This window comes from Rhipicephalus sanguineus, chromosome 4, assembly GCF_013339695.2.
Source record: "Rhipicephalus sanguineus isolate Rsan-2018 chromosome 4, BIME_Rsan_1.4, whole genome shotgun sequence".
NCBI classification, from domain to species: Eukaryota; Metazoa; Arthropoda; class Arachnida; order Ixodida; family Ixodidae; genus Rhipicephalus; species Rhipicephalus sanguineus.
Genome location: NC_051179.1, coordinates 67,857,498 through 68,001,676, shown reverse-complemented (window position 1 = coordinate 68,001,676; position 144,179 = coordinate 67,857,498). Strand labels below are relative to the sequence as shown.

At 45.0% G+C, this 144,179-nt stretch overlaps 2 protein-coding genes across 4 annotated transcripts; both read left to right on the top strand.

The window, feature by feature from the left end:
- Window positions 1-49,496: 49,496 nt before the first annotated feature.
- Window positions 49,497-83,333, top strand: LOC119390184 (uncharacterized). Of its 2 annotated transcripts, none has more exons than XM_037657741.1 (16): window positions 49,497-49,581; window positions 52,746-52,912; window positions 54,578-54,850; window positions 58,200-58,308; window positions 62,249-62,277; window positions 63,483-63,575; window positions 64,502-64,577; window positions 68,260-68,321; window positions 72,149-72,223; window positions 72,758-72,845; window positions 73,931-74,007; window positions 75,844-75,921; window positions 78,440-78,515; window positions 80,216-80,304; window positions 81,245-81,322; window positions 82,966-83,333. In XM_037657741.1, the coding sequence occupies exons 1-16, from the start codon at window positions 49,524-49,526 to the stop codon at window positions 83,092-83,094; spliced, it is 1,557 nt and encodes a 518-aa protein (XP_037513669.1). In that variant the 5' UTR covers window positions 49,497-49,523; the 3' UTR covers window positions 83,095-83,333. The 2 variants fall into 2 exon arrangements, with proteins under 2 accessions (XP_037513669.1, XP_037513668.1); XM_037657740.1 differs by having other exon boundaries at window positions 62,249-62,304.
- Window positions 83,334-85,798: 2,465 nt separating this feature from the next.
- On the top strand, window positions 85,799-116,619 carry LOC119390182 (uncharacterized). 2 transcript variants are annotated; one of them, XM_037657738.2, is made up of 17 exons: window positions 85,799-85,930; window positions 87,572-87,711; window positions 92,179-92,266; window positions 93,802-93,878; window positions 94,824-94,935; window positions 95,492-95,547; window positions 96,839-96,931; window positions 98,055-98,133; window positions 100,503-100,564; window positions 105,030-105,107; window positions 105,664-105,751; window positions 107,246-107,322; window positions 108,072-108,155; window positions 110,267-110,342; window positions 112,081-112,172; window positions 113,212-113,289; window positions 116,459-116,619. In XM_037657738.2, exons 1-17 carry the CDS (start codon window positions 85,864-85,866, stop codon window positions 116,567-116,569), a joined length of 1,458 nt encoding a protein of 485 aa, XP_037513666.1. In that variant the 5' UTR covers window positions 85,799-85,863; the 3' UTR covers window positions 116,570-116,619. The 2 variants fall into 2 exon arrangements, with proteins under 2 accessions (XP_037513666.1, XP_037513667.1); XM_037657739.2 differs by having other exon boundaries at window positions 85,816-85,930; window positions 87,596-87,711.
- The last annotated feature ends 27,560 nt before the right edge of the window (window positions 116,620-144,179 follow it).

Genomic DNA, 144,179 nt, shown 5'->3' with positions numbered 1-144,179 from the left:
GCCTCATGGTCCCCTTTAGCGGGAGATGGTGTAATTTTTTATTTTACGTGCCCCTAAATCTAAGTACACGAGCCTCAAGCATTTTCGTTTCCATCAAAAATGCGGCCGTCGCGGCCGGCATTCAATCTCGCGGGCCAGCAGTCGACCACCACATCCACTAGACCACCACGGCGGGAGAAACGTTACAACAGTAAATGCTGTCGATGCTCATTCAGAATCATGCGTTGCTGGAGTGCCAATCAGGTAATGACCAAGGTATACGATTTGCAACAGCAAGGCAGGCTTGCTATCCACCACGCCCATTATTTAAATCGAATATATTTGTTCGTTCACGCAAAGAAAGAAGTTTGCAAATATTCCAATGATTTAAGCTAATAACTCGGCGGTATATAACAGTTATGCAATGTCGAGACCATGAAATACCGCATTTGCAAACTTATGACGAGAACTTGTTTTCTTTTAGCTAAAGGCAGCCCTGAAATTTCTAAGCGGGAAGCTCAAAAGCGAAATCAGCATCGTTTCTTTTTGTAATTTTTCTATAATAAGATTACCTGCGCTCCACAGATGCTTTACTAACTTGCGCAGGAAAAAAAATCAGTGACACATGAAATTAATCTCGAGAAGGAAACATTGTACATACATCCGCGTGCAGGTCTGTGTAGAGTGCGCGAGAGCCAGCCTTATTACTCTGGGGGTGGGGGGCGGCACCTTGTGCTGGTTGCGGGGTCTTACATGGAGCATGCGTGGCCTAATTGACATGCAGACCTGCTACGCACGAGTGGCAACGGTGAAGTATGCCCTTGTTCAAACGAATACACACTCTGCCTCAGAACGCTTGCCGCATCTCGATGCCAAAGAATGACACGTTTGGCCTGATAACATGCACCCGGCTGTTTCAGAACAAACGATGCGCGCTTTCTGGCTATTACGAGATACGCGGTCACATGAAAGAGTGATAACCTTAGATAGCGCGCCTAGCCAGCAAAACAAAGGCGCTTACAGACATCATTTCTGGTTCAAAGCAATGTGCCCAGATAGGCATGTGTATTAGGCCGCGCAATCTCTTGAGCACACCACGTCGAAGCCCGCAACTGCCTAACGGTGCCGCCCCGCAGAACAATGCCGTCTGACGTGGCCGGATCTGTACAAACTGACCCCTTGCAAAATACGCGGCGATTTTTAGCACCAAACTCATGAAAATCGCTCCTCTCAAAGAGGTTGGGAAACGCATGTTCCCGCGGTACGTCGAACACCCGAAAGGAACCGGCTTATCGTCATCTCTTTCTCTCTCTCACTTCATCGCGTTCACGTCGGTCGCTGAAATCTGAAAAATGCGTTTGTGGCGGTCGGAAATTCGTAGGCCGTCAAGGCTAGCGGTCCCTCCGATATTCGTGACACCGAAGTCACGAATCCACATCAGCTACATTCGCCGCACCCCGAGGTAACCGGTACGTCGCATCGCAGCCAGAACCAGGACCAAACATCAATCAGTCCACGGGGCGATCAATGTCAAAGGGCAAGCGTGTGCAAAAAGACGGCAAGACCTAAGTATGGCCTCCGCAAGCAACGGCGACAGCCGAAGCAGGTCTTCGACGCAGCGCAACCCGCGCGGCTGGAACCGCCTCCCGAAAGCGTACTCACGTTCCGGTGGGACTTCGGCGCTCCTTTTTCAAGAAGCCAGTGCTGATAAAGTTCGTGAAGAGTCTTTCAAGGTCCCGCATGTCCGTCCTGCAGCGTCACTCGTGCTGGGGTGATGCAGCTTCCATGTGGCCACGTCTGCTGCTACTCGTGTCTGTTCAGCGCCTTCTACGAGGGGCCCTTATACCTTCGCACAGACGCAGAAGTGAGCAGGGGCCTTATTCTCAAACGATCGCAAAAGTATCGCCTTTGGTGCGCGCTGATTGGCTATCGAGCAAAACCGGAAGAGTGAGGGCGTCATCTAGTATTTCAGTCGACGTGACGGTGCTCTGCGGCGCCCACGACATGCCTGGAATAAACGAATACACCTTATCACCGTCGGTTGGTGGTGAAGTCTAGCATTTCAGTGACGTAGGCGGTAGCTTCTAGTATTCAATCCTCGGTGGATGTGCGCAGCATTTTTTACGCTGAAGCTTTCGGCGAGCATTATACCTTGGGGTGTTTGCAGTAGTCGTTCTTTGCCAGCGCGTGTTTTTTTTTCTTGTGGTTTGAACGTTCCAGGAATATGATCCGCGCGTTGCTCGCGTGGTTTATCGCGCGCCGGCAACATGTTGAGATGTTGAGACGATGTCGCTGCGGCGGCACACTACAGCTGAACTCTCCGAGTAAGCCGTGTTAAGCTCTCAACGAAAATACATTTCACACGAAGTTGCATTCTTTAAATATTATACTGTGCATTAAACAATTGCACAAAAAAACGTTGAAAGCACTTTCGACACGTCCTATATTTGAAGTAGCCACAGCCAAGCCTGGACTCTGGGTAGAAGCCTGCATACGCTCGAAAACTCCGCACTGGGGTCGCTCTGCGCTCGTACGGTAAGCTCACTCCTGTGTTGCGAGACATTCGTAACACCAACGGCCAGTGCAACAATGACGTCACAGGCAAGTGTTTCTTCAGTTGTTGAACGCATCAGATCCTACGTCACCGAACGCGATACTATCTCCTTTCGCGATCGTTTGAGAATACGGGCCCAGAAGCATTGTTTGTCCCAAGGACAGCGTGGCTTTGCTCGATACGAGGATCAGGACTCAGCGAAACCACACGAATAAAATGAAGAACGAATTGGCGTTTTGCGTGAACGCGCAATTTAGCTGCCCAGTTCAGCTCGAACTCGAACAGCTTGACAAGCATTGAGCCGATGAATGCCTCTACCGCCCCTTACATGCCCACTCAGCCCTTTGCGCTAGTCGGTCGCACGACGCACAGATAAGTGGCAGCGACATCACCACCCCTGAAGGGGTTTGTAAATCAGCGATAAACATTTTTGGTTGCAAAGTGCGAGGTTTATTTCACGCATGCTGAGGTCGCCGGCGACGGCTTGCAGTTGTTCGTGACACGAGTTTTGGTTTAGAGCATGACGCAGATTAGGAGGTTGCGTGTCTACCGCACTCTAGCTGTTATATCAACGCACAATCTCGCTAGCGCTTTCGATGTACTCGAGTGACGTAGCGAACTGAGCGAGCAGGTTCATCATCATCATCATCAGCCTGTCTACGCCCACCGCAGGGCAAAGGCCTCTCCCCTGTTCCGCCAATCAACCCGGTCCTGTGCTTTCTGCTGCCACGTTATACCTACAAACTTCTTAATCTCATCTACCCACCTAATTTTCTGTCTCCCCCTCACGCGTTTGTCATCTCTTGGAATCCAGTCAGTTACCCTTAATGGCCACCGGTTATCCTGCCGACGTGTTACGTGCCCGGCCCATATACATTTCTTCTTCTTGATTTCAACTATGATATCCTTAACCCCCGTTTGTTCCCTGACCCACTCTGCTCTCTCCTGTCTCTTAAGGTTCACATCGTCTCTTAAGGTTCCTGTCGAGCAGGTTCACATGCTTAGAATGGCTTGCCATGGAGTCAAAGTAGGTGTTTTTCTTTTATTTCGAATAGCTTTTAAATATTTCATACAGTCCACTGAGTGAAAAATTCGGCAGATCTCACGCGTTGTGGGGATTGGTTTCATGCGAAGCACTCAGCGGGCAACCGCCAATGCTGGATTTTTTCGCTTTGAGCCAAGCGCTACGAGGTGGATCGACCTGTCTTTGTAAATGGAGTAGTCCATTCAGTCAGTTACCCTTAATGGCCACCGGTTATCCTGCCGACGTGCTACGTGCCCGGCCCATATACATTTCTTCTTCTTGATTTCAACTATGATATCCTTAACCCCCGTGCCTAGCAAGCCCACATCGTGGGCTTGCTAGGCACGTCGGCTACCCCGGCGTTTAAAGGGGAACTTATGGTCTGACGTAACGTCAACACTCACCTCAGAGCACAGACGTCAGTTTTATTGAAATGAAGTGCACGCTACTATGCGTTGATGTGAATATCATACGTAGAATTTGTTAGCGTATTCCTCCGCGGTCGGAGCAACGCTTGAAAATAGCTTGGCGAGTCACAGGAGTGCATACGTAATGTTTATTACCTTGTTATAAAATTAGATACGTTGCACTGATGTGACGCCTGCACAGGATCTTTTTACAAAGCAGAAAAGTATAGGGAATGTTCTTTGTAGTAGTTATGGTGTAAATGTGAAGAAAGTAAAGGGAACGAAAACTTACTGCTGGAAGGAACCGAACCTGCAAGAGAGAGATAAAAATAAAGAGATATAAAGAAATAGAAAGAGAGGAATCGAGAGAAAGTAAGGGAATAAAGAGGGAAAAAAAAACAGAAAGACGGAGAGAGAAAGCGACGGAAACAGACACAGAAAAGAGATAGAAAAAACAGAGATGAAGACAGAAAGAGAGAAGCAAAGAAAGATAAAGGAAGAAATAGAGACATCGAGAAAAAGAGAAAGAGAAAGAGACGGAAAGAAGGAAAAAATGCAGAGGAGGGAACGTGATATAAAAATCACGTAACAGTAGTCACGCGACATGTTCCCGCCAAAATTACGTAACACCTGATCAATGTTCAGGCCAAAATCACGTACAATTATTCATGTGACATGTTCCCGCCAAAATAACCTAACACTAGTCACGTGACATGTTCCCACCAGTCATGTAACCCTATTCACGTGACATGTTCTCGCCAAATACATCACGTAACGAAATGTTCCCGCCAAACCCATGTCGTTAAAGCGCGGCAGGGACACTGGCATGGGAGTGCAGCTTCCTCGGGAGTCCGTACACTAGATCCTCTGGTATAGTTTCTGCCTTGCATCACTAGCGCAAGCTGCGCCAATTGTTTTAAAGCGGGTCGAAGCACTGGCGTGGCACTGTGGAGTAATACATGAGTGCCACGCAGAATACGTGGGTTGGGCCCAGACACCAACCCGGAATTTCATAATGTGATTTTTATTAAGGTCGCACCAGTTTTTGTACAGCACGCCGCATTTTTTCAAAGCAAGCATCTGATGTGGTACTCAAGGCTTTCGCCTTAATATGGCCTTATCGATTATTCATGGCGAATCCTTCGAGTGACACGCCGTAGTGAGGGCTCCGGAAATTTCGACCATCTGTTGTTCGTTAACGTGCACTGACACTGCATAGTACACGGGCCTCTAGCATTTCGATCGCCTCACTGGAAATACGATCGCCGCGGCCGGGATCGTTACCGCGGCTTTCGGTTCAGCAGCCGTGCACCGTAACCTCCATACCACCGGGGCGGACTTTTTTATTGGAACTGAACGAGAGAGAGGAAAAAAAGCCGCAGCTCTAGCGCTATGTGCCTTTGAGTGCTCTTAAAAAAATAACGCCTAGGGACATCGTACGAAAGATCCCGCGCAAAACAATCCAGTGACGCAAACTTTGAAAGCATCACGTAGTACATTCGTCATCTAACGGTCACCTTTTCAGAATTTGTGATTTGAATGATACAGGTCAATGTCCTCCTATTTGTGGTGTGCTTCTCTGGAACCTTTTCGCACGCGTCATATACGAGGATGATGTTAGCCGAAGATGCAGTAGAAAATTGACTCACCACGAAGTTCATACAGCGTGTGCGTAGTGGTTGAAGCGATACAAACTAGAATAAAGAGCTGCACATTTGGGACAAACATTTCCTGTGAGAGAAAGGACGCAGTTGCCGTTTCGTGGTGACGCCAGGCCGGAATTCTCGAAGGACGTCTTTGTGACGTCATTGATTTGGACAGTGTTTGTTGGAGATTATCTAGTTCATGTTTGTTTTTATAAATAAGGAAGAGTAACGTCCTATGTATGAGTAACTTTAGATTATTTACGGACGTTTCAGAATCTTTCTGCTCAAACACTCTCCAAAGGCGCGAAAATGCCGCGATACTGTGGACACCTCACTGACGTGATTGATGTTGAAGTATGGCAGAAAGTTAAAAAAATTAAAAAAGGCACTATTGTTGTCTTGAATAATAATTTTTCTTGCTTAGTCAAGTAGATAAGAAAAATGGTTAGAGAGATAAGCTATCAGCACAATTGGATTAAGTGTTTCTCAGGAAGAGACATTGAAGAATGAAGTGACAGGGAACGTAATAGCATACGTACAAGTCCTGTTTACTACAGTATTTTCTGTCCATATACAAAATAACAAATATTCATGCTTGGCATTCAAATAACCAGTCTTGGTAAAGTTGGTTGCGTTAAAACACGGTTTTCAAAATATGGTTCAAGCAGATTTCCTGTACTTTCGAAAAGGTTGTTAAAGTTCTGAGCGCACCCGCCACGGTGGTCTCGGGGTTGTAGTGCTCGACTGCTGACCCGAACGTCGCAGTATCGAATCTCGGCCCCGGCGGCCGCATTTTCGATGGGTGCGCGTTAGAGAACCCCATCTGGTCAAAATTGACGGCAATGGGGAACTTCAACAATTATTTTCTTCCTTAAACAAGAATTGCAAAGACAAAACTTGCAGAGAAGAAAAAAAAATGTTTATTTGCTTTCAATTGAGGTATCAAGCTGATTTTCAATTTGAGCACCACGTGGTGTAATTAATGATTGATTTCGTCGGCCAAAATGACGATTTTCTGAAATTCGTGATTTTTTTTCTCGCAAAGTTTAAAAACTTGAGTCACCTGAAGCTATATTTAGCGCAAAATATACCTTTTGCAGTGTAAGTTTTATTACTCTGATATTCATTCAAGGTACAATATTGCAATGAAAAAATGCAAACATAGAACATTTTGACAAAATTCCTGGAGGCGTATGTGGCAGAAAAATTGAACTAATGTTATAATGAGCTTCTAACGCCTTACAGAAACGTCCGAAGTTCGCTTAATATGTAAGCCAAATTTAGCAGTGAAACAAGAAACAATACTTTTAGAATAAATTTCATGATAAACAACACCCAGACGACATTCCTGGAAATTCGGAAGGCACCCACGTGACCAAAAATTTTTTTCTGTCCGAAATATTCTAGCAATTCACTGTTTTAAGTGCAATAAATAAGCACGATTTTTTTTTCGAATACATTTGAGATGGTCGCCAAAATGGCTGGGACGTTTGGCGTGGAATGACCCAAAGGTGTATGCAGTTTGCCCACTTGCGGAACTGCAGTGGCCGTTCCTAGAGATGATTCGCACGTAGCACTGGCAGGGGTGCCGTCATGATTTTTTTTCAAGGGGCGGCACCCTTCCTTAGCGGGGGGTCGGGAAGGTGGGGGACTTTATGTGTTTCGTTTTGACTATGGTTGCTCATGAGGGGAGCAAATGGGGGGCAGGGTCTTTGTGGAGCGTCCAACCCATTAACCCCCGCCCCCCTCCCTTCCCGTGTTCTCCCACCTGGTGCTGCCGCTGACCACTGGGCGATTTATCAGAACGCTATATTTATCTTTTTGTAATAAACGAGACGAAGCGAAATCGACCGAGGCTACCATCTTTGTGGAGACAGAAGCACGCGAAGTAAAAAAACAAATTGGCCGCCATCTCGCCCTGCGAACGTGCATGTTTAGTGGAGCTGCATGAAACACCACACATACTGATGGGGGGGGGGGGGGGGATGGTTTATTATTGCTTTATAGTAATAGCAGTGACAACAGCTTTGTGGTCGCTGTGGTAGACCGTGATCGGTTCCGCGACAATTTTAAGCAAGACGAATTTGTTCCTTTCGTAGAGCATTGTATTGACGCTACTGTTTTGATGTCCTTAATTTCCATGGTCTACCTATGGCAGTCTTTCAGTGAATTGAATGAGATGCTAGACGGGTCTCTCTTTTATATATGAAAGCGGGAAACACACGCGGGGAGAAGGAAGGCGCCGTTTGTCGTCATTCGAAGCCCTCGTGTGAAGTGCAAATCAGTTGCAGCAACCTAATCTTTATCGGGAACGCGAGGGAGAGTGCCCCCATTGTTCACAGGCGCCTTATCAATCATCATGCGGTTTTGATGCTTGTTTTGCGGTTTTGTTTATTCAAACGAATACTGAACTCTATGTTGTGAGCCTGTTTGCAAAGAAAGATATGCCGTTTGCCTTCAATTGTTAAAGTGCCCCTAAACTAGCCAGAGGTCGAAATTTAGTTGTGGCATTGCAGTTGCGCACGAGTCAACAGCGAACGCGTTCGTCTGCTCTTCTGTCCACCTCTCCGAAGTCCCTTCCTCTGCTTCCGAGGTGAAAACGCAAGGAGCGCGCGCATCTGCTAGCAGAGGAGCACGCGAGCGCGAGCGTCTGTTGATGGTTTAGGAGCCTGGCGTTTTGTATTACGCCACGTAGGTTACATGTTTCTTGCCCACGCGTTTTTCTCCCCTCGGAGACAGAAGCGTTGAGGGGTAGAGGCATACGGCTCCGCTGTAATAAATGCTCGGGGAATTCATATGTACCTCTTGAGTGAATTTTAGAAGCTGTAAGACAAAGTAAGAGACTATGAGTAAACTGCTCGCTGGCACGAGTCGAACCCACAAGCATCGCCTTCCTTGTATTCCATACATGCTTGTTTCACATGGTCATTCATTGCAAGTATTCAATCATTGTATTCCGAAATTCAAAATACAACTACGGACAATGATTGTTTAGGTGAAATACGCCATTTGTTATAGTGGAAATTGTGTATGGGTTTAAAGTGCCGAACGTTATCACTACTCATGAAAAAAAAAAAAAAGCCTGTCGCGTTTCCTGATTGCTTTTATGGGCTATTAAATAACTAGATAGCTTATTTTTGTCCTACTAATCGACTAACACTAAATGTTTCAAACGATTAGAGCAGTAATCAACGTCGGCCGTGTGGCAGCGGTCGGAAATGTCATACACAGATGAAGGAATCTCATACATTAAGAACGGTGAAGAGCTCTTGAAGCAAGTCAAATGGCCGCACGGGTCGCATGCGGAGAAATATTTTATTCCGAAAACGCTAGTGTTGATAGCAAATGGTGCCATTAAAAGATCGCCTTTGATATTTCATATATTTAATCTCATGCCCACGTTGTCGGAAGGAAGCGAGCTTAAAAAATCAGCAGACTGAGGAAGGCACAGGTCCTCTTTTTTGGTGAACAGCATCAGTTTGTAGATGGATAAGCGTACGATGTCGTCAGGTGTCGTCCATCAGGACTCCTTTTTCTAAAAGTACTTAATAGGTCCAGAAAATATCCTAAGTACACAGGAGTGAAAGATGCCGATCTCTGTGTCTATCGCATTTCGGGTAAGTTGAGCCATGAGAAAACAAAGCTGAATTTCCGAAGTGAGACGAGACTTGTACAAGTGCTAAGCCTAGACGCATTTTAGAATGTGATAATTGCTTGACTGATGAACGTCTTGGCGGGCATCAACTAATATGCAGGGGCGCCTGGTGTACTTCTGACATGTGACAAAGCCTTGCAGAGCTAAGGCGGAAGGCTTGCAAAAACTTAGTAAAAGGCAGCTAAGGCAATAAAAAAGAATTGGCGAAGCTTGCAAGCACTAAGCCGCGAAAGGCTTGAAACAGCGAAACTGTACGATTCTGAAGACTACTCTGGCTGCTTCTAGGTCGTTTCTAGGCTTTAGCTAGGTTATGCAGGTTGCTTCTAGGTCGTTGCTAGGCTTTAGTTAGGTCATATGATAGGTTGTTTCTACGTTGATCCTCAGCGCAGAGAGGTTCGAGTTAAACCACATACAGTCACAGACACGACACGGATATGCATACTCCAGAGACAGAAAGTCGTGCTGAAACCCAGCGTTCTCACCTCTCATAGATCTACGGGAACGTCGTCGTTGGCGTAGGCCTTCCATCGCTTCTGGGTCTTGCTGCAGCCGCCGTTGCCTTTCCTGTTACCTAGTATTCTCTCGTTGTACGTGCTCGGGGTCTGCGGCTCGCCGCCGTCCCTTCGCAGCCATTTGTTGTTGGGCTAACTGTTGCCTTCTTCATCTTATTGCGATAGCAATTATATGGACAGTCTCGATGGGTTTTTGCCGTCGCCGTCGCCGTCATATCCTTCCAGTATGAAGTCCGAACTGATAAGATCCTCCCGCGCATTGTTCTACCACGGGTAAAAGCTCGCGAGCGGGGGCGATGAACGCGGCCGAAGCAGAGATCAAATGAGCCGGCCCATTTCCGTCGCTCGCAGGGTGCATGCGATAACATCACCCCGCTCGAGAGGCCTGCCGTCGCAGCAGACAGGAAACGCCCCGGCGTCTTTAACAACCATGAAAAAAGACTCGAGGTTGGGAGCGGGGGGGGGGGGGGGCGTTGTCGCGCGAGCAGCCACTACCTTGAACTTTGGTTCTAAGGGCGCTGTCGCAGTCGCTGGCGCGCGCGCTATCTCGAAAGCCGTCACAGCGGGCGGCTCGTGCTGCGCAGGCGGCTCGTGCTACCCTTCTACGTGCTGCGCTCTCAACGCGAAGTGATTATGCGGAGAGCATCTCCCTGGAGCGGCCGTATTCTCTTACACCAGCGTTTTGTAGCTATACGCGAGATCGGATACAAAACAGTTAGCTGTCATCCTCACTTCGTGTAACACTACAATTTGTTGCTATCGCATTCATTGCTTCGCACTTTTTTTAGTGGACCAGTGGTCAGTAATGGGATTAACCCAATTTCTGTGGCACATAGCTGTTTGTGATGATGATAGTTTTTTGGTTCGTCGGACAAGGAACGATTTGCTTAACAGCTTCGCTGTTAGGAAAGCAATGCTATTTATTGTTTAACCACACGCTATGTTCGGGTAGTCGATGCATAGCTATGATGAAAGACGTCTTTCAAGTCGCTATACACCAATTAGCACCACACCTTTCAAGTGGCGCTCTTACGGCCGTTCTTTCTTCTCGTTCGTAACCTTACGCCACGTCTTCAACGATTTATTTTGTTCCGCAAATTGATTTTTTCTTCAGCAGTCTGTTTTCTCGCTGGCCTTCATGTGTGATACTAAACATACTGCCCTAATCAAGTCCTCACTGGGACTTCAAAAATGATAGGCCGCTCTTCCCGAACAGAATTAACTAAACGTTCTTCACAGTAGAACAAAATCTCACTCGCAGGCTCAGTAGCAAAACAGTATTCTAGTAATTGCCACTGACTTGCCTAAGCGATGTTTTTCCACGACAGTTCTCTGAACAGCTGCATGTGCGTCAGCGTGTCCAACCTTTCTCAAAATGCTGCCTTTCCCCATAAGTAACTTGGAATTCTAATATTCAATAGGATGAAATAAAGCGGACGGACGTGTTTATCTGGATCTCCCTGTCGAGTGCGGGCAGTGTCGACAAGCTTTGTGGCAGCGTGTGGAGCCTTGTCACTCAAAGAATTAATGCAATTAGGGTTTTTTGTGTCGTAGGTGAAAGTGGCTTGAATTTCAAGGCAAGTGTCACCTCAGGAAAGACACACCTCGACTGCTCGTGGGAAGGCACCCCCACGAAACAATTTCCTCTGGGAGTAGCATCGAGGGCGGCGGGATAAGGCCGGTCACAGCGACCAAGTCATGCCTGCGTGTAGTGCGTATTCGGACGGTGTCGCCATTAATGCGGCAAGGAAATCGTTGTACCATCCTTTCCGACTATGCAGCCTAATGCATTTATTGAAACATCGCCGTTTCGTGGTTCCCCGAACACATCAACAGGCGGCGCTCGTTTCAGGTGAGATACATTGCGAATAGCTTTGAAAGTGCCGCTTTTGTTCTTTCACGCTTTGAATGCGTTTGTGACTGAATACTTGCTTTTATTGTTTCTGGCTGAGGAAACTTTTTGTGCATGTCTGTACAAACACACACACACACACACACACACACACACACACACACACACACACACACACACACACACACACACACACACACACACACACACACACACACACGCACGCACATACACACGCATATACACACACACGCACACGCACAACACAACACACACACACCATTTAAAGAGGGCAAGGCGCGTAACGCTGCCGCAGTCTGAGCGCATGGCGCTGTCAGCATTGTCGTCGTCGTCCCGTGACCTCCCTGCCCATGACATGTCCGCAAACGGCATTTCTTATTTCCTGCTTTTGGCGAAAATTCGCGTTGCTCGATAATCAGCGTGTGGTGCTTAACCACATACATCTGGCAACAAGCGACTGAAGCAGTATCACGCTTTAGCATGGGTATACTATGCTTAGAATGCGCATGTCTGCTTGCACGCGCTTCTCAGCATTATGAAATACCAGGAGTTTGACTGTGAAACCATTTCTTCCTTGCAGCACTCGTCCTAAGCCTGTTGCCTATAACTGGTAGCAGCGGTGCGACAGAAACAGCGTGCAACGTGACCAAACATGTCAACGCCACTGCCCGTACGACTGTGCCGGAAGAATCACAGGCCGCCAACGATTCGTGCGATATTTCTTACATCCTAGTTGCAGAAAATGTAAGGGTGCCAACGAGATTTTACATATTTTCGCATCAATTTCTACCAATTATATCACGCACGTTAGCGCATATGAACTTCAAAAAAACATCTGTTTATTGCCCAAGAGTCACTAGCAGGTGTAGATGACTTCATTCTATATTTTACGAAGGATGTAGCTTAAGCTCACAAGTCTCGCTCTTTTGGTTTCCATGAAAGGAATGAAATCGTGCAGCTTTATTCATGACATATCTCTCAGGAGGCATCTCTTCTCACGGTTAATTACGATATTTATTTTAAAGGTTCTTCACTCCTCTCGTCGTCCTGTAGCCTTCAATGTACTTTATATTGATAGGTAACAAAATGTCATCAATGATTTCTGCATGAACACCTTCTCAAGAGTTTGCCTCCATTTAGCCAATGTGACCCTGCATTCTACACGTCCCTTCTCTTCTTTGCAAGAAAGGTGTCCGTGGCAAGCAAATGTGAGTGCACGCAAGGCAACGAGGATTACGATTCTTACGACGCCGACGACGACTTTGACATCACCGTGTTTCCTGGATCTGGCGGAGACGCAGTCAGGTCAAGAAAACCGGTGGTAGAGAACGCTACTACGCCAGGTCCCGTCAAGAGTAGTGACCCTGTAGAGCTACCTGTCTTGGCTACAGGGCCCAGCGGAAGCAAGGAAAGAGGCACACTCCCTGATGGAACACGTTGCGTGGTAAGATTGGCTAACATCATTTCCTGGGTTGAATAGCATCCCAGGACATGTTTCGCAATTAGTTCTATTAGTTTTCGTTGTTTTCGTAGAATTTGTACATCTGGGCAAGGGCGTCGTTAGCTTACCAATCGACATGGGGGGGGGGGGGGGAGGGGTTGGAATTGTGAGTGAGAGAGGGTGGGGAGAGGCGGAAATAAAGCAGGACTAACTGTGCTTTGAGTGAGGTACACAGAACAAATTTGTCACTGTTGCGATGAAAAATTTGGAAGCTTATTTACGCACAGTTCATTCTCGTATAGTATACCGCATGTATAGAACAAAATAAAACCGCAAAACCGGGCTGCTAACTTATGCGGCGTGGGGGGGGGGGGGGGGTCCACGAACTGTTGACAGACAAGTTCGGGGCGGGGGAGGGCGGGGGCGCGAAGACACACTTGCCACCCGTCATCCTTGTAATTGACGGCTCTTCGGACAGCCAGATTTAGCAAGTATACTACTGACAGTAGCGGCTTTGAGGCGATTACCGTAATGCATTCGGTCCTCCGCGACCGGCCCCTTGACGAGGCCTCAGCGTCGTCTGAAAATCGCAAGTGTACGGGTGTTTTAACTTGATTTCTTTATGAAATGATTATGCATTTAAAATACTTACTATGGTGAATGCGGCGCAAAAATTCTGAGGGTCTCTCACTGTATCGTTAATGCGACTTGAAGGCGGAAGCCTTAGTGGAGATGCATTAAAGATTGAAACGTAACGTCAGAATGCGTCCCTCCGTAGCCATCAGCAGGCCAAGGCAAGCGTAGGCCGCAAGGACGAAGTGAACGAGCAGCTCGCGCGCCTCGAGCAACGAGGTGCGTGTGTAGTCATGTGACATTTTGTGCGATTTCGAGTCGACGTAGGCTTTTCGCTAAAGGCTTTCTTGGCCGAGAGCCACCTTCACATGAGAGGTGCAGCTTTAGCCTCAATAGATATTGAGTAGCGTTTCTTACAGCTCCCAAGTGCGTCCCACTAAAACTTTTCTAACTTGTCGCGGTAAACCATTGCATTTTGTTGGCGGTACGAAGTTGCTAAACTCTCGGACAACTTCTCATGACCAATGAAGCGGAAGCAACCAGTACAAATTGCGCGAATGTTACCGCTGATGAATGCAGTAACACAATGGCGTCCGTGTTTTCCAGGTGAGAAAAAAAAAGTACTTCATTTCCTACATAGAGCTATTTGAAAGAGGACGCAGAGTACATCAGTGAGATATTTATATTGATTTCCATTGATTTTACCTTCAGGACAAAATGCTTGATATGCTGTCGACAGGCCCATAGCCAGGAATTTCTTTCGGGAGGGTGGCGGTGGAGGGCTTGCTGAAGGCCTTGACTCTTTTACAAAAACACCTCTTTTCATTATTTATTTTCGGTAAAACACCCCCTATATCGGAACTTTGGGTGGGGCCTAAGCCCCTAGATGCCCCCCCCCCCCCCCAACCTGGCTACGGGCCTGGCTGTCCAAATCCTTGGCACGAATTACTTGATACGTTGTCATATCTTTTTCTTGGACGTGGGACAATATCGCACCACTTAAGTACACTCATAACGCTAAATGACGTCTTAAAGCCGAACATTTTGACAGAACATTTTGCCTGTCTGGTTGGGTTAATTAATTAAAGGGGTCATGAAGCACCCCTTGGACTTTTTGAAGAAACACATCCTGCGGAAAGCTAACACAGCTATGCACTGCTCAGCCAAGTGTTGCAGTCGTGCGCGCCGCGTAAAGGCTACAAGAGCAGCGCGAAGTTGCTGTTTTCTCAGGCGCTCTCTTTTCAAACAGAGGCCGGTTCTCACTCTCGTCGGTGGGCGGGGCGTCTGAGAGGAACTGACAACCAATGTTTAGGGCACCTATTTTCTTTAGCGCAACGGAAAGCTAACTGGTCAGAGTGTCTAGCCATGGAATCGTAACGTGAAAAACACCGTCAAACACTTTTAACGAGAATTTTTCTATCTGCGGCGAATATGAAGTCTTATACTCACTTGACAACACATGCTGCAAACAGTGAGCGTGGGAGCGGTTCGTGTTCAAGCGCGGCGGTTTACTGCGCATGCGTACACTCCACGCGCATGCGCCGCGGCTGGACATGGGCCAGTGGCGGCCGCGAAGGCAGCGCCGCTTCTCACCGTGCAACTCCTTTTACCTCGTAGGCAGCACAGAACAAAGCGGGGATAGATAATAATATACATATACTCTCACTTTGAGGATCAGTTACGGCGCGCATGACAGCATCAGACTATGTACAGCAAAGTGACCGACTTCATAATCCAGCTTCAAGGCTCTTCCGCTAGGCTGCGCGACATACCGGTTTTTGTTACTTTTAAGCACAATTTAAAAAATACAAACCCTACACACAACGCGAAAAGGATGCTGGAATCTGTCACTATATTTCATGGTATTTTAATTTCTACCAGGATGTAATCACACGTTTTGCCCAGTTGTCGGTCCCTTTAAAAGTTGCACCTCGACACCTCCGCTGCCACTCCCACTGAAGAAGGAATCGAGTTGATTCCGAAACGTCGGGAAATAACCCCATTTTTTGGTTGGAGCCCTTTGAAAGTCTTAACAAATGACGTCTGCGTCTTAGGTGAGCTTCCGTCACCTTTCTGGCTCTTCCGTCTACTCGCGTCGGAAACTTGAGATGAACTTCACCCACAGATGTAGGTATGAACAGACAAACCATACGGTGTGCAACGCTTATGGCGCGCAGCCATCCCTTTCCACAGTGGTAGGAAACGTGCTCCAAACCGGACTACCTCGCGTATGAGTACATGTGCAGAGTACATGTGTGTACTCGGTAGATTTCCCTTGATGACCAAAATAAGTTGTCCGCTTGTATAACACCCTTGTAACAACCCTTGTCGCAGAGTAAATTTGACAGATGAATGATAGGTAAGTGTCCATCCACTTCTCAGAATGATGTTGCTCTAATTCAGCTATGTCTTACTTTGTGTGTGTTCTTTTGTCGCACAGCATCGATACAGTGTTATTGTGGTGTCACGAAGCAGCAGTTATTAGAGTGTCTCCAGTTATTTCAATAAGATCAAGGAACTGCAAAAAACACCAAAACACGTCATGGAATTTTCCTAAGCGATTCGCGCTAAAAAGAAGTTTGATTTATGTTCACTTGGGAATCGGTCAGCAAACTTTCGTCGGTGAACTCTGTATTTCCAAGTTGTTGTCCGTTATATTTTTATTTATTTCTTGTGTAATGACAGCGAGAAATGGCACTAAGATGAAGTGCTCTTTACTTCAGTCCTCCCACAGTGACCCACGTATAATAGAACAGAAGGTGCGTCACATGCGAATAAATACTAAGTGCTGCGAGTGCAAATATCTCTCTTGGTGCCTTTGCCCCAGAGAAGCATTCAGTGCAAGCTACCAGGGTCGGTACAGCGCACACATGCACACACACATTATATATATATATATATATATATATATATATATATATATATATATATATATATATATATATATATATATATATATATATATATATATATATATATATATATAGTATATATATATATATATTGACACGCCCACTTCTTGTTTTATTTTGATGTATTCCGGTTTGACCAGCAAGGACGGTTATCAACGCTCGACGCCGTCCGCGAAGCAGTGTTGGAGAAGCTTCGCGGTTGTAGTAGATGGTTTTGTTAAGATTGCGCGCCGAACGCGAATGTTTCAGCTTTGTCGGGAGATAACGCCGCCACCAGCGATATCGCTGGAAAGTTCGATAGCGCCTGTATAAAAGCCGACGCGCTTGACCGCTTCTCAGTTGATCGACGGTCGACGCTCTGTTCGCCGCTATCAGTGTATTGCTGTAGTTTGACTTTCAGTTTCCCGGCCACAAGTTCGGCCAAATAAAGAGTTTCATCTTGACCACGCCAGCTGTTGTCTTCGTCGACGTCACGACACCGTGACAATATATTATAGGGAGAAAGAGAGATCGCTAGATAATGCTATAGATATAGGGAGGGGCCCTAGATTTGGTTCTTATCACCCAATATGTCCACGCATTACATATAGAATTGCAAACGTAGACAAAATGCACGCGTCTGTTTGACACGTACAGTAATCATTCCAACGTTGTGTGTAATACAACAGGCCGAGGTAAACAACAAGAAAGAAATGGTAATCGCTGGAGTGTGCGAAGAAGGAGAATGCAAGAAAAAGAATGTGACTCGTTACAAGCTGCCAGGTGCGCGGCCCACTGGTGAGTGCAGTCGCTTTCTGTTTGAGTTTCAGTAACTTTGTAAAAAGAGTTAAAAAAAGACAAAAGCGCTACCCTTAGCAATACAGGACTAAGTGTCAGTTGCGTTGTCCCTTGGTTTCGTGTTGGTCAGTTGCTGTGAGCTCTTCGTGCACTTGTGAGAGAAAGGTCGAGGTCCGAGAAATATTTTTTCACCGCGAAGAGCACCGTGATTTTATTGCTCGCATGCTTATTTATCAATCACTTGCGCTTTCTCCAGCGTCAGAACCCAGCTGCTTGCGAGTAGTAGTTCAGCGAGGGGCTCGGTGTAGTATAAAGCAGGCTGTCGGTTCTTCGGGAGTTCGCCCTTCCAGAATGGCCAAGACTGCTCGTACTCCCGAAGAAGAGGCCGCCCGACGCAGGCAAGATAAAGGCAATAGCCAGATGAATGGGGTCATCAGCTTCGCTCTTTCGGCGGCTTTCACGGAGTGGAGATGGACAGATTTTTTTTTTTAATGAACGGTGGTTCAACGTCTTGTTGTTCGTATATATTCGTTTTGGACAACTTTTTTGCATTATGTTTGTTTGGCTTCTGTTTGCTATTTGGTGAGTGTGAACACTTGTCAGTGTGGTACGTTTTTGAAAACTTGTGAATAAGGTTGTTCCGTCACTTTTTATTATCGATTAGGGCAGCGTACTAGAACTTCACGGTGTATCTACAGCGTGTCATTTCTCATGACCTTTATAAATTATGTTTCTGATGTCATCCTAAAATTCAGTACTTGTATAGGTCTGGCTCAACGGTCGGTAATAAAGCAGTGGCTAAGGTAAAGATTTCCTGTGTTGTAAGCTCCGACTCTCAACAGGAATTTTATTTAAGGAACGCGAAATATAAACCTATCGTACAACACCACCTGGTGAACAAATTTGGTACGTCATAAAATAACGCAAGTAGAAAGTTAAGGCAAGAAAGAAAGCGTTATGGTTGCGCAGTCACATGCTAATAACAGTCAGGTGGTGAGGAAGTGCAACATACATTCCAGTTCAGCGAATGTTAAAGCTATGGGTGGTAAGCACATGCAGCTAGGTTTAGCGTTTCTGCAAGAAGTATTAGCGTCGTAGGACGAGCCTGTACTCTAGTGAGACGCCATAAACTAGGAGGTGGCCATGCGAAAGCGGCTGAAACTGTCGCCATCTCACTCAGTCGTGTGTTACGGGGCTACAACAGTCCCAGCAACGAGTAGCAGCATACGATGCAGTAGAGCGCCGGATCGCCACCAAGTCCTGCACTGTGCACACACAGGAGAAGTGGGTCCACCTGAGCGTGCATATTGGGGCGCTTAGGGGTGCTGGAATGCAGAAGCAGTGACGTGCACGCACGGCGGGATGACATTCAGATGCGGTTCACGTGTATCAATGCCTGACGCAGCTGCCTTTGTTATCCTGGTGTAAACGGTGCTAGCGTTTTAAACGCATAGATAATCGCAAGTAATGTATCTTCAACTTCACTTTTGGACTGTGGATCAAATGATCTTAGGAAAAAGAGAAGCATTGTTGGGACCGACAGTATACATGTTAAAAAATTTGTTACTTGGCCTAATTCATACATTTTGTGCATCATTTGTAGTGGTCGACCCCTATTATCGCCACTGCAAGGTGAACAAGACTCAAATAAACAGGAAGGTAATAATTCTTGCAATTACTCTCTACGTTTGGACATCGTGAACACTGAGTGTCCTGAAATATGCTTAGGAAAAATAGGAAATGCTATGTGAAAACTAATATATTGAAAAAGAGTACTACAAATTATTAATAATATATGGGGTTTAACGCCTCAAAACCAGGATATGATTATGAGAGACGCCATAGTGGAGGGCTCCGGAAATTTCGACCACCTGGGGTTCTTTAATGTGCACCTAAATCTAAGTAAACGGGACTCAAACATTATCGCCTGCATCGCAAAAGCAGCCGCCGCGGCCGGGATTCGATCCCGCGACCATCGGGTCAGCAGTAGAGCACCATAACCACTAGACCACCGTGGCGGGGCAAAAGTACTAGCTTAAACACATACAAGAAGCTCCACTTCGTAATTGGGTTAATGACCCATTTTTTATCACCGAGCAGATAGCCGGAACCTGGTTCAAGGTTGTTACACAACACACACAAGAACAGTAACATACTGCAGTAAATCTAATGACATGATGAAATAAGCAGGTTTACAGGCATGACATGGAATCAGTACACGCAAGATGTGCGATTGAAGATAGCTGGCACTGGTTGACGATAGTTGGAACAGGTCTTCGTTCTGCAGTACATATAAAAAAGGCTGAGGACGATTTTCGGAAACGGGGTGTTAATATACGCAGTAATAAAAAATCTGGATTAATGCAGGGGTACTAGCACCACCAAATCACCACCACCGCAACCCTTTTTTGGTTTTGGTAAAAACCGTTTCTAAGAATAGAGCCTTACGCTCAATTTGGTGCCAGCGTCTGTGCGTTTTGCTTGAGGGGCGCTCAGCCAGTCCAGTAGCCTTCAGAAATAACAGCAACGCTTTCGTTGACTTTCGCAAGTGTCATGCGCTGTCCCGCGGTCCAAGGATCTTATCGACGGTGAAGACAGACGGTATAGATCACCTAAACAAAATGGTTAAGTTATCTAAAGTTGCACGTTGCCTTTCAAAGTTGCGTTTCAGCCTAGAAAGAGTGCCGGCTCTCTCGTTCGTTTCACAAATTGAGCCATTCTCCGCCAGAGCTTTTACTCACGCGTTAATAACCGCTTGCCCATACCGATTAGTCAAGGCAGAGACTTCTGTAGTTATGTCTTTATTTTAGAGTAACCATTTTGTTTTTGCTGCAGAACATAGAGAAGTGGAGTAGTCGTGGTGATACACTCCTCCGTTTCTCCTTAGAAAGCAATTTATAACAGAACAGAACAAAACAGAGCATCAGCCTGCACACTGGTTTAGTGCACATTAAGCAATTGCTGCGAAAAGTTAGAAATTATTTGTCAGACGTGATTTCAAGGTGTTCTCATTCTCTGCAAGAAATTACAACTCAGAGCCCAGGCCTCGTACTCAGAAAAAGGTCTCACGGTGAAATGTTTTGTGGGAGCAAACATTAACGATACTCATGCAGGCCGTAGTATTGTCCAAGGCTGCCAGCCAATGGGAAACAGCTCTTGCAAACAAGAGCGAAGTAGCCCCCCCCTCCTTTTTTTGTTATTCCGCCACATGCAACGTCACCAAAGTGTCTCTTTGGTGACGTTGCCAGAGGCTTCGCCCGGACGACCGCACCGCGGCAGCTGATTGCCTCCGCGACTAAAGAAATAGTCCCGCTCATTCACTCGGCAATGTCCTCCGAAAGTGGCGTCACCAGCCGTCCGGCTCATGACGTCTGTTTGGCGTACGCGCCCAATCGTGCAGACTTGTGTGCGTCCGCCTTTGAGGAGAAAATGCCGCGGACTTCTAAAGTTGCGTACGACTATAGTCCCTCAAATGGAGTCAGAACTGTGAAACACCAGTATCCACGCGCAAATGCCCTGTACGCAAGCGTTCCCCTTTACAGTGGAGCCGTCTTTGAATTATAGAGGGGAGGGGCAAAACTTGCTACATGTCCCACAAACTTATAGATGCAAGTAACCAAAAACAAATATTTGAGAAGGTAGTAGTGACAACGGCAAAGTTAAAACACGTAGAAAGGTGCTACTGAGTCAGCTTAGGGCAGAAAAAACACATGCATGCCAAATCTGTTTCTCACGTTGCGGAGGCTATGCGACACTTTGCTGATATAAAACAAAGGTGAGATTCGTTTCTCTTAGTTTGCACAGAAGAGCAGTGCGGTGTCCCCGTTTATTGAGACATTACTCGTCTACCATCTTTCGTGCGTTTTAGGTTCTTTACAAAATATCCATTCTACTGCAACAAAAAATCAATGATTAAATGCTGAACTTCTCTTCAGTGTCGTGGTAACGCTTAAAGATGCTCTCTCTGTTCTCTGATGTTTGTTTTTCAGCTGAAAGTCGTTATAGGGTGTATCGCGAGTTGTCACGAGCCGATAAATGAAACCTGGGAAGAAACGATGCTGGACGACGGGAGGTTATGCGCGGTAAGCATCCCAGGAGGATCTCAAACGTAATTGCAGTCTTCACAACGAAATACAGGGCCTTATTTTCTATCGTTGTAACTAGCTTTCGCAGCAGAACAGCCAGAGCGAGTATATCAATAGGACCGGAGTTTGTCGCAAGGGATGCTGCGTTACAGCAAGTAAGTGTAAATATTACTTCTCACACTTCCAAGCCAAACGTTGACGACACACTCGCTCATTGAATTTCACAACATCGAGCAAAAGCAGGTTTGCTTCCTAACTGCGATGCGTGCAGAAACACAATGGTTAAAGCATCGCGTATTTGAAAAAAGTAATGGCTTATTGGTTCCCCCTTTAACCAAGCATATTAAATGGAAAGGGTCGCTGAAGAGGGACATATTATGAACAAGCCAATATTGTCACGGACACAGAAACATTGTTCGAAATTTCGGTTTGTTTACGAACAATATAAAACAAGTAGTTCACATGTGATATTACTCAGAAAAAGTAGAAAGTGCCCCAACCTGTATAGAATGTGCTAATAGCTATGTGATATTTGCCTTTCGACGTAACTAAATGTTCACCAATTACTATTTTTAAAACTTTCTGGACAACGGCATTCGCAGCACCTTAGTTCAATATGGGAGGTGTATATTAAGTCAAAACGATGGAGGAATGGCCATGCATGTACCACTCGTGAGCCATGGATAGTCACGATAAAAGTTTGGAGTGACAAAGGAGCTACGTTGTTTTTAGCAAACCGTGTCGTCATCGTATGCGAATCCTGGCACCTTCAGTACTCGTTTTCTGCGTGGAATCGGGCACGCTGTGCCAGGTTACGACAGCACTGCGGGAAAATGGCGCTCTATAGCTCAAAGGTGCGCATACATTTTGCAGAGACGAATAAAAGAGATCCTTTCTTCCCCAGCGTGCTTGATGGCTTCCTTGATTTGCACCTTACTCTACAGCCCAAAGTTAATTGTACCTAGGTTGGGGTGTCCTTCGCAGCGGCTGCCACCTGTACTCGGAAACGGCCACGTTTTCCACTGGTTGGTAATGTTTACACTGTCCACTTCCTATGACGACAGCAGATACGTGCCGCTTAATACAAACTTTTACTGCCTTACAACCGAAGCTCTACCATTCCTTTTTCAAGGAGACCTCCAATAGCGTGTCATAACATGATTTTCAGTTCGCGCTCTTCTTAAGAGCACATTCGCACGTAAAACATTCTGCACTCTGCACGAAGTTTGACTCTTTGGGTTTTCTTTTTGTCGCGAAAATTATTCGTTCTTTTTCTAGCGTGCTTTCGATACCTTTAAAGCAGCGCGGCCGGTACTTCCAGGTCACAAACAGTGTGCATATTAAGCGTCAAATTACACTCGGGACACCAAAGTGGTGCGTGCGCAGTTTATTGAAAGCCAGCGCAAGCAAGTTATATGAAGGTGATTGTTGTGGCACAGAAAAAGTCCCAAAGAATGCGTGTGTTGTTAAAGAGTGTATTCCAAACGGTTTCACGCTGAATGATGTGGCCTTAATACTAAGCTAACTTTGGCTGAAGCGCACCGAAAAACACAGACTAGAAGAAGGAGACAGGACAGCGCTTCGTAAGCGCTGTCCTGTCTCCTTCTTCTAGTCTGTGTTTTTCGGTGCGCTTCAGCCATATTTTCAGACAAGAGCGTCAACCAACTGGCCCAACTTGCCATCTTGCTACTCAGCTAAACAACGCGACAATGTAAAGTCAGTGTGAAACAAGATGAAAACAGGAGGTGCACCACTGAGCGATGAAAGAACGTGTGTTTTCGCTGCAGTCATTTTTTTTTACTTCTATGTTCAATGCGGCATTAAATTTATAAGGTCAAGAATGTCTAATGCCTTAAATTTAGCTTGTTTTATCACAAGAAAGTAAATTGATATGGCAATTTTTTTGCAGACTTGAAACCTTGGACTCATCCGGATGGTTGTTTAGAGCCAACTACGATGCATAATGGGAGAGTAAGTATCGTTGCGTCGGCCGCAGGACAAGATTTTGCGTCCCGTATGTGGTTCAACTTAAGTTGGACCACATATATGATGCACAAGCTTGTTCTGCGAGACATGTGGTCCGACTTAGGTTAGACCAAATGTCTCGTAAAAATTGTTCGATAAATATTTTATAAAATCAAAGGAGAAAGAGTACAGCACGAATTGCTGTAGTCACAGCTGCACTATTACCAACTCACCGCAACTCACTCGTTCTGATTTATAGTGCGAAAATCCTCCTGCATTCACTCGAGAAAGAATTCATTCAAAAGAATGCGCTTGTGCTGGATAATGCGAAGATCTACTGTTTGCTACAGCTAAGACTTGAAGATGAATCAAAATGGTAATGTGGGCGAATTGGTTGAAGTTCATTTCATTGTGATTATTTGAAGCCTGTGGTTTTTGCAAGTAGTTTTAGTGGCAATTACGTCTCTCACTAGGAGAAAAAATGTTGCAGTGGCTTAGCTCGGCTATGCCAGGATAACGTAGCGTTCAGCTGATTGTTGTAAGCTTTCCTGATTGTCTAGGATTAGCTTGATTATCATGCTTACTGCTGCTCCAATGACACACACATGGTATACATATTATGTGGCATATGTATAGTATTTATTTTGCCAGGCCACTACTTCGGGATCCAATGAGTTAAGCTTCTCCGCTCTTCTGCGCTGTTGACCAGCATTTGCACTCTCCTTCTCCATGGCTAAACCACACTGGCAAACACCAGTCAGAGGCGCTATCAAGCGGCTCCAGCGCAGTCTCAGGCGGCGACTGCAGATGTGAGGGGGAGGAGGAGAGAAAGGAGGGGAAGAACGAGTATAGAGAGAGAGAGAGAGAGAGAGAGAGAGAGAGAGAGAGAGAAAGAAAGAGATAAAAGGAGAGAAATAGATTAAAAATGAAAAAAAAGAGAGAAAAAGATAGAAGGCGAGAGAACGATTACACAGAGAGCGAGAGAAAGAGAGAAAAACAAAGAATTAAATAGACATAGACGTAAAGCAATAGACAGATTCAGACACAACTAAGAGATAGAAAGAAAAAAGAGGAAGCTTAGCCATGTATAGTATAGTATAGCAAGGGGTGGGAAAGAGAGAGGTGAGAGGGTAAATGCCTAGCTAAGCCAGGGCCAGCTAGGTCCCCACGAGCACTGCTGTGACCCAGCCCTTCGCGACTTAGTTCAAACTGCGCGAATTTTTTTCATTGTAATTTATTGGCGCGGTATTTTCATCGCACCACTCTTGTTTAGCGCAGCGATTTGTTTTATGCTGACAATATCATTCTTTGCGCAACTTTAACTACATACCCGGTCGTCGACATTTCCGAATATGCGTGTTGATAGAGTTCAGGGTGGGCTTGGCAATGATCCAAGCGGTGCATCTTTCGAGGCACCTTAGTAGTTATTTCGAAATATCTAATATTCTAAAGGATGGTGCCGGTACGAACGAAGGGAAAACTGCAGTAACCACTGCCATACAGGCACTTCAAGGTGATAAGACTTCTTTAAACGAGTACGTAAAAAGGTAGCTCGAAAGCAAAGGGACAAAGCTTATTGAAATTCATGCCTTAGACATCATTTCCGTATTGGATAAAGGGCTCTGTATCGGCATCGTGTTAGCTAGTAACGCCAGATCTCACTCCAGAAGTTCTGGCACGATACTGCATTGTGTCAAATGAAAAAAATTGGGAGCTACAAAAACTAATTTCTTTTCACAAACTACCTTCTATTGAAGAAATATGCGCTTCGATGAGTAAAACAAAATACGTAAAACTTGCGGAGCATTATCTATCAAAAGATTGGGAATAATTCAGACGAACGACACCTATGGTGTATCCTGAAGTATGTTATGGGTCTAAACAGCCTCGAAAAAACGATTACCTTGCTCGATAACGAATAAGGGGGAAAAGGGACCGGGCTGATAACAATGCTAAGTCAGAGCTGTGAAACGAAGACGGTAGAAAGCATTAAAGTGCCAGGTAGCGCATACCTTACCGACCTATCCGTGTCTTTCGTATAAAGGTCGATATTAGCTGTTGGCTATGCGGAAACAGCGCACATTGGCATGTAGGCCTACAAGCTTGTTGCCCTGATTGCTTGCTGCTACGTGTAAGTACCTGTTGGCTTGTTGGTTTCTCTGCTTGTTGGTGTGTTGTCTTGTTGGAGGTTATGGCTTAACCCTAATTCCGTGGCCTGCGCAAGCATACGCAACCTTGTGTGTGTTTTGCCGGGTTGCTTAACAAGAAATGTGTTTCTATAGATATGTGCAGTTTTTTTATTGCGCATAGTATAAACGCAGTAACATACAATCAGTGCTGGGAATTTCGATTTTGTATGAGAAAACTTCGGGAGAACAAATATGAAGTTCTGCCGACGTAGCATGATTACCTTTTTTTTTAGTTTGTTCACGCACTCAAGCGTGGTTAGCCGCAGACAACTAGCCATCGCGTGCTATTCATGCTTTTAATTGCGAAGCACGGAACCACAGAGTTGTCATACAAAGCTTCTCACGAGTAATCACTCAGGTCGACATTATTTTTGTTTTTATAGACAGATAATTTCTTTATTTACTCCTACATTCATTGCAAATCCAGCGTTCTCGGTTTCTACGCAATACAAAAGACCCTCGGTAGCGCCACAATGGTGTTCGGTGCCCATGCATTCGCAATATCCGAGAAATTGCATCGCGCAATGATTCTTCGCTGTGATTTCTAGAACGATGGTTTCGATAATCGCCATTCTTTTGATGATAACGTGGCTCACGAGTATTAGAGCTCTCTGCATTTCACATTGGTAATAATCGACACATAGGTCTTATAGAAGAAATTAGTAATTGCTCCTTTTCCTCTTCGGAAAGCAGGTTCTAGCAATAAACTGCACAGAAATCTGTAAGAATAACACGAAGCAAACGCTAAAGAATGGAACTCCGTGTTTGGTAAGTAATGGCTTTTCTTAATGGGTCTTCTTTCCCGCTCTGCGATGACAATGCTATTCTTGATTCACGCTATCAGCATCGTATTGGTATTAAGTTTGATCTAAGAAATAAAAATTTTTGAGCGATGGCATGCAATTTTGTGAATTTCTAAAATATTTCTAAGTTTTGCTGCATATCAGGAGCAAAAAGCATGGCACAGGTTGTTGTCAGTGAATGCTCAGGTGGATCAGAAAATGTAGCTATGTTACAAAAAATATTACAAGTTCTTTTGAAAGAGGTGCGATCAGATTGCTTTCGTTCGAAGCCAAATCCAGTCACCTGCGCTTGTAAAGAAGCAGGGACAGCACAGCGCCCAGGAATACTTTTTTTTTTTCGCTTTATAACAATTGTCTAGTTCCTGCGTATCAATTAGACTTGAGCAAGGTAGTTATTTGAAAATGAATACCAGTTTCAGGTAAAACTTCGTGCACTGATTTTTCATTTCGCATTCACGCTAGTTCCTGCGTATCAATTAGACTTGAGCAAGGTAGTTATTCGAAAATGAATACCAGTTTCAGGCAAAACTTCGTGCACTGATTTTTCATTTCGCATTCACGCTTTTGAAGAAATTTAGACGTGTATAAATGGGGCTATGCCGGCCCTTTTTTTCTTACATACGCAGCTCAACTACATACGCAAGGTCAAGGTGCCTACTGTTTCTCGGAATATTGTGGAAGGAATATGCAAGAACGGAGAGTGTATAATAATTCGTATGTGAGACGTCTTTTTTATATAGTTCCATGCAAACGAGGCAGGCTTAGTGAATCGACTATAAGTTGATATTTGACTGGTTGACGTGAAGAAAGGCGTCTTCAAAAGTATTGATAGCGATTATGCATTCTTTAGACGGAAAGGACAAACGCTTACTTTGTTTAGTATTTGTCTTGCATGCGGGAACGCAGGGAATTGCCATAAACGATAACCCACAGGAACAAGGTCCAAAATTTTGGTAAATGAACAAGGAAGTAACTATTGTAGATTTAAGGGTGGCGCGGAAGAGGAAATGAGATAAATTTGGAGCTATGACTTAAAAGCCCATTTCGAAATTTATTGGCATGTATGGAGAGCAAAAGCTTCCAAAACTCATCCTGGAACAAGAAACGCAAACAAATTTGAGAAGATTAAACGTGCTCTGCCGACGCTTTCTTGCGTGTTGCCTTTTTTTTCTACAGTTGAGCCATGACACCGTGATGAAAACGCTATTATCACAAGCGTCGGTCTTTTTGTGGAGCATCGTGATTGAATTTTCAATAGCGATTTAATCGTCTAACTGCGTTCATAATTCCAGGCGCATTTGGACGTATTCGTAAGGCTTCACTTTTGGTTTCTATTTGCTATAATATCAAGTGTGTTTATTCAATTATTAAATTATACAGAGTCTGGTATTTTAGGTGTCCAAATTACGATGACATAATATGAGTCAGGACTTGGCGGCTTGGCGGGGGACTCCGGAATAATTTGACTACTGGGTATTCGTAAGGTACTACTAAAACTACGTAAACGGGTGCTTTTATTTTCACTTTGAGGCCATTGAACTGCGGCTACCGTGACTGAGGAATCGAACGGCATCCTAGTCTGTTCGTTCTTGCATAGTATTGTGTGACCTCCTTTCAACAAGTTCTTCTAATGCTACTTCTACTTGAGCACCAATGCGAAGTTGTTTCTTTTCTAATTCTCTGCAGCCCCCTCTCCTTCAGCGATCATTGTGCACGTACCGGAAGAAAGATGCGATCATGTGCTCTTTTCCGTCAATTATACGGTGAGAAGTAATGCTTTCGTAAAATGACAGAAAGTGGAGTCGTTGTCGGTAGGGATGCACATTACAAAAGTAATAGACGTGCAGACACGGACACAAGTGAATACATGTAGTGTGTTTTTCTACACATGTGTTTGCGTCTGCGCGCACAGATTTACTTAACGATGAAGTTATCATACAAGAAGCGGTGGTAGTATTTCAAAGATTGTGATTAACAACGACGTCTGCTTTACAGAGAAAGAAATTTTAGATGTAAACAAACAGGTTGTCAAGTACTTATGCAGACCAACTGGGGAGGCTAAAAGCAATTGTGCTTGGAGGGGCTGTATTTGCCTTATAAAACGCTTGCTTTAAAAATGTTAGAGTACCTGAAATGCCATTTTAGCACATGTGGAAATCAAAACAAATGAGAGGGAAGACATAAAACAATACACTGACAACAAGCCGTAATTACAGCATGAAAATATTCCTTATGAACTTCAAAATGAAGCTGAAGGTAGATCGTTGGTACAAAGACAAAATAATTTAAACAGTACTTGCGTTAATATAGTTTTGTTTTCCCCATTCTTTGCCTTGGTGTATTATGCCCTGCCTTGAGAATATGTGTGTACCAGTAAGAAGTAACTTCTTCACTGCAAGTGATTTGCTTAAGGCCACACTGTCGCCATGGTCCGCGGGCCATTAAGGATGAAGTGACATCAGTCGATGACAAGGAAGCGTTTGTTAAACGGCTATGACAGACATGATATAACGCGTGCTATCGAAAGTGAGGCTTGCACATTTCAAGGCGAGTGATGACAAGACCACAAACCACTAATTCTGTCTTTAAATTTTGCTCGTTTTCAGGAAAATGTCGAGGCCTCCTGCCGCACATTCTGTCCGTCTGTATCAAACAGGCACGGAAACAACGTGGACAGAGGAAGTTTTTGTGCTGTGAGTGCATAAATACTGCCTTAAAAGTGCTGGTAGCAGCCGTACATACGCATTTGTTTTCCCTAGGGGTGTTTAAGCGTGCTAGATATACCCTGCAGGAGTATGTTGAAAGCGGTACAGCGCTTCGAAAAGGTGATGCGGGCGTAATAAGGTATACCAGGCTTTGACAATAGTTTTCACTGTGATATGGTAGTAGTAGCAAAGTGTTTTGCTGCTTTTATGCTTTATAGCATGTTGTTTCCAAGAAATACCAATCATGCTTACAATTCGACAAACCACAGGGAAGCCACACTGACTGCCATACAATTTGAATTTAACTACCGACTCTTCTGCGGGCGAAAGAGGAAAGGTGCAAAGTGTACGCTTTGAATTTCGCGTTTATAAGAAAACGGACGTATTTGTTCGTTTTTATTTCAGCCTGCGCGGTGCCTGCGCGGTGTTTGTTGCGCGTAGATAATGTGTACAAAGAAAAGTTGTTACGCGCAAGTTTGCCTTGACTCGTTAGGCGATATAAAGTAGTGGGAACCTGCTGATTTGCTAACCGGGCACAATTGGTGTGACTTTCGAATAGCATTTCGTGGCGTCCGCTAGTGACGTACAATATAGGTGTTATAACTAGGAGGACAGCTCGCATTGCTCAAAACTTGCGTACTGGTAAGACGGAAACGTGAAGTGACGTAAACTGTTTCGGTTTCATGGCTCTCGCTAATAGATACGCCGGTTGCGAGTGAAATGAAGCCAAACATGGATGTGCCGCGAGCCATATGTCTTCGTTATAATAATAATAATATCTCGGGTCTAACGTCCCAAAACCACGATATGATTATGAGAGACGCCGTAGTGGAGGGCTCCGGAAATTTCGACCACCTGGGGTTCTTTAACGTGCACTTGAATCTAAGTACACGGGCCTCAAACATTTTCGCCTCCATCGAAAATGCAGCCGCCGCGGCCGGGATTCGATCCCGCGACCTTCGGGTCAGCAGTCGAGCGCCATAACCACTAGACCGCTGTGGCGGGGCATATGTCTTCGTTGTGTTGCGGATGTAGCGCCGTCAACACAACGACAATGTTGTATACAACCAGTCTCAGTTGCTTTTGCAAATGTAACACTTACTACGCTTGCACAAATTCAGTGCAACCAGCCGCGTGTCTCTGTGTTGTAAAAGTGGCTTCTCGTTCTATAGATTGCTATTAACTGCGGAACCATGCGTGAAAAGGAATATACTAAAACGATTGCGTATTGTACCAACACTGCAGGAAACTTTCGATGTGGGCTATTCTTAATCATGAATATTTGAAGAGAAAGCCGCCATTGAAGTCCTTCACCTCGGTTACGTTTATTTGCAAACATCGATGCATGAAACATGTACACGTGACGAAGCGTGTGTTCGCTCCTCTCTATTTTGTGATGGGCAACAGAATGTTGAAGGGACAGTCGATTTTCTAGGGGTGTAGTAGACATCTTTATTAACGCGATAGCGTTAGAGAGCTCGTATCGCAGAAATTCCGCCGTCGGCGTCGGGGCCGTTGGTTGTGAGCGAAAAATCATCATCTTGTCCGTGACCGAAAAATCGGAAAAGCTGCAAATAAAATAAATAATAAAAATGTTGGGTCAGAGTGAGAATCGAACCCAGGCCGTCTGCGTGGCAAGCAGGTGTTCTACCACACAGCCACGCCACTGCTTGGGGCTGCACTGAAAGTAACTTTCCTGCTTCCCAAAAATACGCGTCCTGTATACAGGTGTCAAAGTACGAGATGCAATATCGGAGTAATATTGCGTGGTACAAGCGTACATTGCCATCGGGCGTCACACCATGTCAATATCATAACGACTTGGTGGTTTAAAGGCAGGCACCCATTACAAAAGGCACACACATTACTGCGCGTATTCCCTTAAGACCACGTAGTGGGTGCATCGCAACTTCGAAAAAGTTTCTCGCGCATAATAGCTCCTGGTTTAAAGCATGCTACCCATTACATAAGGCACACACCTTAGTGTGCGCATTCTGTTAAACACTCGTAGTGTTGGAACTGCGCACTAGGAACAGAATATCGCTATCGCGTTCAACTCTTAAAGGCGAAGCTTAAGCGTCCCCCAATTTTTGTTTGCAACTCGAGTTTGTGGGTCTAGTTGACGTTGGTACATTATTCTTGTTTGCTCTCTGCTTTACTGGTTTTGCTTTAGGTAGATCATTTCACATTTTTGCTTAGCTGGTCTTACAGGAGGCAAAATTTGCCTTTCGCTACATTTGGGATAGTGATAATAATTACTGACGTCTTGATTATTCATTTACTGCAGCTTTTGTCGGCCGGGTTGACGCTTCTTCACGATTCGCTCGTCTGAAACATTGTATATGTGATATCCTCTGTTTAGGGAGCCCTGATTTTCTTTCTCTTCCCAGCTGGAGACTGTGGGAAGATGGTGGCCGAAAGTGACTGAAGTCGGACAGTGTTTCGCCGGCGTGTGCATCACCAAATGTGAGTGGTTTTAGGGAATAGCGAGGGGAGGAGCTGGTGAGAGGAACCTGTTATGTTGGCGCGTAAGCACAGCTGTCAGCGATAACTATCTCTCTTGGTTATTCCACATGGAACATTCATTCGCGATATTTAAACGACTAACTTCCGATGCGAAGGAATCCTTGGGGCATACTCAGATAATATATTCGCGCATGTGTGCACATAATTTGACACATTATTTCGACCACTCATGGTGTTGCAATGTTCAGAGGTCAGTCGTTTGTGCTTAACTTGTAGCTTTAGCGCGAACACTTGTACAGAAGACTCAAATAGGGTGTACTTTTATTGGAATAAAATATTCTTATATTTTGTTAAACCTACAGTCAGATATTGCACTTCACGCTTTTCTTGAATAAGTTTCTGATGTTCCATTAGTTGCGTTTATGATATGTTGAAACCATCGAAACAGCACTTTATAACTGCTCAGTAAGAAACAAATGAAGATATGGGATAAAAAAAAAGGAACGAGACGAGCGCTGAATTGAAACTAAAATTATTCATGAACAAGAGCGGTAAAGGTAGTACACCTCCTAAAACCATGCTTACATTGTAGCTGCAAGAGAAGTGCTTGTTTTTGTATGATCAGTAATTTAAACCCAAGAATTTTTCTTAACACACAATAACAGAACAATGACCAAAATTACGCTATCTAAAGCAGCTGACATCTCGTCTTGGACATGCAAGCCTTATTCATTTGTAATGAACAAAATAAAGAAAAAAAAGTACTTTTCTTAGTTGAACAAGGGGTACACGTTGTGTAAGCCGAAACGTCAATCGTTTCAGATAGCATCATTTCGGGCGGACGTTCTCTTAGTGCGTTTCTATAAGAATATACTGGTCGATGAGACGAGATGTCGTGCGATTATTTTCTCAGTTATAATCAGCAATGCTCCATCTTAATCTACATCTTCCTAATATACAATTTACCAGCTTTACCTTTAGAAAACGTCTGGCAGAAAAAAGAAAGGCTGGCTCTATCGTAATCGAGATTAGATGTATGCGTGAAATGGCTACTCGTAAAGCAGATTGGTTGGATATGATACTATCCATAATCTTGAAATAGTTACAATGCTTGTTCGCAAGGGCACACCCCAGCCCACCACAACACACCCTACTGTGCACTGGTCCATACTGACGCCATTGTTTCTTGTCACTGTGTCGGATAAACGTTGGTATGTGCCTATAGCGCATGCGGCCACCACGTAAAGCTGCGCTGGCGCGCCGCACTCAGTGTGGCGCCATCTCTCGAAGGAGGCGGCAACCCGCACCGTGGAACTCGACAGCCTCTGGCGTTTAAAAGATCACATGCAAAGTACCCGGTGCCGTGTGCATGCCTTTGAAACATGGCTATTGGAAGTTATAACAAAACTTCAGCGTACTAGAAGTTCTAGCTTGAGTGACATTGTGAACAAACACTAGAACTCAGTGGCGTATGCCCAGAAAAACCACAAGGGGGACACACTCCTGGCCATGGCGGCTGTTTTGTTTTTATAAATATAGGGTTTATATTTAATTATATAAAATTTAAAATCATGCTTCGAAAAAAAGATAAAAAGAATAAAAAATCGAGCATGGGTTCACACCTCACGCAATTGCATTGCGCTGTTGAGTGTTCTTGAAACCGATCGAATGGTAGTTGCAATTTCAATACAAATTTACACAAGAGTATTGCACACAGGCACACATGTACTACGAATAAACCGGCGTTAAAAAGTTAAGAGCGCTATACTTCACTGTCAAGCAATTGAAATATATGTTTGTAAAATACCCTAGCAATGTGCATGTTCGTGCTAGTTGGCAACCTATTGATGCTATCATATCGCAAACTTCAGAGACTAGGGACGAAAGACCACCACACACACTGTGTGTTGTGCTTTTTCGTCCCTCGTCTCTGAAGCTTGAGCTATGGTAGCATCAATTGAGAAATAAATTTGCGAAATGGGGCACTTGCAAGGGTCGTCGCCCCAGCCTGTACACAAGGGGGGTCACCACCCCTGACACCCCCGTGATTTACGCCAGTGCTAGAGCTAACTCGGAAGCAATAGTTTTGTAACTTGTTTGGGTAGTGGCTAGCGCATGTAATGCAATCCAGCACAAAAGGCTGGGGGTGGCCGCTGCAGAACCGTTCGCCGGCCACCCCGTACATATAGGCACTGGATCTTGACCTGCAATGTAGTGCCGGTGGGAGATTTCTCTTGTGCGTAGTTGAGCAATAAAGATTAGCAGCGTGCACGTTAACTAAAAGCGGACTGCGGGTCTCTGTGTCTCTCACTGCCCGTTATCCGTGATTTTGCTGTGGGAAACACCGGCGCACACTGCATGCTTCGCCGCTCTTCCTACCCTACATGCCTCGCCCCTCCCCAATTTTCTTTTACTGGTTGCCCAGACCGCTTCGTTTTGTTTTCGCAACTATGCACGGATGGCTGCTCTGGCTTTTTGCTCAAAGTCACTTGAAGGCCGCCGACAAAGTTTTCATGCTTTGAAAGTGTGAGCAGGCTGTTTGTGGAGCGACTTCAGCTTGCCCCTTCATTTTAGATCGAAAGTATGCAACCTTGTGATCAGGTCTCTGTGGGGCCAGAAAAAGATTGAAGCTACACAATTGCAAATTTTAACCCGCCAGCTCTTTGTAAGAAAGCTTATTTTACTAAATGGCTCTTGCTCTCAAATCTCTCCGTTAACTGTGTGCTTGCGTGCTGAATTTCGCTGCGGCTCCTCCCTAGCTCTCACCTTCACCTTTCCTGGTAAATTTGTTGCACTTCCTTTCTCCTATTCCTCTCTTTCATTGCCTTAGTTCATTCGCTCGTCGCTCCTGTTTTTATTGTTTTTTTTCGGATAAACCGCCACTTCGGACTGGCGATGCCTTTACTGGGAATTGTACACTTCACCCACGCTTTTCATCATGCGCAGCTGCGGACATGCCACCACCCCACGAGATAGTCAACGAACGGTCGCACAGCTGCCGAAGATGGGATTACGTCACAGTCATACAATCGAAGGTACGTGTGACAGCAACCGTTACCGCGACGACCGCTGCGACTCTGGCGTCTCTAATTTGGCGTAGAAGGCCATCGTATTAAGGCGAAAGCCTTAGATGCCTCATAAAACGGGATAGTGACCGTTGGCATCAGCAAGAGTGATGCAAGCAATTATCCTCATTTGATGTCACCGTATCACGCCGTTATGATGTCAGAGGTCCCAAAATTCCTGACCTCATCGTGAAGTCATCATAACGTCGCTATGACGTCACATGATGATGTCACATGACATCGGCACTTGGTAAAAATTGGGGTGATCCCGGAGGCTGTGCAAAACCGCGTTGGGTGCAGACAGCTTGCGGGGGGGAGGGGTGAATCAATAAAATCGACTAAGAAAAAGATGGCTTGCGCCTTTGAGTCGTCTTAGGCAAATGCATAACGGGGACTGTGTAACATTTTGCTTTTTCACGTTCCGGTTTTTATTTTTATACGAAAGTTTGTCATTGGTCATAAAGTAGTTTTTAACACAGCACTAAAGGTGTGTCACACGTCAATCTACAAGTTCGTTGCGTGCATAATCTATAGTAAGAACCGGTAGAACGGTCCTTTTGATCCAGCTTTGCAAGTCATGAGTAATCGGAGTTAGATTCAGATTATGTGCATGGATGTTTTATATGTCTGATCCACGAGAGTATTCCACGTTTCAGCGAGGTTAAGACATCGTTACAACGTTTACGCGCTAGATATGACTACAGTGCTTGAGGTCACGCTGCCTATACATACCGAAAATCAAGTTGATGTTGCTTGTTGCGGTCAGAAAGGTCATATTATAAAATATGAGAAAAGAGCGCTAAGTACTAGTGCAATTCTTTTCTACCAAACGGGGGATCATATTCATCGTTTTAGAACCAAGCACTTTTGCGTGTTCGGAGCGTCACGTTGGTACAAGTTTGGATCGCAAGTGTATTCGCCGTACCAAAAGTCAGAGCTTCTTAGGAACTGTCCCACTTACTTCCAAGACAGCTCTCATTCTGAAAAATGCAAACGCAGAAAGCATCCCAAATATTTTTGGCGATGACCAATTGGCCGAGGTGGTGAACACAGCAATATTTGACATTAAATCTGGGTTAATATTTTTCTCGCGGACTTCGCGACTGGTTCTCAAAGAAACGTAAGTATATAACAGTGTTTCCACTAAACTAAATCGTAAACTTATATGAGTTAAGGTGAATGAACATAGAAATATCTTTGTGGTTATGTTAGGCTGACACTTGTTGATATTTGTGCTCTCTTGCTGTGAGTAACAATGCGTATCTCTGTCTGGGCAATGTGTGTGCCTGGTAAATGTATATACGGCCTAAATTTCTTATCTTTCTTAGGTAGGACACTCAGATGTAGCCTATGTTGTCCCATTGATCAACCGTCCTCCTAGTGGCTTAATTATGATAATTACTAAATGGGAAAGTTTATTCTGGAAGACCTAATGAAGGGGATGATAATGCTACGAAAATAATGAAATGGCTATGTTGAAATGCGAATACGTGGGTGTATTTCGAGCTATAAAAAAGATAATGCAGTGTTAAAAATAACGAAACTACCTGTAGAATTCGTGTTTCACAGTGCGTGAATGGCTCGCCCCTTTTGTTGTCTTTTTTCCAACCAGTTATTGAGAGACGTAAGTGAAATATATGCTTTCAGCTCGTCGTGGCGGAATCCTGCCAGGTTGAATGCGCCGACGGCGTATTCGAAAAGCGCGTCGATGGAGTCAAGTGCTTGGTAAGGGGAACACCGCACTTGCGTTATGAGATTAAAATTATTCCTTAGAAGCCAAAAATCGCAGTGACCGTACAGCTCTCCCAATCGAAGGGTCATCGTGCGTGAAGTTTTACTTGCCTCCGTATTCCGTAATCCACTGGTCTCAACCTGCGCACGCGAAGTGACTCGGGCGCCAGTGTTTATGAGAGCTGAAAGTGGCAGTTTAGCCAGCTTGGAAGTTATATTAAAAAAATTCAATTTTTCTAATCGAAGGTCGCAGCGTGAGCACATCAAACATAGTACAAAAGCAATTAGATCACAAACATTAGATCGCCTTCGCAACACCCTCGAGCTCCACCACCACGAAAAAAGTAAAATACTAAGTTTAACTCTTCTAATGGCTATGGCGCTCGACTGCTGACCTGAAGGTCGCGGGATCGAATTCCGGCCGCGGCGGCTGCATTTTCGATGGAGGCAAAAATGTTTGAGGCCCGTGTACCTAGATTTAGGCGCACGTTAAAGAACCCCAGGTGGTCGAAATTTCCGGAGCCCTCCACTACGGCGTCTCTCATAATCATATCATGGTTTTTGGACGTCAAGCCCCAGATATTATTATTATTATTATTATTATTATTATTATTATTATTATTATTATTATTATTATTATTATTATTATTATTATTATACTAACTTTAACTCATAGCTCAGTGACCACTGCGTAGAGTTTACCTCAAATAATTGAAGTAAAAAATAATGCGCACTGTTATCATTGACTGAGCTGCATGTCGTGACTCGTTCAGTTAACTACAAATCGAGGCATTTGCTTCATTTGTAAGACGGCAATGCACTGCGCATATAGGCGTCTTGAGAGAGAGAGAGAGAATGAAGCAAATAAAGACTGCGACGGTAGCCAGAAAAACGCCTGATTTGTTAACCCGCACTCGGGCAAGGAATTAAAGAAGTGAACAGAAGGGTATCAGTGAAAACAGACTAGTCGCGCGCACGCTCAGAGTTGCGCACCAAGTACAAAAGACCGAAAACGAAACATGGTGCAATAGCTTAGCGTTCGGTCGCATTCTTTTTTACTTTTGCAGCTGGAGTACAGCCTTAAAAAGACAGGAAAGAAAGCAAAAGGTTGGTACAGGACAGGCGTGTGCGAAGATGGCTACTGCGTGACCGGAAAGTACTCGCAGACCATAAGAACGCATGACTGATGCGTGCAAACACGTCTTGGCGCACACGTGAACGTAAGAAAACATTACCTGGGAGATGGTGGCTGTCTGGAAGAAGTTTTAAGTGAAAAAATACTGGATTGGACAAATACTTTCGAGAACAACAGTCATTAAACAATACGCAAAAATAGAACTAGGTCGCACATGCCCAAATTAACGTCAACCGAGTTTTCAGTGTATCGGTATGTAATAAATGCAGAGCGGTGGGTTACAGTAGTGCTTATTTTTCATCTCACGAAAATTGTGATCTCGTGCAATACTTGCGTCTTTCACAACTGCAACCTAATCCATTTATACAGTCGCAACGCTAGTCCCATGTTTATATTGATAAATACATCATTCACACGCTATATGTCAACATGGAAGCACTGAATTCGGCTGTCGCACAACGTGAGGGTTCTAAGGAGCGTTGTCACAGTTGAAAAGGTAAAACTCTCTAGCAGTAGTAGTAGTAGTAGTAGTAGTAGTAGTAGTAGTAGTAGTAGTAGTAGTAGTAGTAGTAGTAGTGGCGGTGGTGGTGGTGGTAGCAGTAGTAGTAGTACTAGTAGTAGTAGTAGTAGTGGGTGTAGTGGTAGTAGCAGTAGTAATAGCAGTAGTAGTAGTAGTGGCGGTAGTGGTAGTAGTAGTAGTAATAGCAGTAGTAGTATTAGTAGTAGTAGTAGTAGTAGTAGTAGTAGCATAGTAGTAGTAGTAGTGGTAGTAGTAGTAGTAGTAATAGCAGCAGTAGTAGTAGTAATAGCAGCAGCAGTAGTAGTAGTAGTAGTAGTAGTAGTAGTAGTAGTAGTAGTAGTAGTAGTGGCGGTAGTGGTAGTAGTAATATTAATAGCAGCAGTAGTAGTAGTAGTAGAAGTAGTAGTAGCAGTAGTAGTAGTAGTAGTAGTAGTAGTAGTAGTAGTAGTAGTAGTAGTAGTAGTAGTAGTAGTAGCAGTAGTAGTAGTAGTAGTTCACTTTATTACTGCTTTAAATAGTAAGGAGTCCAGTGGACGGAAATGGTCCTGCTTCTTCGTCCACCTGAAAGTCGATTCCTTACAGCAGCAGTCAACGTCCTTCGAGCCCGCTCTTCAACTCGTTACTGGTGTTGTGAGCTCGAGCTCGACATTTCAGCATCCCACGGGTCGTGCGCGAACCACAACGACGACTCACCAACAGCACCAATACCTTGGTCAAAAATCAGAATGTTTCTTCGATATTTCCGAGAATATTTTATTCAGTCGATTTTCTAAGGCTGTTGAATAAAAGTACCGTCGGTGTCACATACCGAATTTGGGAATCCAATAGCGGCTCCATGCTCGCTCAAAATAGCATGAAATGAAGCTAAGCAGTCCCTCCCCCTTTCTGTACTGATATTACTCCCAGGAAAGCGTGAAACCCCTTAGAATTCAACGCCAGAAAGTTAAGTCGCGCTGAGAGAGCTTACTGCAGATACACCATTTAAAGAGGCTCACGAAAGTGTGTTTGGTTTGGAACAAGCTTACACCGGCTATACGTACCCTCACCGAAGACTGGCGAGGGTCGTGACAACTTCTACATCAGGAGACTGAAGGTCTTCACAACCTTGAGATGAGTTGCTCTAATTTTCCATCCGCTATCCCGTACTATCTGCCATAGGACACTATACCGAATAGCTGGAGGAGGAACCGTCAGGTTAGTGAGGTCTTGAGACCGTCATTATCAAAATAGATACTTTTCATTACGCACAATGGATGACCACGTAGCTTCGTTCTAAATCGCGATAATGTTGACAGTAGTGATCGCGAAATATGTTCTGCGGGAATTCTCATATGTGCTAGCATTTCTATGCTGACACGACGAGAAAACTGCGTCTGTACGTCCGTCCATCCTTCTGTCGCGCAAGAAGAAACGTTATAAAAAATGTATAAAATAAAATAGACTTTCTTGGCAGCAATTGTGTTAAGGTCTTAGGGCCCTACGCTCTGAAGCCGAGTGTCTTACCAGCTGGGTTGAACGCGCAGGCGAAGAGAATGTGAATATTTTAGAACCATATGAATCCGTGGCACAGGCAGTGCGAAACAAATGTAAAAGTAGTACGCTTTCTATGAAGGCTTCGTTGAAATATTTCTTATTAATAAAAACCGTCTCATGGAGAAGATGCAAAGCCGGCATAAAGGGTTGTACACATCAGGAAAATTCAGGCAATGAGGAAATTTAATGCCCAACGCACGTCTCGGTGTTCGCGGGACGCGAATTCCGCGGGCCTGTTACAGACGCTCACCAAGGCTAGAAAAGAGAGTGAAAGACGCCGCGCCTGTGCAGCACGTCATGGAGCGTTGTCACTTCAGAGTTTCTTACAATAAAGCTATATGCTTACGCATCACTCAGAAAACTCCCAAAGAAGATTCTGCGCGGAGTTTTAGGGGCGAAGCTCCTTAAGGCGGCACCCGTTCGTCCCTCGTCGTGCTCGTAGTAGTGAGTAACAAGTCTTACCCTTTGACCTCCAAGGTGGTGCCGGTGGGAGATTTCTCCTGTGCGTTGTTGAACAATAAAAAATTCGCAGCGTGCGCGTTAACTAAAAGCCGAATTCTTCTGTCTCTGTAGAAGTGTAAGTGTTAGCTAAAAGCCGACTTCTTCTGTCTCTCATTCCCATTAGCAGCCATTGTTTACCTCCAAGGTAGTGCCTGGTGAGATTTCTCCTGTGCGTGATTAAACAATAAAAATTTTGTTCAAAACGCCGTTGATTGATGAAATAAACCAACGAAAGACGCCAGATGTTTTGTAAAAACAAAACGAAAGAACGCCAGATGTTTCTAAAGCAAAACGAAAAAGACGCCAGCTTCTTAACGAAAGACGCAAGGTGTTTTCTAAAGCAATGGTTTTGTTTTCGGACGATGGCATCTACTTGCCCCAAGCATTTCATGTTTTTGTTTCACGTGGTGACTTCTGCCACTCGATGTACTTAGAGTCGTAGTTAAGACGCTCTCATCATCGGACGCTCTCAGACGCTCTCCTTTCATCAGACACTCTCCATTTCAGCTTACAGTTGAAGATGGGTCCGAACACGCGATGCCAGTATTTGGTAATTAAGGCTGTTGGGCCGTTTTATGAGTCGATTTGTTGTGAGACTGCCATTAGCGTAAAACATACAATTGACATTGACGACACAGCTTTGACACATACAAGGTCATTTCGTGAATATTGGTAACCTATGTGGATAAAATATCCAAGGCCGAGTTTCTGTCTGCCGTTGTTGAGGATACTGTTTTGCAAAATGTGCTATTCTTTTTAGAATCCAGATGTTTTTATTATTCAGAGACAATAGTTGCTGAAACGCCCAGTGCTCGGTGCTGTTATGCCTACGTGCGGTTGAGAAGACACACGAGTTTCTTCTCACTTAACAATACTAAGTGCAAAAGCGTTCAAGCGAGATACAGCAACAAGCACGGTCGAGTATTGACGGTGGTCGCATTGTTAAGTATGGAGTGCCGACTAGCTCGAACCTTCACGTTGTTAAGTTTCTTCACCTTTGTCCAACGCATCTCGTGTAAATATAGTAGAGAAAAACAATAGCGTGTCACTGCCATCGCCACGTCATTGCAAGACGAAGCCTGTACATCACAAGACATGCTTACAGACGCGCACGTCCTTTTTCCCGTGAACTTTTCCAGATGAAACCTTTTGATTGTGTCCCATAAGGACCCTTAATCATATATGTAATATTTGTATTTTATATTGTTCCTTATTGTACGAAGGAAACCCTCTTTGGTAGTAATTGTTTTTTGATATGCAAATTTTACGACGCTCTCTATCTACTTTATTGCCCTGTCTGAATTTATTGGCTAGTTTTTGTGGAACTCGATTTTTTATTTCCGAACTTAATTTTTTATATTCTTTCATTTCATTAAAACAAACAACACAAGTTCAGGAGAAGATGGAGACTTTAACGGATGAGAAATAGTTTTCTCGTAACTTTGTCTTCTAAATTAATATTTATTAAACCACTCATGATTATATGGGAGCACTTAAACAGCGTTCGTTTTTGTTGCTTTGTGGGAATCGAGTGTAGCGCATTTCATTGCAATGAATTGTTTAGCTCTGTGCGTTGTTGTGTAGGCGTATGTTATATCGTGCAAATCATTCCTGTAATGTGCCCTCATATGAGTAATCTTTTACAGCGAAAGCTGTTATGATATCACAACAGCCAATTTTGGTGCCGTAGTTGTCCGCCGCCGCTGCCTCCGGTGTCCGTAACCACTATAGCGCGAAAAAAAAAGAAAAAAAAACATGGCTGATCCTTCTGCTATATAGGAATCTGTATACCACGAACGTGCAACGTGTCTTCACAGACGTAGTTGAGCGTTTGTTGTGCATTGTGTCGGCAGAAGGGCGAAGGAATGAATGCTATAGCAACAAATTGTAGTGTCACGCGAAGAACGGCAGGCAGCTCGAAACTCTCAACGCGCTGTTCAAGCAGAAAGGACGCACGGAAAAAACATACAAAGGACGAGCGCGAACTGACAACTGTCACAGCTTGACGCTCAAAGCGCGCTGCTGAAACACAAAGAAGGACGTACGAAAAGAAAGCAGTGGTATATACAGGATGAGCGCGAACTAACTGTCACAGTTGCTATATTTTTTGTGTTTGAGCAGAGCGCTTATTTCGCAAACGCGGCTGCTGCAGCGATCGAAATAACCTTCATGCGCTCTGTAACTTCAACGCAAACTTTGCGGGGAAAGCACAAGACGTACAAACCGCCCCCATCGGAAGATAAGCGCGCGCGCACGAGCGACCACGTTCTCTGGAGGCGCGCGCGCGCACTGCAACGCGCGGGGAGACGACCTTTAAAGCGCGCCCTTCCAGCTTTTCGCGCCATCTCGCTAGTGATAACGAAAACACGCTGAAGTGCCACCGATCTCTGAGTACCGCCAATGGTCGCCGTTAGCATGCTGAAGAATGGGCGGTTGTGGCCGAGTCGGTTCGCGCCGCGCGCTGCGGAGCGAGGGGTCGTTGTTTCGACTCCCGGAGACGGAACTTTTTTTTCTAGTTTTTTTTCTTTGTCATCTGTTAGTGTATATTTTACAACGTCATATCCGTGACGAAAATACGTCAGTGGAGCCGTGGTGGACCCCGGCATAAAACACTTTCGTGTTAAAAAGATTAATATGATTGCATGGGATTTGAACCTGGACCCTTGCGTGGCAGTCGAGTATTCTACCACAGAGCCACGCCGGTGCTTGTAACACCTTCGCAAAAAGACTCCATACAGGCGTCATATCGGGCAAGGAATCGCGTTAACATGTGTAATATAGCGTGGTAGAAGAGTAAATAACAACCAGGCGTCACACCATGCGAACTGCGCAACGAGTGGGTCACTGAATGCTTCCAAACCATTAAAAAGAGCTCAGCCATAATTCTTCATCGTCATCAGCCACAGCACAAACAAAGTGCACATAATGCGTTACAGATGTTTAGGGGGTACCACGCTTCTCCCTAGAATGACAAATAGTGCCACAGTAGGTGGTTTCCTACTTCGTGAAAATTACAGTGAGTAATGACGTAGTTGGTACCTTGCACGTGTGCTTGTGTTAGTTGCGTCAAGAGAGTCTAGAGCGGGCTCTAGAAATGCTGCCCTTCCAGCTTTCACTGTGAGTGTGCTGCGGGTTCCGCGCAGGCTTGGCAATTTCTAACAGCGATGCTGTTCTAGCTTGGCGTAAAGTGTGTGGCAGTGCCCGAAAACTATTATCATCATGAAAGGATACGTGCCACAAAATTTGGGCGAATCCCACTGCTCACCGCTACGGCGTGGCCTGTAATAACCCTGAGAACGAGTACAGAGAGAGAGAAAGAGAAAGAAAGAGAGGAAAAAGCAGACAGACGGAAAGAAAGGTGTAAAAGAGAAAGAGAACAATTCCTGGCTAAAAAAATCGTCACTAGACGGGATTCGAACCCGCTTACCCTCGATCCCAAGGCGAGCGTCTTCACCACTGGGCTATCCAAAATTCCCTTTTTACTAACCTTTTTATTCAGAAATAAAACAATACATATGTATAAGAACCATATTGGTCTACTCGACCATTGTAATGGATTAAGAACACTTCATTTTCACCAATTCATCAAATACCTCCATACAATCTGGAGGTTCATCCAACGTTCGGTATATCTCGCGCACATACATTGCACGTATTCAATAAAGTTTTCCCGTGCCGATTTGGCTTTAGAATCCATATTCCTCGCGGCCATGCGTGTGACCCAGAGACTGTAAAGCCCCAATAACATTGTCATGTCATATGGAACACCACACTCATCCTGCACTGAAAGATAACGTATTCCGTGTGGTGTTATCGGTAGCTCTTTCTTCATTGGGCTATCCAAGCACAATGGCAGGGCATAGCATAGCCTTTTATAGTATAGGGTGGCAAGGGGGTGGGGAGAGGGATGTGAGCGTGAGTAGGATTGAAAGGAGGAGGTGAGAGAGTAAAGCGTAGCACAGAAAGAATGAGAAATAGAGAATTGAAGAGAAAGACGTGCAGAAAGCAAAAGAAAGAGTTATAGAGAGAACATCAACGGGAGAGAGGGAAAAAAGATAGAAAGAAGAAGCAAGCATCGCGTCGTCTAGCGACCAGATACCGCACCACCTGGCCGAGCCGCGCATGCGCAGTAGCGAAGCCGCGCCCACCGACGAAAACATCGGGCGCAACCTCCCGCTCTACAGTGCATAGCCTGGCTGCGTACTCTCGAGGAGGAAGCCTCACATCTCGAAGCTAGAGGTGTCGGTCGACGGAGAGTACGAGCGGCGACGGACCCGTGCTTCGCTATGGCAAGTTTCACTGCAAACTGCCTGCAATTATTTTTAATACGATGGTTTATTTTATGGCGTGATCGTACGAGCATGATAAGTTGCTCAGTCGATGCGATTTATGTTATATGCACAATAGCAAGTTTTAGTACTGCGTACGTAGCGTCAGTAACGGTGTTGCGTACGCAATAACGTCGCGTTTCGCACAGGGCACATGAGCTCAAGATGTGCGCACGCGCTTTACGCGAAATGTGGCCTTCTTACGTGCGTAACGATAGTACGGGCGCTACGTACGCAGTACTAAAACTCTATAATAAAAAAAAATAGATACGTCAAATTCCGATCTGTCGCGTTGCAGCATAAATAAATTTAATATTTCAATATGCAAGTGCTTTTCGTTTTCTTTTCGTTTGTGTATAACCAAATTGACCTCTAGGATGCCTTAACCTCATCCGAGGTTGTCAGTTCGGAATAAACTTTGTAAAATATCACCAAACACTTGAATTGACATCGCTTGATGAATAGATGACTATTAATACCCTAGAAAAGAAAATGCTGACTTTACAATGGAAAAGCAAGTAACCAGCATTTACTGACGTCACGTTGAAGACAGAGGATGACGCCTGTGTCCGATATCAGTCAAATATGATTGTAAAGGTTGCTACATTGTATTACCATCATCATGTGACAAGCAGAAAAGTATTGGAGCATTGAATGGTCCCGAGAATGGGGGAAGAAAAAAAAGCGACAGCGTCTCTTACGCATTCACCAAAGACGACTCGAAGGCGAAAGCCATCTTCTTTTTCTTCACAGTCGGTGTGTTGATCCTGCCCCGACACCCTGTGAAAGTTTTCTGCACCTAAATTTGTTTTGCACTGCCTCCGCAATCTGCCCACCTTTGGCCAAGCAAAGAAGTCATGCGATGAAGTCACCATGTGACGTAATGATGACATCCCAAATTTTTGAGATCTGTGACGTCATCACGAGCTAACGATCGTTTGCATCACTCGTGTTGGCGCCGCCGACTCAGGACGCCGGTCACTTTTCGCGTTTGATGTGTCATCATTCCGCGTTTGAAAAGTCAGTTTTAAGGCTTTTGCCTTAAAAGAAAACATTTAAGGGTGCAGGAATGTGATCTTCTTGGAATACATCTGATCCATCGGCACGCATGTTATAACTTGATCCCGTAGAAGCACTTTCACAGAAAAAAGACTCATGAAGTCAGAGGGATTTATTGGGCGGAAAAATACAACTTACTATTTAAACAAATTACGTAACCACGTCCAACTCTGATAGGGATTCATAAGATCTAAAGTGTACTATTGCTCAAATCTATTTGAACTGTCACGCTTGTTGAACTGTGCGACCGACCTACGCACTCGTACATCGAGTAACTATTCATAGACAAATTTCAACATAAAAACAAATCTACATTTGGAGGCTGACACCATTGCCAAATCATAGCTATAGTGTGAGTCATGCTATTACTACGAGCTAATGAGGGAGTCATAGTAAAACTATACTTGCGGAGAGCGACGACCCCGGAAGAGCGACGATTGGTAGAGCGACCGCTCCGGAAAGGCGTTGGTCCCGGGTTCAATCGCCGGACCAGGGAGTATTTTTCGGCAACTAAAAAAGTTTCCTTTCTGCGAAATCCATATGGACTTTACCTTCCGAATATGCTGTAGGTTTGAGTGTGGCGCTGTATTCTGTACAAGGTGAGAATAACTGAGGTGTGAAGAAAACAGTGCTTCATAGAGGAGCAGGTTGACTTATTCCGAAGAAAAGCGTCAGAGGCGACCTACTGTACCAGTTTTCTGTGCTAGCTTTTTTTAATAGATGCAATGAATGTCCCAAGACCCACTGAGTGAAAATAAAACATTTTATTTAAACAATTTATGGCTATCACTCTTCTACGCTTTGGGTTACTCACTTCACATTGCGACGTTTTCTTTACACGTGTATAATACGATGACATGCTTGAATTTGCGGTTACAAGAAAAAAAAAACGTATATCGACTATGTAATACCACGCTAGAGCCAAATGAAGCTGACACTTAAATAAAACTGACAAGCTGGGTGTTCCGCGAAGGCTTGGTCAAACCGATCTGAGCGGTGGGGCCATAGACAAGAACCTTTGTTAGAATATCTACACGGATGTTTTCCGCTGTTGCTGTGACATTTTAATGTAATCCTTTACACAGAAGCGCTAAAGTCAGCCAAGCTTTTCTCAGAAGGTTCAGGCACTGCGAAAGCGAGGAAGCTTTATTTGGGATGTTTTTTTTAGCAGTTGATGAGTAGACTACGCCCCTCCCCCCGGTCGAGTCCCAAGGACAGCATGCTTCGCAATAAATGAGCAAAAAAATAAAGCGACGACGTGCTTTTCACAATGGTCTCCCTTTGGTCCCTAGCTTTCCTGAAGTAAAGATGGGAAGTGAACAGTTTTTGGAATGCAACATCAGGAGCCTCCGGCCGCCATTATCGTCAAAAACATGCGTGGCCGTAACTGAGTGAACGTATGGGGCAGACTCCCCCCCTCCCCCTCCACCAGGTAATTAAGGGAGCGGCCGCCCCCCTGTTCCCTCGTGCGCACGCCTATGGTGTTAGGACGATGTGTATTGGTGGGTGAGGTTTTGGAGCAGCCGCTCTGGAAGCCAATGTCGATGGCATTGTGCCACTGAGTTTCAGGGCGTGGGTATGATCCCGGACCTGGCAGCTACTGGGGCAGAAGTGCAAGGACGACTGCTCACTTAACTGTTCGATAAGGAATCCATTGCCGTCGAAATGAATCCGGATCACCTCAATCTGATATAGTGGGTTTGAAACGATAAATTCTTGAAATAAATGAATGTTTCGCTCTAAAGCACGTCAGCAGAAGAACGTTATTATTCAGGAACTGGTCATTAAACGTGGCAGCAGATCCAACATGCGATCAGAAAGAAAAATTGCAGCTTTTGAGTTGATGTCGGTTGCTTCCTCGGTAACCTGGCGCAACCAACCTTGGGAGATCAGCCATGAATACATGATCAGCCAGCGGAGTGTCAGACTGTTTCGGCTGTGTTCGCGTCGTTGCATTCCATTCCGTGTTCCTTTGTTCAATAAAGCAGTTTCTATGGATTACCAACATGCTTTCATGGTTCTTACACTCTTACAAAAGTATTCATGGTTCATACTAAAATCACTGACACAGATGGACACATAGGTCAGTATCTAAGGGGCGAAAGTGACGAAACTAAGCTTTGTGAACGCGAGAAGAAAACGACTCTTGTTCTTCTCAGTATAATAAATGTTAATGAATTCATTTAGCAAGAAGGTGCACGTGACCGGCTCCGCGGTTAGAAGGTCATCTGCACTGAAGGAATAAAAAACACATCTTGGTTGTAGGTTATGCGGAAGGTCTTACGGACACTCATGGGGCTGTTCGTCATGATCTGTTTCGGTATAAAACGTTTCTGAGACCTTTTCACGATGACTTTCATAGTATTTATGTCGTGAAATTTTGACCGGAGATGCCTTTTTCTCAGAATTACCAGAGTCTTGGCTCTTCACATGGTCAGAAATTGTGCTCTTTTTCAAATTCGTAAGTAAAAAAGTTAAATTTATTAAATTTTAGTGTACCTACGAACTTCTCACGGTTAGCGTATTCACAGGACTGCCGGAGTAGTTTACGGCTGCAATGGCGCTACTACCGACATCTTATGATGTCGAGTCCAACTAGGCACATGGAAAGCTAACTGAATTGAATTTTTAGGTATTACGCGCCAAAATCACGATACGAGTATGGCCGTAACGGGCGACTTCGTATTAATTTAGACCACCTGGGCACCTTTAACGGGCGCCCAAATATAAGTACACGGGTCTTCTTGCATTTCACCCGCATGCGGCCGACATGGCATGGAGAGAGAGAGACAACTTTATTTTGTCCTTGCTGGGGTCAAGGGAGGCGGGGGCCGGGAGACTAGCCCTACCGGAGCCCCCCTTCCTCAGGCGGCGGCCAGACCTTGGGGCAGTCCGGCTGGCCGAAGACGCCGACATGGCATGGAAGCGAACCCACATCTTCGAGGTTTTCAGCGACACAGTTTACCTCAAGCAGAGCTAATACGGACGTTCTACTGAAATTCTGGTGCGAAGCGTTGGCAGTAAAATAATCGCTAGCATGCGCTGCTCTTATGGTTTTACATCGACAAAGTCAGTGAGGATTTTCAAACGCATTGTGGTTGGAGAAAACGGCACAAAACGTTGTAATGCCACCTTTTCCACTGCCGTTCTCGATTCCGGTAACCGGGTAATTCGCAAAGCGGCTAGAAGTTTACGTACATACTGAAATCTCCACTTAGGCTGAGGTTACAACAGCATAGGCAGACCCTCAAGACAATGTCCAATTCGCGGCGGAAAGGCTCAGAAGATGATGGCACGGGAGCCTTACCGCGCACGGCATCACGCCGTGCTCCCGCAATGACGCCTTGGAATTAAATTCCATTCTCTGTCAATCACAGGTGGTGTCTATGTAAAGTGCGCTTAAAGGGCGCCCAATTTTTCAAACTTTTCTGAAAAAGAAAGAAAGACACTTGGGCGGGGCAACAGCTGGCACATCTTGCACTGCTAGTTCGGCCTGAACCCAACGAAGCTCTCCTTCAACTGCTCCTCCTCAAGATTAAAACGCTGCTGTTAGGTAACCGTAGGGCCGACGTAATAAGCCAAATTTAACGAAAACGCAGGACCTACGTGACAAAACAACCGCATGTCGTAGTGGAGGCTCCGGGAAAACTAAGACCACTAGAGTTCTTAACAGTATACACACACATATATATATATATATCTAACTAAAGGGCGTTCTCGCATTTTGCACCCTCTACCGAAAACGAAGCCGCCGAAGTTCGGAACCGAACCTGCACCTACGTGCTTAGCAACACACCCCCACAGCGGCTAATCGACTACGACAGGTTATGGACTCATAGACACCACAGAAAGCACAGCTAAAATGTACTACTACATCAGACCTATGTTTCATGCACTCGTTGTGTCGACAAATGATACGTGACTTTGCTGAGCAAAAGAAAAAGCTGTTATTCTCCCGCCGCACATGACGTATGTTCTATAGCTCCGACGCCGCGGAGGCGCGCGATGGCCGGTGGCATTTAAGCGGACGACCGCAAAAGCATTTATAAAAGTTCGTGCGGCGAGGATCGAAGTGCAGAGAAGTGATGCGTAAAGCATTTTCTTGTGGCACTGCGACAGCTGGAGCTTGGATTTTATCATGCGGTAAGACGCTTTCTCGAATGTGTTTGCTTACACGCCTGCTCGAGGGCGTTCATGAGAAGAGGCCCTGAATTCATGTGGTGGATAATGTCAGATTCTGCGAATCCAGATAGAGGAAACCGGAAAATGCTGTGAAAATACTGAAAATACATCTGGTACATGTAACAGTTTCTTTATAAACACTTGCATCAATTTAAAACTAAATGAAGTTGTTGGAGCTGAGCATCAGCTGATGCTTGGTACTTTCTTTACTAAACTAATGGCACCTTTCAGGCACAATGTCACCGTAGCGAGCGTCTGAATGATTTTTCTGCGTCACGAGAGCTGATAGGCACTGACAGGTATTTACGGGTGATGGAAGAAAGTGTTTGGAGCAGGATGTGTCATCCATGCCCAGAAAGTCAGAGCGTCACTGTCCACTCCTGGCTTCCCCTGTTTTTTCGGACAGTCCTTATCACTAGTGCCTGTCACTAAGTCCTTGTCAACTGTAAAATTGTAGCCTTGAAAAGGCTGCTGTTCTTAATGCTGAAAAAAACTAACAACTGCACGGCGGGACAGAAGTCCGGAGTTCATGAGCGGGCAGTTCGGCATCGGCGGTGGTAGCATGACCAAATTTTCACATGCGATTCCATGCGCCGAGGTTTTCGCGGGCCGAAAAAGCCGAAATACCGGTAACTCAGTTCAAATCCAGCAGGGTCTGGTCATCACAGTTCGTGAAGAGGGCTGGTTTGACGACAATGGCGTAGTCAGGGGGTGGCACTGCCCGACCAATTGCGGGCTGTCCAGAAGGCTCGCGATGTGGCTGAAGGGCTTGGTCTGACAGTCCCAGGGTTGATCTCAGGGTTGAAAGTCCCAGGGAGCGGCTCGCGTCAACCCAGGGTTGATCTCAGGACTCAATAGAGTTCTTCATACCGTACCATAGGTGACGCAGAGCACAAAATGACACTCGACGACACCTGCCTGCCCGGTACCCACTTCAATTGTAGGACGTGCCCCCACCGAAACAAATTTGTGCCTACGCCATTGTATGAGGATGACTAGCCCTAGCTTTCCACGATGCCGCGAGCAGGAGTTATTAGATAATTACATCAGGTAGTATTCGATTCGCATGGCTCAGCCTTTTGTTCAGCTTGGCGCGGTCGCTTATCTCTGCAGGTATCAGCAGACTGCTCACCCCTTTCTACGTGCTGGTCTCACCGATTGGTCTGCGATTAACTGATACAGAGCACGAAGGTCGCTTCGCTCGCCGCAGCGGTCGTGTTTCCTTACGCCGCCGTTTTGTTGACTTACACAAGGCTGGGTGCTACAGGAGTCAGTTGCTAACCTTACTCTGTATAACAATCCAATTTGTTGCTATGGCATTTATTTGTTCGCCCTCGCGCCGAAAGCGAGACTTATTTGTATACAGCGGACACTATCGGGGAAAGATTGGGCGCTTTCGTCAGAACTATCATTACCAAAAATGCCACGGTGACTCAGCATCCACTGACAGGCGATGTTGTTTTTCCTTATCGATTGCCTGGCTGTGAAGGAGTAGAATTTCTGTGGCAACTTCACTGCCACACAACCGATTAGTCCTTTGATGATACGGTGACCAGAGTCATCGGAAAGCTGATTTCGAATCAACACACAGACCACAACTGTGTGGCTGCCCGATCGACACAGCGCACCATCAACATAAGCAAGTTCTGCAGCCATCGTTGACCTAATATATCAGCTCTTGAATTAGGCATTTATATATTTCGCAGGGTGTACCACTGCACCAGCTTGTCTTTAGAGATAATACAGCCGCCTGTCTAAAGTCGGAGGCGTTCGTTGTGCTGTTCATTCAGGTGTACAAGTGCGGTTTGCTTGACGGCTACAGATGACGTCTGCGCTGTCTTTGTGATGCCGAGAATGACGAAGGAGGCTTGTAGTATGTAAAGTCGTCTAAGTGGTAGAGGTGGTCTCGCCGCAGGCGTGGAATTCGACGCTGAAATTCCACGTTTGACACTGACAATCCTGTTGAGTTTTGAGCGTGGTATATGAGGTCGAGATAATCCGATAGGTGTCGGGCAAAATGTCCAATGTGCATTTTTAAAGCGTCTGCTGGAATGTACACATGATGATGCGGTGATCATGAACAATGTCTATTGTTGTTGTCTCAGACAAGACATTTGAAGAAGTGTCAGCATATCAATGACATAGCAAAGGAGGTGTCAATGAACGACACTGTAACTTGCCTGCTTCAGCTACAATGCGCGAATAGATGATGTTAACATATGCCATTTATTATATGATCAGAGAAACAGCTGGCCTTAGTAAGACGGTGGAAAAAATTTATTTGTAAAGAGACACTTGACAACTGGCAATATTGTTGTCATCAGGTTGCTTGTTTTCAATTATCGCTTTATAATGGGGGCTCGTTATACGGCATAGGCCTCAAACTCACCTCAGCGAACTGGCCGCGGTCACGAAATTGTCTCCCGCCTGGGCCGGCACAGTGAAAACAGAAGGAAGAGGGGGGGGGGGGGGAGGCGAATAAAATGTGATCTAACGTTGCCATTTGAAGGAAGCGCTTTGCTCTATCTCACATACGGGTCAGTTCTGAATGAGATTTGACGTCAGGTTTCGAGAAACATATTGATAGCCTACTGATCTACAGAATGACTGCAATCTGGACGCCGATATTTTCTGACCAGTCACGTCCGTGTTGCTCATAAACATACTTACCAAGAAACAAAAGAATATGGGGCACAGGCAGTCGTGTCCGGGCAGGGCCGCTAGCGTAATGTTCCACGTGTTTGAGACCCCTATTACATGGTATTATTCTACAGCGCTCATGGAACGGCCTCGGAGGGCTTCAAGTACTTGTACTCAGCGAATCTCAATTGCGTTCACATACGCACGGATGATAGCACCGCGTTTGAAAAGAGCATATTTTACCCACTGAAAGACAGAAAATCTCAACTGAACTCAACTCAGAATATTACGAAAAATGCACTGGCCTATCTGATGTTCTGGTTTTCCTAATGCAGTTTTGAGAAAACCACGTATTTTGTAGAACGACTCGGTCTGTTAATCAATTTTTTTCAGATGTAAACTGTGTAAATAATTAAAAGGCATATAAATCAAGTGAGAACTGCTGCGACTTTCCTGTCTTTCTTTCTAACAAAAATTGTTTTCAGCATTCTTCCTAAGTTTACTGCCCGTATGTGTCAACACTGACCTAGAAGAGGACGACAGTGACGAAAACACTGATCCGCCAACATTGGGCGAAGGAGCACCTGCATCAGGAGGGCCGAAAGCCACTTCGAGATCGTGTCAAGTTCCGTCCATTGATATTGGAAAAAATGTAGGTTTCAAAGTTGTTGCTATTGCGAACATTTTTTTTAACGGCATAAACTCAGGTTGAAGCCATAGTAATAACTTACACTTCCATAACAAGTCTTATTTCGAGCGGCATTGGGCAAGCCGCAAGTCAGCTTCCTAAAAATATTTCCGCTGTGTTTTGCAAAAGCCCCGCGTAAATGGCAGGGCGCGCAGGAAATGCCTTACACGTATCTGTATCAAAGGGTATATAAAAAAAAATAATAAAAGAAGCGCCCCAATGAGACATCGGGCGTGTACATATGGCAGTTAGCTATAATGACTAAAATCGAGGTACAAGGGCCAACAGCAAAACATAGCGTATATACTTGTTAGACTCAATAAACTTATCTAGGTGAATCAGACAATGCATGAAATGACAGATACATACATAAAAGCGCGCGCGATGTGTACATGCTGATCGTTTTCACCCAACACGGCTTCCAAAGAGTATGCTTAGTCTCAGCGCAGTAAAAGCTGATTACTCGAGAAAACGACAGAGGGAGGAACATTGCAGCGTTACTAGAACCATTAAAATGCTTATTGATATATATATATATATATATATATATATATATATATATATATTGGTTTCTCATTTCCTTTTGGAAAGAGGAGCACACGGTGAGGAGGAAAGTTGTGCCCACGTCTGCGATTCTTCCGTTTTTCTTTGCCTGCCTTGCGATGACCTAGAACAATCATGGGGGCTTCCTACTACGCGTTAGCTTAAACGCATCTCCGACCACTAGTTCGCGGAGCAATTTCGTATACGCTTATATTACAATCCATTACAGCAACTCCGCATAAGTTCATTCAAGCCTCCAAAATATGGAAATGTATTCACTGACAAAAACGGCGAAAGGGTTCACGAGTACGAGACCCTTATAACGGCTTCAGTGAAGCCCTGTGCCTGCAAAAAATAGCTTGGGAAGCATCAGAGGCCCCGTCGGGAAGAACAACGCTTTCCCAGTGGTCCTCGTTTTGCCCTAATTTGCAACTGGTGCTTTGCCAAATGTGGCAACTCGATTAAAAAAAAATCTTATTATTAAAACTTATTAGAATTTAAGTACGCTTCTGCAGCTTTTCTTGAAACAGGAATGTCAGAAAACATCCCTATAGCTCGAAATGTGTGGGATTGTGATGAATAACTTGCACGTGAACATTCTCTAGGCGGCATAAAGTCGGTGTCGGCGTAAAACTGACATATGACAGCAAAAGAAACGCAAATGATTTTATTAAAGTAGGAAATGGATGGTTGGACAGACAGATCAGAGTATCGAGCTTGTAACCGCTGCTCTTGCTGTTCGCCTGTAAATACCAGCTATAGCCTAACCAGGGAACATGTATTATTGGCAGGATATCGGCGAACCATTTGACTGCTGTAAATGCTGAACGAGATATTCTGGTGAATTAAGCCTTGGAAAATGAGAGAATGAGCATCGTAAATGCCATTTCACTTGCTCGCGTAGCACTGCAAGTTATTCAGAAATAGTTAGCAGCCCGACATTTTGTTACGGATCAACAAGAGGAAAATAGACCGGGATGCATAGATTACGATATGTGAAAGGCCGCTTTAAATAAGTTGCCACGAAACATGGACCTAGTTTACAGCGCCCTTTTTATATAGCATGAATTTCCTATAACTACATAGGTGTTCGTGGCGAGCACGTGCTCATGCTCCGTTAGAGGAAGAGAACCTACTGATGACTATGACGATTCCTACGAGGACGATGCAGAGCCAGAGATCTCGGCCAGGAGTGCCCAGGCAACGAGTAAAGCCGAAGTGGAATCGTGTGATATGTCTGTCACCAGTGGCAACGAAAGCTTCGTCCAGCCGACAGAATCCCCTGTCCCGACGGAAACTACCCCACAAGGTGGAATTCTTGCCAAGAACGGCAGCGTCGAAAATGGAACGCCATGCCTGGTAAGATAGCTGAATATGATCATCTTAGTTTTTTTTTATTTGCGGTCGTCATTTACGCTCGGGTCTTGCCACGCTTGTACTCTTAGTTAACACGGTGGCATGAAGTTTGAATGTTAAGGCAGCGGGTACAACTATTGCGCTAGTTCATGTTAATCTTACGGGCCCGTGGAATCTACAAAAGAAAAAAAAAGCAAGGGTGAAATAGGATATCTGCAGTTTTAGTACGCAGTGTGGTAGGCGAGTCTAGAGCGTAGCGTTCGTATGCGTACAACGCAGTGTTGCACGGTTTTACTCGAGCAGTCACGTGCAAGAGACGCTGAGGTTGCCTCGCGCCACCCGGCTACTCCCACGTGGGGACTGGCAGGTCTAGCCTAACAGACCTGTCGCGGGCGCACTGGACGGCGAGGATTTGGGCTTGAAGGTTTGGGCTGCTCAGAAGCGCATACCACTCGGCCTTGCTGCAAATCAGCCCGAGCGGCCCGCACTCCCAAAGCATGCGAGCTAATGTGGCGGCCTGCCCGCAAGCGGTGCAGGCGGCGTCAGGATACTACTGAAAAATTCGTTTTTTTTTTTGATCCAGCGGTCCAAGAACATTTATCGCCCAATGAGCCACATTGTGCAATAACACCAATGTCAAACAATAATTAGAACACACAAGAAAACTAAGGAAAGTATTATCATCATCATCAGCCTGTCTACGCCCACTGCAGGGCAAAGGCCTCTTCCATGTTCCGCCAATCAACCCGGTCCTGTGCTTTCTGCTGCCACGTTATACCTACAAACTTCATCTCATCTACCCACCTAACTTTCTGTCTCCCCCTCACGCGTTTGCCATCTCTTGGAATCCAGTCAGTTATCCTTAATGACCACCGGTTATCCTGCCGACGTGCTACGTGCCCGGCCCATATCCATTTCTTCTTCTTGATTTCAACTATGATATCCTTAACCCCCGTTTGTTCCCTGACCCACTCTGCTCTCTTCCTGTCTGTTAAGGTTACACCTATCATTTTCCTTTCCATCGCTCGCTGCGTCGTCCTCAATTTAAGTTGTACTCTCTTTGCAAGTCTCCAGGTTTCTGCTCCGTAGGTAAGTACCGGTAAGATGCAGCTGTTATATACCTTCCTCTTGAGGGATAGTGGTAGACTACCATTCATGATTTGATAATGCTTGCCGAATGAGCCCCATCCCATCCTTATTCTTCTGGTTATTTCACTCTGATGGTTCGGCTCCGCGGTTACTACCTGTCCTAAGTAGACGTACTCCTTTACAACTTCCAGTGTCTCGCCACCTGTCGAAAAGCGCTGTTCTCTGCCAAGATTGTTCCACATTACTTTAGTTTTATGCATATTAATTTTCAGACCTACTCTTCTACTTTCCGTATCCAGTTCAGTAATCATGAGCTGTAATTCGTCTCCCGCGTTACTCATCACTGTAAAGTCATCAGCGAATCACTGGTTACTGAGATACTCTCCATTAACTCTTATCCCTAATTCTTCCCAATCTAGGGCCCTGAAAAGCTCCTGTAAACACGCGGTGAATAGCATTGGAGAGATCGTGTCTCCCTGCTGTACCTCCTTCTTTATTGGGATTCGGTCGCTTTCTTTATGGAGGACTATAGTGGCTGTGGATCCGCTGTAGATTTCTTCCATTATGTTTATATAGGCTTCGTCGATGCCCTGATTCCGCAGTGCCTGCATGACTGCTGATGTCTCCACCGAATCAAATGCCTTCTCGTAATCTATGAAGGCTATTTATAGGGGTTGGTTGTATTCCGCGCATTTCTCTATCACCTGATTGATAGTATAGGGGATGTATAGGAAAGTATAGGGGATGTTATTTTGTAGTAATTATGATGTAAATTTGAAGAAAGTAAAGTGGAGGAAAAGTTAACTTGCCGCTGGCAGGGACCGAACCTACGACCTTCGAATAACGCGTATGATGCTCTACCCACTGAGCTACAGCGGCGGTCATCCCATCTACTTTATGGAGTATATATGTGCATTTAAACTTGGGAGTGATAGTCAGCGCCGCAAGCAGCCATGACGGCGAGTGTGACCTTCGTTCATTCATAGCGAGCGTCTCGTTCTGCGAGCCTGAATGGCTTCGGGTAGTATGCGCGGGATTATTCGGCACCTGCCAGCTCGCAGAAAGATCACGTGCTTTGTAACGCCAGCAGGCAGAAAAAAGGTGTTCCACACTCGCGGTACTTCCACTATACTTTCTTCCACTAACGGTACTTCCACTATACACAATACAATGACCTCAAGGACGACGCTCCCCCTCGTTGTGCTGAGTTCGAAAACGCTGCACGTGCTACAAGGGCGGTACCCAAGAACCTTCAACGGCGAACAGTCGCAATATAAATGAAGCGCCTCTTGAAACTCTTATAGCATCGTGAGAAATTATGTGATGCCTTTTTACGGGATTGATTCTCACGGAGTGAAATTGACTTTCGCTTCTATATTTAGTTTTAGATGCCAGTCTGGTGCGAAAGCCGCATTAGTCGAAACGCATAGAGAGAGAGAGAGAGGTAAATGTTATGCAGAAAGGAAGCAGGTTAACTGGAAGATAAGTATCTAGTTTGCTACCCTGCATTGGGGAGGCGTAAGGGGGAGACAGATAGAAAGAAAAATAGGTAAGATCATAGATCGTGATGTCGCAGTATTTGTATGAAATACGCCCGAGTTGCTACATGTCGGCCTTCGCCGCGTGGACCCGTCCTTCTGACTCCAAAGTCCATCTGGACTACACCGATCCGTGAGAACCATTCTCTGCTTGTGGCTTGAAGTTTCATTTACAAACGTAATTGCTTGCCGCATCGAAATGACAGAAAGTGCTGCCTGTGACTATTGAGGCAGCGAGGAAACCATTGAACACAATATCTGTCACTGTCCTCACTACAGCTCCCAGAGGCATTTCCTCTCGGAAGTGTTAGCACGCCTCGACGACAAGCTGCTTTTTGAGTAATCCACCTTGGTATCTCGGCGACCTATGTGTAACCGCATTGTTCCGACAAGTGGCGGACCTTTAATCTCTGTATGGAGTGATTGTGATAGGTGTTCTGAATTGCGCGTCTGCACACCTTTGCATGAGATAAGCTGCAGCCGAGGCCGCATTTGGGTGGTTAGTGCAAGTCTTAACTTCTTTTATCACTAGTAAATAGCGTGTCTCAGTTCGCATTTTGTGGACTGGTGGTGTGCGTAAGAATTATACTACTACTGTTAATTTCACGTATGGTTAGCTACTAGCGCAAAGCTCCAGGCTGCTAGCACGTACACTTACGAAAGAACAAACGCAGTGATGACATCAAAGCTGACCGGAATTCCACATGTGTTTTCACCCAAAACAGGCCGCTATAAAAAACAACGGAAAAAACGGAGATAATATAGCAGTTGGCCTTTGTCTCAACGGTAAATGCGACAACAAGAACGTCACGTTTTACGACTTACCACGACCTGGTGAGTGGAATAAGAAATGAGTGCTTATTACCACCGCTTCGAGATTACTTTCGTCTTTGCCGTAGCAATATGTCATATGCAATGCAGAAGTTTTGCGTTCGTGCATATTCCTATCGACTCGGGGACTATATTCACAAAAAAGCACTTACGCTAGAATTGCTAGTAAAAGAACATTTCAGCCAATCCAAATGCTGGACATATCATTAGCGAATTCAGAAGGCCAATGAGAGGAGCACTTACGTAAGAGTTTTGTGCATCTGGACCCAGGAGCCGAATTAAGAAAACTTCTCTTTCGTAAGTACGTTGCCCCATTGGTCAGCCGACTTTGCTAATGATATGTCCCACATCGTGATTAGCTGAAATATTGTCTTACGAAAATTTAGGCCTAACACATTTTTGTGAATACAGGCCCAGATAAGCTACTAGGCCACAAAGGAGCCAGCGGAAAGTTGTCTGCCTGGACGTAAACCCAGCGATCAATGTTGCCTTACTCGGTCAAACAAGCCAGCTCCTGACTCTCCTCGCAGTTCTGATTGTGCGAGATCGGCAATCGTCCACCCAAACTGGGCCAAGTAGCGGAAGAAAGCTTTCGCTTGAATATAGCCCATGTCATAGCTCAAAGCAACAGCAAGGACAAAGTGGTTTCATTGGCGTGAACTGTCGATAATGAAGGCTGGCTCAATGCCTTGGAACAACGCAAATGCGTATCAACAAACAAACAAGCACCATTCTAGCTTTAAAACCTTTCATCAATACCAGTGTTAGGCAACAATCCTAACAATGTTCACCTTCACCCGCTACCTTAAAATATCGTCTCTGCGTCTATCGTGTCCCACTCCTAAAGAAAATGGCGCAGGTTCAACGTTTGGCGGTGGTCAATACTTTCTCGTGGTGGAATGCCGCGCTGTACTTCTGTAGTTGGGAGTTATGGCCATCAGTTTAACAAGAAAGTGGAAAAGTTGCTATTTCTTGACTATTCATAAGGTGTAAGCACTTTTGGCCGGCAAAAGTATCCCAACAACCACAAGTTTCGCGCACTTCTTGCTGTTATTCTATGTTTTTTACCCTTTCCCCTTACCCCCGTAAGGAGTAGCAGGCTAGAACCCGCTTTCCAGGCCGACCTCTCCTCCTTCTTCTCATTAAAAGCATCTTCTCTTCTCTTCTTATGCGTATATTAATAATAAATAAATGTAGTTCACCTGGGTGAACTCCAGGTGAATCCAAGGTTCTTATTAAAAATAGTGATAAGGTAATGGCAAAGCTTTCAAGTTCCGACTTAAGATCTTGTACCTTTATTTTAGTTCAGTCTTACAAATGAAAATTTAACTAAGCTGGTGCAAATGCCATGAAAGATCATTAAAGGGGTGGTGCCACTAAATTTGTGGCTTGCGCGTTCTTTGCTGTAAGCGTTTCCTATAGCTCCAGGAAGCATGATGCACGCACCAAAATTCATGTATTCTCGCTAAATTATTTAATATCGCCGCTTGATGTGGACAACTTTCGGTTTCGGTTTCTGGGCGCCGAGGTTGGGCAGTGACGTAGAAGTGTAGGAGGCGTGGTCACGTGACCACACAAGGCTGTGACGCACTTAGCCAGGAAGCTATCGAAACTCGGCGAGTGATGTAGCAACCGATGCTTTGCTGGTTCTATAGTGAATTAGAATATATTCTAGTTCATTACAGCCGGTACGTACGTTGCGGAAGTGGTAGAGTTCAGGAGGTCACTCACGTTACTACAGCAGATCTGGTGTGACGTCACTACAACTTTCGTTTCCCATCCTACAGATCTATGTCAGAGTTGGCGCGCTAGCGATGGGTTTCGATCGGGAGAATGGGCATTTAGGTACACTTTGGAAGTGAATTAAAATATATTCTAAACGTTTGCTGTGTCCGACCCTTCGTGTGGAATGTCCTTGCATTTAGGGGAAACCCACAGCAGGCTTGTTATAGCCTCGAAATGTAATGGCACCACCCCTTTAAGTCACACGGTGTAGGCAGTGAAGTCATGGTAAGAATCGCACGGCGGTGCTTCCATCAGCAGTTCGGTTTTTGTGTCTTTGCTCGCTTATCGTGCCTTCTGTCACGCCCGGAGTGACGCATTAATTATTGCAGAAGGAAATTTTATTATTGTTGTTCAAGTTTCATAACATTAGTTTTACTGCTTTTCCTTTAGGGTCACTTAAAGTTGCATGGCCAGCAGCAGTTTACCAGAAAAGCGGTGATGCACATTCGGAATGAGCTGCCTGTGCGTAACGTTCACAAGTCCTCTGCCCTTAATTAATTAATATCTGGGGTTTAACGTCCCGAAACCACGATATGATTATGAGCGACGCCGTAGTGGGGGGGGGGGGGGGGCTCCGGAAATTTCGACCACCTGGGGTTCTTTAACGTGCACCTAAACCTAAGTACACGGTCATCAAACATTTTAGCCTCCATTGAAAATGCAGCCGCCGCGGCCGGGATTCGATCACGCGACCTTGGGTCAGCACTCGAGCGCCATAAGTACTAGACCACCGTGGCGGGGCAGTCTTCTGCCCTTAGAAGCACTTATTAGGCAAAATAAGAGTATAAAAGGTCAAGATCAAAGTGCCGACACTTTGTGCCAAATAGCACCGTACAGCAGAACAAATAGCACCATACTTGAATCCCGAACAAGTGACCTTATTCGGCTTCTGTAATCTAAAACCCCGTTAGTCAGTTCGTCGTAAGTTCTCTCGGGTGTCGTTTAAGTCCTTAAGTCCTTCAGCTAAAAGCCGTATTCTCCACGGAGATTCCTTAGCCGTCAGTTACAGTGTTCTTTACGAATAATCAGTTCCCTTAATCACTGCCCAATTCCATTGTTCCTATGCGACGTTTAAGCGGAAACAGACTCGCACGCGGTTGTTAAAGCAAGTGTTTAATATCACGCATCAGCTGTGATAGCCAGCTGAAGTAGCTGTCTAGCAAATACAGCTTTGTAGCTCATAGACGAAATGACACTGGGCTGCCCTTTATTCAAAGTACAATCCGGGGAGAAGCACGAGTCATGTGAACTTTACTCAGAAGACAGCACTAGTGCTGCTGTTGTTGAATAATCTTATGAAACGACAAGAAAATGGAAATCAGTTGCTATGCAGCAATGTTCTGGGTATATTGTGGGCATTTATCAGATACTTATTCATCATCTGTACATTATCATCATCATCACATGGTGTTCTTTATCATCTTCGCTTGTGGAGACACATCTGGAGATTGTTCAGTGCCTCGGTTGTGATCGGCTCGCCAAGTCGTGAAGGCACATTAAAAGGCGTGTCAACGGCTACGTCACAATATGAAGAAGACCGGTAGTTGAAAACATGATAGTTGAGAGAGTTCTGGACTACATCGCCCACAGTGGCAATGAAAAGGGCCTAGTAGAGGAGAGGATCTTACAGCAATTCGAAATCATGCGAAATCAATTATTTATTTCGTGGCACCCTGTGAACTTGACACAGAGCTATGCGGTTCATGTCCATCGTGGCACACGAAGGGGCAACAAGGGTTGCTCTTTCGTTTCATAAACTAATTCGGTGAGCGCTGAATATGGGCGTCGATGACGAGCTGTGGTTCGGAGTGAGAACAAAACTAAGTATATAATCGGTGTTGGGCCCACGACGCCAGTTCCAGTTTCGCGTAAAAAAAAAAAATCAATGGCAGGCCTGAAGAAAATAGTTGTTCATATGAACAATTGTTTTGTAGCGTCAACAGTGCTATTTCATCCGCTGTAATCTTTAGACACCTGTCTCTGTCGTTACCGGCCCCTCTTCATATACCTTGCATGAGTGGGAAGCCGGACGCACGATATTCAGGTTGGCTTCTGGGATTACACTTTGCTGAATACACCATGATTCTGCAGCAAGTTTTCAGAACAAAGAGAGGGTGGAGGCTGGGCTGGCATCTTTGATATTTTTTTTTCTTTTCAGTGCACGATCCCTACATCTACCACTGCAAGGTGAACACAACGTTTATAAATACAAAGGTGACTCGTTCGGTGTACTTACATTCGGCTAGATGCTAATGTGCCTTTTCTCCCACTGTTCCGTGCACGCACAAGGCCACGAAAGCGCTACTGGGTTTTTCGATGACGACTGGACTTCTGGAGCGTCTATGAACTACCACAGCGAGTTCGTGCTATGTGTGTTCACACTAACTGCTCATTTCTTCCTTTTCTTACTCTTGTTCTTTCTTCTCTATCTTATCTATTACTGCCCATTTCTCTCACCCCACGTGTAGGATAGCCAACCAAGCCAAAGCAGTTGCCTATGATTTTAGAAAACAATGATAAAAAATTGTTGCTTTCCTGTGATTGTTTGCGCTCAAATTGGGGAATAAGAGTGCATTTGATAGTCGCAGTCGACCAGCATCAAGCCCTTGTTACCACTTGCTTTCAACCGCAAATGTATATTGATTCCTTGCCATTGTATACTTATAAAGTCATCCGGGTCTGTCGACCACACTCGTTCATTGTTTATCGAAATCAGAAAAAAAAATACAAACAACAACAGCAACAACAACAAAATACGGCTTCTTCAAGGTCGTACTGATCGTAACACAAAGCGCGAAAAGTAACAACGCCGGACGACAAACAAACAGCACTACGGTCTCCGTAAAAGACGTTCTATCATGAATGATATGGAGTCACGCCTTTTTTCTCCATCTTTCAGTCTTCCATTCTTCTCTCTATCTGTAGAAGTGTTATGGTTGGAAACAGAAAAAAATAATCTATAGCTAACTTCTCTGGCCTTCCTTACTTTCTCTCACACTCACTAACTCTTTCGATCATGAAACGAAAGATGCAGATGCGAGAGATGCAAACGAGAGATGCATCGTGAAAAAAGATACATTGCATACCATGAAGAACATACATTGATACATTGTATATCTTGAAGCCGCTTTTTGCCCTGCGGGGCGACACCTTGAGGCAGCTTCGGGCTCTGACGTGGTGTGTCAGGAGAATGCGCGGCCTAGTAGTCAGGGTGACCACGTCAGAGCCCGAAACTGCCGCAAGGTGCCGCCCCGCAGAGCAAAAACCGGCTGCTCGCGCGCTCTACGCAGACGTGACCGCGCCTGTACATTGCGTAAGGTTATCATGCTCATCGTGACAAACTCGTGCTTCTCTATAGAACTGACACGTGCTTCTAACGGTTACACGCGCAGCTTCAAGTCGCCGTTGGATGCATCGCGCGTTGTTATGATTTTATGAATAAAACCTGGAACGAAACGAAGCTCGACGACGGACGCCTGTGCGCGGTAAGTGCGCGAACGTCTACACGCTTTGCTGGAGTAGAGTTGTATCATTTGCAATACCAGGGGTGTAGCCAGAAAGTTGTCCCGGGAGCGGGTGTGATGGGGGTGCGACCCGCGTTTAACGCGATAGCGTTAAAAAGCTCGTTTCGCAGAAATTCTGGTGTCGGTGAGGTCATCGGCGGCGTCCTTGGTTGCGAGCGAAAGGTCAGCGTTGCACATGAGCGGAAATTCGAGGTAGGTGCAAATAAAGAAACAATAAAAAAACCTTCGGGTCGAGTGGGACCGGGGATTCGAACCTGCGACCCATTGCTCCGCGGCGCGAGGCACTTTAGCTGCTCGGCCGCCACGCATACATCCTCTAGTATACTAACGGCGAGCTATTTATATACCCCATTTAGCGTTCGTGGTACGCACATCTCGCAGGTTCTTCAGCGGCTTGACAGAACACCCGCAAGATGGCACAAAAGGCCCACAGCCGCTAAACTCCCTTTAACAGTCGCGCTTTTAAATGACATCACCCCCTCCGTATGGCCGCGTTTCGTCGTGCCGCCTGCATGGATATTGTGCCCGGATGGCGTCCCCACTTTGGCTTACCTTGCGGCACGGTCTAGGTCTCCACCGAGAAGCGAAGCCATGCTAGCGATTGGGAAGGCGATACGAACACGGTCGATTACGCTATCGCGTTCTATTCTTGAAAGCGACGCTCAAGCGTCCTCCAAGTTTTTTATGTATTTTCGTGCGTGCGTTTATATATGCGTCGTATGCACATCCAAAATCCAAAAATATCCGAGAGAAGATCCTGCCCCCCCCCCCTACCACTTTCCACCCTCCCTCTGGTTAAGCCAATGTGCGATACATTGAAAAAAAGTACGACGTCCGTCCTCTTACTCATTTCTTTTTTGTTTTCTTCATGACGGTTTGGTCACTAGCTACCGAAAGAAAGCCACGATAACAAATACGTCAACAGAACCGGAGTCTGTCGCAACGGGACCTGTGTCACAGCAGGTACGTTCAACGACTACCATTTTTGTGCTCATGTATTAGAGACTGCAGTCAGAGCCATCTTGTTTCACTATATGCAATGAAAGCGTGTGCTGTGGTGTCAAGCACTTAAACTTCAGAGACAAAATGCGTATGCGACGAAAGGAATGTGAAAAAATATAGGGACGAGGATGAGATGTTAAAATGCAAAGCGCCACTTTAAAACAGGTCCTGCACGCTTTCTACGGAGTTTGCAAGATATTGCAGCAGAAGTCATCTAACGATGTTTGTCACAGCCAGTGCGTGCAACGCTGTTGATGATGTGCTTCTTAAAGTACTTATCCGCACCTAGATTGAAATGAATCTCAACTAAACAACACTGTCAGCAGCTATTGTGAGAACGTGCCAAACTTCTCAACAGGCTGGCTTGTATTGACAGAAATCATTAATCAGTGTTGTGCAATACGTGCGTGCTTTCACATTGGACACGAGGTGCGCGACTGTGGTTTAGTTGTTAGAACACCGAGCTTCTTTCCGTTCTACAGGCTGCCAGTTCACACACCACCATCGGAACATTTTTAACATCTTTGTTTGTATTTATCTGGTGTACAGACGCGCATTGCTGAATTAACTCGTGGGTGTTCTTGTGAGACGTAACCCGCAGTTAAGATGCCCGGTCAGTCGGTTCGAATGCTGGCAGGTTAGCTAAACAAATGCCACACACATTTATGAGAACAAGGTGAGTGTTGTTCTCTTTACCACAGTGCCAGGGTGTATAAATCCAAGCTTTCATGGGCTCACTTTACGCAGTATCTTAGCGGTGCGCTTGAGCCTACCGGTACTTCGAGGACCACTTCCTCAAGAAACCAGCCGTGTCGGAACCCCGTGCAGCATGTGTAACTGAGACGACTGTGTCTGTATCACCCGCCGTACACGGGTGAAGAGTATCGACAGCGCGATATTGACACATTATATAGCTTTCTCAGCTGGCAAATTTGATGTGTGCTGCAAGACATAAAAAACGACTGAGCAGAACGAGGCACAGAACTCAGTTTGTTAATTGTGTCAGTAGCGTTGTCCAGAAGATCCCACTTTCATGCAGCGCTTGTTATATCGGTCAAACCGGGAGATGTCTAAATGACAGATTGCGTGAGCATGCGTGCAACGTACGTAAGGGGAACGATGATCTTTTGGCGCAACATGTCGGCAGGTGTGGATGCAAGATACAGTTTGGCAGCACAACTGTGGTTGGTAAACATATGACCGCGAAAGAATAATTATTGAATGCGCAAGCATGGCGCGTGATCACCTGTCTTGTGCGAGTAAACCCTCAACCGCCCTGTCAGATAGGGAACTCGTGTTTTTGGAAAGCGGCACATGCCGTAGGTGTTAACTGTTTTGTGCAAGGCCATGCAGCAGTAAAACTGAGAGCTGGGCGAGTTGGTATGAATTCATGTTGAAACTTTTTTTAGCGCGCACAAAAGACGGAGGACACAGAAAGAAGCGCTCGTTTTGTACCTTCTTTCTGTGTCCTCCGTCTTTTGTGCGCGCTAAAAAAGTTTCAACATGAATTCAAGGCAACGCAGGCTTTGGCAAAGTGTGGCAGTTATATTTTTATTTATTTTTATTGTTTGTTTTTTCTTCGTTGTGTTCTCTTATCGACTGTTCTTGAGGAACATTTGTCTGTCGGTATATATATGTCAATGTTTTCCAAATAAACTTTCAGTTGGTAGTATGCGTTTGCTCTTGTCTTCCGAAGTCCCTGTTACGCTCTCGTATTTCAACTATATAGATACTCAAATGAGAAGAATTCGAGCGGCACTCTCCCGCTAGCGCGCACGTTCCCTCACCGTAAACAACAGATACCACCACAATGCTGTCTCAGCGGCATTGGTACGACCACAATGACACGGCACCAACGTGCCCATACCGACAGTACTACTGGTAATGGAAGAAAAGAACAGTACGGTAGCAGCGAAGCACCGTGCAGATGGTGCCACCGCACGCCTTGTGTCCAAGTTTTAGACTCCACAATTTTAGGAATAATAATAAGAACTGGGGTATTTACGTGCCAAAACCATGATTCTTTGGCGTGCTTTAGTTAAGGGCTCCGGAAGTTTTGACTATCTGGCGTTCTTTACCGTGCATTGACGTCGCACACTACAGGGGTCTCTAGCATTTCGACTCTATCCATATACGACCGCCGCGGCCAGGATCGAACCCGCGACATTGGGGTCAGCAGCCGAGCAACGTAACCATTGTACCACCAAGGCGGACCACTTTCATAAATCGGCCAGCGATACCGGTAAGAGAGGAATGCGAAAGTAGCATGAATTTCTAAATAAGTGCTAAAAGAAAATAAACTAAATAAACTAGAAACGTTACCGCAGGAGTCCAAACAGTATGTCGACAGATTAAATAGAACACCTTTGTGAACACAGCCTCGTGCAAGCTAGTGCGCTCAGACGCTTGACGCGTTTCCTATTCGCCACGGACGCACGGGCCCCGACAGCCCGTCACTCCGCGTCTGTGCCTCATGCTGCAAAGATTCGTGCAATGTTAACAAAAGCGCAAAACACCTGCCAATACATGTGTAGACCACGGGAGCAGGTGGTTACAGTCAAACCTCTACATAACGAAGTCGTACTTGATGCAGAATAATTCGTTATGTCGCGAATTTTGTTAATTCGAGTTTCTGGTATTTCAGCAGTAAAACAAACATCAAAGCTACCCAGGTCATTCGTGTTGGTGACAGTGCTTCATTAGAATAGCTATGATGAGTGTCTGTGATGAGAACCCAATACCCATCGTTGTCGACTTCGGTCACGGCACTGCTCGCTCGCAACCAACCGCGTCCGTTCATATGTGTGGACGGCCTCGCACCCCACGATATACAAAGAACACGATATACAAATCACCTGTGTTTAGAGAAATAGATTATATCATAGACGGTTAACATATCAATAGCAATTCAGCATAACATTTCCTTGCTATATATGCGTTCACAAGAATCACAAAACAGTTGTACCATGGCTGAGGCCCTGCAGGATGATGGCAGAGTCAGCTTGGCTGGAATCGGCATGTAGGGTTGTATTGCTTGAGCCACAACACAGGCCCGTAGTTCTCATAGAAATCTGTTGTTACTATTCAACCGAAATCGAAACATGCTTGCGTAACATTAAGTAACTAGACGTAATTTCACGGGAGATGCTGGATCTTAGTTCAAGATCTTGACTATAGGAGGGTGGGTCTTGATAAGTTTTAATGAGAAGGGAACATTATTTATTAAACGCACTAAGTGATACGGTGTTCATAAAAGTACTTCTTGGTTGTAGCCGACGTAACGGAAATGCTGTAATGAGACAACCTATGCCAAAATTTGAACAAAGACTGTTACTATAAAAAAACACAAGATTCTTTTATACGCGGAGAAAAGGAGAAGCAGGAAACAAGGAGTACATACACCACCCTGTAAAAATAAGCTGCAGAAAAGAGCACCAGTGTCACAGTAAAAAATAAAAAAATAAAACCAAGAGAAATGAAAGAGAGAAATATTTCAAGGATTGGTCGAGGGTATTCGTAATACGCTATACGACAAGATCACGGCAACTTTCGACGTATCTGGTCGGCTGATTGCGCATTATTCACTCACGGCTGCATAACAAAGTTGGTGAGCATTGTGGTTCATACGTATGTGCTATTTCAGATTTCACACCGTGGACTCATCCGAATGGTTGTGTAGACGCAACTACGAGGAGGAACGGAAAGGTGAGTGTTACTGTGACAATCATAAGGTTGAATGATAGCGGCTGAGTCTAATGGGGCTACTTGACCTGGGCTACTGTACCTGAGTCAAGTAGCCCCAGTCAAGTGTCCCAGAGTTCTCGAGTCGTACAAACGAATTGCAAAACTTCCCATAGTTTCCGTTTATCAAAATGTGGACTCGGCGTCACAATTAAGGAGTCCTTTTGATTGTTCCGCTACTTGTCGGCGGCGAAACAAAATAATAGATAGCTTCTTCTGTTTGTTTCGCACTGCATGGAGCTGCCATCTTGATGAAGCGAGTAGTATGTTTATGTTTGCGGTTTACATTGGCAGATTATATAGCCGCTACAGAAAAATTCCTCATTTCTTGAGAGTACTTCTCCTAATAGCCGCCGCGGTTACTCGCACAATGACAGTGAAGACTGTAGCGATGCAGTGTGTTGTCTGTCATTGGCCTCAGGTGGTGCCACTGTTGGCTAACCTTCGTATATATCTGTCTATGAGGATGTCTAAATTACGGAACACAGTTTCACAACTGGCATGATTGACTAACTCCGCTCGTTTACGGCTTCGCACGCCTTAGTTAACTTCCACGATTTGCTGTGCAATTTCGAAATCTCGAGCAGTTCAAACAGTGTTCGCATCCCATTCGTTTGCACACAACGAACACGTCTGGAACACCTGTCATGGCGAATATCTCAGGTTCATCTTCCTTTAATTACGTGTTCTTCTTTTGCGTCACTCTTCGATTGTCGTGGGATCACGTGATATTCACTTTTCATGGCGTATTTTGCTTCGAAATTGATTTGGCCGCACCTGAACATCGGGCTTTTGTTCTGAAGCGCAAATTTCGTTCCTCTACTGTGCAAAAGACATTTATCCAAGTGCCCAATTTTCATTACTTTGTTAATACAATTAGACGACACGTTTTAAACTATTCATTGCATTCGCTGTTTATAGACAGGACAGCTTTAAGCTGAACGTAAGAGAAGTTCAGAAGTCGAAAATTACTGCCAGAAAATCAGGCTACGACGAACACACTGACGTCAATGACGTGCGTGGATGCTTACGCTATACCAGGGAGCACATAATTAAAATTCATTGTTTTATGATTCAACAGATATAATGTAAAAATCAACGTAATAATCTTTCTTCACTATATATTGCATTTGGCCAGCCCAACTGTCGTTTTTATTGCGATAGCAATTATATGGACAGTCTCGGCTGGAAAATGTCCGTCCCCGTCGCCGTCATTCACCGTATATGTATACGTATGTATATATATAGAAAAGCCACAAAGAAAAATAATTCAGAAATTCTTTCCGACGCGCGGAATCGAACGGGCGACCTCTCGCTTTGCAGCCCGCCGCATTAGACGTTAGGCCACGACAGCGCCGTCTTTCAGCCTGCTAACAGTGAGCTATTTATATACACCATATAATTCAGCATGCTTTCTTAGTTACCACATAGATGGCGCGACGTGCGCGCGTGAGGCGCGCTTTAAAGATCGTCGCCCCGCTTTTGCGAACGCCGTTGCTCTTCGCTCTACAGGGCGTGGTCGCTTTCGTGCGCTTATCTCGAGGAAAGAAGGGGCGGCCGGTGGGGTGCTTCGCTTCGCTCGCTGCAGCGGCCGCGTTTGCGAAAGGAGCGCGCTGTTCAAACAGAAATAAGTAACAACTGTGTCAATTAGTTCGCGCTCGTCTTGTGTGTACCTGTTCGTTCGTTTCGTGCGTCCTGCTTTATGTTTGAGCAGTGCGCTTCAAGTGTCGAGCTGTGACGCATTAGTTCGCGCTCGTCCTGTGTGCGTTCTTTTCGTGCGTCCTTTGGGCTCGAGCGACGCGCTGGCAATTTCGAGCTGCTTTCCGTTCTTCACGTTACATTATAATTTATTGCTATCGCATTCATTGCTTCGCCGTCGCGGCGAAACTGTGACTTTTTTTTAAAGAAAGTAAAATGAATGTCGAACTTCTAAATTAAAAAAGAAAAGTTAGTACGTCATTAGGGGAGCATAGAAAGGGAATTCACCCAACTTATTAACAACGGTAAAAGTGGCCAACAAAAATTGACATACTATAATAAGTTATAGAGTATAATTGTCGAGCTGAACACTAATTAGTGAGAAGAAGGGGGATCTGAGTGGCTTGGTTTAGTCACACTCATATGCGTGTAGTGGTTGAAAATGCAACTAGATAAAGCCTATGCAGGGGAGGCTTAATATTATGCTTAATTAGGCTGTAAAAGCACTCAGCTTTATGGTCCAATTAAGCGTAATAATTAACTTACCCTGTTACTTAACTGACTTGATTGCCTGTCAAATTGGACAATAAGTAAGTTTCCAAGTAGAGTGAACGACAGTGCTGATGGTATTTGCAACAATTTAAAAGAATCGAGAGTTATACGAGAGATGAGCCCAACAAAAATGTCAGAACGGGATGACGCATAGCTGTCAGAACAGCTATGCGTTTTTCCGCATTCCTTTGAAGTGCTATGCTAAATGTACGGAATTCACGAGCAGGCGTCTGAGAAAATGAAGGGCTTGTCTCGTCGTTAAAAATGTCATATCGAGAAATTTCTCAAGCACCAGCGTCGTAAATCAGTATTATGATAATATTTCTGCTTAATAATCAGTTACAAGTATTGCACAGGGCCGTCTACAGTTCGCGTGTTAGAAAAGGAAGGCGAATGTACTAGTATTACAACGCGTAAAAATCTCGATTGTGTTGGTACTGTTCTCAGTGAAGTGGGGCCCATTCCGCCTTGTTTGGTAAAATGCGGGTATGGTGTACACTTCAGATAGCTTTCATGCACAACGTACCGCTGAGTTTATAATTACTACCGCGCACTCATGCTTCGCTCGCTATCGCACATTACCGGACCCTTACTTTCACCAAATACGAGTTATCTATGACAGCTCAGTTTACATGGTACCTTGCGCTGATGCTACCACAACACAAGGGAAACAGTGAGCGGTCAATATTAACTTGCGAGGCTCCTAAATAAAACAAAGGTATTAAAATATTGCGAGAGAGGGCGCGCGAAATGCTGCCCATTTGTAATAAATATAACAATTTCGTTGCGCAGCGCTTTTAAGCGGCAATATGAAACGTAGCTCAAAACGGAAGCTCAATGGTTTAAAAGATTTGTATGAAGTACTTAAAGAAAACAGCACCTCTCATGCATTTAACTCAACAAACATATTTTGCCTATAGGACTGCCAATTTTGCCACGTCCGGTCTCGACGAATTTGATCGTAGACGAGTATTCAGTAATAGCAGGGTCTATACTTTTTTTAGAAGAGTACTGAAAGACCCCGCTAATAGTTTTCACGCACGTAATTATACACATTTCGAATTTACAGCAGACGTCGCACTAATAGGGTGGTCCCAATTTCTTTTAAATACAAAATCTCTTCAATCATTGATGCCTTGAAGAAAACGCTTCGCAGGAGTTTTGTACGACATCTCTTAACAGACCAAAAACGAGGATGCTATTAGTTTTCATTAAACGTCAAAATAACACGAATAATTCAGCGTTTGCCTGCTTACTGCCCGTAATATGTTTATACACTTTCTCAATGCACGGAGGTCACTAAGGGTGTAGTCTTTGTAGAGAGCCGTGATAAGTGGCATATAATGTTTGTCAGCTTTTCAACTCGCCTTAACAGCTGCGATATGTAAAATGTACTGAAAAGACACACACAAAAAAAGTCCAAAATTTAGGAAATTTTGTCTTAAGCAGGGTGCAATGTAAATGTCCGTCAGAATTTGAATATTGATTAAATGCTCCCACCAGCATTAATTTTATTCCAGTCCTTCGTCCCCGGCTAACAGGTCCTGGCTGTAAGGTGTACTGATTATTGCAAAAATAAAACAACGCAAGAACTACCGGATGGAACTCCTTGTCTGGTAAGCGCACCCCGCTTTCATCACGTTCGTCGAGCAATGTCGAAACCAAAAAAAATCTTGATATCTTTGTGACGAGAAACGCGCTATCTGTTCACTTTGGCGACATTTATTTATAGGATCTAACACTCATTCGCTAACTTGAATGTATAAATTTAAGGCGTTAGTCATAAGAAATTTAGGGCTTGCTTCCGGCTATGCCTAATTAGCAAACTAGTTTCACTACTGCTAAACTGCTTTCTTGTCGTACTGCTTAGTGTAACGAGCCTCCCGCCACAGTCGATTTCAGGCGTTGTGTAATTTGAAGGTGGTCGTCCGTGTTAAGCGATATTTAGAAAGACAGCTGTAGTCTATTAACGAAATCTTCGCTCTGATGCAGCGGGCATTCTTCAATTCCGTACATCTTGCCCACAAGTCATGGCTTTCTTAAGGTCATGGCTTGTGACATGGCCTTAATTAAAACGTGGCTTTATTAAGGCATTGTCGGAAAGTATTCAGGCGTTTGACACGGCATTATTTTTGCCCTTCCATTTTTAGCTCAATCACGAAAGGAAGGTACACGTTCCCACTGTTCGTGACCTCATTGTCGAGGGTATTTGCAAGAATGGTCATTGCATTATAAAACGTAAGTAACTCCCTCTAATAATACCATCTTCAGCATGGTACATTGTCTGCGACTTGCGAACACTGTCGCAATGACGCGTCATTCGTTTCTCCGTCATCCCATCATCATCACACCACTCACCATCACACAGATTGTGCAAGCGTGACTGCGCTTTATGAGATCCACAGAGTTGTGTGAAAACGTACAATGACAAGTCACACCTGTTATTATTATTCTTTACGATCGGTTTTCTCCAAACCATTTCCTCCAATGGTAGTGCAGGGCACAGGGTTAATTCATTAGGCTGTTATATATATATATATATATATATATATATATATATATATATATAACAGCCTAATGAATTAACCCTGTGCCCTGCACTACCATTGGAGGAAATGGTTTGGAGAAAACCGATCGTAAAGAATAATAATAACAGGTGTGACTTGTCATTGTACGTTTTCACACAACTATATATATATATATATATATATATATATATATATATATATATATATATATATATATATATATATATATATATATATATATGTATATATATATATATATATATATATATATATATATATATGTCACCCTTTTCACCCATGCATCGTACCGGACCCATCGATCTTCATACCCAAAGTGTGTGTGTGTATATATATATATATATATATATATATATATATATATATATATATATATATATATATATATATATATGATGGCCGACGTTATTAGATCAGGCTTCTTTCGTGCTTCAACTAAAAGATTGGATGATATGTCAGTCATTGAAACTGTAACAGTGACCTTTTCAAACGATTCTAATTTTTCTGTTCAGGATGTACGTTTTCTGCAGAGATCGAGCCGAGGAATTTATTTTCTCCAGGTTCCGTAAAAACAGAAAGTGTATGCTAAAAGCAAGGCCGGAACAAAAAAAGATGTGAAATTTATTGTTCTTGTAGGGATAATATATTGCGCGTTGTATTGGCTTTGTGACTACCAATGGCCTGTCCGAAGGCCACAGTGATAATGTTACGGTCATTCACGGAAAAACCTTGCTATGTACCAAGAGTAATGTGATTCCATGGTTTTTTTCCTAACAGCGCCCGCTATTCCCGTGGTGATGATTCACATTCCCGAAGAAGGATGCGATAATTTCGTCTCATCCGTCAGCTATACCGTGAGTATGCGTGGTCGTAACCTAGGCTGCGTTCTGCGGAGTCACATGCTTGGAAATCAGGCGTACATATCTGTATATGCCATTGAATGGAGAGCTAAACGCTGCCCACTGTTCATTAGTGTGGTTTGCTGGGTTGGCATTCTATTGCTGAGGCAAGCAGCACTATATTGACGGAATACTTAAATATACTTCAGAAGTATTACGTGACAGAGCCACGATATAAGTATGATACGCCGCATGCAGTGGAGGACTCCGGATTGGTTTTGACCAGACAGGGTTGTGTGCATAGTGTACCTAAACCTACAGTCGAGTTCTAGAACTCGACTGTTATCGCAATTCGCCGCCATCGAAAAGCGAGCGCTGTTGCCGGGAGTCGAACCCGCGTCCTAGAGCTTAGTAGGGAAACACTTTAGTCCACGCTCTTAAAAGCGGGTAAAGAACATGAACGGCGCTGTGTCCATCTTCGCTGGTTTCGTGAGGAAGAGCCTCCAAATAATATCTGTTTTTTCAAAGAACTTTCGTCCGTTTCTGTTTTGGCTTTTCCTGTCTTGTCATTACACGTCGTGACGGCCGTAGGTTGATGCACGTGATGTTACCGTAACGTCGCGCAGGCGTATTAAGGCGAAAGCCTTAGATGCTTCATCAATCGCTAAATTGACCGTCGGCGTCCGGCGGCGTCGGCGTCGGCATCCACACGAGTTATGCAAAAAATCATCATCATGCTATGACGTCCCCATATGACGTCACAGATCGCCAAAATTTGTGACGTCATTATGAGGTCATCAGGACGCTGCCATGAGGTCACATCACGTGACCTCACAGGATGTCATCGTCACATGACATCGCCGCTTGGTCAAAGGTGGGCTGATCACGGAGGCAGTGCAAAACCAGGTGAGGTGCAGAAAGTTTGCAATGCCTCCGATCCTGGAGGCAGTGGAAAATCACGTTAGGTGCAGAAATATCTCGGAGGCGGGCGGGAGAGGATCAGTACATCGAATGAGAAGATGAAGAAAAAGATAACTTTCGCCTTCGGATCGTAATAGGTGAATGCATTAGGGACCCTGTGAGTTTTCTGCCTGTCGTTTAACTGAGCTTACGTGCGCAATAAGCATAGTGCTGAAGAAAGAGAGAGAGAGAGAAGGAACGTCTACTTTCGGAAGTCATATCCAGGTGGAAGCTCAAGGGTGAGGTTTTAGAAACTTCTTCGATAATAATGAGTGTGCGGCGAAGGAGGGTCAACCATGAAGAGGTTGTTTTGCTCAGGCTGGCAACTGAAGCCTGCCATCGTAATCGGGTTCTCACGTGACTCTACACATGACAATTGTTATAGCGCGAACTCAGGACGAGGACAAAAGGTACAGGAAGACGAGCGCTAACTTCCGACTATATATTTTCGTGTTCTGCACAATAAACTTGGAAGTCAGCGCTCGTCTTCTTGCACCTTTTGTCCTCGTCCTGAGTTCGCGCTACAACAATTGTCATGAGCTACCAACTAGCCCAAGCTTCCACCCTTCTAAGTGACTATACAATTCAGCTTAGCTTCGTTTGCACTGCATAGTCAACTGACTAGATAGTACAAGGTTTTTCCTAATGAGAGCATGACTGGGCTGGCTGCATGCACTTCTGTAACAACAAAAAGGTATTTTGCACAGAGCGTTTATGTAGGATCTGCATATTGTGCACTATTTATAGTATTACAGGCTACACAGCCAGTTACATGGCCCCGGCTTTGCGGGGCGTGCGGTCATTTTAGAATACACGCTAACAGATTTAATGAGGTTCTCGATATTGTTTTCAGAGGAAGCTTATGTTTAATTCTGGGTTTTCATTTTCTAGAAAAAGGTCCAAACGACATGCTCCTTATGGTGCCCACATCGGAAGACAAAAGCTGTGAAACGGGGAACCGAGTGCGCAGTAAGTTTCGGAGTATTAGGGGCCATGGTACAACACCGTATACGAGTGCCGTAAGGCAAAAAAAAATCGTAACAAGAATTAACGTGCAGTACAGCGTAGTCTTCGGTGCCATTACATATTGTCAGCGTTATGCTAAAAAAATTGTGACTACACCCAGTCATGTGATGGTAATCGGTTGTTCCCGGACAGTTTTCCGTCCGGGAACAACCGAAATGTCTAACGAAATACTGGAACCTTAGGCTTCCCATTTAAGATTTTTCACATTTTCACATCCTTTTCCCATCCTATGTAATGCTACCACAATAATGGCTGCGTCACATTTTTACTCGGTGAAAAAACTGTGCGGATGTATAGATATGATTATTTCACAGCTTCGCGGCAGAAAATAAAGATAATCAAAAACAAAACAAAAGAACCCGTTTGCGACAGATAAGAGTAGGAATTAATGCGCTTCCTTCTTCTTACGCTGATTGAAATCACGAAAGCTGACTATTAGGGAGAGTGAAGAGCAGCTAATTAACTCTCAAAGACGTCCTTCAGGCGGTCTTCCTATAGTCAGCCACACAACAAGAGTCGGTATAACGTAATACTTTTTCCGTTCTGTTTCTATTCCGAATCTGCAATTAGCGTTCCTTGATTGGCCGAAGTCTTGCGGGTCGTGCGCACTGCACTTGTCCTTTAGCAACGCAACGATATCCGTGAAAATGCCTCTTCAATTAATGAGACAGACTTCTTGCGCATAATTTGCTTAAACGAAAAAAGAATAATTATCTCGCCAAACCGCATCATTGTCGCCCTTAGAATTTCGCTATTGGTCTCAATATGGCTACATTCGGGACTCGCCAACAATGCCAGGTCTACCACGCCACGTCACAAAACTGCATGCACTCACCATATCAGTGTTATGTGTATGCACTATAGGCTGTGCATTAATATGCCGCACAAAGCGAAAAGGTTCTGAATTAACCGGGAAATGGGCCTTTTCCGCGAGAAATGAAAGATGGCTGCCGGCCAGTCATTCGGGTCGTGCCGGCACCGGCCACTGAAGCAGCTGGCGGCCGCCGGCGAAAATGAATTTGCGCATAATAAATATTGTGTGCGGCAGAATAGCGCAGCCCAGTCGTTTATGCGAATATGCGACATCGCTGTGCGACCCTGTGGTCACTGAGGATGCGCAATACTTAAGGCCTCAGTGCTAGCCACCACGATCGTTGGACCCTATATCGCCAGGTATGCGCAGGGTGTGCACCAATCGAAGACGCATGCGCAGCCCTGATCTGAACCTGGTGTTCCGCTTTCGCTCTCTGATCTCGGCCCAACTAAAACACTCCACACGTACGCGCTCTCATTGATTCATGTCTGAATTGGAGGTAAGAAAATCCTTTCAGAACAGACAATGCCAGTTGCTCTCAAGTAAAGAAGAAGTGAGAAGTGTAAGTGAGAAGGGTGTGTGTTGTTCGGAAAAAAATTAACCTAAAGCGTTCCTAATCCAGACTTAAGAGTGTGGGAGTGGGACTCGCATGATTTCCCTCCATTTCATATGCGTTTTCGGCGTTCATTATTCGCGCGCTGCAGAAACCACGTAGAAAGAAGCGCTTGGTTGAGACTTGATCCATCAGTTGCCTCAACGAGTTCCCATCTGGTTTGTTTCTGAGATGTAATTGCTGGTTACACTAATTGGTACTAATTATATTACTCTAATTTTAACGTATGACATTTTAATATCCACTATATCATACAGAACCCTTAGCTTAACCCATTCTGTCCAATTTGGATATCTTTTTTATTTTTATCAAGGTGTTCTGAAAGCTGAACGAGTCCCCATCCGATGGGTTTTTGAGAGGTAATTGCTCGTTACACTAACTGATACTAATTATGTGACTCAAATTTTAACCTATGACATATTTTAATGTCCCCTCTATCATATACAACCCTTAGCTGAGCCCAATCTATCCAATTTATCTAATTTTTATATTTTTATCAAGGTCTTCTGACAGCTCGCACCGACGCTTGACAGGGTGGCCTGGAAGATAGCAGAAAGTATCTCTCGGTGCTCGTGCAACAACAACAACAAGAAAACCTCTATGATTCCCACCCACGCTTGTGCCGGCAGTGTCACAAATTTAGCGCAAGACAAAATGAAAAGAAAAGAAAACGATATGTTTACGTCACAGCACCCCATCGTTACAGCACCCTACGTGCCCCCCACCCCCTTTGATAACGTGAAGACACAATTATGCGATACGTTTTATCGACTAAGGCGAATAAGAAAATGGAGTGTTGGTGTCAAATTTGCGCTCGAACGGAAAAAACTAATCCAAGATACCTCTTGCGATTTGTTAACAGCATAACTCTGGGCACGTTCGCACTTTAGAACAATGCAGTTCGAACAGTTCTAACTTTAGAACGGAGCAAGTTTTCTTGACGTTTCTTTCGCTCCCTCTGCAGTGCACAGCAAGAATATATTTTAGCCTTCGTCGTTTTAAGGGATCTCTTTTTCTATCCGCTTCTCTTTCAGCTAGAGACGACTGGCAGATGGTGGCGAAGAGTCACCAAAGTCGGTCAATGCCTTGATGACACATGCGTCGATAGAGGTAAGCGATTGAGTAAGCACGTACACTCTAAGAAAAAAAAAATTACACCACCTCCCGCTAAAGGGAACCATGTGTGGATGCGAAGCAGCGGGGAGATGGTTCGCTTGAGCGGGAGGTCGTGTAATTGTTTCTTTAGCAGCTGGCTCGCCAGGTTTTTAAGTTGGGGCGAAGTCCCGCATCGTAAGCTGCATCCATCCATCCAAAGCGTCGTGGAACGCGAAGACGAACGCTACGCACGTCGTGTCTTCCCTCTAGCCTAGCCGTTAATTCTCACAGGGCGAGCAGGGAACGCGGTCTACAGGCGCGCGAGAGGGGGGAGCGTAGTCGAGAAGAGAGAGGGGGACGCGCATGGGCAGTGGGGTGTGGACGCCTCCCGTGGCGTGCTTGCGCTGGCGCTAACGCTGACACTGGCGGCGGCGTTGACGCTGGCGATCATCGCAGAGTTGAGCAGGAGAGAATGAGGCGCGCGAGAAAGGGGGGGGGGGTGTAGTAGAGGTGAGAGAGAGGGGGAGGGGACGCGCATGCGCAGTGGGGCCTCTGACTTAAGCTGCTTCGCATCTAAAAAGAGTCTCATCGCGGCGTTGCGCAGGAGAGAATTTCGGCATGTCTAGCCCGCGTTTCAGAGGAAGAGTGGAAAGGGGGAGGGGAGAGGGGAAAAGGGGAGAAGGGAAAGGGGGAGAGGGGGAGAGGAGAGGGTGAGTGGAGAGGGTATGCGCATGCGCAGGAAGGGCGGTCACGCCGCACACCAGCACCATCACCGGATTGAACTCCGCCATAAGATACTTCGCATCTAAAAAGGAGGTGTGGGAGAGAAGAAAAAAGAAGAGGCGCATTGTTAGAAATATTGTTGCGTAGTTGTACACGCGTCAGCCGTCCTGCTATTGACACTCAATTTTCATTCATTCATTCATTCATTCATTCATTCATTCATTCATTCATTCATTCATTCATTCATTCATTCATTCATTCAGTACCCGCAGCGCCAAAATGCATTAACGTGGAGGCAGGAAGAGAGGCCTACAAGAATTCAGAAACGTTCTGAAAAAGAAAATTTTTCTACAAGGCGTTTGAAGCAAAACATAGAATAACGAAAGTTACAGCATGTTTCAAAACACGATACTTTATACATGGGTAATCCAACAAAAGCATCAGAAAAATGAAAAAAGTTGGGTCACTTCAGCAGGAGAAAAAGTAAGAAACTTCGATAATTGGTTGACGAGAATAGCGTGCAACCTCTTCCACACTAGTTTATTTTTACTGACGGTCTGGTTCTCATGAGCAGTAATTCACTGGTCTTGCATACTTGTCCTTGCATACTTTCCTTTACATAGCACTTGTATAGCATATGGAAGGAACAATCATCATAAGAGTTTGCAGCATATTTTCTGTGGATGATCTTTTAAGGTTACCCGTGAAAGTTTACAAAATCTGGCGTTGACAAGAAGTTGACAAAGCTCAAGGCGCAAAATGCTTCCGCACCATAGTACCCGAATAGTCGCAAATATATAATATGGTAAGGTATCGCTTACTTCTTGAATATAATTGTAATGCGCCTCATATTTTTAGAGCACGAGTGAAAAAAAAAGAACATAGCGCAGTGTTCCATAAAATTATACAGCTGCAAACTCTTACGACAGGCTGCATATATTTCAAGTTCTGATGATTAAAACTTAAGTCTATCCTTTTCATTTCCTTTGCAGCACCAGACTTTCCACCGCCGCACAAACTGAAGAGCTCAGAATTGTTCAACTGCAAGATTTTTGATTACCTGACCGTCATACCTGCCCGTGTACGTGTGACAACGAAGTGGTTTCTTCACTTACTTGTACTGTTATTGATAGATCCAGCAACATTTGTTTCGCACTAACCCGTCCACATTCACATTCTCAAGCTAGATTTTTTCAAGATGATATCACTGGCTGCTGTTCTTTTTCCTACATTTTCACGCGTAAGTGCGTAGCATGTGCTGCATGCAAATAATAAGAAGAAACCTGGCAATGTGAATGGCATGAACCCACGAAGTGGAAAATATGCGAGGGTCACTGCCCGAATACGAACGCAGTTGCGCTCACGAACGTCACACTGTAATTAATTTTTTCGTTCGCGAGCGCGAAACAAACGTTGCGCTCTTAAATTGCAATGTGGGTACTCGAGCACTAATAGAATCTTTGCATTTCGCACAAAACGAACCACTTCGGACAGGTAATCATTAAGATGTTCTTCTTAGCGCAGTCTCCACATATAGTTTCAGGAAAGAACTGCAATCCTACGTAGGACGGTTTCCTTTCTGAAGTTTATTTACTTTATGAGCCAAATGACGCGCTTATTTCGTTAAGGGGTGGTGAATATCCACAAAATTGCAAAACGAGCATTGTGTACAATACTGTATCAATTCAATACTACGAAACATTAGACGCCCAAACCATGTTATGCCCATGCATGCATATCAGTTTGCTTACTTACCCACGAAATAAAAACGATGGAATATTATTATCTGCAAGTTTGTGCCGTTAATAAATTGCTCTTTCGATCTATTAATTGCTGGCTCGAATATGGGCGACGGAAAACTAGGAAAGGGCAGGCGAAACTAAAGTGCAAATTTCTGCCTTTGATATCAGTTTTTCTCGCAAAGGGAGTTACTTCAGGAACGTGTTGCATGAGTGATGGTTTCTTTTGCTGCAAACGTACATTGTGCGCATTGTTTGCGAGAGCTTGCGATGTTATTACAGCTCGTCGTGGTGGCTTCTTGTCAAGTTGAATGCGGCTACAGTAAGTTCGAACATCGTGCGGATGGTGTCAAATGCTTGGTGAGCAGTTCACTTCCTCCATGCTGCACACGACAACACTGCACACGACTGCTGATCTGAAACGTGCATGTTGAGTTCGTTAGATATTCTGGACTAACTCTGTTAATTAACCCATAACACAATATTTAGCACAATCGAAATAAACACCACTGATTAAACGCAAATAGGCTCCGTTGCCACAATTTTTTCCTCTATTCGTTTAATATCAGGAACTAACTAGCTGTTCGTGTTAGCCTAGCGCTAATGGAACATCCCGGACTTCGGTCGATTAGGAGTCGCACAGCTCTACTGCAAATCCATAGCGTTTGAAGTGGGTGCGTAAGCAGGTCTAATTGCTGTCACAATAAGAGCACTCAAGCTTCGAGCTTCATTTAAGCGTTATTGCAACACACGGCCAATGCACACATGCAACTACTGTCGGCTGATGGCAAAACAAAGAAACAAAAATACAGACAAAAAACAACAACAAGTAGGCACTAACGAGTACCAAGAATCTTACCGCTAGAGCAGGCGATTGTACTCTTGACACCATCAGGATGCGCACAATAGTATCCAGGTTTCTAGGGGGAAAAAAAAGCAACGACCCATGAAACAGCCTTTCCATCATACCACGTACTGTCAAGTTCTTCGGCAGGCTGATAAATGTAAATGCGCATCTATTGCTTCGTATCTAACGGCACATTTATTGAAGTTGTAATTTCTGTATTTCAATTAGTGCGACATTGGTACAACACGTCTGTCACACTGACCGCGCGTGGCACAATGGTGGTGTTATTAATACCGAGAATGCACTGCGCAGAACAATCCCCGTAAGGTGAGGACAGTAAGGCACACGATGTCAAAGAGCGCAGTTCTAGATGATGCAAGTATTCTGGTCGACAAAGCGAAGCGCCACATGGCTTCGATATTGATATGCTAGTGCCAACAATCGTGCCTACAAAATGCGAAACCTCTCGCAGCTGCTCCCTTACTTGATGCCACACAGCTAGACGGTCGCCATTCGGTCTCATTTGTGAGGCATTCTACCCATATCGTGGATTCATTTCAAGGAATGATCTTATTTGGGTCAGCTTGTGCATTCTTGAACGCATAACAGGGCACTGCGGAAAAACACAGACAGAGAAAGGTAGGACATAAGACGGCGCCCCTGTCCTGTGTACCACCTTTCTCTGTGTTTTTTCGCACTGCCCTGCTATGTGATCATTTTGGAGAGAGAAAGAAGGTCAAACACTTTACTAGACGAAATGGCGACAACAACAGCAACAGCAACAAACGCAGACATGTTTACCTGAAACATAAAATAGTTTCTTTTTGTAATTTCATCAACTCCTAACTGTTTTAATCTGCCTGCGTCTCTGTTTCAGCAAATAACTACACTCTAAAAAAAAACAGCGGTTTGACTGTTTTTGTGAGTTCTGGCTTGTGCCGTATATGACTCTCTTTAAAGAGACAAGCGAACTCTCTTTGGGGAGTCGTGGGACTCAAAAAATAGTTAACGTGCCCCTTTAAAGAGAGTCATATACGTGGCAAGTCAGCACTTTCCGTAAAATAGTAACACATACTCTTTATTTTCTTAAAGTGTACGTGTGCATGAAAATAAAAGCGACGAATAAATTACATTTTTCTTCTCCTCTGTCTTGCAGCTGGAGTACAGTGCTGCATCGGGTAAGAAGAAATCAAAGAAAGGAACGGGCGTGTACAGAGTCGGCGTTTGCAAGAATGGCTACTGTACTGTCGGGAAGCACTCGATGAACATCACAACCAATGACTGAGCGGTGTGCAAGCCGGTTAGTGCGATGGTAAAATGCAGAAGTTTGAAACCTAAAACATCTTGGTCCTGGTGCATTCGCCTGCGGCTGCAGTGCAAGAAAGACTAGCGGTTAATGTAGACCAGCCTCCAAGTGAAACTGCGGACGTCGGTGGTAATGAATATTTTGCAGTCAGGAAGAAGAAGAGGGTCCTCACGTTCTTCATTTACGAATCGGCTGCTTTGAATAAATATTTTCCTCGATTCCGGCGCACTTGCGCGTTCAATAAAACTTACAGCTGCGCGTTCCTGTTGCGCGTTCCTGTTGCAGCAAATCTGCCTTTTAGCTATAGCTTAGCTGCAATACAATACGGATTATTTCCAGTTGAGCTTATTATCTACGCTGATGATTATGTTGTGCAAATTCTGGTTGCAACAAAATTGCTTTGCTAAAGTGAGTACACTGCTTTTTGTTTTCGATGAAATTACGCCACCGAATAAGGAGACACAGGAGAACACGTGCACACAGGGTTTCGTCTCATTGAGTACACATGGCGTGTTTACTTTGTTTAATAATAATTCCTTTATGTACAACGTGTATTTAAGAAAAACCGTGTCTAATTCTGGAGCCATCACGTTTAAGGTTTATTGGTATAATGTCTGCAACAGGAGTTATGGTAGATGATTCCAGAGTGCCTCCGAAAAAAACAAAAAAAAAACAAGAACACCTCCTATTAAAAGCATGTGGCTGGTTGCTGTATCTTAAGAAATGATTAGACAGCGCTACACAAGAGGAGGAAGGGAGCACGAGACAGAGCGATACTGTTGACCTCCGATTAGGGCGCCTCCATGCAGACAGTGCGCATCAATGCACCCTACCCTAGATTCCTGGGATATTTTTAAGGCGCCCTCTCGTGTGTGACGTCAGCAGGGGGACTTCGCTGTCGCGGTGCGCTTGTATACTCGTAACGTGGAGGCCGCTTGACGCTTTCGAGCAATAAGCCCAGCTCTATAGTTATTGGAGACTTAGCCTGCGTGGTCGTTGAATAGTTTGCACGGAATGTTTAAGGACACCGCTCCACTCGAAATTTAGCAGAATTGGAGTCGGAATCATGTTCAGTTTGGACTAATGTCAGCTGCAGCCGTCAGTCATGAGGTGCGTGTACGGCAGTGACGTCCTTTCACGGCTGTTTTGTTGCCGTGGTGCAGTCATGTTGCCTTGTGGCCGGTCATTGAAGATTGATTGCGACATTTGGCCTTCGGTCGACGTGTTTGTACTGGAATACAATGTTCATGTGCAGCACCTAGCGTGAGTCGAGCACCCATCTCTGTTGGCCACATTCATCTAAATTTTGGCATTGCATGCCAAGCGCTTTAAGCACATCGAGAATCACGCTCGATGGCATGCTTAAGAAATTCAGTGGTCATAACTTTCAAAAGACGTGTAAGGGCATTGTACGTAAGTGAAATTAAAAAAGAAATATTTTGAAGTTTGAGTTAGCTTGTTGTTGGAGTATGTTGCTGAATCGCTAAATGCACAATAAAAAAGGGATGAGCAATGACGATATAAAACGCTCACAGGCTAGTCTGCGTCCTCTTTCATATAACATTTTTTATTCCTAAGGTGAAAGATTTATATTTTCGGAAGAACTTCCAGCTGTTGCTTTGTAAGACAGCAGATAGACCCTAATCATGCTAAATTAAGCACAAGAAGCTTTTGTTTTAGACAATAGCAATGATATTAATTCTCCAGCAAATAGTATAAAGCATACTTGAGAATTGTGGAGCCCCTTAGAGAGCATGCCACAAATACGTTTTTGAGAAAGGCCAGTACTCGGTGAAATTGCGAGATTTTCTCGTGAGCAAAGTTTTGTATGCAGAACACCTTGCCAATGTAAGCGTGAGATATAATTAACATTATAGTTATACTATTGAGCTGTTTGTTCAGTACGATGCCTGTGCGAACAAGTCCTTAAATCATGCTTCATTTCTAATGATTCGTGGACTGTCATTCACTCACTTGATGGCGACGTTCGCGGTTTAGCGTAAGCTCACTGAGTCACACTACTGAGTCACAAGACGATGTTCCTGACCGCGATTGCTGAACATACATATTAGAGATTCATTCAATATAGATATGGGTCGACCTCATAATGCTACTGATAAAACTAACACTACAAATATAATGGCAGTTATTGAAGAGCGCCTTGCTACTCGGGCGTGAGCCAGAGAAGACAACAAAAGGTGAGTCCACTTGCTGACCGGAGCGCCGTACGTAGCGCCGCCATCTGCGGCGTGCGAGGACAGTACACCTCTAACGTAGGCATTTGCCAACGCTTGACAACTGTGCGCACTGAACGCAAAGGTATGAACAATAGTTGATCGGCCAACATTCGTGCAAACAATGAATTTACCACCGCCCGTACCGTCTATGGAAAGGAAGAACAAGATGTTGAACGGGTATGCTAGAATGGCAACGCCGGGAGTCGTTGAGTTTAGCCCGGTAGGTTGGTGCTGCGTCAAAGGTTTGTTTGCATTAAAGAAACATTTCGTTGAATCGTTGTTTTATGGCAATCACCCAAGAAAAATTATAAGCCTCTGACGACACTACCTTGGTAGTGAGTCAGTTACCAGACCTGTAGCGAGAGACAATGGCGGGCGGGGGGAATAAATAAGAAAGAATAGATGAAAAATAGATCGAGTACCGCAGTGGTCACGTAATCTATATAGCCTCAGTGCGTTCATCACGTCCTGCAGAGCAAGCCACAGCTCAAATAGCCTCGCTATTTACAGCATGCTGATACGAGCACATTCACTCGGCGTTCCTAAATTTTGGACCGCTATGTTTTTTGTCATGCACGGTAAGGCTCACACCTTCAGCTTCTCGTGCATTGTCATGTCGCGCTGTTCAGTGCTGATATGCGTACAATAGAATTTCTTAGGCTTCGTAACCAAGGCAACCTTGCTGCTGACCCATTTGGAGCTAACATAGGTTTTAGAAATGTTCTGCTTACAAATCGTGTAGGTATGATTAATAGTAATGTACGTGTTACCGGATATTTTAGATGGTATTCTGTTTTCCTTTTTGTTTGGACTCTTCATTATGATGAAGCCATCATTCCTGCGATGCAGATCGTCAACTGCGATAGAGATCGCGTCTGCAAAAAAAAAAAGCGTGTACAATAACAGTTTGCTTGCATGAAAAGTGTATATACGCATGAGTTATTGATGAAACGATACGCAAGAGCAAAGTCCGAGTATCGGAAGCTAGCACGTCACCTTCGCCTGAACTGCGACCGGTGATGTCCTTAGGCAGGAAAGTTTTACATGCAGGGGAGAGCAATAGCGAGTAAGGAAAAGGGTATATTGTCTAGCACTAGTAACGGTGCGTGATTACCACGATGTGACGATGTTATATATTATTTATTTCAATGGCATCGATTTAGCGCCACAAGTGTAGTTACGAAGTGTATGCCTCATTACCGAGGATAGTAAATCGCGAGTAAAAGATTCGCTGAGGTCGATTCACGATCACACCAACACTATTTCCGGGCACGCAATCCTGCCAAAGTCTACCCTACCCTCCCAAAATCCTCAGTTCCAGGCAAGAGGTTAGTTGGCAGCCGCTGAGCACAATTGTTCAAGCCTCTTTAAGTAAAGGTACTTTAGCCAGCAACTGTCAACCTACCACTACTACGCTCTCATTTGACTTTCGGCAAATTCAGCCGCCCCCGCGAAGTTTGGAAGCCATATTTATGTTTTTGTTCCGGTTAACCTCACTGCCTTTGCCACCATGTCACTCTCCTGATAGCAGGGCGTTTCTTCTTAGACACATACATTTAACACAATCCAAGCGCTTCTCTCTATCCGTAAGATTGATGTGTCTCAACACCCGACTTGGCATTGCCTAAAGCAGGTGTCTTAAGCGCACCTCAGATAGCGGGCCACGGTTGCGAAATTATTTAGTCTCCCGCAGGAGCCGAGACCGGGAAGAAGGTTGGCGCGGGGAGGGGCGGGGGAAGGCTCTGCTAACGTTTCCACGCGAAAGGCCTTTGACCATATATGGGAAAGGCCTTTACATTTACCATATATGAAATCGCCTTATACCATATATCGGTAATGAGACGACCCCTGTCAGGTTTCGAGAAACATACCGATACTGATGCCCAGAATGACTGAAATCGGGACGTTGATTCTGAAACAGTTTTTTTTTTCATGGTTATGGTTTTAACACATGGTTACCGCATGGAGTGCCCCACGAGAAAAATGCTTTAGATGAGTCGCGTCTCTGTAGCACAAGAAAATACTTATCATACTTATTAAGAAGAAAAAAAAATATGGGACGAAGACACTCATGTGCGGGCCGGCCATAAGCGGCAAGCGCGTTTGAGATCACTGGTTATATATGTTTGTTCCGCCCCTATATCAATGTTCACTACGCAAAGAAAATATAGCCCAGTGATGACAGGACCATTTCCTTGTTTCCTAATGACACTTTGCAGCTTTTTGCCTAAACGCGCTTCTAGTGCACGGAATCGGCGAGAATGAGATAAGAGGAACTGGTCTTATCTCAAGCCCAGCTGTGAATCTCGGCCCTGCCAACAAGCCCTGCAAAATTTCCTACATTACAGTCCAACCTAATGTAAGTTCCGTATTATTATTGTCTCTGTTTTTTTCTTACTTTGGAAATGCAAACATTTTCACCATGGTTACCTTTCATCACCATGCTGGCTAGCTGGCTATGACGTTGCACTGTTAAGCGCGACGGTGGTTTTGATTCCAGGCAACCTACGGCTACAGTCCTATGAAGGCGAAATGCAGAAAAAAAAGAAAAAAAAAAGAAAAAAACGCCAGTGTAGGTAAACTAGGTGTACGCTGTAGAACTACAAGTGCTCTAACTTAATTTGCCATCCCTCACACCGGCGTGCGTCATAATCACATCGTCGTTTAGGCACCAAAAACTCATTAATTAGATAAAATAATACATTTTTATATATAAACAATGTAATTTTTATCTTTCATATCTGATATAAAAACCGTAATTTGTAGCGCGCGCGCTAAGGTTGACCCTTTGAAAGAAAAAACTCACAGGGTCCCTTATGCATTCACATAGGATGGCTAGAAGGCGAAAACCACATTCTTTTTCTTTTTGTTCTCTGTCGACTGTATTGATCCCCCCCCCTTCCCCCCGCACCCGAAACCTATCTGCACCTAGCGTGGTTTTGCACAGTCTCCGGAAGCGGAGACATTGCGAGCTTTCTGCACCTCACAAGACTCCGCGACCGGCCCACCTGTCACAAAGCTACGATGTCTTTGTGATGATGACGTCATCATGTAGTGCAACGTTATGTGACGTCACTATGACCTCATAGGGTGACGTTATCACAAGATGATAATTTTTTGCATCCCTCGTGTTGTGTTGGCGCCGACGCCGACGGTCAGATTTCGTGTTTGGTGAAGCATCTAAAACATTTGCCTTAATAAACCATTTGGTAGTTGGTGCTTCTTGTATGTTGCCCCTCTTATAGACATTGTTATATGCGCTCACAAATTATGTTCGACACAAGACATGAACCAGCACAAGAAGATGGTACATGAATACTTTTTTTAATTTTGTTTTTGGGCGATTTGGTACTGGGTGTGTCACGTTCACGTTCAGCTAGGCGAGCTCTGCCAGTTTCGGAGAAGTGTCTGCCGAATGCTGCCTTATATGTGCTGTGTTTTATATTTCTTACCATAGTCATCAGTGATAAGGCAGGTGCTGAATGAACTACAAATGGAGTCAGCGAGACACCGAAGTGTATTGCAGGTGGAGACCCGGGAGCAGTCATTTATAGACAAGAAATCATTAAACACAAGTACTTCAAGGAGAAGGGAGATTAAAAAGCCGCAAATGGCAACCCAAAAGAGAAAGCACATCGTTGCGCACTTAAGAGAAAGCAGATACAGAGAATCAATCAAAAGCCAACCAATCCGTAAGAGAAAAAATAGCCAACAATTACCAAACCTTATTTATTTGCTTATGTATTCGTGCATAATTAACCAATCTCATTTATTAATAACTTTATTTATAAATACATTTATTTATGTACTTCATTTTCTGTTTACTTTTTGTTGACCAGTGGTTAGTAGGGTTTGCCCACTTTCTGTGGCACACATTGGCTAGCGATTATCTGTTCAATAGGTAATTGTTGAATAAGTCATTGTTCGGCAGCTTACGATATGTTTACATTTCTAATTACTCTCAGGAACGCAGTCACGTCATCCAATTCGCCCAGGTAGACAGCTGCCGTTTGAGCTCAGTCTGGGTGGCCAGGGTAGTATTTTTTTCATTTTAAAGGCAAAGGACGTTAACGATGATGACAGTTTTTTGTTGGGATCGCGAAATAACGAGTGGGTAACTGTTTGTCGTGTTACGAATGGCCTACTTATATACAGCTTTGCTGTAAAAATAGAAAAAAACTTTTATGAAAGCTATAGTGGCTGTTGAAACGTCTTCGGAAGCAACACAAAAGAACATGGCTGATCCCTCTGTCATAGGTATCGGTATAACACGAAAGTGAAACGTGTCTTCACAGACGTAGTTGAGCGTTTGTTGCGCATTCTTTCGCCCCAAGGGCGAAGGAATGAATGCTACAGCAACAAATTCTAATGTCACGCGAAGAACGGCAAGCAGCTCGAAACTTGGAACGCTCTGCTCAAGCAGAAAGGATGCACGGAACGAACATACACAGGATGAGAGCGAACTGTCACATTTGTAACTTATTTCTGCGTGAGCACCGCGCTCCTTTCGCTAAAGCGGCCGCTTCAGAGAGCCAAGTGACCATCGCGCTCAGGGGCGTAGCCAGAAATTTTTTTCGGGGGGGGGGGGGTTCGACCATACTTTATGTATGTTCGTGCGTGCGTTTGTATGTGTGCGTGCCTATATACGCAAGCAAAACTGAAAAATTTCGGGGGGGGTTTGAACCCCCCCAACCCCCCCCTTGGCTACGCCCCTGATCGTGCTCTCAACGCGAGACGTACAAACCACCGCGATCACGAGATAAGCGCACGAACAAGCGACCACGCCCTGTAGACGCGGGCGCTCGTCGCAACGGCGACGACTTTTCAAGCGCGCTCTTCGAGCCCTTCGCGCCATCTCGCTAGTGATAACGAAAACACGCTGTAACACAGATCTCTGAGTACAGCCACCGGTAGATGGTGTATATAAATAGCTCGCAGTTAGCCTTGCAAAGAACGTGCCGTCCGTGGCCGAATCGTTTCGCGTTGCGCGCTCGCGGAGCGAGGGGTCGTAAGTTCGATTCCCGGTAAGGGAACTATTTCGTCTGTTTTTTTTGCCCACTGTTAGTCTTTATATTTTACAACGTCATATCCGTCACGGAAATATGTCAGTGGAGCCGTGGTGGACCCCGGCATAAAATACTTTCGTGTTAAAATAGAAAAAAAAAACGTTTATGAAGGCTATAGCGGCTGTAGAAACGTCTTCGGAAGCAACACAAAAAGCGGAAAGTGAGACACAGTGAACCAGCGCGTATAAGATAGAAAACGTTTTGGGAATATATAGCCGAGCCGCTGCAGGTTTCGCCAAGGCTCGATAGGGATGATGTGCCCATGCACGGCTGGTCTTTCTCAATGGGTGGGCTCAAAGCACTTATAGACGGTGCATAATAAGACATGAGCACTTAAACAAGGAGGGTGTGCCATAGAGCAGGGTTGGGCGGAGAAAAGCAAGTTTCTAGACGAAATTTAACATCGGTTGAATAATGATAAACTGAAATTAGATTGAATGTCACCATCTCGAATAATGAACTGCCGCTCCCACCGTCAATCTTAACATCTTATAGCATATTCATACGATTAGCAGTTTCCTATCATTTCCCTTTACAACCCTTTCCCGAGCACCGTTCTGAGCATGGTCTGTAACCCTTTCCCGAACCGGTCTGAGAATGGCTAACTTCCCTGTCTTTCTGTCGGTTTGTGCCTTCTCCTGTCTTTACAGTGCACATTGCCAAGCGTTGTTATTGACGAACACGAGTGCAGCATTAAGGGTATCGTATTCGGATAGTCAGGATGAATTGGTGAGTTTCAATGACAGGGGTATACGCCAAAAAAAAGTCTAGATTTAGGTGGATGTTCGTGAACCTCAGGCGTCAAAATGTAATCTATAATTCTTCGCCACGTCACCGATCGCCACCTCTCTTTTAATAATAATAATGGGTGGTGTTTTACGCACCACAACTAGAACATGACTATTTGGCACGCAGAAATGAGGCACTCCAGATTAATTTCGACCACGTGGAGTTCTTTAACGTGGCCGTAAATCTAACCACACGGGTGTTCTATGAATTTCAATCGCATCGAAATGCGGCCTCCGTGGACAGTAATCGAACCCGAATCCTCGAACTTAGCAATGCGACACCTTGCGTGTTAAGCTATACCAAGACAAGTGCAACACATCCTGTAGATGTGAAGCACCTTAACCTAGTTTTAATGGAATCAAACGGTGCACTTGACAATTTACACTGTTCTCATTTCGGCTACCCTATTTCTGTTGTAGTCTAGTGACGCAGTGTGCTTTTTACGGGAGGGTGTACCATCTATTCAATACTCCGAGTTTGACAAAAATATGCAAGATAGGTTTGAGGCGCAATCACAGCACGCACTATAGAGAGCAACACATTGGAAGTTACGGGCAGACCGCTACTCAGGAAATCTATTTTCCAAAGTACGGCTCTATGATAAAGCTCCCACGTCTGCGTACTTTGCTTATAGGATTTTTCCCGTGCGCTGGCATACGAATTCACGCACCATAGAGCGCTTGGAAAATTTTGGTTGGCTGTCGCACGTGTGACATAGGGCAGCCGAGTGTTATGCTTTCTTTTAGCGATTCTCGTGCGTTTCCTGCTCAATAAAATATAGTTAAAATTTAGTGCATTTCCGGTTTTGTCGCTATCGCGCCTGTCTTACTTTTGTGCTTCGACTCTGTGCTCGGCGCAGGAATTCGGCTCAGAAGCTTCGCTGAATTTTAAGTTCTGACGGCATAAGTGAATAGATGAAGAAACGTAAACTCTAAATTTATAACAAATTTCAAACCTTCCCGATTTTTCAGGCCTCTGTGGTGAAAAACTGCACATGCGCAGAGAGAGCCGGAGACGTGCACATAAACGACGTTTCCCGGCCGAGTAATCCCAGCGGCGGTAACGTATACATGCATCACCAGAGAGATTTAGCTCGTCTGTCTGCATTCATTTAGCTCGTCTTTCCTTACAGGTTACAAGCGTTACAGGAGACGTATCCGTGAATAGCCGGATTGGTAGCGTCAAATTTTGTGGCAGAGTTGAATCCATGAGGGTATTCGCTGTGACCAACCGTGTTCTGGCGCAAGTGTAAAAGGCCAGCTGCCACAAATGGGCCGTGACACCGGTTTCGAGCTTAAACCACGCCTGGCTTCTTTCTTTTGTCCGTGTTTGCACGCCCTGTCTTTTTAGACTAAACCACGCGTTGTATGTTAGGCCGCGCGCGTCCTGCAGATAAATAGAAAAAAAATCACCAAAGTAAGTGTCATAAAAATATTGTAGTCGAATTTTGAAATCTAGCTTTTGAACCGCACAGAAACGTGGGAACCATGAGCAGAGGCGCCGTGGCCGTCATGCGTCGTGTTTTATTTGCTTAGTTTTAATTTTTTTCCCACGTGCCTCCAAGTGATCTCGGCGGTTTAATGCAGCTTTCTATATTGCGCGAGAAAAGGGATTGCAGGTACAATTAAACGACGCCACCCTTGATGCATTGTCAAGTATGAAAACGTGTGGGCCCAGCATGGTATCGCACTGTCTTAGAGTAGACGACAGAGCGCCCGCTCCTGATTCCATGACATCATACAGCGCATGTCAGAACAGCAGTTGCTGTCGGTGGGAAGTCTTTAGAGGCCGTGCTTTCAAACTGAGACTTCGAGGTAGGATGTTCGTTTCGTGCCCAGTTTACTGCGGGACTAACCGTATTTCGCCACTTAGTTTCAGGTACAATGATAAACTCAGACTGGTAAAACGACAGTGTCATGGATCCTTTAGTCATTAGCATGATGTCTTTATAATAATAGTATTGTATTAATACTTTTGCAGTTATCTTCTACAAACAAAGTCACTTAACATATAAAACACGTTTCGAGTACGTCGTGTTTGGAAGAAGCCTCCCAACATGTCACTTCTTGAAACGAGAATGAATGAGGAGACGAAAGGAAAAATTTTTTACATGAGATGATAGCCTGTAGCGGGCTACTCTATTTAGGAGGTAGCGAAAGAGGAGCACTAAAAGTGATGACGGATATAGGCAAGAGGAGGAGTCTATACGCGCACTCATTGACGACGGGTTTTTCCATATCATTGAATGTATAATGTGTATGATAGTAGAGTTTTAAGATAAACTTCATGCGTCGGCTTCGTTAACATGATGCCCAGCCATGGGTCTAGTGTCACTGTTTCTCTGAACATCCTGTTGTGAATGTTTTCTAACAAAAAGAGAAGTTCTTGCCATTCGCAGTCATACTGGAGACAAAATTGATATGCCGTAGCTACCAGCGTTGTTGTATTATATACCGCCATCCACTTCCCCGGAAGCCTCATGCTGTCCGGTGCTACGTAAAGGATGATATGTGTACAGACGATCTAAATTTACTTGTTCTAAGCGACGTGTAGGCACGAAAAGCTACTACAGTCTACTGTAACCCTTCCCATAGGTGCCCACAGTTTAACCCCTAGGCCAAGCGATTGGGTGGAAGGAAATGGCATCATACCGAACGGACAATTATGCATGGTAAGACATAAGCAGAACTAACTACAAACGTGATTAATAACACATATTAACAAGCATCACTAACAACGAAGCTAACGTTTAAAGCTGATTTTTGTCGTGTTGTTATTTACGGTGGAAGTTAAGGTGGATGCTGACCGAAGGACGTCCGACTGAGTAAAAAAAAAAAAGGCATAGAAAGACTGTGACCTGCTTTGTCGTAGAAATTGCTGTATCTAAGAGAAATGTCATCATTGCGCTTACTAGATTCCAGTTTTATTGACTCATGAGATGCCTTATTTTCATAGTGTATGAAAAGGTCTAGTGAAGTAATAAAAACTACCAGTATGTTCCTAAGTTTTGTACTTTAAGGTTGCTTTATAGATGGAGATGCAGGTAATGCGTATTTCTGCGGTTATTTCAGAATAAGAGTGAAAACTAACAGTGCTTACCAACATAACGTTCAATAGATCGTGGTGGTGGTGGTGGTGGTGGTGGCTGTGGTGGTGGTGGTGGTGGTGGTGGTGATGATGTTGCCGCAGGCGGGGTTAGCCTGGCAGAATTGGCCGGCAATTTCTCCGCCTGAGCGACCGTTGTAATGTCTCACCATGTATCGCTTAGACCAGCCGCTCGTAGAACACATAAGAAAATACAAGTCACTTCCTTGCAAGTCATCCACGCACCTTCAGTAAACACAACGTCCACTTCATGCGGATGATGCGGTAATAAAAAAAAAAAGACGACACGCTTATACAACAAGAGTGAAAACGAGGTCAACTTTGACAATTGAAATAAGGGGTAAAATAACGGTTCTTAAGAACAACACATCTTTTTCAAACCAATTTAACGTACTTGTTTCCGCAGTGATAGCCAATTTTAGAGAACCTAAGACCGATGAGGAGCCAGTGCGGTCAGATACGCTATATTGGCAATGTAATCAAGATGGGACTTATGTGTGTTTTATCTAAGCTTTCAGTACGTGATGTCGATAAAGGAAGAGAGATAGTCGCTGGCGCCTGCGACAACGGCATATGCGTCAACAAAACCACAACGACTGTTCGTGTCCCAATCCCGCCGCTAGGTAGGTAAAATCCTAACGACATTTTCTTTTTCTTCTTAGAAGCACTGGAAGTTGGACATATTAAATATGTAGGGTTCACTGAACAAAGAGGTAGGCTTGCAAACATAGGCACAAGTAAAACGACAGTAGAAGGAGTTCGTGATGCCCGTTTCGTTCTGCTAGTGTCAGCCTTTGTACGCCAACCTTAAACCATGTGTATTTCTATTTTAAGTTGTGGTGGCTTGCAAGAAACAAAAAAGAAGAAAATCAAGAAGCATGACAATTAGAAACCGCGCATTTCTTTTTGTTTCAGTTGCCGATACGTTTTTTGTTAGCGATAAGTAAAAAGGTTGAGAATGGTAGTGGCTGGGCTTTTTGTTAATCCATTGCAAGTATGGGCCATAGCGAGACAGGAGCGACACAGCGACGGAAACAGGGACGAGCGCTCATTCCTGTTTCCCGTCGTTTTCACATTCATGCTTCGCGCTGCAAAAAGGCATTGGTAACATATGCTCAAAAAAGTACGGTATTATCATTATGAAATGAACACTTATGTACTTATTACGACTCTTTCTAGAGGCCGATCCTTATGCCTATCACTGCAAGGGGCCTACGCTTGCGATAAATTCAAAGGTAATTGGTTGAGTGCCCATGCATTTGACTAGTTTTCCGTAAATTTCTTCGTTGCTGAGGAGTTCTAAAGTTTACTGAATAAATTAGGGATTTAAAAACATTCGTTTGATCCAGTGTTTTGTCTTTTTTAAAAAAGCAACACCGGGTTTTCGTGCAAACTCATCCCAATAAAATATTTGATGTGTCTTATTTTTGGAACTGTGATGATCCGAGCAAAACTATACGAATGCGAGTGGTTTAGTTTTCCTGAAAACAAACTTTAAACACTTGTTGCGCATGTCTAATTCATGACCCCGAATGTGTGGCATTTCATAGTTTTACGGGAAGCACCATGTTTGTGACGTCGTAGCCTACGTCGCCCAGCACGCTGGCCCTAATGCGCTGATGCGGTCGTTGAAGAAAGCTCCGAGGATATGGCGCAGCTCGACAGTTGGCACCACCCGCTACGCGTTTCTGGCACTAGCACCACGTGTACCGCGTTTACGTTATGGTGGGGTAGATTGCGATGTAATCGCAGACGTGGCGTGAATCAGCCGTTTCGCTTTTCTATCAGCGTGAACGCCCTGTAGTTTGGTTATTTGAAGTAATTTGAAGGTTATTTGAATGTCAGCTTTGAAGTAAATTGAAGGTTATTTGAATGTCAGCTTTATGCCGTGTAATATATGCAAGCATTGTGCGCGAGTAGTGAACGAATTAGTGATTGAAGTATAGCTTTGCATATAAACAATAGCGTCTTAAGCAAAGGTACATCTATTTATGTATACACATTTATTTATCCATTTATTTATTTACTTATTTATTTATTTACTTATTTATTTAGTACATTTATTTATCTATTTATCGCACTGTGGGCCCTCCCCCTCCCCCCTACCTTTTTTTTAGGCACAAACAATCGAAAAAAACAGTGCGCACGCTAATTTTATATGGCTGACGGCTAGCAAGCGAACCGCTGCGTATGTAAACTGACTAGCATCGCACATGCGCTGATGTGATTTATCAAAATGAGCTGTAATAATGACGCGGATAATGAGAGGTGTCTGAGGCGAAATTGACCATATAGTAACAATGGGGGAAAGCTGCGTACTAATATATATTATTAAGTTGCGCCCGGCCGAATGCTCAGGTGGTCATTAGGATACATTTACAGAGTCTAGTTGGAGGCGCAATTGTTGGTGCATGAGGCGAGTGTTGCAGTCAAAGACCTGTCTTCGGAACCTATTGCACATTTATAGAGCTAACAAAAAGTATCGCAGAAAGCTAATAGTGCCTTATTTTCTCTTCGTTCCCGCAGCTGAATGTATCAGCTGACTGCACCGCAACATGTTACAACCTAACCACGAACACCTGGGTCGGTGCACGTCTGAGTGATGGAAGATTGTGTGCTGTAAGTTCTGACCAAATCGCAATGCTTGTTTTAAAGGGACACGAAAGACAAGTGCTATTAATTAGATGTGGAATTTAACCCCTCAAGAGCCGCCACAGCCCTGGTCTCGCACTAAAAAAAAAAAAAAAACATGCGAAGTTTAAGAGAATACTGAGTTCGTAGTGTCGCATACCCTTAGAGAAGTCCAATTCTCCCGCCTCTGAGCGCGGGGAACGGCGTCGATTATACGGCATCGCCCCGCTTCGCTGCCGCAAAGGTAGCGCCACGGTTTATAGTCCAAGAAATGCTTGCCTAAATGTGACTTAACTGCAAGAGCGTATCCAGAAAGCGAGCCGACAACGTCACATATAGGCACTATTTTTTGTGCTTCCAGTTAGAGATGAAAAATTCGTAAACAGGGAGTGTGCTGGACCCATCGAATTATTCATCTCTTCATGCTTCCATCCTCTCCTGACTCCTGCCTTTTTTGGATTTGTAGTTAGAGTGAGTTTGGCGGTTGAGTGAAGCCAGCGGAGCACTACAAGTTAACGAAACTAAAAGTGAAATGCGAGCGCGACAGCGAGAAGACCTTTAGATCACCTACATCGCCCACGTAATGGTGGGGAAATGGTGTCCCATGCATGGCAACCATGATAGATTTCCGGCTGCTGCTATTGAAGCAGGCGCTCGCAGCTCCCAAATATAGAGGCTCTGGAATTGGCGAACGTTGCTCGATGGAAATCGTAGCTGCAATTCGAGTTTGTGCACCACTCTTTGGCTAATGTCAAAACAAATATTTTCTCCCAGAATAAGAGTGCTCCGCTAGTATGTTATATTCCGGGTTTCAGTGCCTTTCAATGAACTTTCTGTCATGTGTGGTCGAGTATTAGGGGCAGAATTGTACTGCGGACGTGTTGTACCGTCGGTCTAGTACCAAAATATCCCGCTGGAATCAAATTTCATCTCTTACGTTTTGTTTTATCTCCATGGATTAATTGCTGTTGTCGGAAACGTTGATTTTTAGGCCTATCAAGCATTATCTATCAGTGTTGTCTAAATAGTTATTTGCATGTAGTGCCTCTTTAAAAGGTATAGTTTAACGATATTATGCTGCGCTTTATTTTTGTGTATTTTGCATTGATAGCTGGTCTCCAATCTAAACAAAGACGGAGAATACGTCAAGAGAACTGGGGTTTGTATCAACGGATCGTGTGTTCCTGCAGGTATGTCCCACATATGGAAGGCATGTCGAATAATTTGAAAGCGGGGATGGAAACCCGGAGTGTCAATTAAGTGCTGCCAACGGGAGCAGTGCACGAGAAAAATAAATGAAGCTCCATAGCCTAAGTTCAGTTAGCGCCTAAATAAAAGTGGTATGCCGGGTCCGCCATCTCATTATGTAGACGATGCCAGGGTAGATAAAGGCGCATTTTCTTGACCACATCAGGTTCCTTAACGCCCACGTAAAACAACGGGTGCACGAGCTCCTTCGTATTTAGAGCCAGCAGAAACGCTGCCGAAATTGAACGGGCAACCTCGAGATCAGGTCGCCATTCCATAGCTTAACGCGGTAGCTGCAGGTCGTTCAAATAAGAGCGGACTTCTGCCGGCGCAGCTGCATATTCTACATGCTATATTGCATAAGGGCGGGGATGAAGCTACGAAAGGCTCTCAAGGAGGAAGAAAGAGAGTGAGAAGGGAGGGAGATAGAGGGTAATGGAAAGGTTACGTAGAAACTATCTCCGGCGTCTGTCTCAGCATTTCTTGCCGGTGAATTGAAAGGTAACATGATGGCATAAGATAACATGATGACGCAGTCGTTCTGAAGTTATGATGACATATCACAATGTGCAAGCCTCTTCAGTGAGAGATTAAACAGTAGCGCTACAGCATAAAAAAGACAAACTGTCAATTGAAGCACTAAGCGTTTCGTCACTTCTATCACCGTTGTAAGCTACAAGGTGCGCATCGACAATTTTTATAAGCGAATTGTGCCTTGCAAAGAGGCTAATGCGTCGTGCTTTTGAAGGCGCTAGCTAGTATGAGGAAATATGCCAATGAAGCTTTTGGCTTTGCCCGAATGGTTGGAGCAATCTGTGTTGGAACCCTGCTGAAATCAAACACCAAAAATATTATTGCTCTCTCTGTGATAGGTAGTTAATAGTAATATCAGGTTTTATTTGGGGAACATGGCGAGTAAACTATAATGGCAAGGACAGCACGCGATAATTGGTTTATGCTCATAAGCGTGAGTTATACTTGATGATGCTCATACTGTAGTACAGCAGCGAGCTCTAGGTTCAGCAGAAATGTATGGTGCAGTCATGCATGAAAACATACGCGAGCCATGCGAAGGCGTTGTTACACTAGGCGGAACATTGTTTTCAGCGAGAAAGCTGAAATTCTTACTGCGCGCAATACTTCAATAGCTGTGACCCTCAGTGCTTCGGCCTATGAGGGCGACTGAGCTTTCTTCCCTTCAGCGGTGGCCTTTCTCTTGAATTTGCTCGGTATGACATGCATAAAAATAATGGAGCGTAGATTAAAGACAACAAATACCCTATTCTGGCTGTTTGTTAAACGGGCCCTGCAACACTTTTTCGGCATGGTTAGAAAACTCTGCCGATTGGTAGTCGAGGCTCCTGCGAACATGTGGGCCAAACATGATAGCACAACACGCGGCCTGGAATTTACAAATAATTGTCAAAATCAGCTAGAAATCGTTCCCTCTTCTTTCTAGAAATGATGCCGTATACCCAAAGCACACAGCCGTTGGTTGATATGAGCATCGTGAGCTGCATAGTTTCTGCTGCCACCGCGAGAGGCCGCCACGTGCCCGTGCGCACCCGCTCGCGATCATATTCAAAGTAAGCCGCACGTTTGAAGAAAAAAGAAAGGAAAGCGCTCAAGGTCATGACGCGCGCTGAAGAACGGTCTTAACTTCTTGCCCCCTTTTCACCTCCCCTCTGTGTAGCTTTCAGCGTGCTCGCTGGTAGGAAAGAAGAGAGAGAAAGCTCATAAAGCGTGCGACAAATCCCTGCAATTGAGCTCGAACTTGATGGATTCTAAAAATTTTGGCGGCAGTCGATTCGTGAGTCAATGAACTGCTTCATTGAAGCCGTTTGAAGACTACTTTTAAAAGTGTTGAAGGGCCTCTTTAAGGTGATAAATTACCCAGAGGGTCGGAGCAAACTACCCCGACGCCGTAAGATTCTTGCGAGGCAAATGAAATTGAGACAATAACGTACTATAAGGAGGGTATTGTCTTGAGCTCTGTGTGCATCCTAAGAACGATCCTCAGTACATTCATTGTAGTACTTGCGCGAGAACAAACGGGGACGAAGAAAGGAGACACACGGACAAGCGCAATCTAACAACTGCTTGTCCGTGTGTCTCCTTTCTTCGTCCCCGTTTGTTCTCGCGCAAGTACTACAATGAATTCGTTCCAACTAGGCCGGCTAGCAGTTTTGCTTCAGTACATTCGGAGCCGAACGAAACTAAGACTTATTAAGGTTCTTACTAAATGTTTCATAAACTGCAGAAACAGCGAATTGGAGTTCTTGTAACCTGCGAGCAAATCTCTGCCTTTCAGATATGAGACCATTAAGTCCACCTGACGACTGTCCGGCGACGTATGTGAAGAGAAATGGCATTGTAAGTAATGTGGCTATGGAATCTGCATAATAGACATGACAGGTTAATCGCTTGCAACCGAAACGTTCCCGTTTTCATGAAATGCCACTCAATTCAATGCAAGGAGCTACGCAAAGTGTTAAGAAATGACGGCGCTTCGAACCAACTGTGCACTAACTTGTGCAAAAGATTTTGTCTTAGATTCGACGTGCGTTAATAATTGCTGGGGTTTAACGTCCCAAAACCACGATACGATTATGAGAGACACCACAGTGGAGGGGTCCAGAAATTTCGACAACCTGGGGTTCTTTAACGTACACCTAAGTCTAAGCACACGGGCCTCAATCATTTTCGCCTCCTTCAAAAATACGGCCTATCCGATCCCACGAGCGGCGGGGCAGCAGTCGAGCACTATAACCATTACACCATCGTTGCGGGTATTCGATGTGTGTTAAATGAACGGTTAGAGTGTGCCCTGCACGGTTGCATCACAAGGATACCCTGCGAAACACGAAAGTAGAGTGTACTAGAACAGGGTAGTGCTCGGAACGAGCTTCGAAAAGTGAAACCCAAATAGGGTCAATCCGCTTGTGGCATTGCGATCGCTAGTCTGCAATGTGTAGTCGTTTAGGAGTTGCGCGCGGCTCAGCCGAAGTGGTGCAGGGGTAGAATGCCCGCTTCCCACTCAAAAGGCCCGGGTTCGAATCGCAGCTGTAGATGGTGGGTTTTTATTCTTAGTGTCACCTTTTATAGCTGTATTAGTTTTCCTTCTTAAAACTAGCTTTGGTTGCTACGTATTAATACAAAAAGTAACGTAAAATGTGAAATCTCGTTTCGAGCCTCGTATACGCAAATATCTCGGAGGCCATACTTCACGTTTTTGTTAAATCCCGGGCTGTGTCGCTGCAAATAATTACGCTCACTGTCAAATTTCCTCAATTCTACTTCCCATATTGCCTTACTTTTTGAAGCAACACGTAGCAACTGAAGCTATTTTTAAGAAACAAAGGAAAACCAATACAGCTATAAAAGGTGACACTAAGAATAAAAACCCACCATCTACAGCAGCGATTCGGATCCGGGCGTTTTGAGTGGGAAGCGGGCATTCTAGCCCTGCACCACTTTGGCGGAGCCGCGCGCAACTCTTGACGACACATTACAGACTACCGACCGCAGCGCCACAAACGGATTGACCCTGTTTGTGCTTCACTTTCTGCAAATTGGAGCTGCGGCCGTTCCAAGCACTCCCCTGTTCTAGTACACTAAAGAAAGCAGTGTCAGAAAGCCGGAGTGAGCCTATGCGACAAGATTGTGTACTTGGCGTTGTGACGCAACGCGTGTTCATATATATATATTGTTACGGTGCAAAGTGAATGCCAGTGGGACAGCTGCTGAGCGGGTGAACGAGGAAGACGAAGGGGGTAGAACGGCGAGGCTGGAGGCCATGTCCTTTAGATTAAAGGAGCGTTTAGTGTATATTTCTTGTGTGTGTTGAGTGACCGTTACATTTGGTGGCAGCGGTGGGATTCGGCAGTATGGAACGCCCGAAGGACGACTTGGGGAGAGACGCTCTTGAAGAGATTGTGGCAAGGTACGACCAGAAGTGGAAAGTGCTTATAGAACACCTGTGCCTCAATTTGAAAAGCTCATCTCAACATCCCACGTTTGCTCCTAGTCCTCTCGCCGCAATGACACATGTGCCGGGCGTCTATGAGAGACGCGTGGTGTCATCAGAAAACGTTGGACTTGCTTCGACGGAGACGCCAGACGTTGATAAGGAAGAGCAGGACGCTAGGCTTGCTTCCTCAGAGACGCCAGACTTTGTTAAAGAAGAATGCTGGTCTTCCGTCGACATCTCCGACTTGGACAACTGTTCCACGGACAATCACGCTCAGCGTCCAAAGAAACGAAAAGGAACGAAACGTAACAAGAAGAGACAAGAAGGAATGTACAGTGAAAATATGGACATAAGCAGTGTTTCCGATGCCGCTGAGCAGAACTCCATAAGCACAGAAGTGGGACAAGAATGCCCCGCCAACTCAAGCTTGAAAAAGAGCATGGTCCGGAAAGGAAACCTGCAAGGAAACTGCAAAGGAAGGAGACTTTCTAGTCGGATTAGACGAGTTCCTTCTCGTCCAAAAGCTTCAAAAGAGTCAGACGGCATATTGAAACTACGGAGACCGCATAAGCGCGGACGTACAGTGGCCATTCCGACCTATGCAACGCGTGCCATTGACCTGAGCAGCGCTATAACGGTCAACGACAAGAATCAGCGACGGCCGCAGAAGGCCATCCGCTGTGGTTGTCGGTTCCCATCGGCATGACGCGGACCGCGTGTCACTCATGAAGTCTCTGTTCTTCTTCGCTTGTGGATTCCTCGCCATCGAACGGAAGTTTTACGCTGACAGATGAGACACCAGCTTTTGCAGTGGTCGGAACGTTCATGTCTGTGAGGCAGCACAAGTTCCTTTCCAACATCCACAGTGAATAGCGCAACCTTGTTATTCGGAAGGTCGATTTGTCGTCCCCTATACGAGACCCCACGCCATATGCAAGCTTACTGCAACAGCGATCAACTCCAATGCTGCGGAAAACAAGCCGTGGCAACACCAGCGTCGACGAGAGCTACGTCACCGAAAGGAAACCATGTGTAAATGGCCGGCATGTCTGAAACGCTAGTTGAAGAAATATGTAGAATTGTGTCGACCTCTCCATGACTGTGCTGATTCCGGATTGAGCGTGAACAAGCTGAAAGAACGCCACAAGAGAAGCGAGCAACCAGATTCCCGACTCGATCTTCCTGCATTGTTAGACCCCCCCCCCCTCCACCCCGGTGGAAAGATGTTACGGTGCAAAGTGAATGCCAGTGGGACAGCTGCTGAGCGGGTGAACGAGGAAGACGAAGGGGGTAGAACGGCGAGGCTGGAGGCCATGTCCTTTAGATTAAAGGAGCGTTTAGTGTATATTTCTTGTGTGTGTTGAGTGACCGTTACAATATATATATATATATATATATATATATATATATATATATATATATATATATATATATATGCTCTTTCGACTTACACTTTCGCTGGGCGCTGGCACAAACATTTCAATGCCCGCAAGTTCGTCAGAAGCGATGACATGCGCTTGTTGCATGCTGAAAAATGGCCGCTGCTTAGCTAGGCTAGGCCCGGTTATGCACGCGACTGCTTGTTATACTTGGTTATGATGTGTTGCCAATCTGGGTTAGGCTGATATATACAACCACATGTTTTGCATTGTTTGCATCGCTTATTTAGACGAACGGAATTCTGAGTGACAGCAAACGTTCTGACTCATCGTTTAGAACCGGCAACACGGTTCACATGGGCGGGTGACGATACCCGTAGCTGACACTATTAGGGGCACCTTATGTTTAGCCAACGACCCTTTGCATGTGGAGCATACGTTAGCCGAACGCACAGTCTCAAAATCCCACTCGGGGAAAGCCATCTCTTGCGTAGGATACATTGAAATACTCACCGGCGTCAAGTCCTTCCTGTGCCACAACAGGTTACACACAAATCCAAAGGGTTTGCACGTAATATCAATCTCGAACACCCTCGTAGCCGAAGCACAGTTTGCCAACTGAACGATATGGCTAGTCGAACGTTCCGTACTGCGAGCACTCACTACCGTCGTTTCGTTAGTTTCCTAAGCCGTTGTCGAAGTCGAACGCGAGGTGTCCACTGCCGCGCGTAAAGCTCGTCCCTGTCGTTTTTCTGCATCATTTTCCCGATGTCTAGCTGGCCGAAGTTCCCGTTCTGCACCCGTTTCAGCCTGCCACTATGCGCGCTGGTACGCTCAATTCCACTTTAACTCATTAGCGAGCCGAGCCACATCTGCAGGATGGTCCGACGCAGCTTGCCGTTTTCGCCGCTGGGACCACGCAAACAACATTGGCACAGATGGACCAGCGTCCTCGCTCCCTGCTTCCAACGCACGACCATGGCACAACGGATGAACTGAAGCACTGGCCCCAGAGGGGTGTTACTTCTTACACCTCCGACTCGAAGTGCCAGAGAAAGCGCCGAGTCAGGTGGTTAGTCGCGTGGACACGGCTGGTGAGGCGGCGGAGCACAGCTGAGTCACGTTGTATCACTTCTTCGCTTCAAGGTCAAGCGGCGACGCACGGCGAATCTCGCTCGACTAGGCCAGTAAAGCTTTCGCTTTAAAAGGCAACTGCACGCAGCTCTGTACCGCCTTGCAGTCATCCCGAAGAATTACCCACTTGGCGAGTTCCTAGGGAACACTGCGCGATTCTTAACCTATACACAATGATTTTTTTACGCGAAGTCAGTGCTAAGGCGGAACGCAGCGCTTGCTAGAGTTGTTGTATCGAGGGGTAAAGGACATTTCTTTCATTTTATTATCACCAATCGCGAAGCATATATGAAATTTATTGCATTTAAATGCATCTGTTGTGTTTACTTGGTGCGTTTTCATACTCATTTGACAGTCGCTGGCTCAAAACTGCACCATATTCTGCAAAACCACCCAAACGAAGAAAAGGCTGCGAAGAGGCACAAGGTGTTGGGTAAGAATTCAGGTTAATTTTCCAGTTCTTGAAAATGGTGCATGTTTAACAGGCACCATTAGTCTATAAGACTATACTACAATTTAACTGCGTCTACGCTACCAGTTAAACAAAGCTACATGTTATTACCTGAATACATGTCGTGCCATTAGAGGCATAAAATATCAAATAAATACGCACATCTACTGGAAGGAGACGCTGACCAGTCAAATTTAGCGGGCAGTCGGGCTATCCACCTGACTAAATAATGCTGATTTTATAATCATGTGTCCAACCAATATTTTCATGCTAAATGTTTCGATCACTCCATGAACAATTTGCTCTTTTCATTATCATAAAGCCCAAGTAAATTTTGAGAGAGTAAAATGCGCGCCGACTATAGAATGCCGGAAATGAACGCTGCAAAAAGACACTTGCATCTCCAATAAAAAGTGGACATGAAGGCAAAAGCCGCACAGATGCCCTCAATTATGGGGTTATTTTGAAGCTGCTTTGTTTTGATACATTTGTTTAGATGCCTTTCGTTGGGCTTACTGCTTGAACCCGTCGCTTACAGCTTAATTATCGACGAAGAGTCAGCGTTCCCGGCGTTGACAACGTAATTCTCGATGGCATTTGTAAGCATGGAATCTGCATCATAATTCGTAAGTATAAAACAACTTCGTGAGAGACGCGTCGACAAACGTAGAAGTACACGAGATAATTTGTTCGTTTGCTTACACGGCAGTGTGTTGTTTTCTCGACCGCTGTTTGCCCTGTTGCTTTTGATGTGGGCTAGCTTCCGCATACATGTGCATATATCCGGTCACCGATATAAATAGCTGTATCATGTCCCCAGCACGCGGAGGCTTTAATTGGGTTGCACAAAGTTTTAAACATGTCAAATTTCACATGGGACGCACCTGTCAAAAAGTAGAGTCTGTTAGAACCTGAGAACGAGAACGTCACAGCAATTTACTGAGAACGTCAGCGCAATTTAATGCGTTTCTCTCACACTGTTGCTCCTTATGTCTTGAAAGAAGTCTGCTCCCAGGCTGTGTAACTTAATGCATCACCAAGTGAGAAGTCTTTCGCCTTCAAGTGTTGCAGAATGTAGCATGCTGCAGAAAGTTTTGCTTATTCGATATCTTTAAATTAACAACAGGATGCGCTTTATTTATAGCAAGGTAGCCCCCCTTGAGATCAGTTAAGAACCCTGTATCTGACTGGGAGATAAAATCTGTGAGGTTGTTGGTGCACGAGTCTGTAGATCTAAAAATGATATGACGAGCACGTCCAGAATAGTTGTGGATTTTCGAGACTTCATTGAGTGAAAAACCTTTGCACACGCAATGTTCAGTGTTCGTAATGTTTTTTCTCCTTTTGCTGTCTAACATAATAAAAAAAGAAATAAGAGAAATAACGACAGAGATTTGCTAAATATAAGTCGATATCAAATGTGTACCTATTAAGAGAAAGTTAAAGAAAGCAAATAAAAAGCGGCGAAGTTGATCGTATTTCAAAATAATTTTCTATTGCCGCATTTTACTTGCAGCAAAATTGTGCCCTTCTCTCGAAATTGTACACTTCATTCTGGAGTACGATGTGAAAATAACACCAGATGGTCAAAATTTCCGGAGCGCCCACTACGGCATGCCTCATAATGACATCGTGGCATGTAGAACACAAGATATAATTATTGTCACTCCGGAGTAGTTAGTGCTAATTACCTAGTATATTACAAAAAAAAAAACGACTGATCGCGCGCACAGTCAGAATTATTATTATGCAAATAATTTGCGAGGAGTTTTCTTTTCCTAATTGTTTAATTTAATATTGAGCCGAATGTTATGATGCAGACTGATGTCGTTTGCAAATAGAGCAGTTGTGTGCCTGACACGAGTAGCGTGCGACTGTGCGTGACCCGTGACACAAATAACAGAAAAAGAGATTAGTCAAATAAATTACGAAGATGAATAAAGAACCATGGAGGTGCTTTATTCGTCTGCTGCGCCGGGACAATTAGGTTATGCATTTATACGCAAGTTGAAATGAAGTGGCTTAAGTTCAATGTAGTGCGAGCGCCATTTAAGTTTTGCGTGAATGCCGATACCGAAGTTTGTTATTATTTCTATTCATTATTACTTGTTTCAACGAAGCTCCTGCCATTCCTACGGTTATGGTACATGTCCCGGAAGAAAAGTGTGACCATTTATTGGCCTCGGTGAACTACACGGTCAGTATGTGTTCTTCAATGATATCACAGTAATTGTATTGATGTAGCCAGTTGCAGGATTAGAAAAGTCTGGCAAGAAAGTTAAATGAGCACGATTTATGGCAAAAAAAAAGAGACGGCGTTAAAAGCAACGGAGGAAAACAAGCGGGCACAAACGCTTACCGCCAAACTAAATGTTTAATTAGGAAAATACTAATTGCGCAAAATCATAAGTGACGTTCACAGCTAAACTTTGTTCATATGTTATCATACAAAATAACAGAGCATGAAATCAAAAACACAGCCCATGAGGTGGCCACAAGGTTGATTCATTGGTGATGATCATTTTAGGCTAAAACAAGTGAGTACCTATTGCACAAATGCTAGTCGTGAAAATATAAAGAAATGGGGATGTAAGGTCAATCTATTGAAGCGTTGTTCGGGCACACCTTAGCGTTCCTTTGGGTTCGGCCCTTGTTACCGCGATCAGAATGACTGAATGTCACACAACAGTTTTTTTCTGTTTGCAATGTATGGCGCATATTGCGAATGAAATGGGTATCATAATGCGGCTGCCTTACATGAAGGTTAATACCGAGCCTTACACAAATTTAGTCTAATTAGTTTTGGGCATTTAGCGTCGCTAAAGATATTATTTACGTGTGACAGAATGAATATGATTTTTAGAAGGCTGCGGAGAAACACCTATGCGACGTGAATTGCTACATGTCATTAGTGACCCCCACATTGAACTATCCTTATGTTTCCAGAAAAAGGTTGCATCCACGTGCAACGCAAAGTGCCCAGGTCGTCAACCAGAATACCAAGCCCTTCGCAACGGCACCTCTTGTGCTGTGAGTATGATCAACGTTCCATCAACATTGCTTACCACGAATTCTTGCACCTTTCGGTCAGAATCTGGTGGTGACTGCGCAGATTGCTTCTAACGCAAACGCCGGATGCTAGCCAGCTTTGGCGCTGCTACGGTGCTCGGTGCTTTGGGCACGGTAGAAAAATCACAGCATGTCCACGGGGTGAATGATGATGAGTCGGGCGAAGCTCCGGAGGGAATCATCGGTAAACCGTGAAACTCTTCCGCGAAATTCGCCCAGTACATCATATAAAGAGTGTGAAACACCGCAGTGAGGTTATTATCGAACCAAAGTCGATCACACACGTCGCAACTGTGGCCAAACGAATGAGCGAGAAATTCCCGCTCGAACCGCGCGTCGGCTCCTTGAATGTGAGACCGCTGGCGCCGTTTGGGCACCGCTTCCCGCGCCGGGCGCCGAGGTCTGCCAGACGGTTCGCCGCCGCTTCTCGGGCTCGCCTTTCGGGGTCCGATGCTCGGAGTGCACGTTGCGCCGCGGCGTCATTGGCGCGCACAGTCACGGGATCCGCCAGGCGCCGCGCTCGCTTCGCCGCCGCTTCTCGGGCTCGCACCGCGGGATCCTGGCGACGAGCACGAGCCGCCGCGGCCCTCCGCGCCCGCCGCTCCGCTTCGTCCATGCCCCACCAACGATCCGACACGTACGGCGACGATCCAGGAGACTGAGAGAGGCACTCGTTCCCCGCGCACCCAGGCACAGCCCGCGCAGCAGCCGATCGGAGAGTAGCGGCACTTCCACCGCCATCTAGTGGCAATTCACACAAGCGCACTATTGCACACACTTCTATTGGACCAACACAGATTGTGTACAGCGCCATCTAAAATATCATCAGTCAACTGCAGTTTGTATGTGGATGGATGGATGGATGGATGGATGCTATGAGCGTCCCCTTTATAACGGGGCGGTGACAAGTGTGCCACCAGGCTCGAAAAAAAAAAACCTTTACTCTTTTTTTTTTAGCGTTGGCCTAGTGTCTTTACTTCAATTAAAACTATTTTACTCCAGAAGAAAAAAAACCTTAAGTTTTCAGCTCCGTGCTGTGCCCTTTACGGCAGAATGTCCTTATTTTTTTTCCCATTATTTATTTTTGTCCTTTCTCTCTAGCTTTCTGCCACCAATACTCTAACCGTCTCTTACTTATTTCAATCGCGGGTGTGTTCAGCTTTCCATTGTCTCTAAAACCCAAGGCGTCATGTAGGCTCGTGCCCAAACGTACACCTGGGTGGATGTACTTCTATGAGACAGCGCCATCTATTATACTGTTCGGGAGGCACTGCCGACTGCCGGTTACGCCTGACATGGGACAAGGTTAGACTAAGAGGAGCTACGCCCCTAAAAAAGAGCGTGCATCCGTTAACAGTCGACCTGCTATGTCGCTGCGTTTGCTGTACCTTTCGTGCAGACGTCATTAAAACCGTCTCCGGATTCACGATTCATTGCAAGCCTTGAAACCTACAAAATTTTGTCGTACCTTATAGCACAGAAGAACTGTGCATTAGACGCGTGTAACAGAGCTGGAACTCCGAGCTGCCAATAGGTACGTACGTCCCTATGTTTTAAGGAAATATAATACCGTGATGCGCACTGTGCTTGGGAGAAAGGTGAAGGGGGGGGGGCAATGGATGTAAGACGATTTACATCAAGACTGAGGTGTTCCTCCTGTGCTTATACTATGGATTCTCGCTTTCAAGTTTTCTCTGCGCAATTCCAAGCTGCAATTGTGCGCATGCAAAAGACAGAGGTTTTGTCATTTCCCCGGAGTAGCCGGTTCAATTTCGATATAGGAGAGAGGGAGGAAAAAGGAAAAAAAAAACGCTACTTCAACCTTCCTACAGCTACAGTTAAAGAAAACTAAGTGTATGGAAGAAAAAAAGACTAATCGCCTGTAAGCTCGTGTATAGGAGTAGAAGAATGCACATAGCCTCGCGCCAGAAACCAGGACATAACAAGCGTTCTTACACTCAAGGGGTACAGTCACAAAAAGCGGCAGCTTCACAAGTGTACACACAGGAAAAAAACAATGGGTGGGAGAAGTGTGCGATTTCTGCCTTTTTCTGCTTTTTTGTTTCTTTTAGCTGAAAAGGTCATGGGGATGGTACAAACGAGTTACAGAAGTCGGCGAGTGCCAGGCAGGCAACTGTGTGAAGGAAGGTACGCAAAATTCATTCGCATGTATGCATGACAACCGTCAATTTTGGAGTATGGTATGATCGGACATATAGAAAAGGTGAAGGCAAATTTAGTATTCCTACTCTCTTTGTGTACTGCGTATCTCATACCGTGCTATAAAAGAATGTTCTGCCGTTTTAATAAACTGGAAGCTAAACAAAAGAAACTAAAAACAACGGCATACAAGATCATAATAGTTATGAAATTAATGGGCTGCATATCCTAACTTGTCGTTCTCATAATTTAGTAACAAAGCCATCCTTACAGAACGCCCTAGAAGGACCCGTAAGGTATGATAAGTACACGGTCGAATCAAAATAAAAAAAATAAATAGTCGTACACGTAAAAAATAATAAGGAAGGCTTCGTCGTATTCTTGGAGTATACTTTTTGGATAGGTCTCGAACTTTGGCGTGCGTGTGTATCCTGCCCATTAAATGACGTAGTGGTTGCGAAGCAGAGAATCGGTTTGCTACATATAATCACTGAAGATGTGCTCTGCAGAACTGTGTAATAGTTATTCGTTCTATGTTGCCATATTGTTTACGCTGTAAACATGTGCTTGTAAGCTGTAATGCGCCTTCACTACAGGAGAGGCTTCGTCAACTGCGAGGTCAGCGATCAAACGCTATGTGCTTACGTTGACCAGAAAATTCACCTGTATCCAGCTTCACGATTTATGACTTACGCCTTGAAGCGCCAAGCCGAGCCTAAATATTCTCATTGCTACAAATATTTCCCTTTTATTATAATATCATTTATCCTCAAGAACCAGCGTGTATTCGTGGTCGGTTACTTGCAATTAAAACTGGGCCGACGTTGGGGACAGTGTAATTGTTGATTGTCCAGGTCGATCACGGACATGTCTGAAGATTTGGTTGAAGCGTACCGAAAAACACAGACTAGAAGAAGCAGATAGGACAGCGATCACGGACACTACCAGAGTCGCACACCCCTTTGTCGTATGCGTGGTTGGATGTTACCGATACTATAAATACCCGCGATGTAGGAGCATGTGACATTCGCCACACCGTAAAGGAATCGAAGCGAATCCGTCGAAGCAAAACGTAGGGCAGAGGACGAGCACTCAGATGCACGTTACGACTTTATGAGATGTTTTAACGCAAACGGGCCTTTGCGCATAGTTGACAAATAATTTTATGGTTTACTTGTAGCGCTAATTTCAGCTCAGATCTTGAGTGAAACTTACCAAGCAGTTGGTTTTGACCTTGGTTGTGCGACATTACGGAAATATGTATATACAGACAAAAACGGACAAACACAGGAAACAGTGAAAAAGACAGGGAAACGGTTAACTTCTTCTAGCCGCTTTCCTGCCTCCTTCACCGTGCTGGGTTTGTTTCCGTTTTTGGCTCGATATATTTCTTTAATGCGATTCACAAAAAAGCCCAACGACGTGTCATACTTGTACGACATATTTCCTTTAGTATTTTGAACGCAGTGTCTATACAGAGACGTAAGGCGATACACACACAAGCACTCGCATTATTGTCTTATTCATTCTATTCATATGTACTGCTGTACATATTTCAGGAAGATATAGTGAGGAGTTTCGAGAGCAGCTTCTCGCAATGTATGAAATGAAACAAATACGTTGGCTCTGCCCCCTTTTATAATGAGCCTTGTTTAAGATTTATAGCCAGCAAGAAAGATTAAAAGGTAATTATTTTTGTCTGCCTTTCCTGCACCCTTCTTCACAGATCGCAAAGAATTTCCGCCACCTCATCATCAGAAGAGCAGTTCAGCACACGTGTGCAGAACCGATAATTACGTGCATGTAAAGCCTGGCCAGGTTCGTTTGAATAGTGTTGAATTGAGAAACATTGTTTTGTCATATACGTACGACTCGTTCTTAGCATACGTGCTGACAAGTTAATGTAACAACGTTTCACAGTCAGCTGTAACCACTTTCTGGTACCTGACGACATTGCTGTTCTCAGCATTCTCACGACGGTGCCATATTTATGTTGCTGATTCCAGATGTTGTCATAATATAATACCAGTTAAGCTACCCTCAAAGCTATAACAAAAAAAAGTTGTAAGAGCTATCGAGAAATCTGACTGCGCTTGAATACATCGGGACAGGCAACCAGAGGAAGGGCCGCCGAGCTATTGGTTGGGTGAGCAATGAAGGAACACTAGTAATATATAAATTCGCAGTTATAAGTATATTTGATCCAACGCCAATAAAGCAAGCTTCACTATGAAAAAAGGCTTATAACCCAGGAAAGATGCAGGAAGAATTGCGGTGACGTCAGTCTGAAGTTTGCTCACCAGCTTGCCCTGACGTCGTCGGTCATGAGAATGTTGTGTGAAGTGCAGTTAGTTTTTTATTGGTGAAGATCGACTGCGTAGCACCTCAAAAAAGAACAAAAACATTGGATTTTGCAAGTTGAAAATTTTCAGGTAGTTTCCGAGCCTATCTGCCTGCATGTTAGAAAAATATCTTAAAATATGTGACGTAACGGTACCAGAGACTCAACAGGAAGTTCATCTGCACATAAACACCACACAAAAATAAACCCGGACAAGGTGCACACGGGACTAGTGCTATGTGCTGTGTGCACACAGGACAGCGCTAGTCCTGTGTGCATTTTGTCCGTGTACACTTTTGCGTGGTTTCTAACTATGGATACGTACCCACTGGCTTCCATTCACACTTTAGAAAGTTCATATAAGGAACTTTGAGCCTGCATTTATTGTGCTAAATATAAACACACACGAAGCTGTTGAGAATAGCATTTTGTCAGTCTAAGCTGATCTGGTGTTTCTTGGTAATGCCCCATAACCGTAAACTTATTGCGTATCCTTAATATATATTGTTCTTTCAGATTACTGTAGTCACGTCTTGCCAAGTTGAATGCAGCTACAGCGTGTTCGAGAGGCGCAGCTACGGAGTCGGTTGCCTGGTGAGCTCCAGATTATTTTTTGCCGTGAAAATAAGTAGGGCCACGTGCTTGGAGTAAAATATGTTTTGCCACACAGAACTTCATTTTTAATATTACCACCCAAGCTTTACATTTCTTTCGGAGCTACAACGTACAGCAGTGACATGAAGTGAGCCAGTTGATCCCATATTGCGAGAACACTTGACTGCACAGGAACGAAGCCTGTACTATTGCATCTGTTACTGCCCTGTTTTCAGCGGTTTCAATAAGTGCTTTCGTCACAGTGACGTTCTTCTGAATGACCTCCCTTCCCTTTTTTTACACGTGTGTAATGTTTTTTCTTGACATACGACGATAACCTTCCTTTGAGCCATTGAAAATTTTCACGTATAACACGCATGCCAGAAGTTTTGGCGTTTAAAACACACCGTATCCTAATGTTCTAGGATAACAATGTCGTCACTCTGCCTAATAGCACACTCGCAGTTACCTGTAGTCACCCATTTCAGAATGCTTATTGAGCTGTAATCACTAAATATTTTATTATATTGATTGTCTGGTTCGATATTTCAGTCCCTATACTGAGCTCTGGATATCCAATACACACACGAGAAATGAATTATATTAGTGCGGTTACTCTGGGAGTACACGATAAAAAAGTGTGCTACGCGAATTTCTTTTTTCCAGAAAATGCGCGAGGTGTTACAATATTGTTTTTGAACTTGGTAAGGACATGAACTTCACAAATACAAAGGAAACTCATTTTTCTGCCAGAGTCACTACAATTGCTGTCCTTGACCTAAAACAAATGTAAGGTACGAGAACGTAGATGGCGCATCTGGGGCATGATAACCATCCGAAGAATAAAACAACAAAAATATGAGATTGCAAAAAAAAATGAAGACACGGAGACAGAGCTATCAAAGAGGCGAGAGGTGCGCAGTCTAACTAGGCGAAAGTGTGGTTTGCTATCTTGCATGGGGCATCGGAGAATGTGGAATGCAAATAGAATTAGTAAAAGAAAAATAGAATACAATAAAAACTTTTTCTAGTGGGATCACCACTACAAAAAAGATAAGCATAGGCTCGGGATGGTAGAGAGGCGGGCAGTATGCTTCATATTTAACAAATGTAAGAGAACAGATTGACCGTCATCTCTAATGCTGACAAATAAGATTCCAACGTTAGAGCAGCGCAGGAAAATAGCAAGACTTAAATTTTTATTTTTGCTTTATCACAACAGACTTAATCTGAATGCGCGCGCATATTTCAGCCATTTTTGTTGCGCACGTCGAGAAATCGGCATGCACATAATCTACTTCCATATCAACGCGCACTAATCTTTTTTAGTACTCGTTTTTTACTTTTTTTCTACAATTTTCTGTTGCTCTATGTTTTGTACTCAATTATCGGCTACAATATTTTTCGAGAGAGGGGGTGGGGCTTTTCTTTCTTTTTTTCTTTTTTTCTCTTACAGCTATATTATGTGTTACACTCTCCTATGAGCTGTATTATTTTGTTAATCTAGGCAGGTTGAGCCGGTTTGTTTTAATACCTCTAGATACACTGCAGGGGCGTAGCCAGGGGGCGTCGAAGGGGGTTCAAACCCCCCCGAAATCTTTCAATTTTGCTTGCGTATATATACACGCACACATACAAACGCACGCACAAACATACATAAAGCATGGTTGAAACCTCCCCCCCCCCCCGAAAAAAATTGCTGGCTACGCCCCTGATACACTGATAAGTTTGCTTTGTTTCCCTGTTCTGTGAGCCCGTGTGTCTTAGGGCTACATTTGTGCATGTAAATTTGCAACTGTATAGTTTCCCACCTACATGGTCCTTCGTGACCGCTGCATAGTGTAAAATATAAAAATAAAAATGAAAGAGAAAGAATGAATGCTGCGCACAGGGTTGGTCGCACAACTGGACTATAATTGAACACTATGGCCCTTAATAACTGCAGTAGTCCACTGATACATGGCGCCAGGGTCAAGAAACTTTCGTTAAAATTTCTACTAGGACCACCTTAAGTCAACTGAATATAGTTGGCCCTGTGTGGTTTGCAAAGTGATGCCTTGGATATTGTTTTGAGGAAAAGCGCACAACAGATGTTTCATAATCGTTTCAGACCTACATACGTTGCACATTTCTGTGAGTTACTAGAAGTAGGTAGAGCTTTCAGGCTGTGTCATATGGCACAATTATAGTAGGTACTCTGAAAAAACAAGAATGTTGGATTGAGAATTCATGCATAAGTCGACGGTTACTAAAAATAAAAGCTCTATTGTCTCGAGAGGTATGCGGTGATATTGAATTTATGCGGGTATCGGAAGTCGCCACTACTGCGGATTTCTTTTCTGCACGGGCGTTGCGTAAGTCATGACGCGTGTGCATGCGACACAGGTTGACACGTTGACCACACAGTGGTCCTTACTTAGTACTTCACGCAACAATATGAAGATGACGAACAAAAGAGGCACATAGTGTTGACTGCCAACAAATGTTAGTGCATTTATGCCCGAATAGATAACGCTACCAAAAATAATAAGGTGCTCGGAGGACTTGCTCTTAGTGTTTCCATAAACGTAAACTTTATAAATTCAGGCAGATTATACGGCGTTTAATTTAAAAATAAGAAGTAAAAAAAAAAACATAAAAACAAAGTGAACATACGAAGCACTGTTATAAGTATTTATTACTTAATAACCCAATAACATAGGAACTTAGTGAATGCGGTACATAAGAAAGAAATTGGTTGTAGGTAGAAATCGACGCAGTGGAGTATCAATAGATATGTACTAAAATGGGTTGATGATGGCCCGTCTATAGCGGTCTTACATAATGAATATACCTTTACGCTGACTCGTTATGTGCGCCCTCCAGCGTAGATCAACACAGGGGGGATAAAACTTTTTGTTGGCGACAGACCTGAAGATATATCTATGATGTGTGATGTGGCGATGATATTCGGCATTAGTAATGGCTTTTATAAGGATGGCTTGGTCAGAGAGACAAAAATACAATCGTTTAACTCAAAATTAAATTAACATACGGCTTCGTTCGGAAAATGTCTGTGCAAGGGTCATTGCTCGATTCGGTAATGGGTTTTAAATGAGCCGACTAAAAATATACAAAATAGGCTGCATGCTCTTTTTTTACTGCTTATATTTTTCTCTTTTATTCCCAGCTGGAGTACAGCGAAACCAAAAAAGGAGGCAAGGTGTACACGATAGGAACGTGTTCGGGTGGCTTCTGCACTCTTGGTTATAATCCAAGAAACATCACAACGACAGACTGAATAAAGACAGCCACGAAGCAAAATAATAAAGGCATACAACATAACAGTCATTCGGAGTTGGGCTGTTTTCTAGTTTCTGTGACCTCACAATATTACGGTTGATTTGAATTCCATCAGGCAATACGCGGGGATAGCCTGGTACCGTATTCACTCGAATGTAGCCCGAGCTTTTTTTTTCAAGATTAAGTTTTCTACCTAAAGTCGACCCTCGCGTTACAGTCGAATATCGTAAGTCTATTTTTTCTTCCTGGATGCAATGGAAAGTCACTCCGCGCGTTACAATCGTGGTTGCCTTACAGCCGAGTAAATACGGTACATATAGCCAGCAATCGTTGTGCCTGACCATTCCATGTGTTATTACCAAAGATACGCCAGCAAGCGCGTATCAGTCCCGTTTATCGAAGAGCGGCAGTCAGCAGTCGTAGAATTCTGTTTAATATTGCCCCGGCCTTTCCAGTGAACTTGATGCAGTCGAAGATCGCGTTTTTGGAAGCTCTTTATTGCAGGATGTCAACAGGCAAGCTATGTAATGTTTAGCAGAGTATTAGCCATGAAATCCTAGAATCACTATAGTGTTTCAACGGTGACTGGATATGCTGGAGCCCCTTCCATTACCGTGGACTCCTACTTGTTCTCCCTAATGGCAGCTCTAGGAAATAATGTAGTTTTTATTCTTACTTTCCTTTCTGCGTACACGAATCATGCACAATCCTTTTGTCTCCATTCAGTGCGATTTAGCTACAGAAAGGACCGTGGCTTTCACTACTCAATGTGTATGCTGAGTTGTAGTAATATTAATATTTACGAGGGTTTTACGTGCCAAAACTACGTTATGATAATGAGGCATGCCGCAGTGGAGGGCTCTGGAAATTTCCATCACCATCGGGTTCTTTAACATGCACCTAAATAAGGTACGCCAACCTCTAGCATATCACCTCCATCGAAATGCGACCGCCGCGGCCGGTATCAAACCCACGTCCTACGGAGCAGCATCCAAGCACCGTAACCACTGTACTACCAGAACGACGCTGCCGAGTTGTAGTGCTTACATCACTGAAGACATTTTCCCTGAATATAATGCATCGGACGAGACGAATAATTACAATTTTCGCGATGCTACTAACCCGAATGACGGCTCATTTTCATTAACAAACACTAAAAGACATTGGACATCGTTTAGGCAGTATTAGCCAACATTAAGTGGTAACCACTGCTGGCAGAATTAAAGTGCATTCGGTAGGGCTTTGCTGGTACAGTAGGCGAGTAAATGCGTCAGGTCAGAAAACATGTCGCCGTTCACCATTCTCCATTACCTTTAGGATTGGCTGGCTCGGTCAGACGCTTAACACTTTCAGTTACAGCAAGACGGCAGACGTACGGAGGCACGGGTAGTAAGCCTTCTGGCGCACTTAAAATAACTCTATCGTTTTCTTGCAAACCGTCAACCCGTGCGTGAACGGCGGGTGTTTTTTCGCAAACCTTAAATGAGCAGTGACATCATCTTTACACATGTCGCGGTTTCGGCGTCCACGTGTAGTTATCGACACCCCCATTACCGTTTAACCACTGATAATGCTACGGGGTGATGAGCAAATGCCTGGAATATTGATTAGTATGACCAGTAACGAGCGCGGTACAAAACGGGTGCAAAGCCCGCCACATTGCAGCGCCGGTAGCACTGCCACGCGCTCAGCCCAGCGGCCACGCCTCGAAAGGGCCCCATCTGATCGCGTGGTCACACACAACGGTGACGCGAGTTTCAGCTGTCATATGGTCTGCTAGGCGCGTACGTGTAGTCATGTCTTCGTCACACCACTACCATCGTCGCCGCCTTCATCAGTGTCTTTTTTTTTTAATTTCGAGAGTTTGCCCAACGGCATACATAGTAGTGATGCAGAACTATCGGTAAATTGACTATCGATAGTATCGATAGTTTCTTTGAAACTATCGATAGTACTACTATCGATAAACTATCGGTAGTCGAATCGGTAGTAACATCGGTAATATTACTAGCGATATTACTGCCACGCGTGTTCATTGCTTTGTTTTGATGTATTCGGGTTTCACCCACGACTGTAAGCTGCGTTTGACGCAAACCGCGCCGCAATGTTTGAGAAGCTTCGCGGTTGTTTGACATTTTAGGTTAACGCGCCGGACGCGAATATTCATGTTTGTTCGAGAGCTTACGCGAGCACCAGCGATAACGCCGGAAGGTTTGATGACTGGTGTATAAAAGACGAAGAGTTCGACCGATTATCAGATTACTCGACGGCCGGCGACTGTTCTCGCAGTAATCAGCGCGCAACGTGTATAACTTGTATTCTGAGTTTTGATTTTCTGGGCACAAGTTCGATCAAATAAAGAGCTTCGTATTTCCCAGTCTTGCTGCAGCATTCTTCGCCGTCACAATCACGCTACAAACTATTCATAGCGGTGCGAATAACGATGCTGTTGCTGGCTGGCCAAATTGCCAAAATATTCGCGATAGCCTACTATCAGCTTCGCTTAATTTATGAGCAAATTTTTGGCGAGAGAAATTATTTGCGCAGTGAAAATGGCGGCATATCCCATTAATAAATTAATATTTAAAAGCAACCAGTTACATCTTACAATTAACAAACTTAGTTCTTGATAATTTTTTCATTTTGAAATCATCATATGCAATATAAACCTTAAGCCGCGCAGTTCCACCCCGTGTAACGGCTTCCTTTCCGCTACAGCTGAAGAGTGACTTTATGACCATGTGTCAGCGAAGCACTCTGGTGAAGAACACAAGCAAGTCAACTTTCTTGCCCTTAAGCCTGCTCCTCCGGCTCCACTATGTGCTACGCACGCGGGGAACCGAATGTATTCTGCAATTAGTTCGCGCTGTTGATTTTAAACTATCGATAGTACTTACTATCGATAGCACTATCTTTTACCATCGATAGTTCGATAGTGACTCAGCTATCGATAGTATCGATAGTGCCATCGATAGTTCTGCATCACTAATACATAGTTAAATATACAGGTAGAGGCCGGCTTCCGCTATATACATCAACAATGCTCTATGGTGGGGCCCATAGAGCCACAAATCATAATCTGGTGGTCTTGTCGGATGAAGGCCCACTGTTCTCAGGTAGCGCCGCCGTATCTCATTCAGGCCAGGGCATGTCCACAACAGGTGCTTGATTGTAACCGCGGACGCTTCGGTGGTACAGAATGGGCAAGTATCCCCAAATGGTCCATGCAGATGTTGTGGCCAGGCATATGTGACCGACGGAGTAAGTGCCGCCCCCACACGAAGTCTCCGCAACACCACCTCCTCCTGGCGGGTAAGCCCGCCTGGGAGGTTTGAACCACACGGTGGAATTAAATCTCGTGTGGTGCGGCGGAGAATCTCCTTGCGGTGGAGGAACTCACCCCGGGGATCACTCGGGAAAGGCGCTTCTAGAGTACGTGGCAGCTCACTGTGGGTGGCGGTGTCAGCTTGTATGTGAGCAGAAATGGTGTCCCGTGGTATCCACTGTATCCTTATCTGGCCAGGCATCTGTGCAGTTATACGCTGTATATCACCTGCGAAAGTGTGCGCGTTATGTACCTTGCGGAGCTCCTTTATGGCTGATGTAGAGTCTGTGCGTATTATAGTAAAGGATGACGACGATGCGGAAGCCGCGCTCACCAACTTTGTTGCGTCTCGTATTGCCAGAAGTTCAGCACTAACCGATGGAACCGGAGCTCTCAGGAAGTACAATCGATTGACACACAGGTTTTGGTGCCCCGGCACCACGATTGACGTAACCACCTGCGTGTCCGTGCAGCTCGCATCAGTATAGGCCACCAGTGATCCTGGCGGGAGTGCGGCATCTGCTTCTTCAATGTGGCGCCGGAAGGTAGTCGTTGGACGAGGGACTGGATTTCGGAGGCGGCCGATAGGTTTGTTATCCGTTAGTTGCCGGTGATCCCACGGTGGAAGGCTTACTATTGAAGGTGGCGAGACAGACACTGGATTGCCCATATATGCCGCTAAGTCAGCAGTAGGTAGTAGAAATGACGGCTTGAGTTCCCTTGCTTGTCGGCGTTGATAAATCAACTCGTCGATGGTGTTTAGTTGCGCCTCTTCCTGAAGTATCGGGATAGGTGTGCATCGTGGAAGCCCGGTAACGACGCGCATCGCTTCTCTGTTGATGCATTCTAAACGGGCCCAATCTCTCACTGTAAGGTGCTGAAATTGAGCCGAATAAATAAGGCGAGGCTGCAGCACTGCTCGAACAAGTAAACGGGCAATCTTCGTGCGGGCACCTCCAGCCTTGGAGCTGATTCGTCGTATCAGATGGAGCACCTGGTGCGCTTGTTGCTTAATTTCGCGAATCCAAGCTTTTGCAGATCCATTTGCCGTAATGACAACGCCTAATATGCGTAGCTGGGGAGCTGGCGTAAGAGGACGTCCAGATAATGTCAGCTGAATAGGCGTGTTTACAAGTCGTCGCCGGCCCCAGCTGTTGGCAACCGACATGTAGAAAGTCTTGTCTGTTGAGAGGGTCTATCCTATGCATCTGCACCACTCGTCGGCTGTGTTAAGAGCTTCTTGTAACGCCGATTCCTGTCGTTGAAGGTCGTTGTGAACACTCCACACTGTGATATCGTCGGCGTATATGATGTAATACACGTCCGAGATCGCTGCCAGAGCCCATCCGAGGGGTAGCATTGCCAGGTTAAAGAGCAATGGTGCAAGTACTGATCCCTGTGGCACTCCCCGTTTTGAGTTAAAGGTGCCGGTTGCGTTTCCCGCCACACGAATAGCAAACGTTCGTTGAGTCAAGAACCTGTGTACGAAGGTGCACACTACAAGTGATGAAAATACTGAGGTATTGGAAATCGCTGCGATGCGCGACATCTCGAGTCATTCTCGCTTCGATCCTCTGCAAAGAAGCAACTCTGAAATCGACACCGGTCCGAGCAGTGACGTGTAGGCACCTGGAAACGTACGCTTGGACCAAGCTGACTGGCATGAACACAGAACAGGAAGAAACGTTTTGGACAGGACAGGCGCTCCTATCCTGTCCACGAAAGTAAGCAGTCCGGTGACTAACAACAACGATTTATTCAACGATTTATTAAAGATGAAATACGTCCTCACTGCCCAGAACACCATTCGCGTCTGCAAATTCTTCCAACGCCGGGCTCGCCTCCTTTGACTCCCACTCCCCAACACACACACACACACACACACACACACACACACACACACACACACACACACACACACACACACACACACACACACACACACACACACACACACACACACACACACACACACACACACACACACACACACACACACACACACACACACACACACAAAATACGCTGTCGACGCTCTGCATGTCTCGTCCCCAGCCGAGCGCCCGCGCTAGCGCGTTTCACCTATGTCACCATCCTCTCTAACTTTCCTTCCCCCTTCCCCCTTCCCCAGTGCAGGGTAGCCTACCGGGCTCAGCCCTGGTTAACCTCCCCGCCTTTCTTTTATTCTTATTCTCTCTCTCTCTGCGTGTAACGCCAGCGCCTGAGGAGGCGTCGGTAAGGCCGACGGTCAATGCATCGCCGAGACGCGTGAAGAGATGCGAATTGCATGCGCAGTCCTATTTGGAAGGTTATGCAGACCAACTTTGCAGCTGTCCGCGACAACTACATTCCCTCATGCGGTACTTGAAACGCCACTGGTGTTAACTCGTGCACAACTGTTTCACGAAATGTTGACACGTAATGCAGTTGAGGTCGTCGCTCCTAATTGTCACACGCTGACAAGCACACGACATATCATTCGAAGCGGCGCGGTGAAGACGCAGGACTTGAGACAACCAACCCAGACAATCGAAGTGTTGTTGTGGTGGTTCGGAAGAAAAGGAAAAAGGCACCTAATTTCTGCAGCCCTTAAGGGAGCACGGCGCAGTGCCTTATAGGGGTAGAGGTAACGGGGGATAAAAAGAAAGTTGAAAGAAATAGGAAAGGAAGCGATAGGACGTCGACATGCACGACGAAGAGAGAAGAAGACAGGAAAGTTGGGGGAGCCGGTCACAGGAGTTCAGGGACGGGACCACGATCAGCTAGAGGCACGATGCACGTCGGTGACGAGGCGGCGAAGGCCCCGTCGGTGAGAGGCGCACGGCATGGCGGACGAGGCAACCATCACGAGGCGTCGACAGAGAGAGGCACGAGTAGGTCTTGAACGGGCGAACGGGGCATCGCGGGCGACGCGACCGTCTTGCGTGAAATCGTCCGAGCTACTCCCAATCGAAATGAAGCCGCTGACAGGCGTCGCTCCTAGTCTGCACCACGATGACAAAACTGAGATCGTTCACGTTATCGTTCCTAGCGCATCATCCCTCATCTCCTGTGGCGTGGCCTGGGGGCCAGCTGAAGACGTCATAATACTGTCGATGTCGCAGGACGCTAAACGCACCGTTAAGCTTTCGTAGGCTGTTCGCCGTCGAAATAAAATAACTTCTACGCAACGGACGCAATACATACTTCGCTCAAAAGACATTTGCATACCAAGCTATCGAGTGAAGGCCACATCTCGGGCTTGAAATTTTATGTCACTGCTCCTTTAAGGGGCACAACTAAGATTGGCAGCCACGAGCAGCTAAGTGCGTTATTAGCATTACACTAAGTAGAAGGTGGCGCGACAAAACGTGGCGGCTGTGGGCAGTGAGGAAGCATCGTTTCTGGCTCTGTACATGGTCACTCGTATACCCGCAGCAGTGTGTCGAGGCTACAACAAAAGCCACGACCGAAGGACACGGCGGGTGAAACTGTTAACCCCAGACGTTAATGCCGGGCTCCTAAGATGAAGAAAAGCAGACAGTGCTGATCGAACCCACATTTGAGAAGCTCCGTTAAAGCGTAAAAAAATGTTATAAAACTATTCCTGGTGTACAACGCATTTTTTCTGCATAGGGATTTATTGCCTGTCTTCGGCAAATCAGCAACATGAGGAAATTCTCGCTATACACCTAACGCGATTCACGCGTTTGCGTGTTACTATGCCTGCGGGAGTGACTCAGTGAAAGAACTTTATTTGGTCGACAGTAGACGCTAGTGAATTCAACGTCACCTGGCTAGGCCCACTCAGGGAACATCAGGTTAAACCTGACCACCGCCGCCGCGCGAGCCCTCTGGACCGCCAGGATTTGATTAGTCTGGTTCTGGGCCTAATGGGCTTGTTAATTTCCTCTTGGGTGACAAGGGCACCGGCGGAGGCGCAGCCCCACAGGAGAAGCTGGAAGTCCGCATAACCACCACACAGGGGGAAGTCCGGACTCGCGGAAACCGTTCGGGGTACATTGTGTGCAGTGCCGCAGAGCTCGAGTAAGTGGTTGTTTGTAGACGTCTGAGAGTGACAGTCTGGGCCCTGCACAGCGAGGAATGCGGCACAGCCAGAAGTCTTCTTGAAAGATAATGATGCTTGCAGATCTCGTTGTGCGAGCAGAGAGGCTCGGCCAGGAGGGGACGCGTTACCCGGCACACGATCGAAAAACTTCTCAACGCGCCATCTCTGGCGTCAGCCCACTTTGCCACTTCACTCTGATCAGGATTCGCTCATCTGCTTGAAACTGGCCTTGAAGTAGCGGCAAATCCCAAGAGAATAGACGTAAGATATGTGAAAAATGCAGGTCAGTTAAACTGAAGAATGACACCCGCTGTGTTACCCTGCCCTAGAGAAAACGAATGTGGCAAGAACACCGAAGAAAAAAGAAACGAACTCGCACAAAAAATAAAAGGAAGAAGGTATAGGTCGAAGCGTGCTAAAACTGGGGTTTGCTGTTGCATGCCATTTGATTCCCACTTCAACAGGTGTAGAAAGCTTCGCTTTCATTAAGTGATTACGCACCTTATATAAGGCCCATATTTGTTGCATTGTGCATAGTTCGGTACGCCTTGCTTGTTATTTTACTGCGTAACGCTTTACAGAAGTAAACCGGTAACCGGTAAAAATTACGGGACCACTAATTTACCTTGTTTGATTTTCCTCTGAGTGCGTAGTGCCACCGTTTCGTTGGCATTTTTCCTTACGTAGTGGCAATTGAAACATCCTTCTCAGAAACATATTGGTGCCATTACCTATTCTCATTCATGAAGACGTACCTCCATAACTTCCATAGTTAATCAAATAATTTATTAAACAGCTCCTAATTTGGCCATTCATGTAATATCATTGGTCGTCAGTGCTACACGCAAGATGCTTTACAGTGATGCTCTCTTAGTTAGGATCCGAGATTTTACGGCGTCCACACGGAAAAACACTCCCCTAAATATTGAGGGTGAATGAGCCAACAACAAAAGCAAACGCATATCGCTGCTTGTTCAGAGGTAGAGCGAAGTAGGAAAGGAGGGCTTCTGAGGCAACCCTCCTTCTACCGGGTGGATCCAGCATGGGAAAGGCGCCCGCTTTGTCCTTATTTCTTTCGTGTGTGTCTCGGTTATTTGCGACGTTGTTCAACAGAAAGACAAGCTGCCGTTCTCTATACTGAATTTAACTTCTTTACGAATCAAGGAGGCCGCGTGTTGTGCGCACTCCCAAGGAGCAACGCGCCGATCAACACAAGTAACGACCACTGCTCAAGACAATAAAATGTGCCTGCACCTTTCATCACAAATATATGTGTCGTGTGTATCGTGTGCTACACAGTTTCGCTGCTCATCCACCTTTACAGAGTGGAATGGCTGATGAATTTTCTCAACTTGCGCTCAAGTCCAATGTTTCAAAGACTTTCAATTCAACGGCAATGAAGTTCTTCAAACTCATATGAAATGAAAGTGCGTGTGCCAATCTTACAGAGCGAGTTGAAGAGTCACTGATTCAAATATTCAGATGAAATATTTGTTGCGCTTCCTTCTATCGTCAATATTTATGTTCCAAGAAAAATCACCAATGCAAGTTTAACTATGAAAGTAAAAAAGCATTTCACTTGAAAAAGGTCGAGCTGAACTAGGTGGTACACTGTAGCACAGATATAACACCAGTGGGAAGTACAAAGTAACTTATGAGGAAGACGACGAGACTGGCTCGAACTTACACCTAAAAGCCTGACACCTGAAAAGCGAAACACATCTGCCGGTATACCACGTGCTGCGTGTACCAGTTTGCACAGCAAGAAACAATTTCTTTATTTATGACAAACCTTGTTGAATTGAATGAGTGAAAACGTGAAACCTGTGGAGGGGCGAAGCATGCAGTGTGCGCCGGTGTTTCCCACAGCAAAATCACTGCTAATGGGCAATGAGATACAAAAGAGAGATTAGACACAAAGCCCCGCGGTCCGATTTTAGTTAACGCGCACGCTGCAAATCTTTATTGTTCAATTACGCTGAAGAGAAGTCTCCCACCGGCACTACATTGCAGGTCAAGGTCCATTGCCCATGGGGTGGCCGGTGAACGGTTGTGCAACGCGAGCAGTCAGTTTTTTTTTCGATCAAGAAACTCGCTAGCAGACGCTGCCTGCGCCGGCGTTGTCTCAGGCGGGCGAGGGCGCGTTCTCATTCCTTGCGAGCTGGTAGTTCAGCGTTCATCGCACAAAGAGCGTTTCCATAGAGCGAACGCGCACCGTTCGCTCTCTCTCGTCACACGGCAAGCGCTTAGGCGGTGGCGTTCTCCTGCCCCCCCCCCCCCACCCCCTCACTGTTTTTTTCCACTCACACCTTTCTTTTTTCCTTTACCATACTCTTTTCACTCTCACTGTCCCTTTAATCCCCAATCCCCCGTGAGTGTATCGGTTGAGGTGTCCTCACTTGAGAGACAGTTATCGTGCACTCCACACCCAATTTCCATTTTCATTTCCTTTTTCCTTTTAAGAATCACCTCCCCCCCCCCTCTCTTGCGCTCAAGCAAGTGGACCGTCCCGGCAGCAGACGACGATGCACGCCGACAGGCTGAGACCCTAAGGTGTTTCGGCCGTAAAATCAGCGCAAAAGAGGTCCTTGCGGCATTCAACTTCATGAGACAGGAAGTCACATGCGCCGTTGAGACGTTTCAATGCCTCACAGATTAACAGATTAATTACATCAGCGCCATACTTGAGCATGGATAAAGAAACGACATCTTGTGCTACCGTTTCATTGTTTGCACGTGTGTCACGTGGTATGATGTGGTATGCAGGAGGCTAGCATATTTCGTTTTCCTAAGTGTCATTCTTTTACTTATAAGTTCCAGTTAGTGCTATCATCTTGATGAACTGGCCCTTCGCGGTTTACGCTGTTTTTTTATCCGTATTTGCATTTATATTACTGAGTAATATTCTCTGGCATTCACAAAATTTGTGCGATACTTCATTCCTTTATTTCAAGTTACATCAAAGTAGAAATATTTGTTGAAGGCAAGTGGCAACATTGTAACTGCTACCTGCGATTGTTTTTCGTCTTGACGTGAAAAAGACGATTCTAAGAGGCAAAATATTTTGGTGAAGCACTCGCGTCAACAAAAATGGCGAACATAGCCTCTTCGTGACATCCAATATTACCTTCGTTTCATTTTCATTTTTCAAAAATGAAGCCCTGCTATTACATCTGCTAACGTGATTTTTGCTCGATATGACGCCCCTGTGTATAGTCTTAATTTCAAAGAAGTTTCAGGCACTAGCATTGCTCCTTGGTAAAACACTCGACTGCCACAAAGAGTGCCTGGGTTGAAAGCCTGCTCGAACCATGTTTTTTCTATTTCTTCATTGTGCCCTATAGCTGTTATAGCGGCTGTGGCGGCGAACAACTACGCCACCAAAATCGGCTGTTGTGATCACATAACACCTTTCGCTGCAAGATGCACCTGGAACGTTCATTGAATTTCTATCGTGATAAAATTGGAACTTTGGGTGCGTATACGCTGGCTGACACAGATAATACAAGCTCTATTGTCGTCAAAACATGCGATAACCTTGGATCTGTCTTAATTTTTATTCTGCAATACTGCGATTTCTCTCTTCAATGACGTTGCTCATGTTGTGAGGCATGTGCGGCGCAGCTGCGTAGGCGATGTTGCTATGCTACAGGCAAGCAATGCCTCGATTCACCATCTATTAGCGACAATGACATCAAGGACGAAATGCTCCCAATGCTGTCCTCCCATGGAGATTCGTTTCTCCTATTTACAACGCGGACACAACACAAAAAAATAAAAGTGCAGGCCTAAGTGTCTTTCACTTTCAAAAAGTTTGTAATCAAAATGAGCGAATTCCTGATTGTAACGTGGACTTTAAAAAGTAGTTTTGAATCAAAAATGAGCCACATCCTGTACCTGTTTGAATAAAACTGAGCAAAATCCAGTAAACCAGTGGTGCGTCAACAATTGTGACCAAGACAACCAACATAGCCGCATCTAGTGGCGTATCATTGGGGGGGGGGGGGGGGGCTTGGGGGAGTCGTGGCCCCCGTTATGTTGAGGCTGGATAGAACACCCCTTGTAAGTGTCCCCTTGAGGCTTATCTTCCAAACGTCATATTTGAATTTGAATTAAGGATAGCGCACTTTCCGTAAAACAAACTCTGAAATAGCGCACTTCCCGTAAAACCAACTCGGAAATCCGAAACCTTTCCAATGAACAGAAATGAAGTACAAAAGTGAAAGCTGCTTGTATCATAAAATGCTGTAGAGCATGAGCTTTCTGAAATGCTACGGTTACTTGAGATGTGCCTCAAATGTTTATTACGCTGAAGTTTGAAATAGATAATAAAGGATGGCCGATCATCTACCTTTATTTAGGTCGACGATCTGTTGGAAGCCACTCACAATGAAGCATAAATGCGATTGCTCCACTGCGATTATGATATTTTAATAAAAACTGCCGGTGAACATAAAATTGCTTTACTAGAAAGTGCCTTGGGGAAATCATGGAAGGCTTTTTCTAACAGGGTTACATGATGAGGAATGGAGAAGGGAGAAAGAAAAGCTGTAGCTTTACGCGTTAGCACAAAAAAATGCTATCTTTCCTGGTTTAGACCGAATGAAAAGGCTTGAAGAAAGGAAGGAACAAGAGAGGGAGGAAAAGCAGGGGTGTTAACCAGTCTAGGAAAACTGGTATGCTACCCTACACTGGGGAAAGGGTGGGGGAGTTTCAAGGTAGAGAGAGAGAGGGAGCTGGAAATATACTATAGTTACGCCAAGAAACTAACGTTTTTTAAAGTTTCATTTGAAAGTATAATTTTATATTTGATATAATAAAAATAAAACATTTTTGTAACTACAAAATGGCCGCAATCGCATGAGGTGTGTCCCCCCTCGTAATTTTTCTGTATTTACGCCACTGGCCGCATCCAATCTGTTTCATTTGTGACCTATAGTTGCTTTGAGTAGCCCTGACAAATGGGCGAGTTGGTACGGATGCATGGCGTTCGTGTGATCTTTTGTCTTTTTGTCCGCCTTGTTGCACCCTTCTGAGGCTCTTCTGAAGCCATGCTACAGTTGCTTTACCATCGTGCTTTCGCGCCACGATTGCTTTCTTCTGGGCGAGTTCACACTAACTGAAGGACATGATATTGTAGGGCAAAACTCGAAGTTGAAAGAGTAAGAGGCCGTCTTTCCTACTACTGCCTGCCTCTTAATGGTTCATTTCGAGTTTTGCTCTATAGTATCACGTCCTACTTTCGCTCCAAGATGGTATATTTGAAATAGAAGACAACAGAACCTGGTTCTCAGGCAGCACAATGGAATCGATCTTGTATGCTCTTGACCCTAACCTTGAGTGCCAATTAGACCCCCAGCTCCCAAGACGTATCGACACACTCATTCATCGCCTAAGACTCGGAACCGCTTACACCCAAGCACTTCTTATTTCGGATTCATCGTGCATCATCGTCAACATGTCCGTGCGGCCACGACGACGAGGATGTGCATCATCTGGTGCTCGACTGTCCCAAGCACGACACACATAGCGACTCGAACAGGAACTCCACACGCGGGACACGGAGCGAACGTTTTCGCTAGCTAAAATACTAGGCCCATGGCCGACTAGGATAAACCGTAAAGCAATGAAAGCGCTCCAGCGTTTTTTTGAAGACACCAATATGTGCGGTGGCTAATATTATATATATATATATATATATATATATATATATATATATATATATATATATATATATATATATATATATATATATATATATATATATATATATATATATATATATATATATATATATATATATATATGTAATTTTTGTTTCTTTGTTTATCCTAACACATATGTGGAAAGGGGTAGCCATCACAAAGAAATGGTGACAACAACTCCTTCCTTTATTTTCTGTTTCAATAAAAAAGAACAAATGAAGATATTGGAGACCAATCTATTCCTTGAAAAAGAAAAAGTCATCCTAAACGGCGCGGCGTAAAACCACCCAAGAAGCTGAGAAGAAGAGCTGAAGCCTTTTTCGGAGGCCTACAATGAATCCCAGAATAAAAAAAAGCAAGAAACGCAGTAGACAGTCCAGAAGAGTGCGCCTGTTGCCAGGAAGGATAACTCACTCTTCAAGTTTAGTCATCGCAATTTCGTCCATGCAACAAAGGGCGGCACCGACCACAGCACGAGATTGTGTTTATTTTGTTGCAAGATATTGCTATATCCTTCTTTCGCTGAGCTTTAGACTAACTTTGCGTAGCGAATTCAGGCGCAAATGAAATGTTAGTTGCACTCTGTGCGAACCATGTCCAAATTTTACTCCTGAATACCAACGATCGTGGGCTATATGGATTTTAGCCTCAATATAGCTTTGAGGTATTTTGGTGACAGGAGTACACTGGCAATAATTGTTGGAACAGTCCCGACCGTATTTCAGTATCAAACTGCATTTTTCTCAAGTTTATTTAAAGTTGGCTTGGCGCTTGTAGAAAAAAAGAACTCCACATATATATATAGAAGAAGAAATAGCTTCTTACGATGGCCGTTTGTACATGCGCCACTTTGTATGACGTCCTATGAGGGCTGGCCTATTCCGTTTTTGAGGCGTCAATTTTTTTTTGTTGTACTTCGATATAGTCCCATCATCTTGATCAACTGGTCCCTGTTTTACGCTGGAACTCAATATTTTTATTAGCGTTTATATTGCCGCATGATCTCTGGTATTCATAAAATTTCTGCGAAGCTTCATTTTTTTTATAGTACGTCAAAATATACCGAAAAATTATAGGAAATGAACTGACAACACTGTGACTGGTTCGTGCAAAGTCTTTGTCCTGACGTGTTAGAAGGCCATTGTAAGGTACAGAATCTCTTGATGAAGTGCTTGCGTCAACAAATTTAGCGAATATGACATCTCCGTGATATCAGCCTTACCTTGAACTTGTTTTAAAAAGCGAACGTACACGCTAGTATTTTCAAGGAATGTCTTCTTTACGTCACGTCGCTTATGGCATACGCTTAAATACGGATACTATTTGTCGTGGAAAAGGCGTTGAATAGACTTTTAAACTTTCTCATATATCGTATATAATTAGGCAGTTAATGACGCTTATTGATAAACTTGAACGTCATTGCACGTGTGGCAGGGCCAATTTGACTGTTGAGTGAAAGTCGGAGGACTGTCGAAACTCCCAAGTGAAGGCGGTATTTACGCTCCAGGCAACCAAGAATGGTATGGCGCAGTGTGGTCTGCAGCGAATTTGTACGCCGAGTACTTAATTATTATTCTTGCTCTGGTAGGACCAAAGAAGAGTGCGTAGCAAATTCTCGCACAATCATCTCACATTTCTGTTGTTGTACTGATAAGAACTCGACGATGCTTTTGTGGCGTTCAGAAATAAACATTGAAAACTGCTGAACAGCCCACAATGACAAGTTGTCTACATTGTGAGTCATCAAACGTTATGTATCTTGTAAAAGAGAGGAAGCGAAAGAACCTTTATTAACACGTGACAACTAAGGCAAACACTTTCCGAAATAACATCGTGACGTGGTCGTGAATCTACATCTGTTGAACAACGCAGTGAGTCACTTGGATAGGTCTACGGACCATGACTAACTAAGTATACGGTAACTTGACAAAATAATAAATGCCGGCGACGCGAACGAAAGGGAGGAAGGCGGAATGTGACGTCCTGGTGTTATTCCAAATTGACCCCTCCGTTTTTCACTTATGTACGCAAAAGGTTCACTGGCTGCTTTCGTCGAAGTGCTGCTTGTGGGGGTGGAACTTGAGTAAACAAAACATAAAAAAATTTTAGCGATGACTTTCTTTGGGAATGACGCATACGGAGAGGGGCAATGACACACTGCTAACAGTTATGAAACGCACCTGTGACGATCCTGAACTCTCAGTGCAGAAACAAACAGGCAAGTTTTTTTTTTTACATGCACAAATCACTTTTAAATGCACATGACTCTCCCGGGAAGTCATAAATAGTACAATGGAATTTATAAAACAGCCACCGCGACACTGTTTACCACATGAGCCTAAATAAAAAAAAAACTCGTTTTTGTATAGCTTACGAGTTCAGCGAACGAAGAGATTATCAACTACATATGGCGAAGTGATGTTTGTTCTCAAAAAAGCACAAACCTTGATAAAGGCAATCACCGTAGGGCATCAAACAAAATGACCAGTAAAAATGCAGGAACCTTGTGGGTAACGTCATTTAGCACGCCAAGCGTAGGCCCCTTCAAGGAATCCACAATCCAAACAATGACTACTACTTATTTTAGTACAATGACATTCAATTATTTGTTTGTTATTACAACTGCTGCCGCAGCTATAGCTGAAGCAGATTAATGTAGGTGTAGTTGTAGATTCCTAATCTTTTCGCGCACGCTAACTTTAGAAGATTAGCCAGGTATCAGTAGTTGAATATCCAACAATTAAAGTATAAAGCACGGAAGCTTCTCTAAATAATGTGGCTAAATTGACGAAAGCTCCTCAGACATTTTCTTTCCAATCTGTATAGAAGCTGAGTCCTACTGGTTCGATCCCCTTTTAGTGGAATCGCGGTGACTTCTTAATTGTACAGAGTGTTGTCAGTGACACGTGAATTTTTATGGTAATTTCAAGTGTGACGTACTCGTTAATATAATATTATTTCGAAACGATGACGCGTAACGTACTGACCTCAACATTTCTCGGTAACGTGAAGGCTCACGTTATTAGTTATGTTTTATGCTAATTATACTTGCCGCAACAAGCTGTTACGAGATTGATGACATTTTAAAGGCTATAAACGATTCCATCACCTTCCTAAAGGAGGGAACAATACTCTGCCTTTGATTACTTTTTTTGAGAGAGCGCAAGTGCGCACATAAGCTCTTCCAGAAAGCAGAAGCATGTGTCTCAACGAGTGCGTTCTTTAAGCGCCAACTGTTTGCGTGGGGGTAGGTGGAGGTATTTATTAAGAAGCGACACAAGCTGTCAAGTGACACCTTTCAAAAGTAGCTGTTGCTCAAGTTGCAAATGAAAGTAGTAGGTATTAAGACGGCGTCCGTATAATAATCCAGTGCTGTTATTAAAACTGAAGGAATAAATTTTGTGTATTTCTATCTTCAACTCCGGCTACGTTTATGGTCATTCGATTCCGGAGGGAGCGAAGCTGAACTTGAATAATTTACATAAACACTCGCGATTTGTGCCGCTATTGGGCAGGATTCAATAGAAAAAGAAAAAAAAACATGTCCACGTTCGCAAAAGCATTTTTGGGGAAAAATATTGTCACATAAGTGTTTGTGCCACTGTGGACTAGAGGACGCTACTAGCCGAAGACGAAGTTGAAGTGTCTCGGGCTTAGTTCGATGCTGGCGTACTGGTCATAGTGCGTCAACGCTACACCTCTTACGCATTGTAAATATACTGCAAATACTGTAACTCTACGCGTAACATTTTGGCGGAGCTGCGGGGTAGTCTCTACGAAAGTCGGACCTGGATCTCCGCAGCGGACGTCACATCGGTTCCGCTGCTATGGCTACCGAAAGTGTCCCGGCCACTCCGACACCAGTGCAATACGTCATGAACCCGCTACATGATCCGGGAATCTTCACCGGTACTGGCAAGGTAGACGTCGAAGAGTGGCTGGCGATGTACCAGCGCGTCGCCAACAGTTACAGGTGGGATCCAACCCTTATGCTGTCAAACGTGATATTCTACCTGGGGGAAACCGCAAAGGCGTGGTTTGAGACGCACGAAACCGAGCTCACAAGTTGGGACATTTGCAAAGAGAGGCTACGTGACCTCTTCCAGAGACCAATCGGACGCCAAGCGGAAGCCCAGAAGGAGCTAGCCTCCCGTGCCCAGACGTCCACCGAATCGTACACCTCCTACATTCAGGACTTTCTGGCACTTTGCCGAAAAACGGACAGCAACATGCCGGAGGCAGATAAGGTCGGACAATTATGAAGGGCATCGCCGACGATGCATTGAACTTCTTGCTTTGTAGGAGCTGCACAACAGTTGACTCCCTCATTAAAGAGTGCCGCCACTCCGAACAAGCAAAAGGCAAGCGCATCGTCCAACGCTTCGACCGGCTTCCTAATACGGCTCCGAACTCATCCTGCAACGAACCTGCGCCGTTGCTTACACCAGCATCACCAACTTTGACGCAAGCCATACGTCGCGATCTTGAGGCTATGGCTCCGAGCGCTCGTGGTCCTCCCCATACGCATGACAATCTGTCAATCTCACTAATTCAAGCTGTTGTTCGCCAGGAAATTGCGAATATGGACATGCCGTCCGCCGTTAGCCCCCGTCCCACCTCTACCGCTCCGATCATTGCCTCTGCTGCATCTCGACAGTATTTCGCGAATCGCTACCGAAACGCATCTGAGTGGCGAACACCGGACGACAGACCAATCTGCTTCGTGTGCTCCCGGATCGGCCATATCTCTCGCCACTGCCGTGACCGTTGGAATTCATCGCCTCGACCATATGTTGACCTCTGAAGGAAAAAATTGTAGCGCAACGCAACACACGGACAGACAGAGAGGACGGGACTGGCGCCAGCCCCGTCCTCTCTGTCTGTCCGTGTGTTGCTTTGCGCTACAATTTTTTCCTTCAGAAGTCATGAACCAACTAGCCCAACAAAATATGTTGACCGCCGCTACGAACGCGCCTCTCGTCCTCTGTCACCCCAAGCCGACCCGTCCAATGCTGGCCCTGCTGCTCCTCATTCACCAATAGCCGCTCGCCCTCACCTCGGCGCCGTCAGTCCGGTTCGCATACATCTCGGCGTCCCCCGTCCCCATCCTACTCAGGCCGCTTCTCGGGAAACTAACCAATGCAGCCCCCGGAGGTGAGGCTGCGTCGACGACCCTGACTGCAAAACCTCTGTTGACCCTTGCTCCTAAACGAAACGTAATCGAAGTTTTTGTTGATCATGTGCCCGTTAAAGCCCTCATCGACACTGGTGCTCAGGTGTCGGTCATGCGCTCCGACCTTCGTAGCTGTCTTCGAAAAGTGCTAACGCCCGCCGAGTCGCCTGTCCTACGCGGAGCCAACGGCAGCACAACAGCCGTAATGGGAATGTGTACAGCCCGTATTACCATCGCCGACCGCTCAACGTTAGTTCTGTTCACTGTACTTGCGGAGTGCCCTCACGAGGTGATTCTCGGAATGCACTTTTTGACTGTTCACTGTGCCCTTATTGACTGCTCAACAGGTATTCTGAGGCTTGAGCTACCCCAGTGCTGTGCCGACACCACCGCAGATATCCAGTCCCGACTTCGCTGCACTGAATTTGTTCGGCTGCAACCTGACGCTGCAACTTATGTGCTCATGTCACCTTGCCCACCACTTCGGGATGGTAATTATGTTGTGTCCCCACTTTTCGACGTCCTGCTAGAGCGCCAAATCGTTCTCCCTAGCTCCATCGTTACACTCACCAACAACCGTGCGTGGCTTCCTATCCTGAACTTTGGCTCGTCTCCACAAGCTCTTCCTGAGGGTGTGTCTCGCTGTCTTGTCCCCTTTGGAAGAGTCCGGAGTGTCTGCTCTCAGCTATGAACAACCATCTCAGTTGGCTCAACCTTCGGCTCCGACGATGCTGTCTAACGACAAATTCGCCAAAATGATAGCTCCTGACCTACGACCTTCTTACGCTGACGCCCTCCGCCGCGTTTTGATGTCCTACGAAGACATATTTGATTTCGACAATCGCCCGCTGGGTCGAACCGACATCGTCACCCATCCTATCCACACTGGTGACGCTCCGCCCATCCATAGGCGTCCCTATCGTGTGTCGGCGGCAGAACATCATGTCATACAAACAGAGGTCGAGAAAATGCTCTCGAAGGACATTATCGAGCCCTCCTACAGTCCGTGGGCATCCCCTGTCATCTTAGCAAAAAAGAAGGACAATACTTGGAGGTTCTGCATAGATTATCATCATCTGAACAAGATCACGAAAAAGGACGTTTACCCGCTTCCGCGTATTGATGACGCCCTGGACTGCTTACATGGTGCCAGTTATTTCTCTTCCATCGATTTACGTTCTGGGTACTGGCAAATCGCAGTCGATGACAGAGATCGCGAGAAGACGGCTTTCGTCACCCCAGATGGTCTCTACCAATTCAAAGTGATGCCTTTTGGACTATGTAATGCCCCAGCCACCTTCGAACGCATGATGGACTCTCTTCTACGTGGTTTTAAATGGTCCACATGCCTATGTTACCTTGATGACGTTATTGTTTTTTCATCGACGTTTGACAGCCATCTCCACCGGCTCTCGGCCATCCTTGACGTCTTCCGACGAGCAGGCCTGCAGCTCAATTCTGCGAAATGTCATTTCGGCCGTCGTCAATTACGAGGCCTCAGTCACCTGGTGGACGCTACTGGCATACAGCCGGATCCCGACAAAGTGCGCGCAGTCCGCTAATTTCCACCTCCTCGTACCTCTGCTGATGTCCGAAGTTTCCTGGGGCTGTGTTCCTACTTCAGACGATTTATTGAGAACTTCGCCGAAATCGCTCGTCCTCTCACCAATATTCTCAACAAGGACAGCCCATTCAGCTGGGGACCAGAGCAAGCTCAGGCATTTTCAACGCTTACGAGTCGCCTTGTAAATCCGCCCGTTCTGGGTCATTTTGATCCGTCTGCTTACACTGAAGTTCGTACGGATGCAAGTGGCCATGGCATTGGTGCTATTTTGTCCCAACGACAGTGGGAGGTGAATCGTGTCATCGCTTATGCTAGCCGCCTTCTATCGCCCTCAGAGCGCAATTACTCGATCACAGAACGTGAGTGCCTCGCCCTTGTTTGGGCCATTGTCAAGTTTCGACCATACTTGTTCGGACGACATTTCACCGTGGTAACAGACCATCATGCCTCATGTTGGCTCTCCTCACTCAAAGACCCTACGGGACGCCTCGGTCGCTGGGCTTTACGCCTCCAAGAATACACATTTTCTGTGTCGTACAAATCTGGACGGCTACACAAGGACGCCGATTGCCTCTCCCGATACCCCATCGACCCACCTGACACCACCGAAACTGATTCGGATGCCTGTGTTTTGTCGCTCAGCGACTTCCTACACGTCACCGTCGAGCAGCGTCGTGACCCGCATTTGCGATCTCTTATACAACGTCTCACCTCAGAACAACGGGACGGCATTCTCCGTATGTTTGTACTGCACGACGGCACCTTATATCGACGCAATATGACACCACACGGTGCTGAACTGCTTCTCGTTGTTCCTCAGTATCTGCGACCATCTATCCTCTCGCAATTGCACGATGCTCCCGCCGCTGGACATTTGGGTGTTTACAGAACTTACGATCGCGTGCGCAGACGTTTCTTCTGGCCTGGCCTATGCCGCTCTGTTCGGCGCTACGTCGCTTCCTGCGAGCTCTGCCAACGCCACAAAAAGCCTCCTCTTCCACCCGCAGGGTACCTTCAGCCTATAGCTGTCCCCAGCGAACCATTCTTTCGTGTCGGCCTGGACCTCTTTGGCCCTTTCCCGACGTCGTCCGCGGGTAACAAGTGGGTGGCCGTAGCGACTGATTATGCCACACGTTATGCCATCACGCGAGCCCTCCCTACTAGCTGTGCAACCGATGTTGCTGACTTTCTCCTCCATCAAGTCATCTTACACCATGGTGCCCCTCGTCAGCTGCTGACTGATCGATGTCGCTGTTTCCTTTCGAAAGTTGTCGACGACCTTCTCCGCTCTTGTGCAACGTCCCACAAGTTCAGCACCGCTTACCATCCTCAGACAAACGAACTTACTGAGCGCTTGAACCGTACACTCACGGACATGCTATCCATGTACGTGTCTGAGGATCACCGCGATTGGGACTGCACCTTACCATTCGTGACGTTTGCCTATAATTCGTCGCGTCAGGACGTTACTGGTTATTCTCCGTTCTATCTGCTGTATGGCCGCGACCCGCTCTTGCCTCTCGACTCACTACTTCCTTCAGAGGCAAACTCAACCACATTTTACGCTCACGACGCCATCGCTCGAGCGGCGACGGCACGTCGCGTTGCCCGTGATCGACTCCTGGCGTCTCAGGCCGACCAAAAGCGCCTGTACGACAGCCACCACCGGGACGTGCGTTTCAGCTCTGGCTCCCTGGTCTTGCTCTGGCTGCCTTCGCGTCGCGTTGGCCTGAGTGAAAAACTGCTGCCGCGCTACGTTGGGCCTTACCGAGTTCTTCGCCAAGTAACCGAAATCACCTACGAGATCTCGCCACTCACCCCCAAGCCTTCGTCCCCCTCACCAGCTACTGAGACGGTGCATGTTTCCCGACTAAAACCCTACATCACGTACACCGACCCGATGCACCGAGACAGTGCTTCTGCCGCCTGGGAGTTAATGTCACATAAGTGTTTGTGCCACTGTGGACTAGAGGATGCTACTAGCCGAAGACGAAGTTGAAGTGTCTCGGGCTTAGTTCGATGCTGGCGTACTGGTCATAGTGCGTCAACGCTACACCTCTTACGCATTGTGAATATACTGTAAATACTGTAACTCTACGCGTAACAATATCGTTAAAACATTTCCTTTTTGCTGCAGCATTTGCAGTGTTATGTTTTTAGCTGATTGAGGTGGCGCTCATTGGTGTAAAATACTGCAAAACATTTTTAAAGTTCGGCAGTGATTTTCTCTTCAGCATTAGCACTGATGTAGAAGTCTCGTTTTTGCCCATTTCACTTTAAAAATGCCTTGAACATGTGCCACAGAGATAGAAGCATTCAGGGCGGCAACTTAGGCCACTATTAATCCTAAAGTCCGCTGCATTTGGCGAAATGTTCTCAATAAATCTTGGCTTAGGATGAAGGGTCTTTGGTTCGCCTGGAAGCTTTATATAAAATATAAACTTTGTAGAATTATTCTTCAGAAATACGCAATGTAGAAAAATCGGACCACGGAGTATCAACAACTTAACGAGCGTTTTTTTTTTCTTTAGGGCTAGGGCAACGTTGCCGAGTTACGTTAATAACGAAGGGCGGTAACGCGTTTCATTTTTCTTTTTGCTTTTAGATTCTAACGAATTAAGTATACAGTATTTTTTCAACTTATACAATTTTTGGTAAAGCAAACGACATTGGCTATATATAACATACACTGTTATGCGCGCCTATCCGTACAGTAAACAAAAATATAAAATCACCACTGTTAAGGTGCTGAAGATAATGAAAAGGTACGTAATATAGTCTTCCTGAGATTGATATTCTACTTTACGCCATAATTATCTAGTAGCAGAGGTACAGAGGATGTTGGAACGGCTCCTCTTAAGGGTGCGGTTTGTCATATATTGTAAAATTAAAATACATTAAATATTGACGCGCGAGACAAGTCTGCAGGTGATCAATGGTTCGAACCACAGACGCCTCTGACTGAAGGCATCATTTCGATAAGGTGGCTTGGCTTCGTTGAACGGGATTAGAACGGTCACAGCAGATATATTTTAACTTTGAATGGCTCGGTGTACCTTTAAATTTTAGATAGAATGAAATACAATATAAAATAGAAGACAAGCGCTTGAATAAATAACTAGAGACGTGTCCTGATTTTGAATATATTAGGGAGAGCAACCGCAGTACATCTTTTTACCTTGGACTAAAATATCTTCTTTCAAAGAAAAAAAATAGATACGTTGTTTTCGTTAACGTAAATAGGTGTGCATTTACAACGATAATATGCAAATGCCGATGAAATAGTACAGCGCTTGTTGTTGTCCTTCGCATCAAGCTGTTTACACTGTCATTGAATGCTGCAATTTGTATTGCGGTATCCTGCGAAAAGAATGTCCATGTTTATATACTTTTCTTTAATCTTGGGTTTTGTCATAAGCTACATCGGTCCCCCTTGCACATAACTGACACTTTTTGTCTGTACTGCGTACAATGCCGCCCGGTTGAGGCACTGCGTAGACCGTCGACCATACGTCTCTTAGCGTCGTCTTGCTTGACATTGCTTTAGGACAGGGGTCGGCAAAATGGGGCCCATAGGCCACATGCTCCTATCTAGCCGATGAACCGCTCAACCCATGGAAATCGCCACGACTTTCGGCGTCTGTCCATGAGTACACTTCATGTAGATACTTGTGAGTTGGCTGAGAATGTTCAGCCCTAAAAATAGCATTGAAAGAGTTTTCTTTTGCTTTTCTTTTTGCTTGTAACCTATCTCCTGCCTTTATGAATTGCAACCTTGTGACATGCGTGCTGAAAATAAGCATGATATCTATTCCAGTTTTGTACATCATTATTGTCAATATGCCGAAATTTTTCTCTTTACCTGAAAGCACCCCCCCCCCCCCCACACACACACATACACACACATACATCCGATTTGCTGAGCGGTCCCCACTGTGACGGTTTCATGCAACTCGGCCCTCCACATGAAAAGGTTGCTGACCCCTGTTTTAGGATGTAGCGCTATCTCCATGGCGACCGTCGTGGTAGGTGCTGGAGGATTACTTACAATGACGTATTGCTTCTTCCCGTTCATCAGTTCACGCCACTGACTCCGGGACTTCTCCGTAAACTGAAAAAAAAATATTTAAGTCACATCTTTAGCTGTAATTTCTGTGACTGCCGCTTTACTTCCAACAAAACATGAGTCTAGAGGCTCTGCTGAAATTTTGTATTTGATATTTAAAATACTGTGGTACAGCTGCTATTTTTAAAGAATTGAGGAAAACGTCATCTCAGTTGCAGGAAGAAGCCCTACTCAAGAGGCCGAAGAAAATAACAGATGGTTTCTTCATCTCAGTCCTGGAAACCTATTTGTCCTGCCAGCTCAAATAAGGCTTTACTATTTTTTTGCCTTTGTCTACATGCTTGTTACATGCTAAAAAGTTAAAGCTGTCAACGTTTCGGTTAGGCAGAAGTTCAGGAAACATATCGAAGTTTTTAAACACGGGAGCAGAGTGAACACATAGGAAAGTTATGCTTTCAAATATGTTCTGCTGACAGAGTGGAGGAGTTCAGAATGCAAAGGTGAAAAGTCCGTTTTAGCTATAACACAGTAAAAAAGTACGCCTTGTATAGTATAGTTCAATATTTTTAACACACTGAGTCTTAAGAATGCGCCATACTGGAGGTAAATACTCATCTTTTGGGCGGATGAGGACATTATATATTAGCGGTTTCGTTTTTCAAGGAATCACACGAAGATTACATCAGTGGCAGGAAATTTTTTTGTTGATTTCTTGCATCACCTCTGCGGTCCCGCAGACGGCTCATCAGCATAATCTATTTTCACGTCACTTACTATGATTGAGTGTTTCGCTATGAACGCGCAAAAAGCAAATGTATTCGTTTAATTAAACTAGTTAGATACTGAAGGCAGCACTTCCGTCTGAAAGGGTCAAAGCAAATGTTTTCTAAGTGATGTTCAGTAACCATTAAAAGACGGAAATACCTTCGTTCAGCGAGTTAACATGTTCACATCTGGTCCTTGATAGTTGATTTGACACTATACTCTTCGTGGTTGCTTTATTGTGGTGTTTGACGACACACCGAAGTATACTGAAATCTTGTCAATATTTTTCTAAAACTGCACAAAATGAGAAATTAAACCGCTTTGGCGGACTCCGCATGCTGCATATTTTGAGTAATTGCATCCTGCTTAAACCTGGTAACTAAAGAAGGCGAATGGATCGAGGCACCCGTTTTTGTTTTTTTTCCTGTTGGACACAATCATTTGAAGTCAACAGATAATGAAGTTAGGGAAAGCAGAAGGAGTGTTATCCGTAGAAGCTATACGTGAAATGTAGTAATCATAAAATAAGCAAGCATAGAATTCTGTGAATTTCATGTTTTTCCTCGCGGGGAAAAACATTGTTGTGGATCCTCCGACGAACGACTTCTCGTTCCTAATTCCAATGACCGGCAGTGCCAAAGGCAACGCGTGTGATATAAGAGAGACCATAAAGCACTTTTTGTCCGAGTGCTCAGCATACGACAATGACAGGCTTGCCCTCCGGGCAGCAATAGGGTACTTAGATGACAGGCCTTTAATAGATGAGATAATCATAAGAATATGACCGCGTACGCCTGCGAACTGGAATGGTACAGTAGTGTTGCTGTGCTACTTGAGACACACAAACCTCTATGAGAGCTTTCTTGTGAAGAACTGAACAATGAACGCTTCGTTCAATGCCCGTGTATCTTTGAAGTACGAACTTCTCTGCTCCGCCTTCTACTTCAGTCGGTAGTCGCCATTTCCAGTGCACGCTGCACATGTCCCTCTTTTGCTCTCTTGGCATTTTTATTCTCTTTTCCATTCCCTAAGCGTAGGGTGGACAACCAAATGTTTTTCTAGTCAACCTCCCTGCCTTCTGTCTTTCTGTTTCCTTCCTTCCACCAGTTTCTTCTTGTCCTATATAAAATGTAGGAACGGCAGAGTACGTCTATGTGAAAAAACGCAGATGGTCAAAATTATTGTGGAGTGCCTTTGTACGGCGTGTTTCTTAATTATGGTTGGGTTTTTACCACATAAATCGAATAATTACTGTTCTATGTGTCGAAAACGGCAGTTTTTGTTATTTTATAAGTAGATCGAAAAATGATACGCGGCCTTCATATTTGCTGCTTTTCTGTTTTACAAGTATACCAAAGCAACAATGTCATCAGCTGCGAGTTAGTTTCAATGGCCTTCAACACGTTGCGCCATTCCATGGTTGCAAAAGCGTGATGTGTCACAATATGGAAGACTGAACATTTGTTCGACCTTCCTTCGAGAGTACAAATAACGCTAACGTCAGAGCTCCCACGTTTCTGATACTTACTTCAATGTACAATAATCTCTAAAAAAAGAAATCGCTTCGAAACATTTAGCGCCGGGAAGCAAGAATAATACAACAGTCGATATCGAAAATACTGCAATATGAGTAAGTTGCCCTGCAAAGTCACGTGGGATGCATTGACCCGACTTGTGAGTCATTGACTAACCACCAGAATGTTCCTCTTTCTCATTTTTTACAGCGAAAGCTGTTATGAGATCATTTCACCGGCCGTTTTTGGCGCCGTAGTTGTCCGCCGCCGCCGGTGTCCGTAACCAGTATCGATCGAAATAAAAAAAAAACGAAATAAGAAAAAAATTCCAGGATGCAACGAGGTTCGAACCTGGGCCCTCTGGGTGGGAGCCCAGTATTCAACCTCTGAGCCATTCCGGTGCTTGAAACTGCTTGGCAAAAAGGTCCTATACAGGCTTCATGTCAGGAAGGAACCACATTAGCATATGCAATATAGCGTGGTAGAAGAGTAAAATAAGCACCAAGCGTCGCACAACGCGAATTCTGCAACCAGGCGTCACACAATGCGAATTGCGCAACGAGTAGGTTGTGAAATGCTTCCAACCCATTACAAATATCTCTACCATAATTCTTCGTCGTCATCAGGCACAGCATCAACAAAGTGCGCATAATGCCTTACATGCGTTTAGCAGGTACCACGGATCTCCGTAAAATGACGAAAAATGGCAGAGTGCCTTCTGCCCTACTTCTCAAAAATTAGAATGATTTAGAGCGTAGTGGGTTCCTCGCAAGTGCACTTGTATTGGTTGCCAAGGAAGCCTATAAGCGCAGATCCATTTCCTCGGGGTCTCAGTAAAATTACAATGCTTTATAGCGTAGTGGGTTCCTCGCAAGTGCACTTGGATTGGTTGCCAAGGAAGCCCATGAGCGCATGATCCATTTCCTCGGGGTCTCAGTAAAGTTCTGCGCCCCCCCCCCCGTCTCTCCCACGTCAACGTATGTTATACAGCATGACGGGAGAGGGAAATAGCGAGCGGGCGTCACCCAATGCAAATTACATAACTGGTGGGCCGTTTAAAGCTTCCAACTTATTACAAATGGCTGAGCCATAATTCTTCATCGTCATCAGTCGTCGCGTCAACAAAGTGCACATAATGCCTTACAGACGTGTAGCTGGTGCCTCGCTTCTCCGCAGAATGACGAATAATGGCTTAGTAGGTGCTTCCCAACTTCACAAAAATTGTGATTTATGGCGTAGTGGGTACCTTTCCAGTCTACTTGTATTGTAGCCCCAAGAGAGCTTACAACGGGCTCTAGAAACGCCGCTCTTCCAGCTTTCGCTGTGACTGTGCTGCGGTTTCAGCGCAGGCCTGGCGTTTTTTTTTTTTTTTTTTTGGAAACTGCAACGATGCCAATGAAAGTTTTCTACATCAGCCGCTGCTTGCAACGAGAGCTGGTATCGCGATG

Bases quoted from the DNA above. Each gene is read 5' to 3' on its own strand.
- LOC119390184 (XM_037657740.1), top strand. From the start codon at position 49,524: ATGCGTAAAGCATTTTCTTGTGGCACTGCGACAGCTGGAGCTTGGATT. The intron at 54,851-58,199 runs GTAAGATAGCTG...CACCCAAAACAG, and splicing joins AAAATGGAACGCCATGCCTG to GCCGCTATAAAAAACAACGG. The intron at 78,516-80,215 runs GTAAGCGATTGA...TTTCCTTTGCAG, and splicing joins TGACACATGCGTCGATAGAG to CACCAGACTTTCCACCGCCG.
- LOC119390182 (XM_037657738.2), top strand. From the start codon at position 85,864: ATGCTGATACGAGCACATTCACTCGGCGTTCCTAAATTTTGGACCGCT. The intron at 85,931-87,571 runs GTAAGGCTCACA...GACACTTTGCAG, and splicing joins TATGTTTTTTGTCATGCACG to CTTTTTGCCTAAACGCGCTT. The intron at 87,712-92,178 runs GTAAGTTCCGTA...CCGATTTTTCAG, and splicing joins ACATTACAGTCCAACCTAAT to GCCTCTGTGGTGAAAAACTG.